The 144,179-nt window shown below is 38.0% G+C and overlaps 3 protein-coding genes across 12 annotated transcripts; all 3 read left to right on the top strand.

The window, feature by feature from the left end:
- The first annotated feature begins 55,438 nt into the window (after window positions 1–55,438).
- On the top strand, window positions 55,439–76,558 carry RIPK2 (receptor interacting serine/threonine kinase 2). Of its 5 annotated transcripts, none has more exons than XM_058832119.1 (11): window positions 55,439–55,552; window positions 59,385–59,538; window positions 60,649–60,804; window positions 63,084–63,241; window positions 66,264–66,313; window positions 66,651–66,812; window positions 68,203–68,288; window positions 68,482–68,571; window positions 69,415–69,520; window positions 73,496–73,675; window positions 74,801–76,558. In XM_058832119.1, exons 2-11 carry the CDS (start codon window positions 59,503–59,505, stop codon window positions 75,124–75,126), a joined length of 1,350 nt encoding a protein of 449 aa, XP_058688102.1. In that variant the 5' UTR covers window positions 55,439–55,552; window positions 59,385–59,502; the 3' UTR covers window positions 75,127–76,558. The 5 variants fall into 5 exon arrangements, with proteins under 5 accessions (XP_058688102.1, XP_058688101.1, XP_058688099.1 ...); XM_058832118.1 differs by having other exon boundaries at window positions 55,476–55,564; XM_058832116.1 differs by lacking the exon at window positions 55,439–55,552 and adding an exon at window positions 55,871–56,227 and having other exon boundaries at window positions 74,801–76,556.
- Window positions 76,559–79,290: 2,732 nt separating this feature from the next.
- On the top strand, window positions 79,291–100,300 carry LOC131575969 (Y+L amino acid transporter 2-like). 6 transcript variants are annotated; one of them, XM_058832125.1, is made up of 13 exons: window positions 79,293–79,755; window positions 79,834–79,953; window positions 80,454–80,755; window positions 81,343–81,377; window positions 86,130–86,647; window positions 88,035–88,160; window positions 90,790–90,934; window positions 91,775–91,898; window positions 92,627–92,730; window positions 93,003–93,099; window positions 94,132–94,281; window positions 96,524–96,707; window positions 97,411–100,300. In XM_058832125.1, exons 5-13 carry the CDS (start codon window positions 86,146–86,148, stop codon window positions 97,500–97,502), a joined length of 1,524 nt encoding a protein of 507 aa, XP_058688108.1. In that variant the 5' UTR covers window positions 79,293–79,755; window positions 79,834–79,953; window positions 80,454–80,755; window positions 81,343–81,377; window positions 86,130–86,145; the 3' UTR covers window positions 97,503–100,300. The 6 variants fall into 6 exon arrangements, with proteins under 6 accessions (XP_058688110.1, XP_058688108.1, XP_058688109.1 ...); XM_058832127.1 differs by lacking the exon at window positions 81,343–81,377 and having other exon boundaries at window positions 79,291–79,755; window positions 97,406–100,300; XM_058832126.1 differs by lacking the exon at window positions 81,343–81,377 and having other exon boundaries at window positions 80,454–80,600.
- A 28,769-nt stretch (window positions 100,301–129,069) lies between these two features.
- OSGIN2 (oxidative stress induced growth inhibitor family member 2) lies at window positions 129,070–144,174 on the top strand. The gene is made up of 6 exons (XM_058832115.1): window positions 129,070–129,202; window positions 132,186–132,340; window positions 137,003–137,139; window positions 138,797–138,988; window positions 139,598–139,689; window positions 141,610–144,174. Exons 1-6 carry the CDS (start codon window positions 129,159–129,161, stop codon window positions 142,655–142,657), a joined length of 1,668 nt encoding a protein of 555 aa, XP_058688098.1. The 5' UTR covers window positions 129,070–129,158; the 3' UTR covers window positions 142,658–144,174.
- Window positions 144,175–144,179: the final 5 nt, after the last annotated feature.

Consider the following 144,179-nt stretch of genomic DNA (forward strand, 5'->3'; position numbering starts at 1 on the left):
AGGTACATCCAAAAACCCAAATTCTCCCTTTCCCTCCCCAGAACAGGATGTCAGTGTCTAAAGCGCCTCTTGGGCTCCATTTCTGGTGAGTGCTATTCCTCTGGGAAAAGCAAAAACTGTTCATTGCTGTCTGTCTTGACAAGTTCTTGACAATTACACTATTACTTCATCCTGCATAAGTAGGAAAATGGCAAGTAAGGTGGCTTTTTTTCACATGCCAGTGCCAAAATATTGATTCCTTAGTAGGAAGTACTGAGCTAATTCTAACTATGTCTAATTTGTATTAGCTTAATCTGAGACTTAAATTTTATTGTACTTTAAAGAATGTTCCATTGTGCTTTAGCAACATTGGATAACTAAAACTGTAATCTCATTGAACAGAAAGGTACTAGAAAAGGTTTTGCAAGCATGAATGATTTGGAATATTTCAAAGTGTATAAAAATGTCTTTACCCTTTTATTGTGATCTCTAATCTTGTCATTGTTGTACTATATCTATGACTACAAGAGCATGCCTAGAGAAAGGAGAATGTTACTCACTTAAAATACTAGCAAAACCAAAATGTTCTAAATTTTGCAGTTATTATCATTGCTCCCTTACCTAAACTTCTGTATAGAACTCTGTATTCTGAAGCTGTATTGCACCTCAAAAGCAGTTGCAATTTGGTGATGGATGAAACATGCTATTCAAGTTCAGTGTATTAAAGTGCTATGACACCCTTTGGGAGAAAGTATTATACATATGTACCAGAGGTACTATTGCAAGGCAGAAACTCTGCCAAATGTTAAACTGAGACTGAAGCCTTACAGCTGAGTTGTTAACCTCTGGAAACAGGAGTTTAAACTGCAAATGCTGAGCTAAATTTACCTCTGGGGGAGCAAATGGTAATAATGAAAAATTATGCAGCTTTCACCTCCTCTCTAAAGACAAAACAAACATTTTAAGCTCCATTTTATATTTTTTTCTACAGTTAATTTAGACAAGCTTGTTGGCAATATAATATTTCCTGTGCTTAGTAAGTAGTATTTCAATCTTCTGAATCCCATTCAGCAGGAAAATCACGAGGGTAGGTTGCTTTCATCTTTGGTTTGTTAGTAAAAGAGAATTCTGCACTCTGCCTTTTCGGTGCCTCCATCAGAAAATAAAACAAACACATAACATAAATGTGCCAGATACTCAGTGGGTCCCAATGTATAAAACCACAGGAACAAGCAAGCTGAGGGGAAAATGGAGGTGAAAGATGACAGGAAAAGTATTGTCACAGATGAACCATCTCTGGTTGTTATGTTTAAAAACAAAAGAGAGAAAATGCTCTTCAGTTGTGTGGAAGGTTGTAGGAAGGTTCAGTTGTAGGAAGCAAAAACACGTTCTTTGGGGAGGCAGGGAGGAAGGAAAAGCTTCTTCTGCTCCACTCAGAACAAATCTTTGCAACCTCTTGGAGATAAATGTCACAAAGCAGCCTTAAGTGACTGGATTGCTTTTATTCATTGAAAGTCATTCTCATTGCATGTGATTAATGCTTTATTTCTTCCCTAAATATAGCTGCAGGTGGGGAAAACCGGGGTAGGACTTCCATTTCTAGCTGTGGGGAGAGAGTAGATACAGCATTTGGAGGGAGGATTACAAGGTGAGAAGAAAATCCCAAACCAGAAATTTAAAACATATGATCCCTAGCAGAATACCTGTTGGTATTTATTATTTTTGGGGGGGGATGCAGAGGTTTGAATTTGCACAGATACTCATTTAACAGTGTTTATTTATCAAACACAATCATAGAACATTTGGGTTTAAAAGAACCCTAAAAATCATCTAGTGCCAACCTCCTTGACACTTTACACTAGAACAGGTTGATCAAAGACCCTTCCAACTTGGCCTTAAACTCCTCCAGGGATGAGGTATCCACAGTTTCTCTGGGCAACATCTTGCAGTGCCTTACTACCCTCACAGTAAGAATTTCTTCCTCATATTTAATCTGATCCTACTGTTTTTCAGTTTGAAGGCTTTCTTCCTTGTCCTGTTAGGACATGCCCTCGTGAAAAATCCCCTTGACTTTGTCATAGGCTCCTTCAGGTGCTGTAAGGCTGCTACACAGTGTCCCCAGAGCCTTCTCTTCTCCAGGCTGAGAAGGCAAGTTCCCTGGCTAAGGAAAGCATGCCCTTTCCACCAGTGTGTGGCACCAAGTGGGCAGGAGAAGGCAAGTTCAGCCTCAGAGGCTGGTTAGCATTTTCCACCACCAGCCCTCAGGTACAGATGTCTCTAAGATACCCACATATGGAAGTTGTGGAAGCAAATTGTTGTCCGCAAACTTGTAGTGCCTTGAGAGGCTGCAGTGAATAATGGTCAGCACAGCTGGTCCCTGGAACAATGGGACCTTGGAACAATGCACTGTATGCATTTTCTTATCTGCACCCTATTACTTACCTGCATTGTATTTTCTCCCAGCCTCCAAGACTCTGCAAATTGCAGGAATACAGGTTATGCTCTGATCCCAGAAAAAATGTGTTCCACCAGTCTACCAAACACCAGAGCTATGAAATGTCAGTTATAACTCAGTATTGTTATGTTTCACACAGCTTTTGCCATTTTTGTGTTCCCATAATCGAAGGCACACTCAACACCAAATGCTAAACTAAGGTTATCTTTCCACTGATCAGGAAGTGTATTGGACCCCATTGCTGTTATTAAACTATTTCATAAACCAGTTTGATCCACAGAATGGACATTCTTATCCTTCCATGGCAAGGAGACAAAAGGACAAAAAAAAAAAAAATCTAATGACTTTTAAAAATCTCAGATAAAAGGTTTGAATGAAGTTTGGTTTTTGAAAATATTTTATTCTTGTACCATATTGCATCAATAAAAACTGTTTTTCAAATTTTCCATAATTACATTTAAATGAAGGCATTAGTAAAACATTATGTTGACTTAAACAAATTGTTGATTTATAACCTCTAACCTCAGGCACAGGCTGCCATGGTAAAATTTCATTGCCATGTGACAATTCTTCAAAACACTGATAACCTCAGATAAATGCACTCAATTTTGATTTAATGATTTAATTAATTGGTGTCTTTCCAGGATAAAATATTTCTGGGTCATTTCCAGATTACACAAAACAGTTGATTTACTCTCATACTTGATTGCTTCAAGTAACCAGCAAACAATCTCTAGTCTCCTTTCTGTTCTTTCCATCTTTCTCCCTGCCAAGTAAATCCCATTTTTAAAAAGGCATAGTTATTATTTATTTTGTTTTGTTGGTTTTGAACACATCAAAACTACAAAGATTCAAGAGCGGTGTGAATTCTGAATATCTACTTTGTTTGGGGTGTTTTTTAGTAAAGAATTGTCTGCAGCAGAACAATAAAGAATGTGCACTCCTCTGCTCATTACCATGACACCCCTTGGCCTGCCTTTTTCCAGTAATTATATTTCTACCCACATGACACAGGTAGGCACAAAAGGGTCTGCTTCTGCAGCCAGTGCTCCCAGCTCCTGTGGAGCCTCCTCTCTGCACTAAATGCTAATGCTCATTCATCATACATAAGATACACATGTAGGAAACAGAGGGAATGCTAATTTACTATTAAGTTTTTTACACTTTTGATTCTGGTATTTAATCATACCTACATGTGGTGACTGTACAAGTTTTAGGTGATGTTACAGGATTTCCAATAAATTCTGTATATTCCACAATGTTTACCATATAAAAAAACAAAAAACAAAAAACAAAAAACAAAAACAAAAACAAAAACAAACCTGACCCATTTTCAGTGGCCAAGCTGAAAAATAGAAAAGAAAAAATATAAAAAAGTTTAAAACAAATTTAATTTTTACATTTTTTTTCAGTTTTACTGATCCAGGTTACTATTGTCTGGAAACATAACTTAAATAATGGTAAAAATAGAACCATTATCTAAGTTGATATGTTTTTATATTTGCTGATCTAGCCATTGCCCTGAACATCAAGAAAAGTCATCTTCCTGACAATATGTCTAGATTAACATCTCTGCTAAAGGAGGAGACCCGAAACAGATTTTCTGAGATAACCCAGTTATGAACCCAGTTTATAATAAGATACTTTAAAACCCAGTTGTTAGTAAGATACAAATATTTACTCTTCTGAGGCAGATTATTACCCATACTGGTCTTCGGGTTAGTAAGATTGTAATTTAAAAAATCTGTAGTCAAGGAAAGCAAGAAACACATCTTGAAAAATGAGAGATGTTCTATGCTTGAGGAATATTTTTTTTTTTTTTGGCTGCTTTTATTATGTGCTTTAATTGACGCTGAAGGCAAACATTTAGTCAATTTTATTGTAACAGTTCATTGCAGCTACTCACAAGTTGGATTATCAGGGGTATATATGCCAGTAAAACAGCAAAGATTATTAAGCAGATCTAATTTGGACAAAATTAATATGCTTTTCCCATTTTTTATGAAGGAAATCACCACCACAGGTTTAGGATGACAAACATATCATATCCATGGTATTTGAAATGTTCCAGAAAGTATGAAATCCTTCTTAGGAGTCAACCCTTGCTAAGGATGTGTGGTCAGGAAGATTTCCCTTCTCTTTGCTTCTCAACCCTTTTAAATGTTTCCCACAGTAGAATTCATTAAGTAAATTCAGAAATGCCAGGAACTACATTTTAAAAAGGCAGTTAACATCTTCATTAACTTTTTTCCATTACACAGCTTCTCTTTGCTTTGAAAGAGGACTGTGTGCATGTTGGATTCACGCAGAGAAAAGAAATTGGAAAAATTTCCAATTACACAAGATTTAATCAAACATTGCCTGCAATAGGCATATGTGGCTGGGGGGTGTCTAGCTACTTTACTTGGACCCTTGGTAGCTGCTAAGTTCAAGAGCTCAGCAAGATGCTCAAAACAGAAAGTGTTTCAAGTACTGTAAAGAAGTTGAACAGAATGAGGATAAATTGCTTTTTCTCTCCCACTTCATATGAACTGTTTTGATCCTGATGTGTTCTGCAATCACTCTGTTAAAGCTGTTTGACTCTTCAGGCAGTTCAACCCTACTGCTGGAGACCTAGAGTATGGCATCAAAGTGATCACTGGTAAAACAGGCAATAAATTGTAAATATCAACCTTCCATGCCGGTTTTACCCTTTGATAAGAGCTGAGATAGTGCACTGAAATAAAATGTCTCCTTCTACACTTCACCATTTTCACTTTGGAAAAGACTAATACATTTCAGGTCATATAGCTTGCTCCCTAAAGTGAAATATTTACTAATTTAGAAGGTGCTATCAAAAATAGCAAGGAATAGGAAATGAAAGAGAGCAAAATAGTGATATCTTTCCTGGCACAATAATCTCTGGGGCTTTGACCCAGCAAAAAATCCTCTTTTCTTAATCTGGAATGTGCTGGCAAAAGTTCCAAATAAGATATCAGGAGAGGCAAATAGATTTCTGTGGTGGAGAGGATTGTATTAACCTATCACCTTTCCTGAAATTATTACATTCTTTGAAATGATTCTTCCTTAAAAGCCACAGTGGTTTTGTGTACTAACTACAGAGAGAGACAGAACATCAAACATTAATATCTTGGCAACATTTTCATCTGACAGATATGACGTGGTTCAGGATTCTACTTTCATTTTCCTTTAGTGTAAGATTCACGTATTAATCATCTTGGATGCAAGTAAATGTATTTAATCATATCTGGAGAAAAAAAATAATGCTGTACCATGTAAGCACTCTGTTGTGAAAGCAGCTTTCTGTCAAACATAGTTTATGTGAGGTATTTTGAGATCACCAGAAAAAAAACCAAATGGTATCACAAACAACAACAACAACAACAACAACAACAACAACAGCAACCATATATATCAAAAAAATATTAATAATCTCTTGGAGGGAAGAAATTTTTTCACAAAAATGCTAACTCCTTTGTGCTCCCATTCACAGTATTCAAATAAAATATGTACATTTTTACAACAAAATTTTGCAATTTTAAACAGTCCTCTTGATTTTAAACTTGGTTTTGCTGATTACAATTGATATCAGCTTTCTTTTCCTGGTTTTCTGCTTAGTTGTTAGTTAGAGTGCTGTAATTAAAAAAAAAAAAAAAAAAAAAAAAGTTTGCTATATGGCTAAGTACCATGTTGAATACAGGTGTATTCCTTATTTGTGGAATGGTATGTTGAACTAAATTTACCAATCCAAAAGGCAAAATTCATGCAGATTCCAAATGAGGACACGAAAAGATAACTGTCCATGTTAAAAGAAGTACTGCTGATAAGAAGTTTTGCATGATGAACCATGTTTGGTTGTAATAATCTTGGATGCAAATATCTCTTAGCCATATAAAAGCAGCATCCTGGCTACAGAAACCAGAGGCATCTGAACATGACTAAGAATATTAGATCCAAACCACTTTTTTTCCTAAATATTTTTTTTTCTTTTATCAGATGTGTGTTAATATACATTCCAACTTACTATTTTAGCTAAACAAAAATAAATTCCTCAGAGCTATATTGAGTTTACCATGGAAGTACTGACGTACCTTTTCCCTTAAATATAACAAGAATTCTACATAATTAGAAAGGTTGTCTAAATTCATGTCATTTTACCCTCCACACTAAAGTCTGTTTTCTACCTTAGCATTTTTTTTCTCAGATAATTATAATTGCTGAAATTTTTGAAGCTGAAGCACTAGCATTTTTTTCTTAATTTAGAAACTGTAGAATCCACTGTCTGAAAATGAACCAATTAAGTGGCAATGTCTTTATTCCAAGCACTTAAGCTCCCACATGCATACAGGTTCATCAGAAGATGAAGGAAATCCTGGAACAGTTACTGGTCCATTGCGACAATATCCACTTTCTAAAACAAGAATGGAGATCTGAGGGATCTCTTATGGGAATTTAAAAGCATTATTCACCTTTGTTAGCAACATGTGATATGCATATATGTGCTTATACATTGACAAACCTTTAGCTCTCCTGTCCCAAAGATAGTTGATTGCTGCACTTTCTGCTCATCATTCTCCAAACCTTGCGTCCACCTTTCATCTTGATGTGGTCCACAGATCACTGAAGGACTTAGCTACACTGACTTGTAGGGGACAGCTGGTCTCTGCAGCTACCAGACCTACCATTTGTTATCTCCTTTCCCAACACTTTAGGCTTGTGATAGAGGATCAAAGAGCTCGTGCTACATATATGTACAGTTTTCTGTGACATTGTTCTCCATTAAAAATGAAAAAATTCTAATCATACTGTGGAAAACGTCCATTCCTTAGAGTATGACACAACACCAGAAACAAAGAAAATCTCCAGGAACCAGTAAAGCTCAGGGTCCCACCTTGGGTCATTTGGCCCTTGTCAAATGGAGATTTCATCTTACAGGAGATGTTTCTGGCCTTCAGCCCTGGCCCTGTAGATTCAGTACCAAACATCCTCTGCCACTGCTACTTGCCATTTTCTTGAAAAAATGGGCAACTGCTCAGAGATTGTCTTCTATCAGCAATGTTTGGGTAATGCATCTCTATTTTATATAAGGTATACCTAGAAAGAATATATAATAAACTATTGTGCTGAGGCATTTATCTTTGCAACACTGAGGGATGACTTGGGAGCAATGTATAGTAGCCATGAAGATAAATAACACTGCAGGGCATAATATAATTTATAAAATATTCCTGGCACTCTAGGTTCCATTTCATTATTAGATTTTTTAAAAGAACCATTTTCTTGGTTAGTTTCCAGAGCTAGCAGTCACAGAGGCTAATTTCAAATTGCTTGAGGCCCTGGAAACAAAGATGCATTTGTGCAAACACTGCCTTAAATGCCAATAAAAAATGTGAGCAGAACCCACTCAGCCTTGTAAGTGAATTATACACAAGACAGTTTTTCTCATCACAAAACCCCATCTCCCCCAGATTTTTCTGTCATGCACTAGCATTTACAGGACAGCTTTCAAAGTGGCAAAACTGTTGGACAGGGAAAAGGATAGCTAACTTGGATGGTTAACTTACATAGCTTTTCAACACAGAGATCACTTCCTGTGGTGAGCACTTAATTTTGGTCAGTGTGTGGAGTCCTTCCTCTTTACCTATCTCCGTTGACATCTCTCCTAGACTATATTTAAAAAGGATGGGGAACAAAAGCAGGAAGTCAAAGGCAGATCAATAGGAATGGTTAGGTGTCAAGGATTGAAAGAATTAGGTGGTTCAGCCTAAAGAAAAGGAATCTGGAAGGAGAGCATGGCAGCTACTGCTATGCAAATCACTAAAAATATTTGAAGTAAGAGGCAGAATTAAATTTTCTCTATGTCTGCAGTAAATAGAAGAATTTTAGAAGACAGTGAGGGAAGTTGAGGTTAGATACCATGAAAATTTTTGCAATGTAAAAGTAGAAAAACAACAGGATAGGTTACTGGAAATGTGAAACTTTCACCACTGGAAGTCTGATGTGAGTGTTTATCTAGAGATAAAACAAGTGCAATTAACACTGCTTTGGATCCAGGAGATAGACTCTCTAACCTTCTAAAACCTATTAAGACAAAGATTCTTTGTTGTGTTAAAAAATGCTACATAATAAATATATGCCTAAATGCTAGCAATAAAGTAGTACAAATATAAAATTAATCATAATTATTCAGCATGGCATCTTATGCCAGAACTGTTAGCTTTTTCTAAATGTAATGGCACCATTTATCAAGAGAATGATAAATTATTTATCCCAACAAATGAGTTTAGTTAGCTTAGACAAATGGGTTATTTTACGGTTAATTCAGTATGTAGACTTTAGACCTGGTGGAGAAGAGTTTAAGCCCATTTTGAAACAGGCTGTATTACTTGAGATAATCAGTTGCTTTCCCCTCACCCTAATTTTTCACCCGTAAAAGGAGAATAATATCTTTTCCATCTAATTTAATTAGTTACAGTAGGAAGATGTAGAATAAAAATGGAAATAAACTATTTCCAAGGGTGACCATAAGTGTAAGCAATTTCTTTAGATAAACAAATTCCCTGAGAAAAGATAGGAAAAGCCCAATAAAAGTTTTAACACTAAAGTCCTCATTGTCTACCAAATTACTGGATTTATTTTTCTTTTTAGGGTGCAATTGGTGGCAGTGTTTTTTCCTTTTGAATGTATCTTTTCTATTTCTAATATCATGTAATTATGGGATTGTAGCAATGAAACCAGGGCTTATTCCAAACAACAAAATTTTAACAGCTTGTATCTTCCAACAGGTGAAATAAATTATATCCATTAGTGTAGTAGTAGATCACTTCTTTTAATCAAGCAGCACAAGATGAAGCTGAAATTATCTGTACACCGAATCAAGCATCAGGAATAAAAGGCCAGAATTTTCATTGGTATCATTTTATTACTGTTTAATAATTTCCCTAAAAAACCCACAAGGTGACATTTTAAGGGTAGCATTCTAAAGAAGATTAATTCTTTCACATTTTGGGAGAGTAAGCATGGCAGATATAAAGTCATTGAACCTTTAAAGTGTTTCTTTGACCAAATTACTCTGATGGCCATCAATTTGTTGTGAATAATTGTTTTCAGTCAGATATATCTGAGTATATGCAACACAGTTTATATGTACTTTTCCAGAGAGGTGGACGGGAATTTAAGGCCAGCATGGAATGAAAACAAAGATTCCATACCTCTAAGGAAAACTCCTCCTGAAATGGTCAGAACCACATCCTATAAGTTTCAAACAGTCTCTTCAATCACGATCACTCAGCACACAAGCTGGACAAACCAAATAAAAGCCTTCCACCAGTGCTAGACTCCTACTACCTAAAGACTGTAACAACCCACTAATTCCTCCAGTTCATTCACCTGAAAGTGCAGATGTAAGAGCTGAATCTCTCATCCTGGGGGAGGAGGCTGTACCAGGACTGTATTTGATCTTATCTGCAAGGTGATTCATACCTGCCTCTGTACCTTCTCCCCTTGACTCTCCTGTGCACAGCAGGCTCTGACAGAATTTCTCAACTTAGTTTGTGGTCCTATGAGCTGAAATTGGCCCTCCTTATTCTTTTGGTGGTGTTAAATGTCAGTTATTTGGGGATTTGTAGTCATAATGCACTTTTTAGACTGCTTCTTTTTCTCACTTATGGTTAGAGGGAGTGGCATATGTATTTTTAACTAGGAGCTATAAAACATAAAGACACAAATCTTAATGCTTTAGCTAAAATGCAGTGAAAAAAAGAATGTCATAAGACCCTAATTTTGGGTCTATTTTTCTGATACAAGTTTACTGACAAAGTACACCTGTTTGTGAAGCATGATTCAAAAGAAAAGCATACTACTTCTAATAACTACATTTGTCTCATTGAATCCCTTCCTCAAACTAGCAGACTCTTTTCCCAGTTTTCACAAGAAATGAAAAATGAAACACTTCTATTTGACTGAAAGATATATAACTAATTTTGGTTTTGATGGACTTGCCATTTATGGCTCTCACATTAAGTTTAACACATTGCAGCATGTCACTATGAGCCTGACATGCAGAACAGATATAATAACATTTCTTCCCTGATGTTCAGTCTTGGAGCATATTCAGTGACTGCTGTCATAGCTGGACCCATGGTGTGAGGTAGATCATTTTGCATGTGTCACAAACACACACTCATGCCTACATATGTGCAGAATCCAAGATTGTAGAGAAGCCTGGATGAATCACCTCCAGTGCTTTTCTTTTTTTGTCAGCTAGGTTGGATACAGGGGCGTCTTTTAGTGCAAAGACTTCCAGGATCATCCTCCACCTCCTCTCTTTCTCACAATCTCTTTACTTTTTTTTTTTTTTTTTTTTCATTGTATGTAGTTCATAAGTCCTGGTTTTGTTTCAGTCTTGTTGTTTTTCATGCCACCCTCAAAGTATATGAAAACAATGTTCATACATAAATTGATTAAAATGTCTTTTGATAAAGTGAGACAAAGAAATTCGGTTCACTGACGCTCTCTGTGTGACAGTACCAGAAGATCCAGGTCTTCTTCAGAGACAGAATAATCTGTCAAGAAAGATACAAAAACAAACAAACAACAAAATAACAGCCAAAACTGCACTTAAAAGCCACATATGAAATTTTCCATAATGTAGTCTATTCCAAATATATCTGCAAAAATTCATCACTAGAAAATATTTTTTGATTATAAAAAATAGGAAGAAAATTGTTCCTATTTTACAGGTTGAGTCTAAGAGAAACTCCAACCCAAAATCTGATGTGATGGTTACTCTTTTTTTCCTTTGAGTCATTGCACTGAAAACCATTGAATGGGAAAACAAATGGTAGGATAACATGTATTCCAGAATCAGGAACATAACATATGCACATAATCTTCACTTTCAAACCATGATTTTGTTCAAAGAGATCACATGCATCCATATAGCTTTTGTGTTTCTCAAAACTAATTTCAAATTCTTACAGAGAAGTAGATAATAAAGTATTTTTTCACAGTTGAACATCCAGAAGACCTGATTTTATAACATTTTGAATGATCTTGTAGGTTTAATTGTCTTTTTTTTGCTTATTCATTACCAAGAAATCTTTTGGTAGGTGTCCCATGACATTTCAAATACTTTTCTACAACACTAAATAACTTTTGTGTTACTTGAATATTAGTGGTGATTTTTTTTTCTTTGTGTGTGTACACACTTCTGTTTCTCACAGTGCTTCAATACAACTTTATTGGCTCAGCTTTTTCTGCAGGATATCACCAACGTGTGCATTCAAGGAATCTTTTGACAAGTAATATTAAAAGGGTATTGTTTTTTGTGGTTTTATTTGCACTGTGGATAGTACTATTACTGAAGAAAATCATAAAACAAATAAAAGTGGTCATCTGGTGGCCTAGAGAAGAATCAGCCAAAAGGTGTATGAAGACAGGGTAAATTGTGCATCACAATTTAGAGAGTGACACCAAGTCATTGGCAGTAGAACTATGTTTTTTTCCAGGTGGAAAATATGTTGACTCATCAAAAAGTTCAAGTGAGTCAAGGATGAAAAGGACATTTAGAATTCAGTGCAGCTACTAATGGAAAGCTAAAAAAAGGATATTGTGTCTTTCTAGAAAATAATCTTTGGAAAAGATTTAATCAACCTAGTGAAAAATGCACTTACTGTCTTAAGGAATGAAAATGTTTCTGCCTGAAATACAGGTTTTTGAATACGGCTTTCAGATCTTAAATTGCCAAATATAATCGGTGCATGATATTAGAGTAATGATGACACTATGAACTCTATCATGTTACCATGAAATCAGTTTAACAAAGGACTTCTTTTTTAGGGCTAGGTTTTCAATCACATCTTAGGGAATATGAGCTACTTGGGGGCAAACTTCAGAGTCTCTAAGACAGACTTCTGTAGATGACTGTGTGCTAAATTACAATGAGCAGAGAGCTCTGTGACCTGATGCTGCTTCAGGAACAAGAGAACCTCTTGCACTCCTCTACACTGATGTTGTGGCTTATGTGAGGCTGTGGAGACCATGTTTTAGAAAACTTTTCTGATAAACAGCTCTCCTGCCGTCTTCAGGTAAGCATCTATTTCCTCATTCACTCTTCTTGGGTTCTGGTATTACAGCTTCAAAAACTGAGATTAATGAAATGAGGAATTTGAAAAGCAAAATTACTGAGGGGCTTCCCTGTGATACTGGGTTGCAACTAATAACAGCAAGCAAAGGTGTGGTCCAAGACTTCCTTCACCTGAGCTTTGAAATGGAAAAATTCTTTACAGAAACATCTGGAACTGTGCATCTCAGTGGTGGATCATCCATCCTGCCTCACCATGGACTTCAGGGGAATAGCCACTCCAGCACTTGGAGCACCTCCTCCCCCTCCTTCTTCACTGGTCTTGGTGTCTGCAGAGTTCTTGCTGTCACATATTCTCACTGTTTGCTTTTGGCTGCAATTGTGCAGGTTATTTTCCCCTTGTTTCATCCATTATCCCAGGGGCACTACCTTCATCCCTGATGGGCTCAGCCTTGGTTGGCAGCAGGTCTGGCCTGGAGCTGTCTGACACTGACTCTGTAGAACATGGGGGAAACCTCTAGCTACACCTGAAGGCCCCCACTTCTAAAATGGCTATGAAAACCCAACTCAGGACTCCCAAACACAGGTTCAGTGAGCTCTTCTTTGAAGGTTATGGAGCCAAGTTAAGATCTAAGCACTTCAATTCAAATTTCTAGCACAGTGCCTTGCCAAAGATGGAGTTTTGATGTTTCTCCAAGCATTTTTCTTCTACTAAGCTTGATGTCTCAGGTGAAAAATGACATTAAGCCAGATGGCATAGCTGTAAAAATATGTGAGCAAAAAGAGTCCTAGAAAAAAAAAGTAAATTTAAATGCTAAAGAATAAAAATGAGAAAAAAAAATTCAGAAGTCCCCTAAGCTATGCTAAATAAAGGTTTGAGCGGTGCCCTAAGTAACACATAAAAGTCAAGCTAGTGATGGAGAGGAACTAAGACTAAGCAGGAATGTGCAGGGGTGGGCAGAAGTAGGTAAGGGATGCCACCATACTGTGATTGGGGTAGAAGGTAAAACACTGAACAGCCACCACTGAATATATTCCCACACTCTGGGAATCTACCTACAGACAATAACTTAGGAGAGAAATTTTAACTATACAGGGTATTATACTCTGGCAGGTGTATCACTTGATTGAAGCACTGCCAGTCTCTACAGTGACAGCAAATCATGAAAGCAAGACAAGTATGTGAGTTAGTTGTACTTTAGGAAGGTAATTCTAATTCCTCTCCTTGAAACATAGCTATAGGTGTTTGATTTTTTAACACAAAAGGCAATCACATCCCAGAACGAAGATGAATGTGTCTCCATATTTCTAACATGCAGGTGTTGAAATATTTTTCTTTCTCAGTGTAAACACACATAGTGCCTGAAGTACAGCTAGGTGCAGCAAGTTGATGGGCATCAAGCAACACAAAGCAGTAATCCGTCAGCATGGCAGAGCTGCAGACTCGAGGCAGAGCAGCAGCTGCTAGCAGGTGCCTCATTTTATGCACCATTATTTGTGTTCAGCCCCTTCCCATTCATTGCTGAGGAATGGAAAATTTGACATTAGCACTCCTAAAAACTGTTCACACTTCAAATTTCTATAACGGTTCCATTACACTCAGTGTATGTTGGACTAGAAAGTACAACACAGAAGCCCAGGTGTGGTATTTGCTGAAGTCAGGCAAAAAAGGACAGAAAGTTATAGAAGCTATGAGGTAGGTGTGGTTCATCTGTCACAACGTGAACAGGTCAGTGTTTAACAAAAAGAAAGAAAGCTGTGGTTTCACAGGGCCAGGGATGACTCACTGTCTGAAAACATGGACTCTAATGGGGCTTTCTGTGAAAAGGAGCAGACAAAAACTTTCCTTTGCTCTGCACTAAAAGCACAAGATGAAATGTAGACGTTACCATACACTGCTTCAGGTTTCAGCAGACCCATTCCTCTACAAATGAAATAGAAACAACACTTTTTAATCAGCTAAACCATATTTTTACAAATATTTGTCCCTGCAATGGTTTTGATTTTCAAATAAAAATAATACAAGAGAGTAAGCATATCAAAGAACCAAGCAGGACTATAACATGAACAATTTATTGTAAGTTTGTTTGTAGTTTGGTTTTGGGTTTTCTTTTTGTGGTTTCAGATATGTTATTAAGCTTTCAGTTTTTTGAAAGTCAAATACATTTTGTGAAAGGAAAAAAAGCAGTCACTAAGAAACACTAGACTCTAATATACAAGAAAGCAAATCCCATGGCAAGCATAAAACCCTGTCAATTCATAGCTATACAGCAATACCAGCTATAAATTTGATCTAGCTTATTCCAACCAAACCTCTTGTTATCTCAGAATCCTTAATCTCCATGTTGGGCACCAAGAGGATTGTCATGGTTCATCCTCAGCTAGCACCACACAGCCACTGGCTCACTCCTCTGCAGTGACATGGGGGAGTGAATTGGAACAGCAAAAATGAGAAAATTTGTGGATTGCAAAAAAGACAGTTTAATAGGTAAAGCAAAGAAAAACAAGTAATTCATTTGCCACTTCCCATGGGCAGATAGGTATTCAGCCACCTCTAGGAAAGCAGAGCTCCATCATGCCTAATGGTTACTTGGGAAGACAAAAGTTCTCATTTCAAATGTTCCCCCATTTTTGTCTCAGCTTTATAAACTGAGAGTGACACCATCACTGGTCCCTCTTGTCAGCTGGGGTCAGCTATGTCCCCATCCAAATCCATGTGCACCCTCAGCCTCCTGACTGATGAGCTGCTGAAAAAGCAGAAAAGGCCTTGGTGCTGCATAAGCTGTGTGCGTCTTCCAAAAATCATGAGTGAAAAAAAAATATAATTAAGGTAAGCAGGAATAAGGTGTATGAAGAAGCAATATAAAGTGACCTTCATAAATACAAGAAAGATTAAGCATAAGGTTTCTAGAACTATTTGATTCTAGAAAAAAGTAATAAATTCATTTATATGCCACTGGAAGAAAATGTATCTTCACAAGCACAGACATAATGCTAATCAAAAAAATGGATGTCTCACTGTTTTAAATCAACAAGTTTTCCATTCAAGTCAACAAGAGCTATTTTCCCAAACAAAACTATTCATAGCTGTAAGCAATATTAGAACACTGGACAAAAACCCTACACCACTATGGCCATCACAAAACAATCATAACTTTACCAAAGCTTTTGATTTTGTCTTTATTGTCAGAAACTTTGAAGATTCACAGCAACAGAGTGTCTGACCACAAAATAAAACACCCTATAATATTCACAATATCATAAACTGCCTTATGTCCTCCAAAAGGACATATTTGGAATGAACTTACTTTCTATGCCTTCTTCCTATTCTGTTTAAGGATGTTATTGTCTCTTGGGACTCAACATTTTATGTATAATGCAATTAAGATGCAAAATCGGCAAAGGTAATTTAATTAATTAATGTTAGTTGTGTAAGCTTTACTGTGAACACCTAGCAAGACATCTTATCATATAAGTCCCTTCCTATCCAAGAATCAAACTTCCCATTCCTGGAAAGAAAGATATTTCCTGTGGACAAAATATTTCATTTAACTCTGAGTCCAATTCTCAGATTCTTGGGTGCACAGATCTAAAGATTTATCAGTTATTCATTTACCATTTTCAGTATAGACTTGCTCAAATGACAGCTACCTTTGCACAATATTAATCTGAAGTATTCTAGGAATTGTTTTCCAAAAAAATTACTAGAGTCTTTCTTTGTGCTTCCTATAGTCCCCTGTTGGAACTACTGGATTCTTACGGAAGCCTACAGCCATAAAAGTGTCATTTCAGTGCTTGTGTCCAGTGCTTCATTTGTGATTAGCCTATATTACTAAAGAGTCAACTATTTTGAATTAAAAACACCAAGTTACTTGAGTGAATAAATATGCTTATGGGCATAGGATCCTGGACTGGATATGAATTTTTCTCATTGGAACAAACTTAACAATGTAGCTTCAGGCAATTACTTAACCTCCTAAACTCCACCAACTCCATCTGAGGTCTAGAAATTGATATTTCTGTCCCCCATACTTTATATGCCTGACCTGATTGACATTCTTGTAAGACCAAAAAATCAGCTTGTGTAAATGGAAGAAATTTTCTAATTCACTACAATATTTTTTAGATCAGGTTTTGAGACACAGACTCTTGTGTGTGAGACATTCAGATCTGAATATTGATTCACTGTGTAGGAGCTTATGCACTGAAGACAGTAAATCATCTTTATGGAGAGATATAAAAAACATTTTCTAAGTATTCTTTATCTTCCCTATACCAATGTGGTTGTTTCCCTGTGTCCAGGTAACAGGAACCACCATGTCAGTTTTATCAATGCTCTGTTCAAAGTATGAAAATGAAAGGGACTTGATTCAGCATGGAAACCTGCTGCTATACAAGGTGTGCTACAAGGAGGCAAACTTGGTAGTGTCAGCTCACTATTTATGCAACTGAAAAACTGCAGGTGGGAATTAGCAAGCGCTGCCTAAGTGAAACAGATATAAGTATTTCAGTCCTATTTGACTCTGGATATTGGAAAAGTCAATACCCTCACCCTCTGAAAATGTTGAAAACTCAGTAAATAAGAACACTTTTTCTAGTGTTGTATCTCTATCTGCCATGCAACAAAAATATTATCATATAAGGGCAAAAAGAGAGATCCAAATTCAGATTATACATATTCTGTACATTGTTAGTGGTTGGTTATTTATTCATTTATTGCTAAAATAGCTGTAGTCTGTAGGATGCTGCCAAAGCTACAATACACATGTAGTCAATACCCCTCAGTCCTACTGTTTGTCTTCTTTTCACACAATTACATTTCAGCCATTTATACGTAGAGCTGATGATGGCTTTCATGTGGATGTTACTCAGGTCTTCACCTGTAATACATGCTCATAATTAGAGTTACTAGCAATCTAAAAACATCTCATTGGAGCCCATGTAAGATTTGGTGTTGACAAAAACACCAGATTTTTGATTCTTCTACCAATGACTAGCCTATAGAAGAAATTGCTCTTATTAGACTCCAAGGGCTTTGTGTTCATTTACTTTTGGGGACATAGCAAGATTATCTTTAATCTGTGTTCTGTCATTATTGTGTAGTGGACTCATGCCTTCCTGTGTTCTTTCTATTTATACAGCTGAACAACCTTTTGCTATTTGTTTAATTTCCTTCACAAAGTCTGGCCCAAGAAAGATTTTGGCATGTCTCACATTATCCCCATACTACTTGATCTTCTAAACATAATTGCATTGCTGAGTAGAACACTTTCCTGTTCCTGGTAGAGTGTCTGATTACTACTGCAATTTTCTTTGTGGTTTTTATTCATCCAGTGAGATAGAGTCCTACCATAAAATTCCCCTGAAGTTCAGAACATAAATTGTCCTTTTCACTCAATAACATTTCACACCTCCAGTTGCTAGTCCTCGATCTTTTCAATGCACAAACCTTAACACGCTCATTCACATCCCAGATGCCAGACACCATGATACTTCCTTAACATCTGGAAAAATTCTGGCCATACAAGCAATCAAGAGACACAGTAACCTCTAAAAAAATCCATTCATCACCGAGATAACTCATCTTCCACCATCACCTTCTTTGCATTGTCCTCTTGCCTGAGGTTGATTTGCCTCACAGTTTTTGCCCCATCTAGCCTGGCCTCTTTTCTAGTTCTGGACAGATCTCATGACTATCACTGTTCAAAGAAGGATCTACAGACCCATAACTGAAAACTGTTGTATATTCATTTATGCAACTTATCTAAGAAATTCACAATTGTCTCCTCTTGTGTTAACAAAGTTAGGAATTCTCCTCTTCTATATATTTGACCTTTCAAGTATCAAAATAGTGTACTTTAGGGTTTCAATGTCCTATCAAAAAATTCATAAATTTTAATGATTAATTCATGTCACCAGTTAAAGCTTTTTCTACCATGTATATCCTATCTATGCCCCAAGGGGACAAGTCATCATGGCCACAAACAGCTGACCCATTTTCCTGACTATCTCTAGGAAATAAGCTATTATTTACATTTTAATTGGTCATTTTAACTTAGGTCATGTCAGTGAAAGAGGTCATATTAACCACCCTTGGATACCCATAGTACTATGACTACTTTGCATGCACCCCCTGCCATGCATCAGAGTTATGACAGAGGTGACTGGTTCCTTTTCAGCCAGCAGCTGCTCACTGACCTCTCTAACACAAATCTTAAGTGTAGTAAGTGCTGCTCCCTTTTGTTGATGCCATTTTTCCTGAACACTCTCACTTGTTTTTGGTTTGATAAATGTCTCCTTCACCTCTTTGCATTCCCCTTTCAGGCTTGCACACACAGAAGTCTTTATTTTTTTGTATGTGTTGTATGTGGAGGGTCCAGTACTAGCCAGCTTCCCGCCCTGGTTCATTTCCATATTCCCTGACCTAACCTGAACACCAGTTAACATTCTTTTGGCAGCTCCCACTGACATCCATAAAGGTGAATCCCTATCACTCCCAGGAAACAATGAGGCCAGAAATTATCTCAGCCACAGCCAAAACAATATGCAGAGCAGCCAGGAGTGAATTTACCCTTGATTGTTTTAGACCCCATGCAGCACGCATGAGTTGATGCTCAGAAGATGGGTTGCACATTGGGCCATATGGTGAGGGGCACTGGAATGACAGGAGCTGCTCATTTAGGAGGGATGAGCACCAGAGGTTTCACAGTGTGAGGGGCCATGGTTGAGGTAGGTGTCCACATGCTCTATAATTGATGTGGAGGGATGTAACTGCTATGATGAAGAATTAGGCTGCTACGAGGAGTAGCAGTGTAGGCATGCAAACCTCATTCCTACAACCATTCTGTACCTGCAAGGATGTCTTGATTTCTCCAAATAAATGATACAAGTCTATAAACAGATAGCAAGGCTTCACTCCGCAAGACAGCAGTAGAAATTACAGCTGGAGAGATGTCCATGGCACCAAAAGGAAAATTTTGCAAAGTATCTTTAAGAACTTTTTTAGCAATGTATGCTGCTGCTTGGCAAAAGTACTGAACAAATCTTACAGCCAAACTTTGTTAAAATGTCATCATCTTTAATGCAAATAGGTTTGTTTAGTACACAACCTCACAAGAAGTACAAAGGTGGATTATTGGCTCAGAAATTAAAACCCTTAAGCTTTGAAATACAGAAAGAAAATTAAAAATAAGAAAACTGCCGTGAAAATTTCTCTAGAAGAAGGACTTTCTCAAAATGTAAATATTTTTAGACAGTAAGTACTGCAAAGCTTTCATTATCAATGCCATTATTATTGCTTCTGCTGCATAAAGACATCTGAGAAAGTACATAAAAACTACTCAGTGAACCCATTAAAACAGCAGCATTATCTGCAAAACAAATTCTAATAACACATAAATTTAAAGCTCATAATAATCCCATAATAGGAGAAAAAGAACTGTTATTTCAGCATAGACAGTGCTGGTATGGGGTGCGATTTAACTTGAATCTCACAGCTCTGTCAGACTAACCAATGCCCTGGGTGCCTTGATAAGCTACAAGGAGCAGATGCATAATAAGATAACTCAGACAGCTTGCTGAAGTTTCATCTGCCAGTGGGACCCACTTGGTACAGCCAGAGCCCTTTGCCAAGTCTACTTTCTCACTCTGTAGATGGCACTGTTCCAGCAGCAGCTCTGATCTATCCAGCTGCTCCACACACAATCTCACAAAGAGATCTTTCATTATGCTTAGTTACAAAGGCCTACAAAGGACAATAAGACCTACCCACCACCCCTTAGCAGGTGGTTCAGCATCTTCAAAAGCCCATTTTTAAAAGCCCTAGAGGTGACAAAACTCAGCTTCAAGAAATGATTCAGGGCAAAGTGGACCTTGAGCCCAAAAGAATATGAGGGCTCAACATCAGAAACCACACTTGGGATTTATTAAGATCTAAAGTTTTAATGGAAAATTCTGACACTGTAAAAGTACTGAATTTCTTATGTGTAGGTCCTGAAATCATTTGGCTTCCCAGCTATATTGCAGTCCCTTTAAAAGATTTCTTTCTACATGTACATGCTCATGGCAGAGGTTTAACTCCTTGCTTGAATTGTTCCACTTAAGCTTGCCTAACCTTGAGGGAATCATGCTCTGAGGGATCATCTGAGCTTCAAGTGAGCCAGAACTGCTGTCCCTGGTCATGTAAATCTGTTCAATTCCTACAAAGTTCATCCCATGGCTCTGTGATTGCAGCAAGCCATGTTATTCTGTCACGCCGTTGCTGAAATACAGTAGCAGAACTTTTTTTTGACGTTTCTAGAGGATATTCTATCTTCCAGGTTTAGCTTGGAAGAAAGAAGTCTTTGGGGAGACCTCAATGCAGACTTTCAATATTTAAGGGGGTCTTATAAAAAAGACGGAGAAAGACTTTTTATCAGGTCCTGAAGTGAAAGTATAAAAGACAACAATTTTAAACTGAAAGAGGGTATATAAAGAAATAAAAGGAATAAATTCTTTACAGTGAGTGTGTTGAGGCACTGGGACAAGTTGCTCAGACAAGCTGTGAATGTCCAGTGCCTGGAAATGTTCAAGGTCAGGCTGGATGAGGCTTTGAGCAACCTGATCTAGTGGAAGGTGTTCCTGTCTGTGTCAGGTCCCTTCCAACAGAACCCATTCTACGATTCTGTGTTTCTATGACTCTATTTCTTTGTGAAGAGAATAATACAAAATAAGAAAACTACCAGATTCACCTGAAGAGCTGAATAACTATGCTAGTAGTATTTAAATTAAGAATGTAAACCCTCTTTTCCTTCATGTAAGCTGTTGCACAAACACTCAAGTGTTTCTTAGGAAACAAATTCATAGGACCTTCCTATAGCGTAGCAATCACACTGGGAATAAATCTCTCAAAAACGGACAGGACAGTCATTCGACTAAATGGTAGCACAAATCTTTCTTGCAAGGGTTCTTACAATGGCCCATTCACTAAACTGCATGTGCTGATAAATTCTTATGATCCAATGTTTTTTTCTGTGTGGTGCAGTAAACAGCCTCCTGGAGTTTGTGTTGTGATGACCTCATTCTGCACATTTCTTACCAGATCCTACACCTATTTATTATGATTCCTCAATTTTGATATATTCCAAAATTGTCCTTTACTGACAGTTCCATGTCTCAAAAATTTGCAGATTCTTTTGTTATATTTTACATAATGGATGCATATCTTGCATGTTTTAATATTTCCTCATTAGTCCTCAGATTATTTATGGAGAAAACATCTGCATCCCATTGATCTGGAGGTTTCTTTTTATTGAAAACAAAGCAAATAATTTCTTTTTATTAAAAATAAAAGAAATAATGATCTAAACATTTATAGATCCTGATTATTTAGAGACATTCTTAATCTTAGGAAGTAACAGAAACTCTTTTGATATTTTATGTTAGCTAACAATCTTGTCTATCTTACTTTGGCTACCAATCACTTTTAAGTAGTATAATTGTGAAATGGACTGTTTAGATGCAAAACATTAACCTCCATTAACAAACTTTTGCTTAAGCAATGAAACTGTAACCACATACTCCACATTTCTTACTACAGCAAATCAGCACTGCCCACACACTCAAACTGAAGATTATACAAGCACATATACTTCTGGTTAGGTATCCTAAAAAAAAAAAAAACTGACTTCTGCTCCCATATTTTGGGGGCTCAGTTTTGTGAAGCTGAAATGTGATAAACTGAATATAAGCTGGCTGCCTCTTATAGATCATTAATAGGACAGGAATTTTTTTTTTTTTTTTGCAATGTTATTTCTACCCTGAAGTGAAAGACAATGCTCTGATGAATTTAGTGAAAATTTGGGTTCTGTAATGAGCATGGAGTCAAGACTTTTGGATTATGACCTTGGACATTATTAAATTATGCATAACTTTTTATGGCTTCTTTTCCCCATTACTAGATTGGATTATCATAAAAATTAATGATTTTCCTACCAGATCCTTCAAATCAGATACTGTTCAGCAAGTCAAAACTGAGATAACTTTCAAGCCATATAGTCTCTTTAAAAACCTGTCAACAGACTCTAGAAAAACAAGTTCTAGAACTTGAATATCCATGAAGAAAAGGTTCTGAAACAGATTGGGAAAAATTATTTAGCATAAGATTTTTTCAGCACAAAACCAGACATGTCAATGACATTTTTATGTCCTTTTCATAGTAAGTTGCAGAATGAAGCCAACCAATCTGCAGAAATTGTACATGTACCGTAAGTCAGCAAATATTCCTCCTGTTGCCTGGGCTGTTTGATCTCACAGTCTTAAAGAGAAGCAGAACTATATTTAACGACTCTCACAGCCAGAATTTCAATTTAAAAAACCATCCCTGAGCTCTATAGTCCTTTGAAATACAAAACCCTCCTCTCATTTTCCTGTTCAGAGAGCTTGAAACAGATGACGGCAGGATCCTTCCAGTAAATTGCTGACAGGTAGCTGTCTGCCAGGATTCCAGCCGGAAGCCAAATTCACAGAGGTCAAGGGTTGTGGTGAACGTTATGCATCCAGAGACAAACCTTATAACAGCCTAGTACAGAAGAGAAGACTTTTGAGAACCTCCACAAGGATGTCAGAAGCAATGTTTAAGGAATGGGCAAGATACGCTTCAGTCCCTTGCACTTGTGACAGAAATACTGGAGATATTTTATCAGTATCTGGATTATCAGGTCTTCAAAAATATATTATTCATAGGTTGCTCATGTGCTATGTCACCATCCCGAAACAGTTTGTTAGTACTGGCTTTACTATTTAATTTCTTAGGCTGACTAGAAAATTCTTCTCTGCCACAGCAATATTTGCACTTTCTGTTTAAAGGAGAAGCTGGGGTTCATCACTGTAATGCAAGCAGCACAAATATTACTTCTGGAGTTTTGTCTTTACCTTTGAAGAAAAAAAGGAGTCTTCATGTAATTCCTATGTTATGTTAGTGAGGAGTAAGATAACCTAGAAGTCAAAGCCCCTTCAGTTGCTCTTACCAAAGGAAAGTTTTACACAGGTTAATGTGTGACAGATGGCAATGACAGACTCTGCAGACCCATTCAAGAAAGTAAGACAACTGAGGCTAGAACAAGAGTACTATCAACAAAGAAAAGGTAAATTTAATAGAGTTTGTAGGCACTATATGAAGCATTAGGAATGTGGAGATTTACAGAACAAAGTATAAGAAAAGAGTAAAAACTTCCAATATTCTCTGCACAACAGTGATATTCAGGTTGGGGTGGAGCACAGAAACACTGGTAATAGGGAGTTTACCTACATTTCCTATTTAACTGTCCTCCCTATTTTCCTCTGCTTCATGTTTGTGTGCTTAGAATGATAGGTGACACCAATTTATTCTAGCTTGAACTTATTCCTGCTTTATCCACTCTGCAAGTAGCTTATTTAACTTGAAATGCAAAACCATTTCACATTCCAGGACCTAAATGCAGACAGTGTAAGGAGCAAGTCCTTTGCAGTTAGAATGATGGGTTGTGATTCTATAAGCATTTAGTGACAGGAAAGAGCTTCTACATATTCCACTCCCAGCCAGGCATCTTAACTAAGCTTAAAATTTCTGTTATAACATCCTGTAAGTATGGCCATCTCTGTTTATAAAGATAAACTTTATTTCCTGATAGTCCAAGGTGAAGCATTGTGGTTTTTGGAGTGAGGTGGGTATCTTGGTTACATTTTGCAAACAGGGATTTCTCTCTCTGTCACATTGTAACATAAATAACATCCCATGTATGAATGCATCATTTGAAGTCACATAGGTTTAAGGCATACTGCAACAGCTCTTTCTCTCAAGAGTCTGCTGGTAGTTTGATAATGGTCTCAGACCTTGACATCAGTGCCTTCTGGCAATTGACCTACACAAGACATGTACCAGCTAATGATGCTGACTGTAGATAAGGGATAAAAAATACATGATGAAGATAAAACTTCCTTCTTTACTAACAGGAAAAAAAAAAAAAAAAGTGGTAAGAGTGTCCTCGATTACTGATATACAGAGAATCTGAAGAGCCAAAGGCTGTTTACAGTGAAATGACAAAGTGCTGATGGAAAATCTCTTTGGCAGCATGTGAGGAAATGGGGAAGTGAGCAAAAGACAAAGGAAACAGTCCATTTAAAATTTCCTGCCTGCACAAAAATCCTATATCAACCTTCCTAGCTCTACAGAAATTGCAAGTTAAATGTTTTATTCCTTATATTTATTTATTACTTTTAAGTGCCCAAAATTTATACAATGCTTCCAGAACTGAGTGGCGGTTTATGCTAAAAGGTGCACAGCATGTTGCTAATGTGAGATAGGGAATTGCTAGAGGTGTTATTTTGAATATTGTGTGCTGGGCTGGTCAGCTGGTCATCTGGTCATCTATGTTCAAAAAGATAAAATTGAACTGGAAGAGAAGCAGAAACAATCTACAGAAATGATTAAGAGAAATTATTAAAGAGAAAGACTTACAAAGTGACCTTGCAGAGGTTGTTTAGCCAAGGTTGTTTAACCAAGCAATAAAAGAAATGGAAGAGGATAAATGAGGACTCTAGAAATATGTCTTTGGAGGAATAGAATGGCTTAAAATAAATACATGCACTAACATAAAATCAAATTATTATAAATCAATCATTAATAAATCTATTCGGAAAATTCCTAGTATCTGAGGAGTAAAAGTTTAGGAATATCCACATTTCTGGGAGAAAGTGAAACTAAACTTGTTTTAAGATGAAGTTCAGCTGATGTATAGGGAGATCTATATAACAGAGTAAGGAAATGTCTGGGAGTGGGACATTGGTGGCTCACTTCAGACCCCTACACAGCAGCAACTAGTGCCATATCCTCAGGCACTGCTCCTGGCCTCCAGATGACAGTCCAGAAATGTTCTTCTACAAGATCTGAGTAGTATTGGCCAGACCAATGTAGATTTTTCAGGTAAGTTATAGTGTTTCAAATGGGATGGGCTGACTTTAAGCTTCTGAGTCAGGCTGTGGGCACGGGCAACCAGACTTCAGTAATGTCATAGGCAGAGACATACCCTAAGAACTGGAACTTTATGAGCTTGTATTGAATTTATAATGTGTTCTCAAGACATTTTACATGTCACATATGGAGGCATGGGAGTATTTCCCTGGGTGGATGCTCTAGTTTGTAGGGGAGGCAGATTTTGCTTTCAGTTTTGAAACTGAAAAGCATTCACCATAACTGCAGGGAGGAACCATTTGAGGGTCCTAATGCATTATATACATTCAGGCTGATGCTAAGGGCTAAAGAAGGTGTAGATCAAGAGAGGGAGTTTCTTGCAAGTTTTAGTTTAAAGAACTCTTTTCTCTTGCCTTTCTATATACAGAAGAAAGTAGTCAGTCCTTGAGTGAGTTTTGTTTAGCATATACTATGCTAGTAGAGAGATATTCTTGGTTTCTCACTCATGCTTCCCATGGCACAGCCGTGGCACCTTGCCTGTGTAAAACTACAAATTCAGTACAGGGTGATGGAGATGCTTTACAGTCTAGGGGATTAGTTACTTAGGGAGTCTCTACAGCCTTTGGAACTAGAGATTTTTTTCTCAGTTATCTACAGTTCTGGGTGTTTTAACCTACATGATCCAGACTGTCTACTAGATTATGACCTGGACAGTATCTTCCAGCCATATGCTCCTATTTTTATGTCCATATTAGCATAATAATCAATGCTTAATTCTAGGAGAACTTGTATTTTTCTAGGTTCTAGGAGAATCTGAATTTTCTGTGAAGGCTAGCAGTATGTATTTTTACATTGATTTGCTAGCTCCCGGAAATGTTTTTCCACATGTCAGAATAAATGTTATTTTATTTTAGATGTTCAGTGTCTTTTCTGTGCTCTGGCTCTTTCCCAGAATCATCTCAATGGATTTTTACAGTTGTCTGTTTGTTTGTTTTTTTTAAATTAAAGGTCTCATACATATAGGATATACTTGAAAAATTCTCAGGAAGGTGCATAGCTACAGTTACATATTTAAAAGTACCCACAACTGTAAGTATAAAGTAACATTATGCGCAGAGAACATAAACTACACTCTATTAAGCTGTGAGCATTGTATGTGCCATCTGAGTTTTCAGTTGTTTTACTTGAGTCTGCTATGTGGTTATGAGGAGGGGAGTATAAATGGTAGAAATTAAAAGCAAGAAATACAACATTTAGCAATACAATGTGTCTATAAAAGAAACTTTCAACATAATAGATGGGCGTGTCTCAAGATCTCAGGCCTTATATTCAAAAGCTGTCTTGGGAGAGGTTTGGGGAGAAAAACAACAATAATAAATATAACTAATAAAATATAACCAAAAAAAAACCTAATAAATATAACAAAAAAAATAAAAAATAAAATAAAAAGTAACAAAATTACCTCCTGAGACAGCCACTGCTTCAGGAGGGGGCTGGGTGGGAATCTGAGTTGTCACAGGAATGCAATGCTGAGTCAGAGTATTCTTGTGGGAAATGCCCCAGTTTAGGATGCCTGTGAGTTTACCAGGGAAAGTGATTCAGCATGTAAGCTGTGACATTGATCTGCCACCCCCCTGGCCTGGGCATGAGGAAGCAAATCAGGATCCTGGTGCAGAGAGCTGTAGTTACTCTTTCCAGTATCTCAGTCATTAGTCACAGCTGTCACCTGAGACTTGGTAGCTGATTCCAGCCAAAATCAACAGGCTGGCTACAATCACAGAATGTACGAATATATTGAAGGAAGCAGGAATTACGCTAGGTACTATGGCTCATATTTTAGTTCCTTGCCCTGTCACTAGAAATAGAGGAGCTGGAGCTGAAAACAGTGTACAAATCACTGAATCACAGAATAAATTAAGTTGAAAAATACATCTGAGATCATTGAGATCCAACCACCATATCAACTAGACCCTGGCACCTTGTCTGGTCTTTCCTTAAATACCCCTCTAGACAGTGATTCCACACCTCACTGGGGAGTCCATTCCAATATCTAATTAACCTTTCTGTGAAGAAGAAATTCCTCCTAATGTCCCTCTCCCCCTGATGCACAGTAATACTATGTCCTCTTGTCCTGTCTTGTTGCCTAGGAGAAGAGACTGACCCCCACCTCACTACAGCCTCCTTTCAGCTACTTGTAGAGAATAATAAGGGCCCCCTGAGCCTCCTCTTCTCCAGGCTAAGCACCCTGGGCTCCCTCAGCTGCTCCTCATAGGACTTGTGCTCCAGATCCTTCAGCAGCTCTATTGGCCTTGTCTGGACACGTTCTAGCACCTCAATATCCTTCCCAAATTGATAGGGCAGAATTTTCTTTTCGCTCTGCCATGTTTTAAGCCACTTTAGTGTAGTAAAAAGCTCTGTTGACCTGGACCTGAAATGAGCTAAAAACATGCATTAAGGTCCAGAAGACCTCAGGTTCTTGCTTCCTGAGCTGAGTTGAGTGGAGATCCTGACTGAATCCATAAGTCTGGGCTTTGCAGTCACTGATATTCCAAACCCAGTTGCAAATTTAGCATGCGTACGCTGATGACTGAACTCAGGGCTAAGGTCAGTCATGAACTATTGCAACTTCCTCTGATACAGAGGCAAGGCAGAGGAAGGCAATTGTGTTTGGCCAATAGCTGGGCAGTGCTGAACTGTGTGCAGGAAGATGGCAGTGTATAGACTGTGGATCATTTTATTGCTTTATTGTTTTCCTATGTAATGCGGTGTTACTGTGAACGGGATCTTGAAAATGCTCAGCATGCTCACAGCTCCCAAGAGCAGAACAGCAGGTGAAGAACATTTTTCAGGCTTGCTGAAGCAATCCCAGCTTAGCACACAGGCATCTGATATCTGAAGTCTCTTTTATATGTGTAAAAACCACTGGATTCAGTTCCAGGCAAGTAACCTTTTCTAAAGTCTTATTGAGATCAGGGAGCGGTATTGGTGGAAGGATTTTATACTTTATTTCAGAAGTCTTTTTAACTTCATCTTAGCAAAGGACTGATAAAATTTCTGCTAACAAAGCTAACAACTCATTTTTTTATGGATTCATTCTATCTGGCGGTATAAGCTTTGATACCCCCTCAAGGAAACTGGTGACACGTCCCTCTATTTTCTTCATGACAGCAACATCAATTTTAAAGGAATTTGTCTTTAGCATTGCCATTTAGCACTAGCAGTCTAATTAGGGCTCTTTTTCTATTATAGATCTGCTCCATAAAAAAACAACTTTGTATGTTCTGGGAACGTAAAAGGTTAAGAAAACCATATCTAATTCCAGAATCAATCTAATTAGAATTTTTGAGCATTCAGCTCACCAAAGCAATGCTATCAGGTGCTTCTTTGCATCACATTCTGGTGAAAAGAGGTCCAATAGAAGAATTCTCATCCCTTTTAGGAATACAGAAACAAACAACAGAGTTCAGCAAACACAGGCCGGAGATAGAAATAGACTTGAACTTCTGGAGTTTTCTTCTTTTCTCACATCTGGGAAAGTAGGAATCAGACCACATGTACAATCTTTCTTCCTGGCCCGCTCCATCAATTAGTTCATTCTGTTTTCTCCACAGCTTGAATTTTTTTTCTTCTCTTTCATCCTCTGACAAGATTCAGCCTGTCAGCCCCAAAGTCGTGCTTATATGACTATTACTATCCTGCAGCCATGGGACCATTCAGAAGGATCACCACTAAAATCTTGTATAACAGTGTGGCACAGTATGGTTCATATTGGTTTTCTGATATCAGCTAAAGCAGTAGAATGACTTGAATGTTTTTCTTTCTGTATTGGTGAAGTTGGAATTTTATAACTTGAATTTGGAAACAGGCAAAGAAAACAAGTTGCAGCTCAGGACCTGACAACACTGTGTAAAACAAAAGGGAGATCAAATGCAAAGCAAAACAGCTTTGAAACTTATAAGAATTTGTATTCTTGAATTAACTCCTTGCAATTAAATATCTTTATAGTCATATTAGCCATCATATGTCACAAATGCATATTGTCCCTTAATAAAAAAATACAAGCAATTGTGATTTAAGAAGAAAATATATTAGGAGTTTCTTGTTCCATTTGGCAGAACAATAGTAGCAGGTTACTTATAAAAACATCATCTCACAAGCCTTATTTTCTCAAATTCTGCAGTTGTCTTCTACTTTAATTTCTATTTCATGGTACCACTTTCCTCACACCTACATCCCTGGCCTTACTGTTTTGCCAGCTGATGGTTGCATGAATCAGCCTTAGATATAAAAGGCTGACTTCTGGAAGGCAGAGTTATTGAGGACAATTGATGACAAACCACTGAAGTTAGTAGATGTTAGCCATTAAATTGTTCTCAATGAATGAATCTCCCAACAGCAAAAGCAGGGCTCACCAGACAATGAGGAAAGTGGCTGGATGTACTTGTGCAATGCATGGAAATAACATGACAAAAACCACAGTGTTCTAGACTGGAGCAGCATCCACTTCTCCTATTCTACAAAAGCATATAGTGAAGACATTTATTACAACAAAAGTAAGCACAGAGTAAAAAAAAAAAGACATGATACAGATGTTTGGTTCTACATGTCACAAATAAAGACCAGATATAAAATAGAGCAGGGAAAGTTAGGTTATAATGAAGGCTGACATCTCACAGACCTTAATTAATGCACAGGTGTTCAGGTCTGATCTCTTGGATCAGAGCCAAATTACTGAACTTAAGTCATATAAGCTAACCTGAACTCTAGTGCGTTTCAAAAGAAGAGAATCTAGGAGATAGAGGAGTTGGTGACAAGGATGTGATGTCTTCATTCAGTTTTTAATGTTTTCCTGAAAGCCTGGCCCAGTCTGATCCTGCTCATTCAACACCCATTATCTGTTGGAGGGCAGGTTATTTTCCTGCAGCATTTCTACCAGTTTAGTTTCAGAAAACCAGAAATCCAGTCTGTGTTATCCAAATGTGAACTCTGAGGTCAGCAGGGGTATAAATTCACACTCTTGCTCCTTATCCAAACTAGAACACCTAGACATAAGGTCTACAGATGTGTCTGCCTTATACCTATAGTGTCTACCCAGCTGTTTCTTTAGGGCACTCACATTTGTGAGACTACATTCCCTGCCTCCTTCAATTACACATATCCTATTATTAAAGTATTATGACCCAATATCTCTTACATTCTTTGGCTCTGATTTTATGGTAGCCCATAAAACAGAGTCATATTTCCTTTCTGCTAAGGAACCGATTGAACACCTGCTGGACTTGTGTGAAAGTCTTTCTGATGATTTCAAGCAATTGTGGAACAGCTTCCAGGTAAAATGCTCACTCAGTTGCTTTGAGTTGAGTTTTTAAGTTAATTTAATTGTTATTCAGTAGTGCTGTTTTGTCTCAGAATCAGTGCAGGACTTATTTTGTATTGTCAGGAGTAAAGATTCCTTCTGCTGAGAGGACAAGAGATTTTACAGACCCAGCTACAGTTTCTGTAGTTCCAGCGCTTTCCCAGCACCTTCCAACACCAACACTTTGGCAGCTGTTGCAGAAAAATCTGACCTCAAGCACTGTATCAGTTTTTTACATCTACTGATCTCTGCAGCAACATCTTTTATTTTTCACTTTTACCATGATTGGGGGTATTTTGTATCACTTTTTTTCCTCTATTAGCCCAAGGTCTGACAATAGTGTAATTTCATGGCTACAAAAAATACTATTTACATTTAAAAAATAGTCAAGTATTCACCTGGATGAAACCCAAAACTGCTCCATGCTTCACGTTGGTCTGTCTACTGTTCTTCTTCCCTCTGTGACTATATTCTTACACCATTGCATCATGAGGCATGTAACACAGTGAAGTACTGCCAGCAACAGCCACATCTCTGTCCAGGGAACATATCCCTTTTCACTCAGCAACTTCTCTGCTGCAATGGGTATGGTTCATTTCCTCTCACTGAAAAGCAGGTCCCTAGAGGAAAGTGCCTGCTGCACATGAAAATACACTGTCAGGCAAAAATGATGTATTCTTTGGTTTTAATGTTTAATGTGATTCCATGATGACCCTTAGCCCACACAGCAGGAACTTTTAACCTAGATGGTATTGGGCAACAGAGGGAATCAGTTAAACAAATGTACTTTCTGTTCAGCAAGTCACTCCCTATATGTTCTAGCACTGAGAATTTTTATTGCAAAATTAGGTTTGTTTGAAGTAAAGATGGCAGATAATTTTGTGATTAAATAATTGTTTTTCAGAAACTATTGATGTGTCCAAATTGAAAGGTATTACTGAGAAGTCCTCACTCGACTTCTAAAGGACAAATCCAGACTGCTCAAATTCAGACAAAAGACATGTTCATTGAGTTAAACAGAGTTTTAGGCAGGCACATGGAGGTAAAAATCCAGCCATGACATTCTTGCTTTGTGTATGTCAGATCATAGATCTGAAACTCACACACCCACATACCCAGCAGGTCTTCTGTTTTCTGGACTATTAAGTCATCTTCCCTTATGCTCTCTCCAAACAGATAATGCAGTTATCCATGATAACTGCATGTGAAGTGTAGTATCTCCAACAGGAATGGCTGAGGCACAGAGATCTGATAAAAAAAAAAAGGAAGTGCGGAAGGAAGTGCGGAAGTGGGGGAGGGAGGGAGGGAGGGAGGGAGGGAGGGAGGGAGGGAGGGAGGGAGGGAGGGAGGGAGTTCAGTCCTAAACAGAACAGAGTCTTTAACAGAGCTGTAGATTTGTATAGTGCTAGATGTTGAGATATTATTACATAATATGGACTGTCTTTTTCGCTGGGAACTTTGAAAAGTCCTAATGCCATCTCAATGTATAATATCCACACACGGCTCAAAACATTGAATCTGCATAAAAAATCATCATGGAAGATAGAAAATATTTTTTACTGAGTTTAACTCAGCTGTCTGTACCACAGGAGTGGTAAAATCAGTACTGCTTTGCACTTGTGTGACCCTTTGAGAGCTCATATTCATTTTTAAAGAGTTTATTAATTCATGTTCATGGATTTCTTGAGGTAGGTATTATTCGCATTTTGAGAAAAATGTAGTATCAAGGTAACTAGTTCTCCATACTAAATAAAAATTAATTGACAAAACTGCAAAAAGAACATAAACATATTGATCTCAGCCTTACCTATGACATTATCCTTTACTAAAAAGTGTGCTTCCTTCTGAAGGTATCACAGTTAGAGTTGAAAGGAAGGATGCTCTTTCACCTTATTTATCCTGAGTTTTCTCCTTTTCTCCTGTTCCACCAGAGGAGTCCAAGTGATGTCTGAGATGGAAAAGAGAATTACTTAGATCATCCAGTACTCTGTATTATAAAGCATATCCATAAACACAGCAGTTTGAAGTATTTGGCCTTGGATCTCCTTTCCCAATGTTGAACAATCTCTACTGTACACTAGAGAAATTATTATGGATTTTTTCACAACTTTTTCATTAGAGCATCACACTTCAACAAACTATTTCAATGAATCACTTTCTTTTTTTCCAATGAAAACACATTTTGCTGAGAAATTTCTAATCACCTGACTTTCAGAATAAATTAATAAACTGGACTTAAATCCCGAATTCCTTCTTGAGGCATACTGCATCCTTTCAAGGGTTTGATCTGCCAAATAAAAATAGTTGGGAGTAGTACTAGAAATAACAGTGTTTTATCATTTGAATTTTCTTAAGAAAGCAATTTTACTCATAGTGAAAACCCCTGGGCAAGTTTCTTTTGACTGCAGTGACATCTACTGGTACCCAGAAAATTTTCTGGACACGGAGAAAAAAATCAAAATGACACTAAGTATGGGGTCCAGCAGCTTGACATTTTACTTGTAAGGAAAGACAGAAAAAAGCAGATGTTCCAGAGTTCAAGCATGTATCCTCCCAAGGACTGCAGGCTTGCTCGTGTGTCTTGATGTCAGAATACATAGCTCAAATGGCAAGAGAACAAATGCAAGTGTTTTAAGAGGCAAGGGAACTAGATCACCTGATGCAGGAGGAGGGGATCACTGCTCACTTTCTGTTCTGAAGTGAACAAAAGAAAGGAAAAGACTGCAACGGGGAAAAGAATTCAAGGGTGCTGAGCAGTCTATGTAAGCACCAGTACTGGCAGATGTAGCAGTGGGCTAATGGCTTGATCTGTCAGACATCTCCTCCCTGAGACTGAAATCAAACACCAATAAAGTGTACCCAGCACAGTGGTTAGCTGAGGAGCTGCAATCCTGCAGAGACCACCCTCGAGCATCCAAACCCCATCTCCGGCTTTGTTCGAGTGGTGTGCAGTTGATTGCTTCGTGTAGCCTCCAGGAGACTGCTTTCTCAACATCACTGGGGGTGGTGGCTACATCTTCCTTCTCCTAACTAACATAGTCCTTGTTCTGCCTCTACCTCTCAAATAGATAGTGGGTGCTTAAGAAAATACTATATAAGAGCTAAGGATTTCCTTAAGATACTCATATAGCTATTTTTCATTGTAAATTCTCTCCTGCCACATTTTTTATCCGGGGTCTAACTGCAAATTCATAAGAACATACTATGAGGCATTGTCAAACACACCTTTGAAGACACACCATGTAGAGTAACACCCTCAAAAGTTATTTATACATAAGGATCTCCCCATTTTCTTTCTCAAACAAACAGAAAATCTTGTATTCTTAAGCTGAACTCTATGTGAGAATATGCACAATGGAGAAAGTATCTACAAACGTGTCCTTTCTTTAGTAATGGCATGAGAGCATTTTGAAAATCAATACTGAGCATATTCCGATATCAAACTCTTACTAGATATTTCTGACATGACTGAGAAATGTATCAAGAAATATGCCAACAATTTAATCCTAGTCAAAGTAAGAAAGTAAGAAAGCTGTATTTTCTAATGTATTAAATTACTCTGTTCTCTTCTGCCCTTCAGTGAAAATCAAGAAGACGTACATTAATGAGAGCCACCTCTCAGGACTTCACAAGCTTCCACACTCTCTATGCCTCTATTCTGTAGTCATTTGGAGAAGCACTGGGAGCAAATGAGTTATGAGTCATGGGAAGAAAATAAAAGGCATGTCACAAATATTGAGATTAAATGCAAAGGGAAATGACAAGTACTGGAAATATGAGCTGCCTAACAAACGACAGATAGTAAAATAAGGCATGTGCTGGAAATGGCAAATAATACAAGAAGACAAATGCTGGAAAGAAAACACAATAAAATAAGAGAATTAAAACAAATATAGAACTAATGGCATCATTGATCCTAAGGATTCTTGAAAGGGTAAGACAAAAACACTGAAACAAGCAAAGCTTTAGGGAAGATGTTAAATTAAAGCACAGTACAAAAAAAGAGATCAAAAGATTCACTTAGAAGCTTGATCAGAAGCATCAGATTTGTCACTGATGAGCTCTTTGTCCTTTTCTTTTCTTTGTTGTTGTTGTGATGGTGGTGGTGGTGTAACTTCAGTATACTCTATTTCCTGGCATATTAAAGTACACTTAGATACTATTTTCAGGACTGTGGAAATTTTTTTAAGATCTCTGGCCATTGTTTTAATGCAGCCATTCAGATTTTGATTTACATCTTGATTAGCCTTAATGACTTACAGAAAGTACACTTGCTAAGCAAAGCAGAAATTTCTCCAAGCTCATTTATTGATTCTAAAGAAAAAAGAAAGAAGAGACCATGAGAATAAAGATTAAAGGCCACAGTCTCAGCTGAGATGTATGAGTGTAGTTAGATGAGCTTCTGATTAATATTACTTAGGAGCTCACCTTGAGGTTCTGTCACTGGGAGAGAACTTCTGAGGGTGTAATCTGCTATCAGAGCAAGGTCTAGGGAGGAAACAGATTTGTAGTTAAGAACATTTTTACATTTTTAAATTTTACATTTACATTAAGAACTATTTACTTTGCCTAACCTAAGGCAGCTTCATCAGGCATGTGTTCTCAGTGACATTTGACTGGACACTCTCCATGCACTGATTTTGGGTGAAACCAAGGGAAGATACAGCAAAACTGAAAAGGCTTGGAAGTAGCTGCACCAACACATTTATGAAAAACCTTACTAGTGTGAAACTAATAAGTGAGCATGAAAGTACTGGAGAACTTAAGGAGGAGGTAGAAAGTTAACTTATATCACTAGGAAGATAAAAGTGGATAAAACAGTAAAACTCTCATCAAGACAAATGCTAAAATTATCATGGTAAAATAAGTAATAAAACTGCAAGTAAGAAGACTACAATGATAATTCAACTTCCTAATATCTATTGATTTTTGCTTAATTTTCACTAATATAATTTCTTTCTGAGTCAATACATCACCAAAAGAAGTTTGTGGGTAGTATTCCACGATCATGGACTCTAATATAATGATGGCATCGGGTATAATAGATCAAGAGATTACTGAAAATTCAACTTTATTTTATTCAATGTTATAAAATTTGTCAAACCAGTACATTCAAGGAGATTATCTTTGCACTGATTTAACTTTTACTTGGAAAATAATTACCTATATTTGTTTAAGAGATGCACGTAAATATCAAATTGCTGATGTCAGCCCTATCTAGGCTGCCTTAATTACAAGGATTTTTTTCCCCCAAAATCAATAATGAAACGTGAGCTTCACTGAAGAGGGTGATTTCCAAAATTAAGAATTTACAAGTTTGCATGAGGAATGAGTCATATAAAATTAATGCTTAGCCACAGGATTCTTGAACACATAAAACTTTTTGTCATCTGCTGAGATTGCACAGCCAAATTAATGTACATGGGAATACTTGCTTACACTCTGAGTTGTATGATTTGTTAATGAATATATGAACAAACATGGCTTCAGTCATGGCCATGTGGAATTCTTACAACTTTTCTGAAGCACAAGCCTTAGAAAATATACCCAGAAAAAAATAATGTCAGTACTTAAAATGACTAAAGAATGACATCCAAGAGCTTGCTTTAGTCTAATACGAATTTTGTTTGTATAATGATACTGATTATTTGTTTCAAGGACAAACTTTGAAGGGGGTAAGAAAACTATTAATATTAACATTTTAAACTCAAAGAGAAGGTTACTATGATATTTCAGACCACTCCAAATACTCTTACATAAATGGTAATAAAGCCAAAAATTACAAGCCCCTTTGTATTTCCTTGTGGTTAAATCCATATGCAGAATTAATACTAACCAAACTGAAGGTGGCACGTCAAGATCAAAGCATTTGTATTTTAGTCTTCCACTCTTTAGTGCTGGAAAGAACAAATTACCAAGTTCATAGTACCATGCCTCTTATCCAAAGATCTTGATGTGCTTCATAAACTTTAATTAAGCTTCACAGCATGACTACCAGTCAGGCAGAAATCTTATCATTTTCAGAAAAAGTATGACATGGCCTTCATTCCTTGCACAGTTGCTCTGACTACATACTGCATTTTCTCTGCTGTGATGTATTGTAGAAAAATATATAATGGCAAAGCAAAAGGCCCCAGCATGCCCAACTTCCATTAGCTCAACTTCTTTTGTTTTTATTTCTTTTTTGATAATAGCTTACATAGACTGTTGTATTTTTTTACTTTACCACCCTATTTGTGTATGTACATCTAAACTGATTTTTTAAGTTAGAAAACGTTTTAATTTAGGTTGCATTTTCCTCTAGAATTAACTATAGAAAATATATGTGAGAAAAGTACAGAGTCTACACAAATTTTTAAATGAGTTGCCAAAGCAGTTGTACTTCTCAGAGCACAAATCCTGTCTTGCCCACATTTGCACGCATGTAGAGCAATTCGAACAAATTTTCTTTTGGGATACTTGAACCCCTCAAAAAAAGAGATATAATTAAGTGATCCTTTTCCTTATTCAGAGTGTGCCTAAATTTTTATGCTTCTATTAAATACACTGCTATAAAGTAAGCCACTAAAGTGAGAGGGATATATTCATTAGCTTTTTGCTAATGCAGTTGCAATGTTAGTGGTCTTGGAATACCTCTGACCAAAACCATGTTCATCTGGATACAAGCCATTTGAACTGAAGTTTGATATAAATAAGAAAAACACATTTATGAAGTGCTGGATTTAAACCAAAGTGCAAATACCTTGAAAGAGACAGTAAATTATGCAAGTATATGTGATCAGCTTTCCTAGGTATCTATGGTTCAGAGCAACAATTAAAAAATATGTCTGAAATGTAGCATATGCAGCTCAGTCAACAAAATATAAATCAGAAGAAACACTGCAGTGTGAAAACTTTGCAATAAATTGTAATACATGATGAGTTAAGGAATAATTCTACAGGACTGTTCTTAAAGCATGGAGATGTGAGTAAAAATCCAAAGCCCACAGAAAAAAAAAATATTTGTGATAAGGAGGTCAAAGTATTTCCCAAAAATATTGAGAAATTATGTATTGACCCAATTTATTTGAGGTACAGATGGATGTTAGAATTTAAAATTGAACTGGAAGGCAATGTTTGCTTCAAAGCCAAAACAAAATGGAGCTGGTAGCATGAAGATGTTTCTGATTTAATAGACCAGGTTTTCTCAGAAGGACAGTATAAGCAGAGCTATAGCTCCAGTTAGCACAGGATCACCTCATGGGCTCTCCTGGTGGCAAATGGTCAGGCTCATGTGCAGGCTAGGAGATGCCTGTATCTGTGACTCTCCATGGTGTTATTCAGTGATGAGGCAAAGGCAGAAATAGTTCCCTTTCTAATCTTTTTAGAGAAATACATGTATTTCAACATTGATTAAAATGTTATCTGTAAGAATTTTTAGCTTACATGTACTTATAGCAGTATCTTCTGAGAAGGAATATGTATGCAGGTTTGTGTCTGTATGTTTGCTTACATTTTTTCTGTTATGAACACTAATAACTTGAAGCTGTAATTGCTAAATTTTATTTTAATGAAAGATGTTATCTATAAAGCTTGGTATACCAGCTTTAATCAATCACACACAATTTTCCTGGCAGGATATATTTAACCTTAGTCTCATTACAATGTAGCAGTATCCATGAAGTATAAAGTGTTAGCAAAAGAGTGACTCTGTATATTTAATCCCATTACCTACAAAGTTTACTTTATAATGGAGCTCATGGCTATCACAAATACCTCTTTGCCCTGCAAGTGCTCCAGCACAGAGCTGTGCCCAGCATCCCAACATACCAGCCTTGCCCTTCACTGCTGCAGTGACACTCAAACTGCCAATTACAGAAGTGTCATTATCTCCTTTCCCATAAGACCTGCCTTCATATTACTGAAAACAACAACAACAACAAAACAAAAACAAACAAACAAAAAAACTTCTTCCCCAGTCTTTTATTTCTTTAGTTATATGACACGAGTGTTTTCCGCTTTCAGGTATTTTAGGTTACATGATACGCTTTGCCAAAACATTATTTTATGTATGGGCCATTCACTTTAGAGTTGGATTTGATGGTCATTGTGGGTCCCTTCTAACTCATGTTCTGTGATATATGAGTATCTATCTTATTGTAAAATTCTTTTGCATGCAAACAGAAGAATTTCTCAATTGCTTTCAGTCCACAAAGCTTCTGAACTGAAAAATCTACATCTCCAGATTCTACACATATGCTATATACCAGCTTAGCCTCTGTACAGATTTATTTGACCTTCTTGAAATCATTTGGCTGCTGAAGAGATAGTAAGAAATCATTAATAATTTTAAAATCTGCAAATTTAAAAAATATTTAAGAACATGCTGTCATGGCAATAACTGGTTGTGACAGCAGCTCCTAAAAATACTCCTGAATTTATTATACAATTAGCATAGACATGATTCCCAAAAGAACCATTTCATAGAGTACTTGTGAGGGCCTAGTGCCAGTGCATTAATGTTTTTGGTGCTATAAAATCACTGGAAGACAGTCTGTTATGAATAGAGATATTTCCTTTGCAGTGAAGGAAAGTCTGATTTTCATGATCAAACCTTTCATGGCTGCTTGGAAAATCTGGTACCTAATAAAATTATATAGTAGGGGAAGTTCTCCCACACTGTAATTTTTTATCAACAATAGTAAACTTTCATCTATTTCTATTAACAATGTGTTTAAAATCAGGTCAGACATGGTTTCCAAAACAGTTGATTCAGCATTTAACTCACAATAGCACTTACCTGTAATAGTCAGGGAATTCTGCTGCTTTATTGACATACAGGATAAAGAAAAAAATTGAGATCTCATTTAAAAATTGGCCTCCAAAGGGGTATTCTGATGTTAGCCTGGAGGAGTATGGCATAATTTAAATGTGATTTTTATGTGCAGAGATAGAGTTTCAAAGCAAGGAATATAACTCCTCACTAAATCATCGTGAGTGCTTCACTTGTAAAAAAGCTGCTTGCCTGAGCATTCTGTCAGTAGCTTAGTTATGTCCTTCTGCCTGACAGATGTGGAATAGTGTGTAACAATACGATGATGCAGCATCAGCTTACTCAGCACTCTTCTGAATGCAAAGTGCATTAATGGTAGAGCTGCCACAAAGTGTCCTGAGACAAAATGGAAACTACAGCTCAGATTAGTGCAAGATATATCCATCCTACATTCTTATATTGTTAAATAGAAGTGGCACTTCAGGCAACTGTTTAAATGTCTCACAATATTTAACTGGAGAAATTAGTTATTTTTTCATACTTCAGAGAAAAGTAAAGTTTAAATTTCAAACAATATTTTCTTATCAATCAAGGACACCAGCAATCATAATTGCTAATGAAATACTTCCAGAACAGCAGGGAACAACACAATCCCCTTCTTCATAGAGTAGCTGCCACAGCAAAGACACTGCTGCATTTAATTGGAAATACAATACAGGGCCCTGGAAAATGTGTCCTTGGAAATGAGGCTTCAGATCTTCCAGATACTGCTAAGACATTGAGAATCAACAGGGTGCAGGTAGCAGGTTGTCAGTGGGCTATTTTAAAATTTAGCAAGCCCTTCTACATTAATAATTGGGAAGAGAACCCAGTCTCCAAAAATTTAGTTTACCAAAAGCAAGAGCAGTTTACACTGACTGTGGAAACAACAGTTATAGCCCATTGCAGGTTGAATTATTTCACAAACTAAATATCCCTCCAATAAATTGTTTGAATTGGCACTGGTTAACAACAAATTGAATTTACAACTGTAGAGGTAGAAAGAAAATGCAGAAATTGCATTTTTGAAGCACATGTCCTAGGCATCTACTTTAGAATGAGATAACTGGATTCAGGGGTGACGATTTTTCCACTCAAACCATAAAAGGCGTCTAATGACTTGTTTAGATTAAGACATCTATACTTGTTTAGGTTATTCACATATCAGACTCTTCAAGAAAAGAAAAAGAAAGTCATTGTATACTTAAGAGAATGGGACTTTGCTAAAAAGCTTGAATCTTAAAACTGCAGGTGACTTTGATGTACCCCTTAGACTCATTCAGTAAATTGAATGAGAAGCATATAGGAGGCAAAAAACCAACCAAACAAAAAAAATTCAAAACAAACCCAAAAAACCCACCACACACACAGCCCTTATGGTTGATCTTATACTGAGGGAAGCCCCAGATAAAACTGAGACTAGAACCTTGTTTATTTGACAAGCTGTTGCTTCTACTCCTGTTCTCACAGAAACTATTGACAGCCAATTAAAGAGCTTTAGGCTTTATTAAAACAGCATATAGGTACAAGTTATAATTAGAAAGAAAGAGATCTCCCTGCTTTTCAGTGCTGTAACATGCCTACATATACAAGCCTTTTCATGGGCAAACTGTGCTGGCATTTGTTGTCACTGGCACTTGGACTAGATGATCCTTTTAAGTCACTTCCAACTGAAATATTCTAAAGTTTTCAAGACTTTTTAGAAGGAACACAGGGCTTTCAATGAAGAGTCAACATTTGAGATCCTCAAGGAGTCAACAGAAAGAAAAGCAAAACTTACTTCCTGCTTTTTGGAAAATCAGAACAATACAGTCCTAAAAACAAAGATAAACTTTCCTGGGAAGAGCACACAAACACCAAGAAACAAACAGAGACATTATAAATACACACAGCTAGAATGGCATTGCAGAGCAACATTAATTGACCTCCTTTGGGCCAACGAGCTTCATAAATGCTCTGAAACATTTGCCAATGACAAGTCTACAAGTCATGTCTCTTAAGTAATGCCCAAGTTTATGCAACATATCCTCCTCCTGCTCCTGCAGCTGCTTTATTGCTTCTGTCAGCTGTCGAGGCTCAGGTGGTGCTGCTGCAGGCAGCACTTCCAATGGATGCCAAGCATAAATAAATCAGAACATTTTAGCCAACTGATGCAATTGCAAGCACATGAAAAGTCTAAAGCAAGCACATGAAAAATGATTGACAGAAAATTACCACCAAACCAAATATTGTATTAGCTGTCAACTTATGGTAGTGAAGTTTTATTTGTAAAATACTCTTACCTGCACTGTTTTTTGATGCAGGAGATTCAGCAGCTTGATTCATTAATTAAGTCCCCCCAAAAAATCTTCTTTCAGCACAGGTAGACCACAGGATTTTGAAAACTTCTTTGTGATCGTTATTAAATAATGTTTTTATCTAAATCATTAAGAAAAAAGGTATTTCAAATATAAGGCCATACAATTGTTTTTAGATTTTATTCCAAAAGAATGAGTACCTTAATTAAACTGAATACTCATCTGGATAAGAAAAGCTATGAAAAGTTATTTTTGTGGCCTTAAAAGGTTAGATTTTCATAGTATGGCAAAATAAAATACCTTCTTTAAGAAACAGCTCCTAGAGTTTAAACTCTGTGAAAAAATAAGATAAACCAATGACACAGGGGTGAGATTCACCACTTCCAAAACTGCCTATTTTGTACCTACCTGTTTTGCTGTCCTTTATCTTGGATCTTTATGGCTGCTACAGAGAGAACAAGCACATTTCAGCAGGGAAGTTCTGGCTTTTCAGAAAGGTGTTTTGGGTTTTTTTAAATTTTGTTTTCAATAATTTAAATGAGATTTCTCAAGTCATGTATTTCCAAATTGTACTCTATTTTTCCATCTCTACTAACAAAAGGCATGGAAGGAATTTCAAACCTTATTTTTGAATGCATTTATTAACAGTATTAAAACTCCTGTTACTGAGAAAAAATAGTCAGAGAAGCACATTCATATTTTGAACACCTTCCTTAAATGCACATTCTTAGATGTCTAGAAAGTTCAGTACATTCTCTTAATATTTTTTTTTTAAGGAATACAACTAAAAATGTATTTCCAAGATATCCTTCAAGAGATGTGCTTCATCAAACTGCCACAGTACTTAGCACCTTTCCCTCGGTTGTCCTTTTTTTGCAAGACTGTGGCTTCCAAGCTGTTCTGCCAGTGATCAAGATGAAAAATATACATAAAAATATATACATAAAAATATCCCCCTCTTCAGAATAGAGCTTCCTTGGCAAAGGCAGCACAAACTCGTACAAGCTTTGGCACCAAGGGGAAGGGAAGAGAAGGCCAGAGCCATTTTTTTCCCAGCTAAATAAAGTTCTCAAGGGCTCAAGCTATGCTAAGAGTGAATAATGTGTGTCAACAGGTGTCTAGTCTTCAAGACTTCATGCATTTTCTGTAGAGGCCATAAAAGAAATACCTGACTCAGAGAAATTAATGTAGGTCTGAAATTTCTTCACTCTTTCTAAAGTTCTTCAGGGATTTAGACAGTTATACCTAAATGGCTCTGCCTTTCTGGCACTTCCTGTGCAGGATGAAATTCTTGAGTACACTGAAAGAGACTTTAATCTCTTTCTTGCCCTCTTAAATCCTCTGTGCTGACCTGAAGTTAAGAAATACAGAATATGACCAACTAATGGAGAAGCTGATCAGCATTTACTTCCATTTTCTTTTCAAATGAAAATTATATAATATACCAGGAGAGAAATAATATCTGAGCAATTATTTTAAAATACTTTCCATATCTTTTAACTCTAATACAATCATTAGCAGCAGTTTATGGCAAATAGTTACCAAAGATGATAACAATTTTGTCCAGCTGTTCTTCCAAAAAGTCATGTGTTCTTCTCAAGCACTACAAAATGTATATGAATACTTAAAACTGCATCAAATAAACACTCTGTAATAAATTAAAATACTGAAAGATCTCATGAAATGTGCTTGTGTATGAAGGATAGTCACTAAAAATATACTGACATGTAAAAGCTTCTACCCATAGATTTGTAATACAGATGGCACCTTAAATTACTCTGAGTATATTTTAAAGGGATTCTATGAAAAAATAAGAAATTCAGATCACAACATTTTTTGTACTCATATTCTACAAGGACTTGAGGAACACACAGAAGAAATATCTATCCTCCCTCGAGAGTGTTTAACAAAGCTGATTATTAAACAGCTGTTTGAAAAGATGTGTCAAGCTGCTCATCTGAAATGTCACATTCACATCCTCACGAACATAAAAACACAGCTGAAATCTTTTCAAGTACGGATTTGAATGACAGCAGTGACATCGAGTGGTCATTGTTGTTAAACGCTGCTGTGTATCGGCATGAAACCCCTGCTGTGACAGTAATGCCGACGTGTGGACAATGCCAGTGGCACACAGGGCCAGGTCAGCTCTTGTGCAGCAGCTGGAGGGGAATTCATTACAGACTGTCAGCCTGCAGGTTAAGCTCACTTTGCTCTCCTGAGCAGCAGGTGAGCACAGATCACTCACTAGTCAAGGATTCAATGAACCACTCGTAGTTTTGGTGCTCACTAAATCGTGTTCCTAACATGTTGATTCTTCCTTCACTCCCTTTCCAGTGCCTATTGCCACAGCAAGACAGGATTTATACTAAAAATTCCCCATCCTTTTGGCTCCTCTATGTTTTCATTGGTTTGTTTCATTTCTACATTTAAAAATGCTGCTCACACATTAAGGCTGCATGTAGCCTTAGCTGTGATGGCAGACACCTTCCATCAGTGACAAACTTCAGAAATCACTGGAACCCTTCACAGGTTTGAGTGTAAACATGGCTCTCATTCAGGGCACGTCTCAATAACACATTCTCTGCTCAAACACACTTCCATATCATGCCCTGCACCTGCAGGCTGTGCCTTCAACAGAAAGCTCTCATCAGTATCTAGAGCTATACTGAGGGAACATGCTGAGTCCAATGCAAAAACTTTGATCTTCAGAGTTCAAGGAAGAAGTGGTCTTTTGTCTGTATGACATCTAACAGCTTCTGCACATGGTGTGACATTTTGGAGGAACTGATGAATAATCCAGAAAAGGAAAACCTTTTATTGTTGTAATAACAGCTCACATGGATAAGCAACCCCCTTCTCAAATTCATATGGTATGCACAAAATGTCCTACTTCATTTGCTTGTTGCTTTCTTATTCTGATGCCCCCAGTCATTATTCCCTGATATGCTACACTGGAAATAAATTTTTTCTACAGCATTTCTATAAGAAAACTAATTGAGAGTACTAAAGTATTGGATATTTACAATGGCACTTAAGCAGATGAAAAACACAGCAGACTTTGGTACGTACACAGGAGGCTGAGGTATCAAAAGACTTTCTGCAGCTGAGAAGTGCAGACCTGCAGCAGTGCCCTTCCTGGAGCACCTCAGTGCACTGGTAGAGATAACCAGCACAGGAGACAAGGGAGATGTTTCTCAAGCTCCCAAAGAATGTACAAAGATGTAAAAGTATGGCAGCTGTGCCCAAAACATAGCCTGTATATAGAAACATTTGGAGGAGTGGAGGAGGCCCATGGAATGGGAGAATAATAAATATCTGTTAAGGGACCCAGGATAACACTTAATGAGAATATATAAATCTGTACATTGAGTATAAAGATAATTTAAATAATGCAACATAAACTGGGTTGCTAAGAAGAGATTTCAATAATGAGCTTTAAATACAAAAGGATAGTTTGAAGAGGTATAATTGTATTCAATTATGTGGGACATAAATGATGCAAATGGTATGGATAAGGAATGGAGATTGTCTTGAGTGTGGCTAGGATGGAGTCCACCTTTCCATAGCAGCTCCCATTGCTGTGCACTGTATATGTACTTAGGAAGGTGTCAGTATCACTCACAAGTGTTTTGGCTACTCCTGAGCACTGCTCCCACAGCACCAAGGCTGTCTCTCCAAAATCCTCTGGGTTATTTTAGCCCATATGAAGGTGAGTTGTGGTAACCCCAGCCCCCAGGCCACACCCCTAAAGGCCAGTAGGCTCGGGGTGGCCAAGTGTTTGGGAGAGTAGAAAGCCAGGATAGCTGACTCAAGCTGAACAGGGAGATATTCCATACCAAATAACATTGTAGTCAGCAATAAAACTAAGATAAAGGAGAAGGAAGAGGAGCATTTTTCATTCAGGTGTTTATTTTCTAGAGAATCCACTGTGCATACCAAAGCCCTGTTTCCCAGGCATTGCCGTGAGATCACCTGCTGATGGGAAGTAGAGAATAGATCTGGTTTCCCTTTGCTTCCATGCAGTCTTTCCTTTTTCCTTATTAAACTGCCTTCATCTCAGTCTATGAGTTCTTCTTCATCCTATATTCCTCCCCTGGACCCTGCTGAGGAGGTGTTGTGGTTTTAAACCAGTAATTAACAAAAGGGGAAAAAAAATTACTTATTTCTTGCTGTGAGATATGGATTAAAACAAGAGCAAACCAGGCAGAAAACTTAAAAGGAATAAAGAAAGTTTACTGACAAACTACAAGAATAAGAACACCAGAATAAACTTCCAGAAAAACCTTTTCATTTCTTACTGCCCACCATTCTTTTGTTCACATGGCAACAGAGACAAAAACTTTAGAATTTTGATGGTTTAAACAGTCCCAATTCCTTCTACAGTCTTTTCATCAGTCTCTGTAGAGAAACAGAAGTTTCTTTCTGTTAATTTATGGAGTTTCTCACAGGAAAACTATTTTTGTTATAGTTTTCCATTTCCCTGATATCAGCTGCCCAGAGCTGCTGTTATCAGAGCCCACTCCTCCCATCTCACATCACCCTGAGGTGTGTTATGGGTCATAAGTTTAGGGATAGCATTTTTAAGGGTAAGTTATTCAAAGGCAAAAAGTATTCTTCATCTGTTTCTGTGAGCTTCACTAGAAAACAGTTTTCTCACTGCCTCTCAAGGCTTCAAATCTCCCAGCACTTCACTATACCATAATTACTCCACTTTTTACTCAAATTTACACTTTGAACACTCTATTCCTCCCCATACTCCATCATGAATTAAAGGAGTTCTTTTCAGGACTTCATTGTCCATCTCCATAGTTTTAACAGAAAGATATTTCAGCTTAATTAAAGCATCTTCTTAATTCTCTACCTTTCTTGAAGCTTCTTTTTTTTTCTTGTCACTGGTAGTTTATAAAGTCTCTTTTCATGTTGATCACTCTCCTTTTCTCTCTCTGGATAAAAAGATTAATCCGCAAGTCTCATCTGGATAAGAAAGAGTTAAAATCTTGCCCAAGCTTTTGTAGATGGTTCGGTGATCTCTGCTGAACAGGAGCTGGAGCTGTCTGCGATGGAAAGTTCCTCATAGCTGCTCTGGAGAGCGTGGTCTCCGTCTCTGCTTGCAGCAGGCCCAGAGCTCCTCTCCTTTACTCGACAGTTTTCTGGTAAATTCCATCACGGCAAAACCTGCAGCCAAGCCAGGAACCGGCCTGGCCTAGCTTGGCTCGGAGCAAGCTCCCGCAGGCCCCATCTCCCGGCCGGGGGACGCGGCAGGCCCAGCCCGGCCCCCGCCCGGCCGCATGGCCTGGGCAGGGAACCGGAGGCCAGCCGGAGGTCTGCTACCTTTCACAGCCAGGAAACAAAGAGAACAAGAGAGTTCTGGTCTTTTACTTTAAGGTGGGGTTCACAAGTTGATCTCACTTTTCAATGGCTAAAACTGCTGTCAATTCTCAGCAATGACCAATAATTGGTCAGGAGAAAATACTCCAGGCAGTCCCCAGCATCTCCAACTTTCCTTAAAGGTAAAGTAACTCCATGACAGGAGGGCAGTGATAAAGCAGCTGGATGGCACCTGGAGACAGTCAAGGTGATCCTGTCACTACTTTATACAGCACAAAATCAGCTCTTCCCAGCAAGCTCTTCCCTGCGAGAACATGACACAATAGAACTTCTGAAAGGTCACAGCCTAATTACAGCCCAATTTATTCTCCTATATGTGTCTTTCTAATTGTCCTGGCCATTTCCATCAATAAAGCAATTAATCATCTGTACTATTTGTCTGACACCTAAATAGATTGCTGCAAAGGTATCCAAAAGCTTATAAGCAGGCATCTACTCAATAACAGCATAAAAAGAAAATCTCAATTTGTACTCCAAAATGTACAATGACTGTGTTTTTCAAAGAAGTATGGGACACTTAGACATCAGAAAAGGCTGGTAATTCTTTTTTAACTGTCAGGCAGACATAGCACATAAAAAGCAGACACTTTTAGAGCAATATTCATAAGCTAGGAAGTTTTGGTAAGTTTAACACCTCACACAAGCCAACCTAAAGCTATTATCTCCTTCCTGTCAGTCCAAATTATAAAGAATTGGGCAATTAACATATCCATAATAAATGAATAATCAGAACACTGGAAGATTTATTTTTAAATATCAGATGCATAAAATTCATCTTACCTGTCCTCTTCCTTGTTATTTTTTCCCTCTTTCCCATCTATCTCTTGTACTCTTCAATTATCTTTGATCAATTTAGACACTATTTAAGAAAACAATATATTTTCGGTTGTTTTTGGGTGTTAAAAATTTTAAGTACAAATATTTATAACCCAAGATTAAGCCTTTGAATTAATAAATAATAAAATAAATAATAAAATAAATAAAATAAAATTTTAAAAAATTTAAAAAATATTGTATTTTTTCTATTTTGTATTTTTCTATTGTATTTTCCTAAAAGAACTTTAAACCTTTCCAGTCTTACAGAAACAGGTAAGACTAAAATTTCCAATCTCAATTTGTCTCAGAGGTTCTCATTTACCTGAAACTTAAATGAAATTAACTTCCCATTTTGACATTCAAAGTGCAACAGGAAAGCAAACTTAATTGTTGTAAAACAGCAATGTTTTCCAGTCCAAAATTCTAACTCCTTTTTAGGTACTGAACATTTTGTATAATCATAACTTGATAGATTTTCCAGAATCAATTTCTCATGACAACAGTTCCTGTAAAGTCAGTACTCCTGACTAAATCACAGTTGTTTCCTTGCCCATGCTTCTATGCAAGAGATGACAAGGATTTACATCCTGCATATTTCCTCTTTTATTTTGCATATAAGTACAGCACAACTACCACAATATAAATACCTTCAGCTTGAAGGTCACGTTCTAAACTAATTTGTATTTTGTGCTCTTAAAAGGTACTTTTTATAAAATGTTTGAAAATTTGGCTTCAAAAAATTGGCTGAGATATGGATCTACACTAGAGTTTTTCACTTACTGAAAATATTTACACAGAAATGTATTTCCAGTTTACCAAATCATACAAACTTTCTCTCTTTCCTTGAAGACCACAAGGTGGCATGTGAAACATATGATAATACTAACAGCATACTTGAAATAATACAGTAGAAAAGTGGTATGCAGTTCTACCAGATGACCATAATGTGAATATGCAAACAGTTTTAAGAACCAGTCTAAATCATTTGTAGGAGTTTGCCTTTTTCAGTCCAAGCTCTTTGCACTGGAAAAGGAACAAGATGTGCAAGCCTTTCACTAACAAGGAGAGATTATTCTTTTTTTATATAAAAGTATATTAAGGCATTCTAACAGACCATGGGCCTTGCTACTCACAGAGTTATCAGAGTGAACTCCAGCAAATTTCTTCCAGGATTTCCATTTATCCATAAGAACCAGATGACCATTATGCATGCATGCTAAATCATCATTTTAGTGAAAAGTAATTAGAATATTTTAGTAAGCATGAAATTTATTTTAACAGTATTTTAAAATTGAAAACTATGGACTCTGGCACTGTTTTGCTACACCACGGAAGTTCTGAGCCTGTTGACACTGATGTCTGAGTACAATGAAAAGGTTTTCGCTTATCTCACATACTTCTAAATTCAGCAGATTCAGGAGATGCCATTGGGATGTCTAAAGGACACCAAAGATCTAACAGTGTTAACTGTTAGGAGTGATCATTGAGGTATCTTCTTCTCACGTGCTTTACCCAAGATGTTAATATTACATTTTTGCCATTACCAACAAAACTTGAGTCATGTTGATGTGTCCGGTTTTCTGAACTGCACTCCAGAGAAACACCTTCATTCCTCAGATCACTTCAAATGCATTCCAAACCCAATCTTTCTGCTCCATCCCAACTACAATCTCAGCCCTTCTGGGTTATTTTACCCTGTATGAAGGTGAGCTGTGGTAACCCCAGGCCAGTTAACTCTTTACAGGCATTTCCTATTTTGACCAAATGTCAGTGCATTCAGGGAAGACAGCCACAGGAAAGTGGCTGCTCCACTCCACAAACACTTGTGAAAGCGTCACGTTAATGACCTGCTAATACCTATGGGCATTCAGACAAATTGAACCTGTAAGAGCACCCTGGGTAAACAGAGCCCTTCATACAGGTTTTGCATATATATTGTTCAAGAAAATATTCCACCTTCATTTCTGTTTTGGTTTTTTGGTTTGGTTTGGTTTGGGTTTTTTGGCCTTTTTTTTTTTTTTTATTATTATTTTAGAGAATTTACCCCAGTGCAAACTGTTACATTTGTGACAAAAATATGCCTTACGTTATTCCCAGATGACACATGCTAATTGTTTATACAAACAGGAAGAAAGGACCATGTGTTTATGCCTGAAAAGATGATTAACAGGTTGATTCATTATGGCTTACTATAAATTCTGTGAAGCATAAGCACTGTTGCTAAAAGTCATAGACTTTCAACATAATACTTATCAGGAAATATCTGCTCCTAAATGAACAAGAAGTAATTGCACTTACTAAAAAAAATACTGAGGTTTTGACTACCAGAATCACAGAATCTAGGCAAAAATGGACCTTGGAAGGTTTTCAAACCTGGAGCAGTTAATTGGGGCTATTTTTCCTATTATGAATGTAGTCCTGTATGCTACAAAGTATGCTAAGTCCTTACAAGTCTTAACTCCTCATTTCATTTACAAATAGGCTGCATCTTAATTTGATTTCAAAGCACAGAGATGTTGTCAAGTAAACATGCCAAATTTTCCCTTATTTAAGTGCCAACACAAACCACAAAAAAAGCAAATGTAAATGTATAACATTTCCAACTCCCACATTCCCACCTGGTTCTGTGCATCCACTTGGTTATCTAGACCTTGCCTTACAGTCTTGTAATTAAGTAATGAATGTTTTTCTCCTTTATGACTCTGTCATGACTGACAGCTTGATAGCTATTTGGAAAGAATTGTAGCTATTCAAGTTAGAGGACAGAGCTCCAACACATTATGTATTTCTGGGAACTGAAATTACAGACCTAGCAGATTTGTTACACTCCAGGAGGTACCTTGAATCATAAAATCATAAAATGGGTTGGGTTGGAAGGGACCTTAAAGATCCTCTAGTTCCAATCGCCCTGCCATAGGCAGGGACACCTCCACTAGATCAGCCTGCTCAGAGCTCCATCCAACCTGCCTTGAACACTTTCAGGGATGGGGCATCCACAGCTTCTCTGGGAAACCTGTTCCAGTGCCTCACCATCCTCACAGTAAAGAACTTTTCCTGGTATCTAATCTAAATCTACTCTCTTTCCATTTGATTCCATATCCCCTGTAACTACATACTCTTGTAAGAAGTCCCTCTGTTTGTCTTGTACAGCCCTTTCGGTACTGGAAGGCTGAAAATACCCCAAAGCCTTCACTTTTCCAGGCTAAACAAACCAAATTCCTTCACATTTTTCCTTGTGGGAGAGATGTTCCATCCCTCTGATCATCTTGCTGGCCTCCCCTTGACTCACTCTAACAGGTTCATGTCTTTCCTGTGCTGGGGATCTCAGAGCTGGATGCAGCATTCCAGGTGGCTCTCAGCACAGCAGAGCTGAGGGGCAGAATCACCTCTCCTGACCTGCTGGCTTTGCATCAAATCTGCTGGACTTGTAGAATAGTTTAAATTTTAAAAGAGGAAATAAAAGGGAAAAAAACCCTTGCTCCAATTCACTGCTGAAAGAAAATTTTTCAGCTTTCTCTCAGGTGAACTAATTTTATGGGAAACACCAAGAGCAGCAACATTTTAGACTGAAAACCAAAATAAAGGTTAGAACCTAGGAGTAGGGGAAAGGGGGAAGCTGAAGTATTTGAGGAAATACTCAGCATAAAAAATGCACTAGACTAATCCTGAATGCAGGAGAGCACTGAATACCTAATACTACCTGTGCTTGTAAAGTTGGAGATGTCAGGGAATGCTCCAAGGCCTGGCACTCATCTTCCAACAGGAGATAATTCTGTAAGAATTTTATTAGAATAATCCATTTTGGCTCATGAGAAATACTGCTCTCCTAATAATCTCCCTGGTTCAGAAATCAGAGCTAGGAACTGCTCTTAACAGGCATTTCTGATGCAGATTCTGTTTTGGATGGATGACAGTCATCCCATGCAAGTTTTCCTTGTTGCTAAGAAATGGTCAAACACATTTTTATTGGATTCAGCACCTGGGCTTCACCTGGCCCCAGAGGATCCACATGTTAAGGTACTGGAGAGTACCACAGTGTTACTGTGTCTAACGAGAAGCCTTCAAAATCACCCCCTCTTTTCCTTCCTCCTCTGCCAAATTTTTGCCTCTTCATTAATTCCACATGGAAAGTTTCACTGGGCTCATGTAAGGCCAGGGGCTAGGAAGAGGACCACCTTCATAAAGGTGCTCAGGTCCCACAAGCAAGTGGAGAAAAGAAGAAGCTGAGTGGAAATAGCAAATAAACATTGAAATGTTTCAAGTGTGGGGTGGCTTTGCTAAACTGCTAGGGCTGAAAGAAAATGTCTGTTGCCTTCAAAAGAGCACTGGAGTTTATCCTGATATTACCCTCATGATGTGTCATCACCACATGGGCATCAACAGTAGCATAACAGGGAAATAAAAATCCAGGTGACTCAGAAGCATCAAACCTCAAGCACTCCCTCCCTCCTTCCCTCCAAACTACTAGAAAAGCTCTCAGCAGCTCTGTTCTTCAATTCAGTCAGCTGGGTGGTGTCAACATGTTGTAATAGCTGGGTACAAGTGCTTTCATGCAGCTCTCTTAATATAAAATTGTGTCAACAGACATCTAAAACCACAGGAAACAACTTCCAAAATAGTTCACGTGCTCAGGAATGGCTCACCTAGAGTGTGGCACACACTAACAAGGAAGGGTTGATTAAGGCTGGCAGGAGAATACACAGAGGATTTCAAGGGCTGTTGGTTTCCATGGTTGTAGCACTCATTACCAATAGATCTGAGCAAGTGAGCAAATGTAACACATTGCCAGTGTGACAGCAGGCAAACCAGGATCTCAGCCAGAATCTAAACACCTGATCCATTATTTCAGAAAAAAATGTTTGTTTCAGTAAGAACAAACACAATTGAAGAGGTTACTACCAAAGTCCTTCATTCCTGCAATGTGGATAGTACAAAATATTCAGGCAAAATATTCCAGGTGATTATAACCAAATATCCCTTATCTTTTTATGTAAAAGCTTGAAAAATCCACAAAATAAAAAGCGGGGACAAAGGCATTGTGATTACTGAATAAAAATTCATTTTCTAAAACAGGGCCTTTTATTCAGCTCCAAAGACACACTAAAATTTAGAGACTATCAAGTGCTACGAGAAAAAAAAAAAAGCCATTTCCCAAAATTTTTCAGAATATTTTATAGGCAACGGGGTCTGTCATGTTTAATTCCAACAGCAAAAATACCGTAAAGTAGTTTGAGATATAAAATCATCATCATGCAACCATAGCTGCTTTCAATCTGTACATCTTGTCTTGACAACAAAGAGATTCTTGCTGTTGTGGAAACACAGTCAATCTGGTGAACTGAAAAAAAAACACAACTAGATTTGGTGCTTAATATTCATAAAAATAAAGGTACTAAAATTTTTTGGTGGAGGATAAGACTGAAACAAATTGGGGAAAAAAAGAGTCTTTATATTAGTAAAGACATGCAGGTAGTGTGAATTTTTTGAAACATACACATGAGTATAAAAAGTTGCATGTATATCTATGTATAAGTGGCCTGGTTTTCAGGTGGAGATGCACAAGAAAAGATACGAATTTTGTAGCCTCTTCTCAACATCAGTGTGGATACCTGTTTACAGTAGCAAGCTAAAAGCTCTTTCCAGACTATGCTGCCCACAGGGAAGAATGTCAAAAAGAAAATACCACCTCAGTCTGGAAAGCATGTTTAATTTCAGTTGTTATTTTTCTTTATCTTTTACAGAGATACAAGGAACAGAAAGTGTTTTACAAGTCAGCATCATGACGTACTAATCACACAGTAGCTAGCTGCCCTCCCAGATTTCGCAAGTTTAAGGAAGACTAAGCCCATTCCCATAGCTTTTACACTTTCAGAACTATTTTTCCCATTTTAAATTCAAAAAATTACAGTCATTACAACACTAATCAAACCACTACGAATACTACACACACACACACACAAATTCTCTTTGCTGTGGACTTTGTTTACCTCATTATCAGTGGGGATTTTCAGGAAATTTCCATGTGAAAGGAGGAGTCAGATCCAACACTTAAAAATGAAAAGGACCATGTGGGAAATCTCACAAGTTAAAATTTCAAAGAAGTAAACCACAGGCAGCTATTTATCTGCAACATGCTATATATACTGTTTCTATCATTTAGAAGCAGTATTTAACAAAAACCTTAGTTATATCAAAAATTTAGTCTACCTTACTTAGGACCTCAGCCTGGTCCCCAAGCTGCCATTAGGGTTCGGGTTAGGGTTTGAGGTGTCACAAGGACTACAGCTCCAGGAACACTGGAATAGGCAGGACAAGAGAAGCATTGCACTGCTCCAACAGCACTGCCTCCACATCCACTTTTAGAATCATAATCATTTTCCTGGGGTTTAAGTACTTAACACTGTAAATAAACATTAAATCAACACAGCACACAGTAACAAGTTCTGCAAATAATCTTTCAACATAGTGACATCTTAATGGCAAAGAATCATGGTAATTGTTCTTTGCATATCATTTGCTTTTGGAAACAAAATCTTCCTTATACATCAAATTTAAAATTGTATGACCAATGTCAGTCACTTTGACATTGTATGACAATGTCAGGTACTACCAACACAGTTAACACAGAGAGGAATATACATAAACAGATACCCAAAACTGGCATATTGCAAACATCCTCAAGATTACAGTTTTGGAAAACCCCCTACGGACTAACTGAAAACTGAAAGTAGAGTAAGTCACCAGTTGCTTTATGTGGTTGCTTATATGTTCATAATGCTGGAGCACTTGGAGAACATAAATCATCCAAGATACAAGAAAATTTGAAAAATAAAAAATCTACTAAAGTTCTAGGACCTAGATAGAACTGAAAAGTTGTTGCCATATCTTAAAATGAATGCTATGAAATACTGAACATATTGTATTTTGAAAACTTATGTATTTTCCCTCATTCTCTGGTCCGCATCCATGAGTGGGACAAAAGAGAGGTGAAAAGCCACAGGGGTTTAGCCCCTGATCCACAGGCATGGAAAGGCAAGTTGGCAAGTGACTTTCATTTCATGTTGTGGAACTGCCACTACTTGTGGAAAGCTACAAACCTCTACCTTTAAATTGAATTACTTTGTTAGTCTGTGAGAACTTGGCTCGGTGAACAAGGCTTTACAAAATCTTCCTGCTCAACCTTCATGTAAAGCTCTCACAAATACATCAGGTATCAGGCAGCTCGCCATGAGCAGGAGCAAGGGTGAACTTGCACTTACTGGAAATTTCGAAATTATCTTTTTGAAATGCCGCTATCCTGAAAATCTTCCTAGGACAAACAGGGAGGAGTTAAGCGACGGTATGTGACAAAGATTTTCTCACTTTGCTTGAGCAATGAGTATACTCCGGCTGGGGCTCTGAGCAACCTGGTCTAGCGGAAGGTGTGTCCTGTCCTGGCAGAGGAGCTGTGACTAGGTGATCTTTAAGGTTCCAATCCACATCATTCTGTGATTCTATTTAGTGAACAATTCACTGCGGCGATCTGTGCTCGGCTCTGGCATCCTGCATCATCTGTCGAGAGCAGAACTCGCACACCCCTCCCGGCCCCGGACGCAGGGAATGCTCCCTCGGACAGCGTTGGGGGGATGCTCCCTGCACGGCCCGAGGGACGCCGCCCGGCAGGGCGCCCCGGCAGGGCGAGGCTGGGCCCGGCTCTGCGGGCACCGCCGGCACCGCGCTCCCTCGGCTCGCTCCTCCCAGCCCGGCTGCTCCGCCTTCCCCGACCCGCGAACCGTGGGACGCTTTTTCCGTGAGGAAGCGGCTCGTCGGTGGGGTGGAAGGAGGAGAGAACTGCTGGCCAACTGGAGAGCAGGCGGGGCAGGGCGGTGCGGGGGGAAGCGAGGAAGTGGGGCCAGAGGAGCGGTGCTCCGGGCCGCGCTGCGCCCGGCGGAGTGCGAGCATGAGCGGCGGGGATGCCCGTGGGGGCCGGACGGGCACCCTCAGCTACGGCCTCCCCTCCATCCCCTCCAGCAAACTCCCGGACTTGCGTTTTATCAGCCGGGGCGCTTACGGGACCGTGTCCGCCGCCCGCCACGCCGACTGGAGGGTCCCGGTGGCCCTCAAGTGCCTGCAGGGGCCGCTGCTAGACAGGTAACGGGGTGGGCCGGGGGCCGCGGCTGGGCCATGGCCGCGGAGCGCCGAGCCGAACCCGCCTTTCCCTAAAGCAGCCCCCAGGAACGGTCCAGGTGCCGGCCAAGGTGCCGGCGTGGGCTCCTGAGGTCTGTGGATCAGATCCTGGTGTTTCGGTAGGCAGCCTTGCTTTAATTCCACGAGGAGAGGGGGTCCCACGAAGATGATTCAGTTTGGGCCGAGAGAAAGCACGGGCCGGCCCCGGAGCTTCCTCTCTTTGGATTATTGTAAAGGGCTGGTTTCGGTCTCAGTCTGTGAGACGCTAAATTGTTTCTTTTGGAGTTTTTCTGCACCATGCAGCTGGAGCCCTCCTCAAGGTGGGATTGGCAGGGTTTGGCTTCTTGCTGGGTCTGTTGGTTGCTAACCATATTGCTGAGGTATCAGCAGGATACTAAAGTGCGGTGATTACTATCGATTTAGTGTTTACATAGAGAGAGCAATGTTCTATGCACTAGAGATTGCTTCTAGATAAAGCTTCTCTGGTACAACGCAAAATTATTATTTTCCCCAGATCTCACAGTACTGAGAGAATCTGATTTAAAATAATAGGCTTGTAGGCCCCCTTGCAAAACTGGTATTTTCCGTGTAACAATCGGGTTTCCCGTTTTCCAGGTACCCAAGTGGCAGCATATTTATTACAGGAGCTGTCACTCCATGTAGGGGGGCAGCAAGCTGTATTTTTTCATTTATTTCTGTCTTATTCAATCCGCATAGTTCCAATTTGTTAATGTATCAATGCAAATTTGCCTCTTCTTAGGCTGTCTGAAGCCTACCTGACTGTAAACCTGCCTCTTTGTCTTATCTTGGTGTCTTCAGGCTTTTGCCTCAGGTTTCTTTGATCTAGTATTAGGTCTTTAGGTAGGATAGCTTCACTCTGAATGTCTTCTAGTCTCGTGACTCAGTGTTCTTGAATATAAGACATGTTGTTTTAAGCTCTTTCACCTCTTATTGCCCAGGTTTGTGTATATACAGGCTTTATCTCTGAAATCTTGCCAGAAATGGAATCTCAGTTATGTTGTGTTTTCTGATAAGTTGAGGGAGCAGGGGGAACGGACCAGTGTTGTAGGGTTTTTTGTTTGTTTGGGGTTTTTTTTAATGTCTGCTTAAATCCCATCTAATTGGAAATACAGCCTTTATCCTCACAACATAGTTGGGAGAAACCACCAAGGTTATTTTTAGCCTTGCAAGAATTTGGATTAGTGGGACATCTAACCTGTGAAATTATGATTAAAAGGGCAGGTGAGGTAATAAAAAAAAATTCAGTCACCTACCATATATCATGCAAAGCCCAGAAATGCTATCAGAAAGTGATAAAAAAATCCATTATACTCGAATCTCAGCAGCAAGTGCTTTGTTGTTTGTACAGTAGGCAATATAAAATGCCAGCCACTAAATGCTGTCATGAAAAGGGATTCGTGGTGCCATTTATTCCCAAGTGGGAAGTGTGTGCTTTACATCCCAGGATATGGTATGTGACCAGCCAAAGAGCAAAGCCATTTGGCAAGCTGTTGTGGGAATGTGCTCTTTAGGCATTACTCAATGCTATTCTGGCATGGAGCAGACAAAGGTGAAGTGACTGACAGACACAGGAATAGACTTCAGTATGTCGCAATTTGTTTCCTGGCCACAGCTGAATCCCATGCTAATGTGCCTTACTCTCTGGGAAAACCCCAAAATTCCTCAAACCTAGTAATTTCTGGAGAGAGGGAGGAAGGTGTAGTTGTGTCTTCCATCCTATACTTGTCTCAAAGGCTGCCTTTTTACTTCTGTTGTTTCCTATAAGTTTCCTATAAGTCTTTTTCCATTACAAAAATAAAAGGACCTTATTTTCATATTCATCTAAATTCAAAATTTCCTGCTGCTGGGAGCTTTAGTTCACAAGGCTTCTACTTTTCCCCATATATCGTGACAGCCTTTTCTTTGTGAGTGCTAAACCCAGCTTGATGGATCCAGACTGCCCTGAGTGCTTTGGGGTGTGCCCTGAGCTGGATGGGCACAAGCCAGCTCTCACCCTGGAGGGCTGTGCACATAACACAGTGCTGTGCTGAACAAATCATGGTGGGCATAGCCCTGGCCCCCAGCACAGCCCTGAGTCAGACTGGCTCACATCCAAACGATCTTAAATGTGTTGTAAATGTCCTGTATTTGAATGTCCTAGTTATGTACCTGTCCCAGTCTCCACTGATATAAGATCTAAATGCTTTTTTCACTGAATGCTTTTTTCACTTCATGGTCCAACTATCCTCATTGACAACAAATCCATTTATTTCAAGACTATTAGAGATATAAGGCATACCAAATAGTTTCTATTTTTAGGGATGAAATCATACTCACATACTTGGCCTTCTCAAATCCACAAGCTGCAAGGTCTGAATTTGTAAAGATGCATCAAACCTACATTTTTGAGGAGTTTCAAGGTAACAGAGTAGATCCACACAATCAAATTCAGGCATCCAAACATCATGAGGCTGGTCTGTTTCTGCTTCCTTTGTGTCTAGGGGATATTTTTTCCAGAGAGTGATTCAAAGCAGGGGCTGTTTGAGGGAACAATTTATGTGAAAACAAAGCATAGTTAATTGTTCCTTTTCCTTCAGAAAGGAACTTCCTTTCCCTTCAGAAGTCAAAAGTGCATTCCTTTAACCCCTATTATTTTAATGTACATCAGAGTCCACTAAATTTAAATGGTTGGAGAATCATGTGTATTAAAATCTCCACTTTCTAGGAGATAAATATTGGGTGAAAGCTCAGGGTTTGAAGGTGTTCTGTAAAGTGGGAGAAATGCAGCTGGTTGTTACCATTCCAGTTACAAGGAACGTAGAAGCTGGAAGTTCTGACTGTATCCTTATTTACTGGAAACATGGATGAAATGTATGAAGGAGATATATTTGTGTGGCACAACAAAACCAGGGAAGCTGTCATGTCTTTGCATTTACAGATCCTGATTTGTCTTACACTGTCTTGTTCTCAAAACAGCATGGTAGAAATTAAATGGTGAAAAGGTGGTGGTATTGCATACAGGGATATAATTGACAGAGAATATAGTGAACCCAGCATTTGCTTTGAGTTTCCTAGTACTGGTATGGTAATGTATTTTATTTGTTTGCTTGTTTTCTTTAAGCGATAGAAACCACCTTCTAAAAGAAGCAGAGATATTGCACAAAGCAAGGTTTAGTTACATACTGCCAATTTTGGGAATTTGCAACGAGCCTGAATTTCTGGGGATAGTAACAGAATACATGGCCAATGGGTCATTAAACCAGCTATTACATGGGGTAAGTGTACTTACAGTCTTTAAATATGATACCTGACTTCTTCAAGTAGATTGCAATTTCCATAATTAATTAGTAAAGTGTTTTATTAATAATATTTCATGCTAGAAGACAGTCATTATCCCTAGTAGTTTTTTGTGCTAAGACCTTCTGTATCTCAAAAAGACAACTAAACTTCGCTGACATAAGTTTTGTTAAACTTTTTTCTTTAATAATGTGACCTATAAGGAGCTTTATGTTGAATTATTACATACAGTCACTTTAAAAATCTCAGTTGTTCTCTAATTAGATTCTGAAATACTTATGCTTTCTTCAGTCTGGGTTTCTGAATTACTGCTAATAGGAATATTGATTTTTTTAATGAGTTTTGAATATTTAAAAAAAAAAAAAATTACTTTAGTTTATAGAAGCCAAATATTAATAATATAAACAGGTATGAATATTTCTATCAGATCTTATTCTCTGAGTAACTTCTCTTGTGCTGAACTCTCAGTTGCTCCCCTTAGCTTGGCCTGAATAGTGTTGTAATGCAAAGCTACTGCAGTTGTGTCTCAATGGCACTAAAGTCCATGTTTAACCAATATGCATCTCGTGCCTTAGAGATCTCAACTGTGTGTTTTTCATATCAATGTAACTTTGAATATTTCAGTTGAGTTTTACTGTATTTGTTGGTACTGTATTATTATTTATACAGGTAGTGTTTTGTGCATAGTTTCAATAGTTTTTTTGCTCCCCAATGTCAGTTGAAGATATGATTACTGCCATTCTTCATGTAGGACTCAAAAATTGTGGGTTGCAAGTTTCATGCAGAAGTTCATCTGTAATTCATGTTTCCATATGAATGAGTAATGTAATAAATATTCAATATCATGTATGGCAGTCATGAACTACTATGTGAATGCTAGGGAATGGAAATATACCACTGCATAATTATTATTTTTTGATAATGTTTCTTTTAACAGCTAATGAGTCTTAAAGAGTTTGTGTGATGTATATTTTTAAAGATTACTGCTTGCCCAAGTCACTTTCTTCTTCTTATAAAGTAAGTCTTTGTGTATGCTGTTAGATCAGAATAGAGGATTATATTCTGGTTTTGTGGTTTTATCTTGGCAGAAAGATGTATATCCTGACATTCGCTGGTGCCTGAGATTCCGCATTCTTTATGAAATTGCTTTGGGAGTAAACTATTTGCACAACATGAATCCTCCATTGCTGCACCATGACTTAAAAACCCAAAACATTTTGCTGGATGATGAGTTTCATATCAAGGTAGGATTATTTAATTCTTCTGTTTGTCAGCATCAATAACGAGTGAAAGTGTTTTCATTATTGTAGAGGAGGAAGGGTGAGGTTGTGGCCATGCAGAGAGGATGTAATTGTATTGTGGATTTTTTCTTCTATCCTTGCAGACAGAACTTTGGAGTTTTTCTTTTGGAAGCTCTGTATTATTCAGTTGTGGATTTTATCTGTCTGAAAAGACCAGAAAGATAGAATTTGGGCTGCTTCTGCTATAGCAGTAGTTGATATCACTCAATAATGGTGACACTCTTGTTTGTCAGCCTTCCAAGGGTAGCTACATTTGGCACTTTCTGAGAAGAAAATGGAAAGTGTTCCTGCCCAGGATGCTCTGACAAGTTATTTCTGATAGGCAGTAGGTCAAATTCAAATGTTAATGCTCTACTTGATACCTACCATGCAATATGGACATATCTGTTCCATTGATGTAGTATAAGAACATGTAAAACAAGACTGTGAAATCTTACTATGTCGGAAGGTGGCTTTTGTGAAGCTCCTTAGAACAAGTAAATATACATGCAGAAGTGTCAGTAGTTCAAAACTGTAGTTCAGCCTTTTAAAATATCACTGCCATGATGCAAAAAAGACACTGAAAGTACTTCTGGCAAAATGTTTAGGTGCTTCCATAATTGCAAGAATTGGGTTCATTTTTTCTTGTTTTTTTAAAAAGATCTGTTTTTATAATTGACAGAATATGTTACTCAAGTAAATGGAAATAAGAGATATTGTGCACTGAATTTGTACTTGAAAAGTGAATGTTTCAGTTGTTACTGCAGGTTGAGTCTCTTTGTGAGTCCTCTGAGCAAAGATCCGCTGCTGGTTTCTTCCTTCTCTGTTGCACAGAAATTTTTCTTGGCAGCAAAGTGCCTCACATGGCTTTGTCTCTGCTCACACCCTCAGCAGGTCATACTTCCTCCCACTCAATTGTGCTGGTGTTGCCAGCTCTCGAGCTTCCTGATAAACCTGATCAGGGAACTAGTCCAAGCCATTTTTTATCCACTCTCTTTTTTAATCTCTAACAGCTTTGGTGTGGCCTGGTGCTCTGCCTGATCATATCTGAACAGTTTCTTTGCTGAGGCAATTGAAGGGAAGAGGTTAATTATTGCATAGCTGCCCAGCCTCCTGTAAGGAGTGTCCTTAGGGTTTTAAGTGAAGCAAGATTCTCTAAATTAGTACACTTGACAGGAAATGCAAACAAGGTTTTCATGCATGCCAAATAGAAGAGATACTTCGTATGTGTAGAGATAACACCATTGGCAGAGTGCTTCTGATTGTCCCTGATCTACTGAATGAGCAAGAGTCATGACCAATTACAATGAGGAAGGCTTGATGAGAATGAGTTGTAGAGAAGAAAGCTTACTTTTCATTGTGGATTTTGATGTATGCTCTTCAGAAAGCTTGTTTCTGTTATCTTAATTGCCACAGCACTTGCACAGGCATCTTTTGAAAATGTTTTTGATATTATGCAAAGGCTGGGCAAGTGCAGAGCTGGTAGCTGTTTGCTTGTTTCCCATGTATGCCAGACACTACAGCTCAGCCAGCAGGTGCATTCTGCTAAATGTTTCTTTCCTTACCCATAACCTAATCTGACATCAGGTGCCCTGGCTCATGGATGCCTGAGGATGTAAGCTGAAGTCAGTTACTTCTTCATGTAGATGCACTGTATCCTGTGGAAAGGAGTAAAGGCCCAGAGTGCACAGTAAAGTAAATATTCAGCAACTTTTTGCAGCACAGAATTTCAGAATATCAAATTTATTAATTCAAGATTAATACATCATAGTTTTGGGAGTGAGGTGAGATGCCCTAAGATATTTCTGTGAGAGGAGCTGCCTCTGGATATTGGCAAGCTGAGTTATGTACAACTATTATGATTCATACTAAACTTGTGCTTTCTTCATAACCAGGGAGCTACTAGTAATTAATGATTTTTTGTTTTCTTTTTTCTTCACACGAGGAAGTGATTTGCTTCATATGGTACAGCTATCTACAGCAAATTCCTCAGCTGTAGTGTAGATGAGTCCTTCCTTAAAAGAACAGATAGAGCACTGCTATAGGGACAGCATGAGTGATGAGCTGGGAATGCTTTAGGGACTGGAGTTGATGTTTCCTGTTGCTAGGAGAACCACATAGCTTTTGTGTGTCAGGTTAGGAGCTTTGGGTGACCCCTGCTTCTGGGCACATTTCAGGAATTTCTAACTGTCAACAGATAAATCCAGTTTTTCTTCTCAGAACAACTGATTTGACCTTTCCAGATTGCAGATTTTGGCATGTCCAGATGGCGTGTCATATCTATGTCGCAATCACGAAGTGAATCCTCTTTGCCAGAAGGAGGGACAATTATCTACATGCCACCTGAGGATTACAACCCCAGTCAGAAAACCCGGGCAAGTGTGAAACATGATATCTACAGGTAACTCCTGTTGTTCTCTAGTGGGGCTTGAAATCTGAACTCAGATATGATTTACTGAACTTAGATTTTAACATATTCTTAGAAATTTTATTCTTTTCAATGATAATATCATAGCTATATTGGCTAAATTAATTGGGAAATAAAGAATTGAATGATAGCTGGATTTAATAACTCATTTCTTTTGTGCTGTGACAAGTGTAATGCTCCAAAATTAAACTGAGACTACAGAAATAGGTAGGGGACTGGTTTCTGTAAATGAGCATACACATACAGACAATGCAGGGAAAGAAGGAAGCTATTCATACCATCAAGTCAATACACATGCTCTTGTAATTTGTGTAAACAACATAATTTGCAGTAAATGTATTTTTGGAAAGGAGGCAGATAAAAACAAGATGGTGGGTTTAGAGAAAGTAGTTACAGTAATCTCCTTAAGGAATAATTTACCTTATGAAAGTTGTGGTGGTTTTGTGTTGGGCAGTCCTGAGGTCAAGTAGTAGAATAGTTAATAGAGTGATAGTGGCCCATATAACAAAAGGAAATCTCTCTGAGGATACTGGAGTTATAATTGGCTGGTCTGAAATGGTTTGGAAGAGCTCAGAGATTGCTTGAAGGATTTTGGGAGGAATTGTCATGTGTAAAAGAAGATTGAGGAGGCATGAACTGGCCAATCACTGTGACAAAGTCCACCATTCTGGTGCAGTCTGCCACCTTTACCTTCACTGAGCTCTGATGTGGTTGTATCTTGGTGATAGATGACTCAGTCTCAGAGGGTCCTACTGAGTTCCAGGGAAATCACTATTTCCCTTACCCTTAAGAAGCACAGAAATTTCCTTGGAATTCCTGTTCAAAGAATACAGATGACAACATACCTGCTTTCCTTAACCTTTGATGAGAAGATATGGATAAGGAAAACACTGAAAAGAAAAAAAGGTGTATTAAGGGGAAAGAAAGAGTGACTGGCAGCTATATGAATGGGTAGAGATGAAGAAGACAAATGTTTCTTAGAAAGAAAATAATATTTTCAGAGGAATAACAACCAAATAGGAGAAAATATGAGAACACATCAGTAGATGAGTGTAGAAAACAGATAAATTAGGAAGGAAAGAGGTTATGTGAGAAGAAAGACGAGAAAGTGAGACAACATTGGAAAGAGAGATATTCAAGGCAGGAAGACATGAAGGTGCAGAGACAGTGAAGGATCACCATAAAAGCCACACAGGAGGTTCTGTGCTCACAATCAGATGGAGATGCTACAAAACAGAAATAAGAAAGGAAAACCGGAACAGTGTAAAGGGGAATGCTGCAGTGTTGTAGAACTGAGAAAATATTCTTTAGCTATAGAGAGATTCCAAACTGAAAGATATTACTAAATATTTGGATATTTTCTGGATGTCTAATTAATTGATCACAGCTGAATGTTGTTGAGATATTGAAGCTAATTTGTGAGGAAATACTTTTCTTAAAGAAACAAATTGTTTTAACAGCAGTCAAACAGCTTAATTTCTACAAAAGGGATGATTTGCTTTACAAAATAAATCAGCCTGCATGGATCTGTCAGGAATACATCAAAAGCAGACTTTCTAACAGGGAGGACTGCTTTTATTAAAAGCTGCATGAGCAAATTTTATCATTGAAGGATGTTAAAATACAAACAGAATAAATAGGAAAACTCAATTTATATAATTTGATTTTAAGTATCAGTTATTTGTTTCTTACTTTGTTTTTCTTAATTCTTACTTGGTAGCTGTCAGATGGTACAGTGCTCTAAGGCAGTTAAATGTAACCTATATGCAAAGTTTGGTACTTCTTAGTGATGCAGGAAGGAAGCTCAGTACATTCATACCAAAGGTGGGGAGAAAGCCTTAACAACAATTTATCAGAGTGATTATTTTCTGGAATGACACTGTCACAATACTTAATAAAGACTTGGACTGAAAACATGGAAATACATGCTTGTCAGCACCTTGCATGTATTCTGAAGTTATGGTAGTGCTGAAGCTTTAGCCTCTTTTTACTCAGAAAAGTCCAAGTAGTGGAACCAGACACTTGAATACAGTGGTGGAATTAATATTAGGACCTTTTAGGATAAATCATGGAATAGAACTTCATTCAGATATGGTAGAGTATGTGAGGAAAAATTGGAGAGGACTGAGAATTCAATTCTGCTTTTAAATTAAATCAGCTAACCTTATTTAAATTACAAAGTTTAAAGTTACCTCTTTCTAGTATATCCTGATGGCTAAAGAGCATGACTAGTTTGCTAGAGATGGGGCAAGTTTGTACTCGCAGAACTGCTTGCCATTCATGTTGGTGTGAATGGAAAAGAAGGTCACTGGTTTGAGTAAGCACATCTGTGTTCAGTCTCCTGGCATTGGGTCAGAGTAGTCTTCCCAAGAGTCTGTTTTGGAAAGTGAATGCTGTGTGTAAGTGACATCTCTCCCTATGGAAAAGATTGCAAATGTTGAAAGCATAATATGGGGAGGGAGGAAGCTGGAGTGGGCATCCCAAGTGCAAGTTTGTATCTTACCTCTCTGCATCACAGTGTGTTAGGACAGAGCTCTGTATCAGAGCTAATACTCCCTGCTAATACTCAGCTTCCCTTTGGAATGTCAGGGAGTGTCAGTCCATACTGGGAATATGCCAGAGTATTGCAGTTAGGACAGAGCAGTTGTCTCTCCGGGGCTCACTTTAATTCGTGTGCTGAGATTTAAGCTCCATGTATGTAATTCACAATGTGTTAGCACAGACAAGAGGATACAGATTTGGAATAGGACTTCATATGCCATGGATTTTGTCTGTACTTAATAGTATTAACTAGTTCTAGATGAAGTTACCTGCTTTCATATAATAGATTTCATATGTTCATGTCATCATTTTAGTTAGCTGTAGTCAGTCCCATGTGTGCTTGCAGGACCATTTTACCAAAATGTTTTAAATAAAATGTAAAGCTGAGCATATTGTGTTGTTAAGTGTTGGTAGTCTAAAATAACATCTTCTCTACTTTTTATACTGTAAACAGTTATGCAGTTATCATGTGGGAAGTAATGTCAAGGAAACAGCCATTTGAAGGTAAGGCCGTGTCTTCCTTTAATTTATTTTTTCTGCTTTACCTAAAGTTAAATGTGAAACCTGGAGACTTAATTTTAGGGGTTACTTTCTAATAACTTTTAAACTCTTTGAAGAACACTTTGAAATACTTTTTGAATTAGATTTTTTTTTTAGTATCTTTTTTTTTATCAGTTTTGTTTCATAAATTAAAAATACTTTTTCATTAATTACAAAAGAAACATAACATTATTTTGATGAGCTATAAATTCTATGTCTGCAAGCAGAATTACTCCTCCTATATAGTAAGCTCTTTATATTGCATATATTTCTAATGACTTCACAATGTCTGTTTTGACAGAAGTTATAAACCCCTTGCAGATAATGTACAGCGTGTCACAGGGACAGCGACTAGACTTGAGTGAAGGAAGTCTACCTATGGACATTCCTCATCGAGGGGTTATCATAAGACTGATGGAAAGTGGCTGGGCACAAAACCCAGATGAAAGACCATCGTTCTTAAGTGAGTTTACCTTGCCAGAGTTCTGTTGAACATGGTACTTACAGAGCAAGTTTATAGTCATGAAAGGGAAGTGTTAAAGATGTCAGGAGGTCTGTGTGCTCAGTCTTGTTGCTTATAATAAGGTGCTTGGCTGCTTTCTTCATGTCTGTAAACAAACTTTTATGAAAGGAATTCTGTGTGTGCTGCAAAACCAGGTTGGTTGTTGGAGTCTTGTGCATCTACCATCTCTTAATTTACCTGTAAAAAAGCAGCATGTTTTGTTTAACTACTTGTGTTTGGAGGCTTTTTATTGTCGAAGATAACTTGGGGTTTTTAAGGGAGGTGGGAGAAGTGAAGTATAAAATGAGTACTGTGCGATTTACAAGCACCCAATCAACACCAAAGGACCACACAAGCTGTAGTGACTTAAATTTGTATTTGCATCTCAGTGTAAATCTTTCACTGACACTTTGTTTTATTGTTCCATCTCCTTTATCAAGCAAGAACTGGAATTTTTTTCCAATCAAGGGAATGTGTCTAAATACAGTGTTTTCCAAAATCAAAAAAGAATAGACACATGATATTTCCATATGCATTTTTGTTTTCCTATGCCAACTAACAAAAAAAAGTAGCAATTTAAGTGTGTGGTCACACTGAAGGGAAAATTGTCTGGGATATGTACTACAGTGTGAGCTAACTTAGATTCTCTTTTTAGTGCCATGTGTGTAGTAAGATGGTCTTTGAAAAAAAACATGTATTGCTTTTGCCACTACTTAACTATCATAAAAAGAAAGAAGAAGTTGCAAAACTGTTGCAAAATTAGGGGAAGTACAGCTCACTGCTGGGAAACTTAAGCAATTACCATAGCATAGGGACACAGACACACTGAAGCCAGTGTCATTTGGTTTCACTGGATGTGATAGGTCAGTGCTCTGACTATCCCATCTAATCTGGCCCTGCCTCGTGCCTTAAGCATGTATTCTGGATATCACTGGGTTGGGAGTGTGTTTGTTTATTTTTCTGGTATAAATCTTTAACACCTCTGCTGGAGTGGGAAGACAGCAACACACTCTGAGATGGTATTTGGTTCCATTCAGCTGATCAGGCTTGATGGGGCTACCTTAAAACACAGCAAACTCACCAGTCTCTCCATTCCATGAACATGAGACTTGTGGTCCAGCACTGTCCTGGATCTCTTTTGGTACACAGTGATGAGGTGGCCAGGTCAGGACAGGATTTCTGTTGGTTGTGTGAACTGTTCTAACAGAAGCAAACAGCTTCTGTTTTAGCAGTGTAAGTGGTTTGATAGTGTCAGACAAATTATTTTTGTAAATATGAGGAAGACACTTTAGTACAGTGACAACTTGGTTTCCACTTCAAACCATTCACCAGGTACTCTTCCCTTGTTTAGAATGTTTAATAGACCTGGAGCCAGTTCTGCGAACATTTGATGAAATAGCTATGCTGGAAGCAGTAATTCTGTTGAAGAGATCGAAGGTAAGTAGCTTTTGTTACAGTCATGAGTTGGTCAAATAAGTTGCTAGTTTTCACTTGCTAAAAGAAGTGTAATCTCCTTTGTCATTTCTCCTCAGTTTCTTTTGTCTAATCTTGTATCTGTTTGAAACCAGTGTTTGTGCAAGGCTGTAATCTTATAGCAGAAATTTAATACAAGTAAATGTTTCTCTTCCAGTCACTATATGAATCACAAAGTATTTACAAGAGTGGAAAGAAAGCAAATGTGGAGCAGATATCTCTAAATATACCTCTGAATCCTGAAAAGGTAAATGCTTTATGTGTTGCATTTGGTATGTCAGCATCCTGAGAGATTAAAGGAAGTTTAACTTGGTATGAGGAGTTGTTCTGTACTTTACTTTCCTGTGCAGTCAGGAAAGGCATAAAATGCATTACTTGAGCCAGGGTATAACAAATGCAAAGTCATATATGTGAAGATAGTAAAGGGTGAATATGCAGAAATCAGAAGGGCATCTAAATACGGGAAAGCTCTAAATATGTCATGAAGCTGTCGAGGGGAGGTTTAGGTTGGATATCAGGAAAAGGTTCTTCACCCAGAGGGCAATCAGGCACTGGAACAGGCTCCCCAGGGAACTGGTCACAGCACCATGCCCAGTTTCAGAAGTGTCTACACGATGCTCTCAGGCAAATGATTCTTGGGGTGGTCCTGTGCAGGGCCAGCAGTTGGACTTAGGATCCTTGTGGGTCACTTCCCTCTCCACATATTCTGTAAGTCTGTGATCCCCTCAAGAAGGAATACAGCACAAAATGCCTGCCAGTAGTAAGAGATTGTCTACTGCTCCCTTATACCTCTGCAGAGCTTGCTTGTATAGTGTCATATAGATTTGCATTTATATTTTGATTCTTAATGCTGCTGCTGCTTTTGGTTCTTACTAGTAGTTAAACTTGTACACAAAATTGCTGTCATCTTCAAAAATACATAAGTATTGGGATTACATAATTTCTTCTGATTTACCATATTTTCATTGTGCTGTCTACTGAGCATTTATATAGCAGGGAAAACATGGTGATGGGGAGGTTTTCTGTAAAAAAATTGCAACTTCATATTTGTTTAATGTGCCTGTTCCATATACACCTGGATTTCTTTCAGCCAACGTACTATAGCTCCATACAGTGTGATGCACTTCCCCTTCGGAGCATCTCTCCAGATACATCAAAATTCAAGTCTATTCCCCAGTGTAATATCCTCTCATCAGGTGAGATAATTTGTGTAAATTTAATTTGCCATTGCAGCTTTACATTCACATTGTGACATTGTATTTGTGTAGTAAAAAGTTGGGTCCTCTATGTCAGAAAAAAATGTCTTTTGTAAACTTTGTGGTATGGGTTAAAAAACCAGATTTTTTAAGCTCTGATTTTCTGTTCCTATCACCTGAGAAATCTCTACAGTTCACTGGTTCAGTTTTCCTATTCAAAGCTTCCAGTACAAGTTTCTATATAATTTTTAATTCAATAGGTAAAAATATCTTTAATAGATTGCTTTGCAAAAGTATATAGTGTTATCTGTTCTATCTAGAAATGTAAGCTTTGTTCTTACTATGTTTTCATTATGTCTAGAACTAGATTAAGTCTGTAAAAAGTAACACTACTGAACTTTAAACTAGGCTTTAAGGTTTTTCATTAGCTAACACAGTCTCTTAAAGCACTTAAGATATATTTCTACTCATATTCTTACTATATGTGACTTAATATATTTTAGTTCTTTTCTCTCTCTGAGGGACTCAGAGAGGCTTTTATTTCAAATTCCAACATATCTGGACAGACCTTTTGTAGCTGTCCCCTTTTATGAATAAAAGTTGGCAAAATTCTCTGAGAAAACTCGATTTTGAGGTTTTGCTGACATCAGAAGCCAGAAAAATACAATGGAACCCAGGTGGAATAGCAATACATTGTGAAACTAAAACTGCATTTAAGTTTCTTCTCTTGACACAATGTAAACATATTTCAAAAGATTAGAGTGTCCTCTGGCATTGTAGGGACCAGGAGTATGAAAGCAGACAAGGCTATTGACTTCACTGATATAAAATAAAGGCATCAAAAAGTATTCTGAGGTGCTGCAAAACCAGAGATAATCTTGTAGAGGTAGGAGAGCACAGGCAGTTCCGTTTTCAGCTCCTGTTTGAACACATACACAATTTTGAACTTCTACTCAGTGTACTAGAAAGGCATAAATACAGAAGGAATTTGGGTAAATAAGTTACGGGAGGCATAAGGACTTTCAGTTACTGGAGAAAATGGCAGAAAGCAAGTACAGGGTACTTTGGCTGTATCTCAACTGAAGCATTTATCTATACAACAAAAAAATCTCAGTGATGAAGATAACTCATATTTACCTAGCTTAATAAATATGTTGTGATGAATTTTAGAACATGGAGTATTCGTTTGAACACGAGCATGGACTGTAAGTGTAATCACATAAGATAATGATAAATATCAGCCTTTCATGCTGCTGTTTTTTGTTATAAATTGTTGTATCTGCCTATGGAGGGCATCAATGAAAATTTGTTGGTACAATTAATCTGATTGGTCAGCTAGTGGTCGTTTATTTATAGAGTCATTGCTTAGATTTTATTGTGTTTATGTATAGATACTGTAAAACTTGTGAAAATAGTGCCCATAAAACCCTACTGCAGAAATGTTTGTTATTACTTTGCCAATAGCTGCATCAGGTAGTGTTGTAGTGGAAAGCAAAACTGATACTCCTCTTGCTTTTCAAACTCAGATGCAATTGTTTCAGGTGAAAATTCTATTCCAGGAAGCTGTTAGCAAGAGAGGAATTTGGCATGGCCAAAGGCAGAAATTAATGACTACAGAGTCTAGCTGAGTTAATGACTATAGATTATTGTTTTTTCCATCAGTACAATCAGAATACTTTCTCAGAAAATTGCTTCTTCTGAGTTAAGGCTTGTCTTCTAGCCTTTAGCCTTTCTTTTCACCTTATTTTTTTTCCCTACCCTATTGAGCTTCTCATCGGTATTTCTTTAAACAGATCTTTTCCCTCTTCCCATTTAATTTCTGATACAGAGAGTAATCCTTTAATATACTTAGTTTTGCTAGATGAACAGGATGCACTCTCTTGAAATCCCTTTGTAAAATAAACTTCTTTATTCTTATAGTATCCTAACAAGTCCTCCTGGTGCATGTTCTAACTTAAGTCATTGAACCAAGGCTACATGGTATTATGAGAAACATTACAAACTTTTTTTGTCTACGAAATCCCCCTTACTTAGTATGCCTTAGAATTTTGTTTTTCCTTTCTCACAAGGTCCTTCCTTACAGAATTATCTACTGAGGGATTGTTTTTATTCCTCATCTCACTTCTAATCATCAGCCCCAGCTTGAAACAGAAAGTCTAGATCTCATATATTTCCATCTTTTTCTATTTCTGTTACTCTGGTCTTCTAGGTCACCTAAGTTCTTTTTGAGTAACTTGAGTTAATCTGGATTTTTTCTGAATAACATCTGAATAACTCTCATTAGCTTTTTTGGTTTGGTTTTTTTTTGAGGAGTTATTTAGCCTGGAGAAAGGGAGGCTCAGAGAGGAAATTTTGCTCCTTTGCTCTCTGCAGCTACCTGAGAGGAGATTGTGGCCTGGTGGGTGCCTCTTAACTGCCAAGCAATAGCAACAAGCAGTAGGACGAGAGGAAATGGCCCTGAGTTGTGCCAGGGGAGGTTTAGATTGGATATTAGGAAAAATTTCTCCATGGAAAGAGTTGTCAAGCATTGGAACAGGCTGCCCAGGGAAGTGGTTGAGTCACTGGAGGTATTTAAAAGATGTGTAGACGTGGCACTTCAGGATATGGGGCAGTGGTGGGCCTGGCAGTGCTGGACCCAATGATCTGAAGGAAGGGTCTTTCCAATGGAACCAATTGTGTGATTTTATGATTGTATTTTTTTGTGCTGTGGTCACTGGTCAAGGTCATTCTCTCATAACCAGTGCAATCCCAGTAGTTTTGTCTTTATGTTATGAAACTAAATATATGTGCCTAAAAATGTGTAACAATCTATCTCAGCACAGCTGTTTGAAATACTTTCCTGAAATGATCTTTCACTCACAGTGGTTGTTTCCTAATCCCCTTTTCATGCAGTAGATAATATCTGCTGCTTCACAGTACATAGCTCTGCCCAGCTTTCTCTCTTGTTCATGAAATAAAATACTAGTTACTATGAGTTCTAGTCCACCATTTTAAAATACTCAGAATGGAGTTTCTTCCACATTTTCCTATTCCTGCTCTGTGTACTTACAGACATATTCTTCTACAGGTCAAGAAAGAGCTGGGAATACACCTTCAGATTTCCCCATTGGACAGGTAATCTCAAATTGTCCATGGGGCTACCTCATTGTGTCTTTAGATGCTCATCTGAATTTTTGCATCTCTGGTTCTTAGTTAAAATCTTAGCTATTGTGTCTTTATCAAGTGACACTGTGAAAGTCTAATCAAAGTTATTTGCAGAGTTAGGCACATGTCCTGTAGTTCATTTCTCATTAGCTGTTTAGCTGATTGTCATCTCTTTCTTGTGTCATTCCTACTGCTGCTTTCATATCTGTCATCCTTTTCTACTATAAAAAAATCCTAAAACTAGAAACTGTTAAACTTCCCACCTGATAGAAATCCTTTATACTTTTGTTTGCAAAAGTTTGCATGAAGCTTTCGTGAAGTTATATCCTGTTTTGATGGGCTACAAAAAGCTTCCATATGCCTCCCACTGAATGTTAACTTCTCCCACTGTTCTTCATGTCCTTTTCCCCCGCCTGAATCTTCATTTTCACCATTGTTACAGTGCCAAACTTCATCAAAATAAATTGGTCTGCTTTCCTGCTGACTTTCAGTTATCTCTCCAAATATTCAAAGGATTTATTTTGTTTTTTTAGTCCCTACAAAAATTTTTTCTCAAACAGAGCTTTTTCATTACTTTTCTTATACTCCCAATATTTCTTTAAAATAAAGCAGGACCCCAAGCCATAGTCAAGCCCTGGTAAAATATAAAAGGGACTTAAATATACTCAGAATTTGAGTATAAGTACTAATTTGTTGTATATCATGTAAAAGTAGTTGGTTTATGACTTCTTTTGTGAAATTGCTCTAAATAATCTCTGATGGGTGTATTTTATTTGAACACGGAAGTAATATAGCTTGTTCTTTTCCTTCTCTTTTTTCTTGTTGTCTAAGATGGAGATTCTGGGTGTCTACACTCTCTCAGCAGCCAGAGCATGGATGGAAATCTGTCTGTAACTCAGAGTGCCAGACTCCTTGTGCATCCAAACAGTACTGTTCTGTCATCTGACAAGAATATTTCAGATGCCTCAAGTTCTGCATCCTCTGTGCTGCGGTCATCGCCAATTCCTTCAGGTACAGCAAACACCATTTGGTACCAAGACCCACAATAATTGTTCTAACATTGAACATATGTCTAATATGAAATGGAAACTGGAACTGCTATTCACCTGCAAAATGAAAACAAAACATCTGAAAAGTAAGAATGCAAAACAAAGTAATTCTGTCCTTGTAAACTTAAAAAGTAAGCAAAAAGAGTGTAAAATGTGACCAAGTACAGGTACCTGTAGTTACTAGCTTTTTTTCTCTCCTCTTAATCAGATTCCTGGTGCCATATGTCTTCTTTATCCCATTCCCTTTGCTCATATTATTTTTCCTATCTCGTACTGCTGTAGAAGTACTACAGACCAGCAAAACATGAGAAAAACTTAGCTCAAACTTAGTCACCTTGTTGCATGTCACTTCTTACTTTTTAGGCTTTCCAGTCTTCCATTTAGTAATGGTGGGGCTGAGAGAAGCAGCAACTGTGTCAGCATTTCACCTGTAATGATCCTCTGTGTTAGTTGAGAGCCCACTACATATATTCTTATGCATCAAATAGCTGTTAAAAGTTAGCACAAAAGTTAACAAAAAGAAACTGTAATGATGAATTATTCAGAATTATTTTTTTAGGGGGCACACAATAACATGCAACTTTATAAAGATCTGTTGCATCTCCCCTCTTCTGGAAATATGAAAATCAACATCTTCTCACTGTGTGAAACCTCATCTTGAGAAAAATACCAGGAAACTACAGGGATGTTTTCAGTAATTTTCAATAAAAATCCCCCTGGAAAGTGAATTTACCACCTGTCTCTTTTTAGTACCAGGTCGGGTTGAACACTGGAACAGGTTGCCCATGGAGGCTGCAGAAGTACCATCACTTGGAGATGCTCAAAATTCAGCTGGACAAGGCCCTGAGCAACCTGAATTATCCTTGAAGTTGGCCCAGCTTTGAGCAGGCCATTACATCAGATGACCTCCTTGCAGGTCCCTTCCAACCTAAATTATTCTGTGATTCAGATAGAATAAATACTCTAACCACCAAATTTGTCAAATTGGAACATTTTAACAGCTTTTTTTCAGCTTGTTCTTTGTTCTGTGGCAATATTTGTTGACAGACAGTTACAATCCCTTTTTTCTAATCCTTTCCAATCTCAGATTTTGTATTGGAAACCATACAACAGAATGTAGCACATCAGTGGATCCAAAGTAAAAGAGAAGAAATTATTGATCAGATGACTGAAGCATGTTTGAATCAATCACTGGATGCTCTTCTATCAAGATTTTTGCTCATGAAAGAAGATTATGAACTTATAAGCACTAAACCTACAAGGACATCAAAAGTACGACAACTTCTTGATACTTCAGACAGCCAAGGAGAGGAATTTGCCAGAGTTATAGTACAGAAGTTGAAAGATAACAAACAGCTAGGACTTCAACCTTATCCAGATATTGTATCTAATTCTCAAAGACTGCATCTTTAAATTTATTCTTACTTTTTGAAACGATGTGAAGATTCCTTACAACATGATTCTATGTAGTACTTTATATATGTGCAGCTTTGTCTTTACTGTGCCTTTCTAGAGTCTCAGAAATGACTGAGTTCTAGCCTGCATTTGGTCAGTGACCAAATAATAAGTTGGAGTGCAATCATAAAGCCAAACACTTGACAGTTATTGACTCATTTTGTAAAAGTATTTTGTTTATACATGGCAAAGAAAAACATTAAAGTTTCACCATTTTACATATTTGCTGTTTGTACACATCCTTTCCTTTCATCTCACAGGATCAAGACATCCCATCTTAACTTGGAATGTTTGTTTTTCTCCTGCCATCTGCACCTAGAAAAATCTAGGTGCTCTTTCCCAGGGTTGTTCTGCTGTGTGTATAATAAACTTTCTTCCTTAAGCCATGCTGGTGTGCATACAGGAGAGGAGTGGTAGGTGGGAGGAAGTTTACATTGTGTTTTTACAGGATTTTATTGTTTTGGTTTTAGTTTTTTTCCCATTTTGTTACCAGAGCAAGTAGCTCAGACCACTGCATAAGAAAAATGTTAGTCCAAAGAGGAGCCCAAGGGGAAGGACACTGTGCTTGTCATCTTTGTTCTGCTCAGAGGTGATATAGTAGAAAGGCTGCAGCTATAGCATTTTACATTGTCTGATTATAACCACTTCAGCTAATCTTGGAATCATAGTAGGGTGAGATACAGAAAGAATTTACGTAAGGGCATCCTCCTTATGTTAATACCTCTTTAACATTTCCTTGGTCATCTGCCTTGCCTTTGTCACCTGCCATCTTACCACCCCCTACCTTTGTCATCTGCCATAAATACTTCTCATGGCATGTTGCTAGATCAAACTTTTAACTCAATTTTATTTTTGGCATTTACATAATGAACAGTAGCTAGGTCTGTACACAGATCAATCATGCCCTGCCTGGCCACACTGGAAGTAATGTGCACTGGTCTCTTCTGCTATGACCTGCCTTGACCTTCTCCAGATCACATCTCTGCCGTCCTTTTTTTGTCTGAAGGATGGTAACATGTTGAGGCACAGATGGGGCCACCGGAGAGGAAAAGGTACGTGGAAATTTTTTTCAGTTCGTTTCACAAGACCTTAGTGACTTTATCTAGATGACCTCAAAACTAGTTAAAAAATTACTTGCTTTAATTTGTCAGAACACAGCACAGGCAGATTATTTTTGAAAGCACTAATAAATAATTACTGTTTCTGCTCAGGCTGTCTAAAATTTGAGGAAATCCAAACTCTGCATACAAGAACATTGAAATATACCTAAATTACCATATAAAAAAGAGCAGATAAATGAAAAATCCTAAGTGATGGCTGTTTCAAAACCTATGGAGATGTGCTTCTATGTATAGTTTATTGGATAGGAGTGGTTTAAAATTGTTTCTAATAAAGCACATTTTGGACATAAACTGGATATTTGCCTTTTATCCTGCTCGCTGGAGTCTGTAAAACTAAAATTAGATAGCTGAAACCAGGGCTATGGTGCAATGAATGCCTGTGCTTTTCCTCGAGCAGACCTAATGATGTCTAGCAGGGAGAGGACTGAGGAAAGGTGGTGCCAGAACTGTGTGTTTCACTGCACATCACATTTTAAGCGACAGTTGTTCATTATTATTGGTGCTTAAAATAAGATTTGTGTCTTGCAAGGTAGCAAGTAACATTTCTTCGATGTGTGTCCAAAATTCATCAGGTATTAGGACCTTTCTTGAGGACCACTGTCAGACAGCTATGTGAGGGAAAAGGGCATCCTGCAGCTTTCAAAGGCTCCCTGCTGACTCCTGCCTGTCTGTACAGAACTAGCTTGGTTTCACTTAATTGCAGTGATAAATGTGGCCCTATGGAGTCACATTCAGGAACTGTCACACTGCTGCAATCACTGTGGGCTGCTCCTCTACGTGTGCTATCACCCTGAGGTGGCACAGTTGCAGAAAAAGTCATTTTCTTCCCCCAGCTCTGAAAATGCCCCTGTCTGTAAGACCATGAGCATTCCAGCCAAAGTCCATCCCTCCATGGAAACCCTGAGACCATTCAGTATAAAAACTTCGGCCAGTCTCCCTCTTTCCTTGGACCCTGAGCCTCCCTCCATGGTGGACTACAATCATAGAATAGTTCAGGTTAGAAGGGACCACTAAGGGTCAGCTAGTCCAGCCCTTCTGCCACGGTCAGGGACATCTTCAACTAGATCAGATTGCTCAGAGCCCTGTCCAGTATGACCTTGAATGCTTCCAGGGCATCAGACACTACCACTCTGGGCAGCATCACCCTGCCCTCTCCAGTGTGTTAGGCACACACAGATATCCTTAAGTGAAAGAGGGAAAGCGCAGCCACAGCTGGGGCTACAGAGATACTGGCAAGGGCATTAGGAGAATGGTTTGGGGTCAGGATGGAGGAAAAGAGGTGAAGGTTGTACGCTTGGCCATGCAGAGTGAAGGGTGTGTGGAGGTGACAGACATGAGAGTCACTATGACCAGTCTGACACTTCTGTTGTTTTATGGTTGTTTTAACAGTATTTTGTACAGTCCTCATTTCTTCATTGCAATTCCTAACAGATTTTCCTGCTTTTTCATTCCAAGGGGAAATGCTGCTGATGTTTCCAACTGACAGAAAAAGCTTTTCTCTGAGTCATAACAGCTCACTGAATGCCTTTCAAAATGTGCACATAGAAATGTCTTTTTACATGTACATGGGGGAAATAGAAACATAGGGCTACACATATTCTTTTCTGTTTGTTTGCATTAGATTTTGTATAGTATTTTAGCACCTTGTCACTAAGTAGTGGCTGCTCCTTGTGTTCTGCTCCCGTACGTGAAGTTAACATGGTTGGAAGAAGTTTGTTGGTCTGTGAGCTATGTTCTCTCCTTCACCAGCTTCATGGTGAGGTAAGTAAAGATCTGATTTTACCAAGGTGACACAAATGGTAGCTTTTGTCATTCAGAGTCTTGCAGCTAATGGTAGAAGGTGTTTGGCAGTGTGTTTTCAACCAGGGTTCAGTGTAAGTGCATCTGTTGTGGATGGGGACGGTAGGGGCCTGTGCTGGCTGAGGCACAGAGGGCAGAGTTAAGGAAAAGGAGGAAGCAGAGGACTTGGCAGGGGTACCACTGAGCTGTTTGCTGCAGCTGAGCAATGGTATGAATGAAGAGGGCTCTGGAAATAATTGAACTGGTCTTGTTTCCAGTGTACGGTATGAAAAGCCTTTCTGAGTAGTAATGGAAGTGTGGGCAAGAAACCAGAAAATGCCACAGGTTTATTCAGGCAAGCATGCCTTATTTTGCTGTTCAAAAAGGAAATGCATGTTTATATGTAACAAGAGACACAAAAAAAAATTACTGTGAATAATAGGTTAGTACGGGAGAAGCCTCACCGTAAAAATTCTTATCAAATCCTGAAAAAACTTGTTACAAAGGCACATTAACTTCTTCACATTATCCATCCTTCTTACTTAAAATGCAAGATTAAATATAATCTTTCTTGGCAAAGGGACTAGTTTTTGTGTTTACAGAATAAATGTTCAAGAAAAATCCTTTTCATGCCCAGTGCATGCTTTATGATTGCTCAATGTTGATTTATGTGCTGTTCCTGTAAATCTATGGCAAATATCCAGTTGTGTATAACCATGAGGGTCAGACCAATAGAAATACGGGAGGCATTAATGGAGAAAAGACTCTGTTTCATGTTCCAACATGCAGCTTTTACAGACTTGAAACAAAGAACTGAGGCTGGCTCAGGAGTGGGATAAATGGACAATATAAAGGTGGTCTGAAGGAGAGTCCCTCAGTATGACACACAATCAGAAAACCAGTTTGATGCCCCAAATCAGAAACAGGACAAACTCAAGTTCAAATTTCACAGTGGAAGTAATGATGCATTCTTGAAAATATGCATTCTCGATTTTAGGATATGGTTTGTTAACATTGCCCTGGCAGAAGAGAAAAGGCTTTGAAATGACAGAGGCCCTGATTAAGGAACATGGTTCTCAGCCTCACTGTTTTTCCAACAAGGAACAACATCTCTTCAAAACAATCCTGTTGCCAAAATGTTTTTTGCCAAGTTAAAATGTACGTAACCACGAACTTGCAGGCAGCTGGAACTGGGCAATCTTTTCAGGCAGACTTAGAGAGCTCTCATCCTTCATAGATAAAACAGCTTGAAAGCTGTTTACTCCAAGAATTTGTCCTATACCTGCTTTGAATAGGGTTTTAAGAAAGCACAGCCATTCTGTGTAAACATTAACTGTATACCTGCCTCAGTCTATCACAAAAGGCATGTTTATACAAGATGTTACTTTAAAATGAAGAAATAGGAGGAGCTCTGGCTTATAAAAGAAAGATTTGTGTTTTTTTTATTATTCCTTTTGGTCACCGTGGGTTACAGAATGGAACGTGCAACTTGATTCTACGCTCCTGCTTGTTTCCTAGTTGGACTGCTCAGGCATATTGGAAGGATATCTGTGCTTGGATTCAAATACTTTATTTTTCTGTGTGGATTAGTGGTCCAGCCTGATGAAGTGCTGTTATCTGGTGCCTCAGCTCTAGTGACAAGACTCTTGACCTGCTGGATCAGCTCCTTCCAGATGCCCTTTGGCACGTGAGTACATCTTTCTTCACGGAAAACAAAAATCCCAAGTTAGTACTCTTGCATTCATTAACTTTTTACTCTGCCCAGGAGATTTTATTTTCTGGATGTTTTCTTGTTTCAGTAGACATTATGCTGTATACCATGCTGGCTTTGCTAAAGGACATCATAGGACAAATATTATTTCAGAAGACTAAGTGAATACACTGGGTAAATAATTTCTTTGCTTATTTTTATCTTAGATTTTTTTAAAAACTTATTGAATTAAAATAAGATCAACCAAATCAACACCAGATCAACCTGGTTTGGGTCTCATGCATCATCTATAAAAGGCACAGGTCTATAATTCTGAAGTTAAGAAAAATAATTGAGTTGATTAATATTTAACAATGCATAGGTTAAACTTAGAAGAAAATTTGGGGAAAAAAAAAACAAAAATATTTGTTTGTTTGAAATTAAATAATGCCTATGATTTTCAGTTAACTACAGCTCTTTGCTCGTCTACCCCCTCTGAAAGACTTTCTGATTTAGCAAGATGTGCCACTAGAATAAACATCTTCGTGTAGTATTAGTAAAAATTCCATTGTGGCTTTCTAAATCATAAAGAAAGAATTAGACTGCATTAGTTATTCATGGTTTCAGTGACACATGGATGAAGGAATTTTTTTCCCCCCCCAACTTTCCTTTTATTTCTATCACAATTTTCCTAGGAATAGAGAGCAGCTGTTGCCTGCTTCTGCCTGGCTAATGACCTCGGTTGAGGCTGTTTGGAAAAACCACATTCCAGAAGAGTCTGAGATCTTTCTTGAAAGCTCTCATTGATTCTAATATTCATGCTACTGTAATAAAAATAGCAGGTAAGGCAAGGCTAAATGGAGAGTGAGAGAAGAGGCTATTCATATTACCCATCCTGGTGAAATAGAGGTGTTTATTTAGAGCAGCAGCCTGGGAGACACTGTTCTATTACAGCAGCCTTTCTGCTGAAGAAAGCAAGCATATCACCTACCCTCTGGTAAGCTGCTAACTTCTTTTTAATAGCTCCTTAAATTGGGGGTACAGTAGCTTTCTTCTCAAATCTCCTCTTTGATTTGCTTTGGGATGGGAATGGAGTGCTGGGGGCGGAGCAAGTCCTTCCTGTGGGAAAGCCAGTCTATGACCATAGTAATGCCTTTGGAGCGTGTGAAGCAATAATTCATTTAATATTTTTATAAACATAGAAATTGAAAACCAAAAGGAAGGATGCTTGTTTCCTATTGAGTGAGAAATGTTTGTTTCACATGAGATCAAAGTGGAATTTTGTTGCTGTTGTTTGAGTTTTTAGTATTATAATTTCTGAGAGTATTTTATTTTATGCTGTTTCCTCATACTGCATAATTTTGTTTTGTTTGCTTTCCTCATTGGGAAATGTCCAACAGTACAATTTGCCATGAATACTCCCTTTGAGACCTGTTGATACTCATACTCAGTAGTAGTCTTTTGAAGTTTGAACTACACATTTTTGGTCATGTTGAAAACTGCTTGCTCATCTGATTTCATGTTCCAATAGCTATTAATATAAATGTATATGGGTTTTTTTAACTTTTGGTTAATCTTCTACAGGCAGGAGAAAACTGCCCAGAATATACTTGAAGAAAGTAAGAGATTGCTCATGACTTTTGCAATGGCTATGCAAAATGTATATTGATACATTTTCTACATGCATATTGATTTCTACTACCCATATAATTAAAATGTGATAGGTTTTAATTTTATATGTTATTCTTAATGTCACTAGTTTTCTGACTGAAACTAGAAAATATTGGGAGTTTATCAGTTTTCTTAGCTGGTTTGACTTGGCCTGGTTCACTGGTGGCATAGCACACTTTCATTATTGAGAAATTTTGTGGAGGTAGACATAATTCACCAAAAGACCACAAAATGAGATATAAATCTGATGTCCATGTTCCAACATCTTTCATAGGAGGTGACTTTCTAAATGCCCTCATCTTCCAAGGGAATCTGCTGAAGGCAACAATAATTTCTCTCTGATACCTTACAGATTTACTAATATTTCTTGAATTAAAGGATGGGAATTGCTAAATGCTCTAACAGATAGGGGCACCTCAGTCCCTCTGGAAGATTATGGAGCAGTTTGTGAGACTTCACAAGTCTGTAAGTTCCTGTGGAAGTACATAAGCATTTCCCTGACCAAGCCTTGCTGAATCATTTGGCAGAGGTGAATTACCCCCTTAAGAAGGAAGTTATCACTCATGAAGCGTAGACCCCTGAAGAATGGGAAGTGTCTGAGAAAATCCTCCCCTGCCAAACCAGCTCAATAGTAATTTATGGAAGAACTGTCTTTGATTTCAGCTCTGGTTTTCAACTACTATCAACTTGTCCCTTCCTCCTTCACTTTTCTATATGACTTTGGGCAGAGGATTAAGTAAGAAAGAGCTACTGAGAATTACCTGAATATGGTGTTACTGTTTTCTTTAATTTCTCAGGTTTCAGTCTCCAAGGTCCTTTCTGTTGCTCTTTGCACATACATCTGGGAGGTAAACATGAAGATGCAAAACATTTAGGGCCGTTATGGCTGTCTGGGCTCTCAAGGCATTGTGCTTTCCCTGAGAGGAAAATTTCCCTCCATTTATTGAGAGAGTCCCTAAGGGAAAGGAAGATCTGCCTGAAAACAGGGTTCTGAAGTTGTGTAACTGAGCTCACTTCCTGACACAAGGGAGAGGCAAGTGTTGGCAGCTGTGTCATTCAGCCTGCTGTGTCCTCGGAGGCACACTGGCACATTGATTCCAGAAACCAATAGCTCTTTCTGCTCATCCCAGTCTGTGGGACCAAGACAGCAAGGACCTTCCTTAGCATCGTAAAGCTTTTAAGCTTTGCCCCTCAGACTTCATGCTCAAGAGTTACTAAAATACCTGTACTGGTACTTCTGCTGCCATAAAGTTTTATCATCACAATACCCAACCATTTTAAAGCAGGATGCAAAGAACCTCAGTTTTTTAATTACTGCATAAATTAAAACTTCCTGGTCTCAGGTCTCTGACTGCTAGAAGCTTCACCATAAATATTTGTCATGTATTATAATACAGGATTTTACAGCTGTAAATGGCCACCCCTGTAAGAAATCACCTTAGTACAGCTCTGATGGTTGTCCCCACCCAATAAGCTCTCTCAGTAGCTTTTGCTGTCTCTCACTTGGATTATATGCATCCTCAAAATGTGACCTAGATGTCCAAATGATGGAGAAGAGATATTGAAGCATTCTTAAACATGTAAGCTTCTCAGCTAAAGCTTCTTGGCACACCAGTTTGAGGCAGAGGCCACAGTGGTGGTCCCAGAAAGAGTACGTGGTGGCATGAGGATGAAGTGATGACAGTAGGACAGGACTGTTGATCAGGTTCAGTAGGAGAAAATGTAACAGCAATAAATTCTTTATACACCTGACAAAAAAAATATTCTTTTGCTATTGTACAGGGAGATCTGTACAGGAGACTATTGACTATTTTCCACTAGTTTTCTCAATAGCAGGAATACTTTGCTGAGAACAAGCATGAGTCATGACTCAGTGAATCTTGTTTATTTAAGAAAGACATAATCTTGAAAAAGAAATCAGTAACTGCTCCAACATTTTTATGGCACTGAATGAAATCAGTGCATTGTCAAACTGCTGGAAATAATACCATTGTCTTGGTGGAGAAGGACAGGCAGAGGCTGTTTCAGGTGATACAAATTAATTATAGTGAAGTTACAGATCTTTGTTATGGAAACTGAATCTCTTACCCTTTGATTCCCAGGCCATACCTATTTGTGGATTTATTTGAGTGTCTGGGTAAAAATTTTGTTCATGTGACATGTCTCAAAGTACTGAATTTTGAACTGTTTCTTCTACTTGTTTTTCTTTCATAATGGTTTCATCCACAGTCACTTATTTATGGAAGAAATACTTCCCTACACCGCTCTGGTTACACATTTTTAGAAATCGGAAATAATCTTTTGGTAGCATGAGAGATAAGAGAAAAATATGCAAAACATGGTGTTACTTAAGGAAACAATTTAAACTTTACATTTGTGCTTTCATGAATGCTGCAGACTGTAAAAGTGCTACTAGGCTTTGGTAGCATTGCCAGTTTAAATTATCAAATTCCCTTTAGCTAGCCAGCCATCTGTACTAGGCATCAAAGTTCAGGTTTGATATCACTTACCCAAGTTACCTGTACCTACCAATTACTTGATGTATTCTTTTTTACAGGAAAATAACTGTATCTTACTTATCAGTGAGGCTTTATTTCAGGAAAAGTGATAGCTGCTGGGTTTGATCACTGCATGCATAGCTCCACATTCATATCACCTGGGTAACAACTGCATTTTAAATTCCCACACCCTTGAGCTGTGTCGACTGAAATATCTTTGCATTTCAGCTCACAGCCAGAACACACATTTAAAAATCTGAAAAAAGAATTTAAAAAGTTGTACGTCAAGCATAAGAAGCACAAGATGATTTTAAACCAGCCAAGATGAAAAAGGAGTATTAATACAGAATTATGCCCAGATTTTTAGCAAGCTACTATCATGATGAACTCTCCAAACAGCTGCCATCATGGAAGGGGTTTCTGTCAATATTTCACATAGCCATTGAGAAAAGAAATGGAGACAGGAAGTTCTGGAAGTATTGGCCTGTATTTTGGGGTTGGGTGGGTGACTTTTTCCTCCTTTCTGTCACACAGAAGGAAACAGGTGAGGGTTATCAGGAATTTAAAGGAAGATGTATGAATGGTGTATTGGATGCATGAAATTTCTCTCTGCAAACCAGGATGGTGCCTTTTATTCATAGAGGGATGATATGAGAAGTAAGAGGAGTCACTTGCGTGTGTGAGGAGGAGGTCAGAAAAAAAAAAAAGTCATGCTTGGACACTTTTGACAAGAGTTAATATTTAACTTCATTCCAGTGTTCCCACAGTGTTCCTGTGGTTAGAGAAAGTGCCATTGGGATGAGAAAAGCATTTAATCTTTAAAGAGAATTTGGCATCTTTTAATTTTTAATACTCATGAGGTCTTGTTTGCTATTTGCTATTTGATCAATTAGGAAAGTGAGTTGCATCAAAAAATGTGGGAAAGAATACATAGAATTATAATATATTCAGGGTTGCTGAAACAGTCATACTTTACAAAGGAAAGCAAACCTTTCAGGATGTTTGGGGAGGGCAGATCATTTTAAACTGGCTATTGACCCACGTTTTAATAACATAAATTGTGAATCACATGTAATATGTAAATGTAGTGTGTAAACATTTGTAATCAAATGGGTTTTGTTTTGCCAGTGTTGCATGCATGAGCTTTGTTCTACTAAGAGAACTTGGATCTAAGTCATAGGATTTTAAGGAAGTTATCTTCAAAAGTGCTTCAGAGTGTGTGTGGATGGGGGAAGGGAAAGAGAAACAAACGTCTTTTGAGACAGACACCAAAAATTAACTGTCGGTCTAAGGACTCTTGTCCATCAGCAGGACCCAAGAACTGGGACAGTCACAGCAGTCCTGGATTCCTCATCCCCAGGGACCTCAGCCCCAGAGCTGTGCATGTGTGTATCACATGCACATCAGTGCACTGATCCATGGAGCTGTGCAGTTAGGTCATTTTTGCCAGCTCCCAGCATAGTTGGATCTTGTCCTGCAAGCACCAGAGGGAGATGCTTTACAGGCATGTTTTGTTGGACTCTCTCATACAGAAGTGTTCCAGGGACAGAGTGTTCCAGACTCAATCCCTGTGAATGTTAGTGGCTTCTCCTGAGAAGTCAAGTGAGGTTAATAGCTAACCAAGCTGCAATATTCACTGCAGCAGTAATCTCATCTCTAGGAGCAGTAAAACTCTTTTTACCTTTATGTTAACATTTACCTTGTGAAATTAGAAGTTTTGAGGCACCTTTTCTGTCTTTTCTCTGGTGTTCCCCAGCAGAACAGTTTTCAAGTGAATGTCATTTGATGAAACAAATAATAATGCAATTAAAATTCTTTCTGGGATAAGAACAAATTTTAGGAAGAGGTATTCTTAGAGAGGACACTCTAGCTATATGAGAATGTGTTAGCAGGGATACAGTGTCTTCTTCCTTAAAATATTTTCAATAACATAACATAGAATTACAATTCAAGACAAATAATAATAGTGAACTGAGAGTTAACAGGCTTCAGAATCTATCACCAAAGACAGTGGCCTCATATTTATCCATTGAAAAGATATGCAACCATAAAAGTTAAGAAAATTCACTAGTGTGCTGTTCCTGTATTGCAAGGTAAAATCAGGCAAAATAGGTTTTTTTGTATCATTTATGCCTTGTATGTTAATTATCTTATCCATGTTTATGATGCATTAAAAAATATGTTCTCTCCTCTTGTTTTCAGGTAATGTGATTTGAAGATGCCAGCCCCTTGGCAAATATGCTGTGATAAAAAGTCCAGAACTAGAAATCCAAAAGCTGAAATGGACAATATGGCAGAGACAAGTGAAAAAATGCAGATGAAAAAAGAAATCACGTTACTAAATGGAGTTTCCCTAATTGTAGGGAACATGATTGGCTCTGGCATATTTGTATCACCCAGAGGTGTTTTAATGTACAGTGCTTCCTATGGACTCTCACTCGTCATCTGGGCGCTTGGTGGGATTTTTTCCCTGTTTGGAGCTTTGTGTTACGTTGAACTGGGAACATCCGTCGTGAAATCTGGAGGCAGTTATGCCTATATTCTGGAGGCATTTGGGGCCTTTGTGGCCTTCATCAGACTCTGGTCTTCCTTGCTAATTATTGAACCAACAACTCAGGCAGTGATAGCAATCACATTTGCTAACTATATTGTTCAGCCAATTTTCCCCCATTGTGAACCGCCGTATGATGCAGTCAGGTTGATTGCAGCTGCATGTATATGTAAGTAGTGATTGCTAGAAGTTAAGAACTCTAACTGTATGTGGCCAGAGGGGATTTTTCTAAAGTTCTATTTCTTTGCATTCTGTGAAAATAATTATTAAGCTATCTAAAACACGTTCTTAGAAACTAATAATTTTTTATTCAGATGTATTGTGTTTGGGGCTGGTATTACTAGAAAGGGAGAAGAGGATTACAACAATTTGGCAGGGAGAAATTGTGACTGTTGATTAAAGATACATGGATGTCGATGGTTTGCTGGCCTAACTGGCTGATAGGACACTGTCACATGCACAGATTCATTTATTAAAATGAAGGCAAGAAGTTCTTTGAGCATGTGTGGTTGCATGCTAGTGCCCTTACTATATAGAATGATTTCTAAATTATTTTCAATGTGAGCATTACAAAACATTTTTTCTTCCTTTCAAAACCAAAGTATAGATTATAGGCAGGTCAAAGAAGCAGAAGCAAAGACCAAGACTTCTAGATAAGATATAGCTCACTTTGATCCGTGCTTGGGAGCACTCTAGGTCACCATGCCACATTTGTTCTGCTCTCTTCTCCATCAGCTGGGCTTTACCTGGAACCAATGCACACCATTACCTTTCCTCATTTATCTCTGTTTTGAAACATGGGATTGCAAGAGGGAGAAGTTGCCTGTGATATGTGTGTGTGCTAGAGTGAGAGCAGATGGGCACTGACCTGCTGCCAATCAAGGGACAAACCTGACTGCCGAGAATATGGCAAAAGGACAAAAGGAAAATTGGTTGATCCCACCCACTCTCTGTAACCAACTGCTTTGGTATTTTTGTTAGATTCTGTAAAAACTGTAGATTCTGTAAAAAACATCGAAAGGATGCTGTAAGTATGTGCTATGCAGTCTTCAGACTCAGGGCCAAAATGTGAATGACACAACTTCAAACCCATGAGCACAGAGTAATAGCATGCTGGCCCAGCTCAATTCAGTATCGTCACAGCATGCAAACTGTTTCTGTGCAGAAATTGTCCTTATTCTATACCTAAACTAGAGCTTAACTCAGCATGAAGAAATTTATGATATACAGGATATAAAGAAATGCATGTGAACAACTTTGTTGTTTAATAAAATGTAAATGTTATTTAAAAGGAAAAGGAGTAAGTCCTAAAATTCGAAAACTGGTGTGTTTTGTCTTACCTACTGTCATGGAAACAGTATTCTTCAGAAAACCATTGTGTAAATTTTAAACCAGGTATTTCATTTTAATAAATCCAGGTGGTCCTGAAGTGGAGAAATTTGATTCTGTTTTACTTCTTAAAAGAGGAGTGGTATCTGAAAAGATGGGTTTGAAATATGGCTTAGGTGATGTTAAACGTCCAGTGCTATTTTCATGCATATTCTTTTTCTTTGTAGGTTCCTTAACATTTATTAATTGTGTTAATGTAAAGTGGGGTACCCGTGTACAAGATGTTTTCACATATGCAAAAGTTATGGCTCTTATCTTGGTGATATCTGTTGGTCTTTACAAAATTGGCAAAGGTAAGAATAATTTTCATTTATGTAAATTCTATGAAATGAACCATATATAGTTTCAAAATCCACATAGGGAGATCCTTAAGACTTACATATGAAGTGTTATTTATTCTGGAAAAATAAAAGTCTGCCTTAGGAAGATCAGATGTATTTTTTTGCTTGTTAAGCAATAGGGGATTAATTATTGAGGCCAAGTTCTGCGCTGCTTGGTCTGAATACCAAATAGCAGCTGAACTGACATCACTTTACTGCTGACTAGTTTAAAGTCAGCCTCGGTATTTGACTCATGCATTACCTGTCCTATAACAGGACAGGAATAGAAGTTGTGTCGCTTCTCACAGGTCCCCCCACCACCATTCTCGCCCCACCTCACCCCACTGGCACCACCCCCAGCCAGGGGGTGATGACCAGAGAGGGTGAATCGTAGGTGGGGTTTGTGGGAGAGCATGTTTGTTCTAGAAACAGACGAGAAGACTGTAACAATGCAGTTCTGTGAATCACTGTGGTATGGTGTTACTGTAAACCATCACAGGGCAGCTGAGCCACCTCCTATCAGCAATAACTGGACTGAACTGAACACACTAAAAAGCTGGAGAGCAGTTTATTCTGGTGCCACCTCAGAGCTTTGCATACGGCAATAGATTTGATTTTATTCATTTGGGCCTCTGGCACAGTGAAGTCTCTTCCAGTTTTAGCTCTGCTAGTTAGATTACTAAGGTTTTTACATTTTCATTTCCTTTGAAATTCTTAAATAGTATAGCCATTTTATCTTTGTTCAGTTGAAATAAAAGTGGTTTACCCTCTTCAGTTTAGGAATTATCATTTTCTCCTGCTAAATTAGCTTATAAATCCTAACAAGCATGCTTACTATTCCATGTTTGCTGGCCTCCTCCTTTCCTTGGTGGCAGTTGCATCAGCTGTTACACTGTAAAGCTACATTAGACTTTAGGAAAGCATTTTTGTTTAGCCATTACCCCTGCATGTCAGTTGGCACCAGCTGGCTGAAGTCCAAAGAAACCTGGACAACCAAACCCAGTCCTAAGGGCAGAGATGTGAAGATTCAGAGAAGCAGCATTGCTTAAGGGTCACAGTTTCATGAAATAGTAGTTCCCCTCACAAAACTGCTCCAGTTTTGCAAAAGTGTGATTCTGTGATGTTGCCTCTGTAGCAGCATTGCCCCTGCTTTCAAATTGCCTCCTTCAAAATTGCCTCCTGTCCTGCTCACTGGTGTGCTGTTGGACCCAGGGGCTGCTCCCTCTGGTCCCAGATACGGCCCCTTTGTTTCCTTGCATTGCTCTGGGGGCTCAGGGAGGGTTAAAGCACAGAGAAAACATTATGGTGAGGAACACAAAATGCTGAGAGCTTTTACTGGTAGTAAAGGTCTCACCTCTGTTTTGTTGAAGCAGAACCAAGCACTTAAATACAGGAAAGACTGGGAGGAGGAATAATGCAGACTTCTGGAGGAAGCTGTGATCAGGTCAATGACCCTTTTAAATTCAGCAGCTGTTTAAATTAAAAGAACAGTTATGATGTTTTAGCCCCTTCATATTCTTTCTGATGTGCTTGGATATACTTCTTGTGCTAAAGGACTGTAAATATATCTGATTTTGAAAATGAGTTGTCTTCAGCCAAAGGAAAAAAAAAACCAAAAAAACTTTTCTTGAACATTTTGGATTTTTCTTTCTTTTATCTTCCAACCATTTTCTTCTGCAAAGTATGTGTACATCTTATAGCTTCTCTTCTTTGGATCAGTCTCCTAATCTTCAATACTGAATCTTTTGATACTCCTTTTTTTTTTTGTAGTATCTATAAACTCCTTAGTTGAATCATTGCTTTTATTTTACAAAAACAGACATTACTTTCTTTCCTAGTTGAGGTTTCAGCATGTTTCTGTCTGTTCTTAATACTTAACCCACTTCCATTTTCACTAGATAGCAGACTTTCCTTCTGCAAACTAAGGCCTTTCTTCCCCTTTCCAGGATGGCAGTAAAGGTTTATGCAGTTTCACCAACATTTCGCCTATTTTGCAGCATTCTGCAGGCTGTCATCTCAACCGATGGAGCTAAACTACAGCAGAATTTTGAAAGGAAAGATTTTTAATCTCGTCTCTTAGTTCTGGGGAACAGCCTTGTGGGTCAGAGCATCCTACTGAAAACCATGCCTAAAGGAGGTTCCCCTCTAGTGGCCACTAATTCATCTGGTGAAAATAAAAGCACAGCTATTAGGAAGAAATAGGAGAGAGATTCAGGAAGTGAAACTGGGTTTGCCAAGTACCTCATCCTGGCTGCCAGGGTACTGCATGCCCTTGGTATGGCTCCCTCCTTCGGTAGGGTCAGCAGTAATGTCAGAAGAGGACTCTGTGAATTCTGGTAGAATTACAAAAGTCACATCCAAATAACAATCATGTGAAAATCTTGTTTCCTCCCTGTGCAAGTGTAGCTGTCTAAACATCTGCCTGAAACTCTCCTGTTTTTTAAGTAAAAGTGTAAGTTGTGTACTTTTAGATACAGAGATCAAACCTGGATGCAGTGGGCAGTTATTTCCTTTTGGTTAGCTGACACTTCAGGTGTAGTGCCCTTCTAAGTTGCAATCCTTGAAAAATGTAACAGGCAATTGGCACCTGCCATTTGTACAGGGGAAACGGAAAACCTGAGAGCTCCATTCGAGGGCTCAGCAACAAACCCAGGGATGATCGCCCTGGCTCTCTACTCTGCCCTCTTCTCCTACTCAGGATGGGACACGCTCAACTATGTGACCGAGGAAATGCAGAATCCTGAGAGGTAAACACATGCTTTTCCTTTGAATCACTGGCAGGTGATGGCAGCACAAACCACTCTGTATCTGTTTCTGACTGGAAATTAGTTATTTTCTCTTCAAAAACCTTATTTTTTTCAAATGAAGGAGTAAGTAGGAGAGCTCTTTCTTATTATTCTGTTCATTTATCAGTTGTATCACACTAATAAGTCGTTTACCTGTATATATGTGTTTTACATCTTACACTTCAGACTACAATTTTTAGAGGAGAACAAATCCCTACTGAAAGCAAAGAAAAGCAAAGGTGCATCTAGCCCTCTAAAATTCCCTGCTTCTTTTCAGTTCAGCAGAATTATTTTTCCAAGACATTTTTTGCCACCAGTAGAGTAAGACTGTGTCAGATTTATGGCTTTTATGATGTGATCTTCAGCATTACTGTTTATGGGCAAATATCATCTCCTCCCTTCTGTAGGGATGTCAGCCCTGTTGTGTGCATCAGCCATTCAAGCTGAAGGAAAAAAATGCCACAATCAAGAAAATACCTAAGTCTGCACTTAAATCTCATTGTTTGAGAGCTCTCTTAAATTGCTGTATATAACAGACTGTGTATTAAATTTACATGAATAAAGGTTTTAAGGTTTGGATTTTTTAAACTTGTGACAGACACACAAGCAACAAACTAAGCTTTTTATGGAATTGTTTCACACATGGCTGCATGTTATTTTGTAATCCCATGATTCAAAATGATGGATTACAAAACATGATAGAGATATCCATTCAAAAATGCTTGAATCTGGGAACAATCTTCTATTTAAGTATTTCTCATTTGAGTAACATGAAATAATTTTTCCATTTTGCTTTTTCAGGAACCTACCTCTTTCTATTGCAATTTCAATGCCTATTGTAGCTGTTATTTACTTATTGACTAATGTAGCATACTATGTAGTGTTGGACATGTCAGCTCTCCTCACAAGTGATGCCGTGGCTGTGGTAAGTTGTGGAACATAACCCAAACAAAAAACACTACAGGAAAATTTCAGGTAGCATGCTTGGCAAACAGCTGAAATACTGTCATGCTGAAAGATGCTTAAAATATCTTTTTCATGTAACAGTACCAGTATTTTAGAAGCTGCATATCAAGAAAGTATCTATATAAACATGCTCTTGAAAAATCGTCTTGTATACTCTGTAAATCCTGCTCTTAACACTACATCATAGGAAAGATGCTTTTGCCAGGATCAAAGAGCTATAGAAATTCTGGGTGGTTGAAGAACCAGGCTTTTTTGTTATCATTCTAATGTACAGTATGTAATGTTTAATGCACAGCCACAGCAATATTTTCAACACAGAAGTGTGCACTGAAATGTTTTTTTAATACCTTATCAATACTTGATACAGAAATAAAATGATAATTCATGGATTACTACAGCTGGGATTTGTCAGAATACTTTAAAGCCAATACATCATCTTCTTTTCCATCGTTGAATTAATCTAGGCTTAGAATTTATTTTCTTTAATCTTTTTTGGTATATCTGCCAATTTTATTTCAATGCTGGTCAGCTTTTCCAAATTCTAATTTCCTAGGTAATTTTTGGGTGCCATAAAAAAGCATGGGCTATGACACTACATTTGGGATGATGTGTTTTCATGAGAGTTTCTCAGGATTATCCATATGCCTAACACAGTGGGCCTCACCATTATTTTTTTTTCTGTTACAGACATTTGGAGGTGAAACCCTTAGTCATGCCAAGTGGATAATTCCTATAGCAGTGGCCATGTCTTGCTATAGTGGCTTAAACTCATCAATTATTGCAGCATCTCGGTATGAAATCTAAGATTTATTTTAAATAATTGAAAAGGAGTTATTAATAAGCATTCTTTACTAATGTTTGATAATTTTTGCCATGCCAAGTCATTCATTTATGAAGGTATTGTTACAATCAGATGTCTTCTCATGACCAGCACCATTTGATAAACTAAAGCCACTTGAGAAGAGAGCAGCACTTACAACAGAGTAATAAAAAGATTCTTTCTTTGCTTTGTCAGGAAGCAAAAAACTACTTCTGTGGTTGAGTTTCCTTAGTCTTTTTTTAGGCTTTTCTATGTTGGAGCCAGGGAAGGACACCTCCCTGTCAGTCTGAGCTTGATTCACGTTAAGTGCTTCACACCAGTCCCTGCTCTCCTGTTCAATGTAAGTGATACCCCAGCCTCGTGCCTGGCTGGGGTAGTTGGGGTTTGGACATGGGGTAAAACATCTCTGCTCTGCCCTGGACTTCTCACAGGCTTCTCCTGCCCTGGAGACATCTTCTGCAAATACCCACAACTTCTAAAACTCATTGAAGGGGTGGGAGTGGTGTTACTTTGTATGATAGAGGTTTTTTTCAGTGGAAAGAGAATGGCTTGATTCATGTTCATAGGCTCTCCAAACAATATTAGAGAGAAGTACAATAGCATTGCTGAGAAAACAAAGAATGGCTAAATATGTAATAGTATAGACAGGAGCTGTTTAAGTCTTTAATGTGAGCTTTTAGAGTGTCACTGGAGGAGAATATGTCAAGAACATCTCTTTGTTCATCCACCCTGCTGTAGGCTGATGTTCTACAACTGCAGCTATAACAGCAGTGACAAAGCCCTTAAAATTAAATTTCTGCCATTGAATGCCTATAGCCCTGTTAATTTTTTACGGCTGTCACTACGCAAATGAGATCTTGTGACACAAAATTGTGGATCTATGAGTTATAGAATTAGTGGAAATTATTTTAATAAACAATCCACGTATTTGATAATGCATTTTATTTGGTGTCTGCCATTGCCCCATATTTATGAATATTCATATCATTTATGAATAGATTATCATACTGATCCTGTTTGACATTAAATAATTTACTAAACTTTATAATCTCGCTATGAAGACTCTTCTCAGAGATTTTTACTCTGTTAATATACCACCATTCACATTTTTCATGTGGAAAGTGGAAGTTTTTTCTGATAATCTGTTAAAATAGAGATTGAATTCCTGGTGGTTTAGGTCTTTCTGTGCAGGCAGTATAGCACACCTGCAGGGAACAAAAGTTACTCTAGTGATCTCAGTTTTTGAGTGGACTGGGTCCTTTCAAGGACCTGATATCCCAAGCCCATACAAATAGGTTGGAAACAGGCCAGTTAATAATTTTACCCTGTTTTTATTTTCTCATTAAAAGGTCTTTGTTTTTGTTATCTCTAGGGCTTAATGACTTTGCTTTATCTCCTTGTGGAAGATGTTTTCCTCCTTATTAATTACTACTGCTTCAACTACTGGCTCTTTGTGGGTTTATCTATTGCAGGACTAATATATTTGAGATATACTCAGCCACACAGACCACGGCCTGTTAAAGTAAGTAAAAAAGACAGGAAGAAAGCTCTAAAAGTCAGCTAATGCATGTGTTTATGTGATCTTTAATATTACAGCCATAACAGTACCAGTTATGTTATAGATTTATTAGCCATATAAATTCTTTCTAAATACAAGATGAAGAAGCAAAACCCATCAGAGTCTACAAGAACGTCTGTTCTGGTAGTTTTCCTGTGATATTGAAATGATATATACAATTTTATTTTTTTTTTTTCATTCAGACTTATAATATTTTTTGTTTCAAAACAAATAAGGAATAAGAAAATTTCTGGGGTTCTTAGCCCATCCTGGATGAATAGCAGACCTCAGTGGAGCTGGTGATGGATGCTCCAGAGAGATTAATAGTCTGATCAAACCTACATGATTTAACAAACACAGTAAAATCCCTCCAAAGCCCATAAATGTCAACAATTCTTCCCACACAGAAGTTAGCTTAAATAATCAAATATATTTTGACTATTCTCTCCCACTGCATAGTGGTCATAGACAGTAAAATGCAAGTTTAATGGTTGACCTAGAAGAGCATTTGACTATCAGTTAGACAAGGGAGACTGCACAGAAATAAAGTGTGCCTAAAACCTGTTTCTAGTGTTAATCCAGTGATTTTCCAGGAAGTAAGGATGGAAACACAGCAGGCATACAAAATCATGCACTGGCTCCGTTTGCTGGCTCCACAACCTGCATTTTGGCTCTGCAGTGATGCAGTAAAAATCAAGAGAATTACAAATTAACACCCCCCAAACATTTCTTCTTTGTCAATCTCTCTTCCTAGACTCCTGCATCATTTGCATAAACACATTTTCTTTCCATTTAAGTGTAACATCCTGATAAAGTTTTAAAAAGATTCAAACAAACATAAAACATCCTAAGCACTTGCTGCTAGAAACCTTCTCAGTTTTCCACAGCAGACTCAATTTTCCTGAAGCATGTTCACACCCAATTTCCAAACTTTCCCACAGAATATGTGGAAGATAAAGATTAAATCTTGCCTTATTAGCAGTTTTGCTTCTGACTCTACTAAGGATTAGAGTCAGATTATACACAATGGCTGTTTAATTCCTGTCAGTATTTGACAACTTAGTCAACTTCACATACACCATTTCCTTTTTTGAAATGTAGCAGTTGGTTTTCATCAACTTACATTTTTAACCTTTATAAGTATTTATACCAGTAAACTCTCACTGATTTCAGCTGGTATTCAAATGTTAACTCCTGGGTCCTTGAGGAGGCTCACTCCTAGAGATAGTAAAAAAAAAAAAAAAAAAAAAAAAGTGAAAAAAATCCATACAGAGGTCATTGAAACTTTCATAGAATCATAGAATCATAAAATGTTAAGGTTTGGAAGGGACCATAAAGATCTAGGTTAGGACCTAGTCCTAACCATCCCTGCCACACAGGGAGAATTTCCACCAGACCAAGTTGCTCAAGGATTTATCCAACCTAGCCTTGAACTACTTGGGGCATACACAACCTCCCTGGGCAACCTGTTCCAGTGTCTCACCACTTTCACAGTAGAGAATTTCTTCCTAACCTAACCTAAATTTCCTCCCTTTCAGTTTGTACCCATTACTCCATGTCCTATTACTACAGTTCCCGACAAAGAATCCCTCTCCAGCTTTCCTGTAGGCCCCCTTAAGACACTGGAAGGTTGCTATGAGGTGTCCATGCAACCTTTTTTCCTTTTGGTTGAACAGCTCTAACTTTCTCAACCTGCTCTTGTAGGGAAGGTGCTCCAGTCTTCTTATCAGCTTTGTGGCCCAACTTTCCTTGTTTGTGATATGATACTTGTTAAGTGCCCACACAAAATGGTTGTAAATCAGTCCATTAGTTCTACAACTTCAAGATGGTAATTGAAGGTCTAGTGAGCTAGTTCCCAACCAAAACTACTACATGCAAAAATTCAGAACTGAAGCTGGAGAGAAAGCTACCCATTACTTAAAGTACTTCTTTCAAAGGTTGATCCTTTACTAATTGTAAAGCAACTGAGTTTATGCAGGCCTGAAAAAAATAAAATAGTCAGATGCTTAGTGTGTACCAAATAAGAGGCTCTCAGCAGTGTACACAGAAGCTAAAAAAATATGCTGACTGTAAGCAGTCAAAAGATTCAGTACATACTTTTATTATTGACATGTCTAACTTTAATCTGCAAAGCCTGAATTTTTGCAATACAGAATTTGTTGCATCTTTTAACAAATGCTGTATTTTTATTTTTTTGTCTTCACAGCTTAGCCTCTTCTTCCCTATAGTATATTGTCTATGTTCCCTATTCCTGGTTATAGTGCCTCTCTACAGTGATACAATCAATTCCCTTATTGGTGTTGGTATTGCCCTCTCAGGCATACCTGCATATTATTTGGGAGTCTATCTGCCAGTTGAAAAAAGACCTAAATGTCTACTTTGGCTCTCTGGTAAGTAACATCATGTCCCAGTCACCATGACAAAACTTTGGTCAGAAGAAGGAGAAAATAATTTTTCCTAAAATTCTTTTCTTTATAAGTTTTGCTATGACTTGGTATGTGGCATGTCTGAGATCATCTACTTTATCACATGGTCCTGAAAACAAAACCATGCTTACCTGTACAAAACAGTCCAATATGTAGATGTCATATGGTCATCTGATATTTGTGGTGCTGAGCCTTTTCAGTATGAGCCTCAATAAAAAGGATTGTGAATACTAAACCTAAACATTTTAATGGAAGGCAGAAATACCAGAACATCTTTGCTTCACTTTCCATACAAGGAAGCAATCCAAATCAGAGGAGTCCACAGATTTTCAGAAACAATGAAATAATTAATTATGGGCTTGAAGGGTGGTTGTCAGTCCTCAAATTGAGGCAGTCTTGAAAAGAAAATCTTTAATATTTTTATTTATTATATTTTTAATTCAGCTATCAATTCAATGAAAATGTTGATGAAAATCTGATTAAACAAGAATTTCAGTTTCATTATTGGCTTATTTTGCCTTTATCTATTTATAACATATGCTTAATTCTATTCATTAAGATGTTTCAAGATTTTCCTAATATCTGTGTAGTGTCTTCAAATCGTCAAAATCCAGATGTATGACTAAGATATATTATAAATTTCTCTCACACATTTTTGCCAGTACAGATACAACAACGAAGTATGTTCAGATGCTCTTCTACTGTGCTCTGTCAGACCTGGACATAGACGTGGAACCCACAGCAGCCAAGAGTAAATAGAGTTGCCTCAACGTTGAGAATTGTGCCTTGACATCTCCTGTCTGGAACAATTTTTATCATCTGAAGTTCTCCCCATATGTTCAGTCATACTAGAGCACTAAGCACTGTCCTGTGCATCAGTCTGATGTCAGTTAAGTTGTGATGGTTTTATAAAACACTATATTTTCCAGGATTTCTTTTTAAAATTCTGTTTGTTAATAGTGAGTTATCATGTGACATTTTGAAGCTATAAAGCACTTAATGAACATTTATTAGTAGTTAAGTGCTAAATATTAAAGGCAAAAGAAAAGTAAAAAATATTAGATCAGATCTTTGAAAGACTCAAAAACTGAGTTTGAAAGCAGAAACCATAGTGCTCATCTAAAAATATAGCTAAATTCTTAGCCAAAGTGGAAAAAAAAAATATAATTCTTGCTGGTAGACATGCTTTAAGTCAATGTGATATTACTGTTAAAGTATTCTAATGCATAATTCCTGGCATACATATTTTACCAAAAGCAGACAACCAAAGGGTTTGGTCATTTAAGCCATGTGTGAGAAATTCTAATTTGATGACAGTCCACATTCATTACTCATTTCTAGGAAAGGTATTTCCAACAAACAAATGATACCATTGTACAGAAGTACTTTTGCTTTCCAGCAGAACATTCTGCCATGGCATTGAAGGTACTGAGTCACATTCCAGCTAGTGTATATTCAGGGAAAACACTTCACCTTCTCAGATTGTCCTTTGCTTGCCTAGAAGTATCAGAAGTGTGATCCCATTAATCATACTGATTATTCCAGAGCAGAACTTATTCAAGAAATTCACAAGGACAAATTAAAAACTGACATTTTTCAAAATTCCTTGAGCCCCTGCCTAGCCCTTGAGACCTGACCAGTTTCTGCTGGCAGTGTAACCTGCAGGTTTCCTACTGAGCACACAGGGAGCCTCCGGATGGGTCTTCACACCACACAGGTGGTGCCTGTTGCACAATACCCAGCATAGACACTTGCAATGGACAAGTGCACCCATCAGTGGGTGCCATGAAAGAAAAGGGCAGTTAAGAACTAGGGATGTTCTCTTGAACGTTGCATTTTTCAGGGTGGAATGTGTAACTAGTCCTTAGCCTCCTGAAATGGAAAATATAGTAAGTGTTGTTAGGAAACCAGTCTTGCAACCTAGACCTTCAAATTCTTTAGCTCTAATATGGTTTGCTGATACGCAGTACCATTCACAATTCTTGTTGGCAAGTCATACCTCCTTTCTGTTTTTATATTTAAATGTAACATATATTGTTTCTAATTTGAATTTCACTGTTCCTTTTCAATTAACCTTAACCAAGGTAATTTGATCTTATATAAGCCCTTGTAGCTTCTAGAGCTGTTGTGTGTTATTGATGTCTGCTCAGAGAAAGAGCAATGGAACAGGCAATTTTTACTATTTAAGCCTCTCTTCACTCCCTCCCCACACTGCAAAGTCATTTGGAAGATTGTAATTTTGTGCATCTGGGGTGTAGTTTAGTTTGCCCAGCTCAGAACCACGTACTCTTCACACTCAACACACGTCTCTGGTACAGTATAGCACCACTGTGATCCTGCCCTATGATTGTACAGAAATTCTGCATTTTCACCTCATCTCTTAACAAGCACTGGTTGGTGACAGAGCTGTGGTCCAGAGACAGAGTACAAACCCTCCAAGCTGGCACCAAGCTGAAGAGCACCAAAGCTGACTCTCTGCCTCACAGAGTTCAAAGTCATGCTGGGTACTGAGCCATGCCACACCAAGAAAGCACTGTACCATCCTCTGAAGTTTTTCAGTGCAGGACCAAAGTTTCTAAATTATTTGGGTCACCTGAGGTGACATCTTAGGTGGTAACAAGCAGGCATTACAGGGATGCAATAAGAGCTATGAAATAAGAACATTTCCAAACAAAACTCTGAGCTGAGAAACTCCTTTCATTGTCTGTTCTTTGCCAAAACCTTTTTTTTTTGCATGACTCTGTGTATTTGTTCTGGCTGGGATAGAGTTAATTTTCCCAGAGCAGCCCTCAAGGATGTGCTTTTCATTGGTGGCTGGAAAGGTGTTGATAACACACCAGTGCTTTGGCTATCGCTGAGCAGTGCTGGCACAGCATCAGCGCTGTCTCCCCAACATTCCACTCTCCATCAGTGGGCTGGGAAGAGCCTGGGAGGGGACACAGCTGACTCAAATTAACCAAAGGGGTTTTCCATACCGTATGACATCAGCTTAGAAAAGTAGGAGGAAGGTGGGCCATTTGTTAGTTTCAAAGTTTGCCTTCTGGAGAAATCACTACCCATGCTGAAGTTCCACTTCCCCAGATGTGGTTGGACAATGCTCTCTGATAGAAAATAGAGATTAAAATTAATTTTTTCCCTCTTTTTTTGTGTGCACACAAACTTTTGCTTTTGCTTTAGTAAATTACTTTGTCTCAACCTACAAGTTGTTTTCCATCTTATTTTCTCCTCCCTGTCCCATTGAGAAGGGGGAGTGATGGAGCAGCTTCATGGGCACTGGGTATCCAACAAAGGTCAACTCAGCACAGCCTTTTGACTTTCTGGGCATGATGCACAAGCCTTTGTTTTGTTTCTGGACAGAAGAAAAGTAATAGTCAGATACAAGGTTATAAATGTAAATAAAAGTACTGAAATTCTCTGGACGTTGGGATCTCAGAAATGTTAATGTGATTGTTGATTTTCCACTCCTTACAAATGTAAGTTATTGTCAAATATCTAAAGCAAGTCGTAGATGCTGAAAGTGTTTAAACCAATAAACATTTGATTCTTGGCAAATGCTATAGCTGTGTGGCTTTAAAGCATAAATATAGTACTGTGAGATAAATTTACCCTGCTTTACATCTCACCAGCTAGATTGCCAGGAGAGAAGTTAGACTAACTCTTCTTTGTGTTCTCTACAAATCAATTAAAAAAGCATTTATGGAAGGAAGAATTTCTAGTTGCTCTCAGATGAGACATATAAGCAAATCAAGCCCTTTCTTGCGCTAGGAGTTAATATTTATTCTTCTGCATTATTACATTATTCACAGATGCTCAATTACACAGCGAGACGATAAACCATTTCACTTTTTCAGAGAGTCTTGGCACCTAGGCTAAGTATCTCTTCACTAAATATCAAAATATTAGGAGGGGGCTGTTTGAAATCTAGTTTGGCAGCTGGCTTCTCTCTGGTGGAAGAGACTGGAATGTGGACAACACTGGGAACCTCTGGAGGATGCAGCCCCTGGAGGTGAAGGCTTAGCAGTAGCCTGCCAGGCTGCAGGGACAAGAGACCCTGGTGAAGAGCCCACATGCAGAGCTGGGGAAGGACCTTTCAGGACCAAAAGCTGGGATGATACAGTATGAGAGGATAATACTAGCTCTTATTTAGGAATTAAGAAAATACAGGATTCTCGCTTCTTACAAAAAGTCACTGCTCTTTAAATAAAAAGAGGAGGATTGGTATCAGATGCCATTTCTGTATCAGCAAAGGAAAACAAGCTGCTGTTGGTAGAGGAAGCACTGTCAGCCATAGCAAGTCTGAAGATACCTGGGCTTTGCATGAGCCTGAAGAGGCATAAGGGCTGTTGTGTGTTCCCTGGATACAGAGGTGAGGTAATGCCTTCATACGTCACACAGGGTGAGGATATAGAGGGGTGAAACTACCTGAGATTGCACAACCGGACACTGGGACAGGTCACAGCTCTGTTGCACTCTGTAAGATGAAAGGCCTTCACTACATGTGAAACTTGAAACTGAGGATACTTCCTAATATATTTCTTGAAATTTACCTTCATTTTGTAACAGAAACTTAAGAAGTATTGCACAATCTTTCAATCTGTAGTACGAACTTTGTCAAGTCCCTATTCTGATAAGCTAGCAGGTTTTGTTCCCATTTTTTTCTGCATGATTGATTTTTTGACTTAGGAGGAGTGGCAGCCAGGCAACTATATGAAGTTCCACAATTTTATAAGTGGCTCAAAAGCTCTAAAATTAAAATAAAAGAAAGTGAATAAGAAAAATAAAATGCAAGCCTAAATATGCCACACAGTAAGGGGAAAATTAGCTACTTTGTCCTGTACATCAAGAGCCTTGATTATTACCACAAGAAAAATTTATAAATACTTTTTTAGGAGCACACAATTCATGTATTGGAAGTTAATGAAAAACAAAAGATAAGTGGGCCACTGAAATGTCTGGTTATTAGCTACCTTGTAAGGTCAATATTAGCATCAAAAGAATGGAGTGGAATTTCAGTTGCATGGCCATGTGTTTGAAACATGTGTGGTCAACATTAAAGAAAATGATCAAGAGTTCTTGGAAAGAATAAATGAGAATGAATTGGTTCATGCTACAATTCAATTAAAAAAACAGTAGAAATGAGTAGGTGTTTAAACAGCTGTTCATCCAAAATGTTCTGTCTGTGAAGTGATAGAAATGAATACAGTTCAGCATACACAGAGAACAAAGATCAATTCAGCAATATATTTACATAATGCTCAGAAATGTTCATTTCCCAGAGCCAAAAACAACTGTGAGCAACACCTGCTGGAGGGAGGGTGGGCAAAAAGAGTTTACACTGGAAGAAAACTGGCTTGGTGATGTTTGAGAACATTCTACCTACATGCAGAGACAGAGGGGGAAAAAAAAGAAAAGGGAAAAGATCATACACTGGTTTAAAACTGTAATAAATCCTTCCTGTATGTAGAAGTGCAAAGAGTCATTTAGAAACAGAAGAAAGGCAAATTTGATAGTAATGGTAATAAATTAAAGGACAAGCTGCTGAACCAGATTATTTGCAAAAGAATTTTGGAACTGTTGCAATGCACAGTGTGTGTTTGGGTCAAAATACAGTCTTCATAGTGATATTAACTATTCCTGATTAGACCTTCCTCTTGCCCATATTGTGCCATCATATGAGGAATCCTGCAAATTACATTCATCTTTCTCCTGCTATCTTAGGACCCGTCTGTCTCTGACACTGGGTGATCATGGAAGCAGAATTTAAATTGCCAGTGGAGTTACATTTGACTCCACAAGAGGGAGAACTCCTCTGCCTGATGATATCAGGAGAAAGAGCCTGCTGTTCTTAGACCTTCTGCTTGGAGCAGTAGAACCAGAGCACTGTGTATATTCCTGGCCACAGCAAAAGTCCTGAGATGTACAGGCTTAACTCCAGAGTAAAGTGTCAGCTACATATTCTGAATAATATGTATGTACAACAACCTGCTGCAAGTCCAATGAAGATGAGGTTAAAGTTGAAACATTCCTCTTTCTTTATAGGATTGTCTTGGTGTCTGTAGCAGCAGACAGACTTTTTTTCATTCTGGCTGTTTCCAATATGTAAGAGCATGAATGAAAAGGATTGAGGACATCCTTTTCAGAATTCCCACATTAAGCATAAATAATAAATGAGCTAATCATAGCTAACGGATAATAAATTAGCTATCTTATGGAAATGAAAAAAATTGTTCTGCTTGAATGTCTGAGTAGTTTTCCATCCTTGTACTCCCCTTTTTTCTTCTATATCTTTTTGTCAGATAAAACTTGTGAAATATCCAAGTCTCTCTGCTATATGGTAGTGAAGAAATATTTATAAACACACTCTTTGGAAACTACAATATTGATATCAGTTGCCTGTTGACCTGCTGCCACTATGATATCAGTACATGGTCAGCTATGGACTTTTTCTGTAGTTTTTATTTTTCCATATCACTGTTGAATTAATTTTTACTTTAACTACCTTCTAGAGTGATCCCCCTAGCTCTGCTCACTTAGTGGAATACCAAGCCAGCCTTGCCTTCCATCTCAGTTTATGATATTCATCTGCTACCAGTAATTCTCTCAATACATCAAGGTACTCTTAGTCAGCCCCTCCCAGTAATATCTGGAAGTAAACAACGGGCACAAAGTGGGCAAGATATCTGTAAGAAGTAGGCAGCAAAAGGTAGCAAGTGGAGAAGGGTATGCAGATTTCATATTCTTCATTTTCCTTACTTTACTCTCAGACAGAGTACCTGCATTAGTTGTAGTGCTTGTTACAAATCCAGATGGTAAAGAGATGGGAAGAGTATAGGGATGCTTCCCAGTTTTGTATGGGCTAGGTCAGGAAGGCCAAGATGCAGCTGGAGCTGAACTTAGCAGGTGATGCAAAGAGAAATAAAAGCTGCAGGTGTGACTTCCAGAAAAGGAAGCTCAAAGAAATCCCCACCCTGGAAAGGTTCTAGATCAGCCTGCATGGTGGTCTGACCAACCTGATCCAGTTGAAGATATCCCTGACCATGGCAGGGTGGCAGGACTCTTAAAAGGTCCTTTCCAACCCAAATTATTCTATGATTCTATGAGTCTGAGTCTATGATTCTTCAGTATGGCTAAATTTCAGAGTGGTGCACAGGGTGTGCTGAGCTCCTGCACTGTAATTTTTTTTTGTACTGTTGATATCCATGGCAAAATATTATTTAGTTCCAGGTTAAAGGATGGGGACTGACAGCTCAGCCTCCTGTGTAACTGGGAAGATGTATTAGCACAGGCCAGGGTGGCATAGTGCAGTCTCCTGAATACAGCACAGACAATCCATTCCTGCTAATGGTTCCGAGCAGTTGAACAGCAGTTTTGCTTTTGCAAAATCAGTTCCCTGGAAACAGGACATAGGACACAAGATTCTTACAGTGAATCATCTTTATGTCTTCAACACCCATGGCTCAAGCCATGCTGGTTTTCAGCTGCTCTGTGGCCCTACCACATAGCTTTGGTAGAACAAAATAGGCTGTAACACAAACATGGGCACTAGGAAATAATCATCTGGGAATGATTTCTGTGTGCAGTAAGGCCACTATATATATTTCTCACCCCTAAGTGATCTGTAGGGCACTGTCAGATAAATGCTGTGCTCTGGCTGAGCACAGGCATCAGTCCTGTGGTGGTGCCAGGGAGAGGATAAATGACAGTGGCTGGAGCACAGCTGAAGATGACAGCCAGGTAGACAGGGCAACAGCATTGCTGAGGACATGAGGAGGGGCACAAGCAGCTTTCTGCACAAATGGGATCCTTCTGATCCATCAGCCAGAACAGGAATATTCACACTCTGAATCTACCAGGATATAAATAATCCTTATAAAGTGGCTGCTGCACTGATAGACTGGAGGCTGTCAGCCTTTAAATGATGTGAGCTATGCACTTCTGCTCTCTCTCTGCAAGAGCCAGCACGGCTGGGCAGTGTCTGTGGGGAACAAGGCAGGACAGCAGCTGGTATTCAGGCTCTCAAATTAATAAACCTAAAAAACCCCCCTGAGATATAATACAGCAGTGTTTATTATTTTCTCTCAGGCCTTTTAATTTCTCTGTTTATTCTTTAGCTGCATTTCAAACCTTCCACTGCAATAATGAGGCATGGAAAGGGCATTTGTTCAGGTAGGTTTGATTTTTTATTAGTTACTTTTTGGTTTTAAAAGAAGAAAGCACTATAGAATCAAAAGATTAAAGTTAGGGTTTAACCACAAATATGGAACAGTTTAAAGCAGAAATGCAATTAACAGTTGCAGAGGTGCTATGGAACAAGGGAAGAAATCAGCAACTGGTGTGGAAGGACAACATCAACCTTTCTGTAACAGCTGTGCCAGCAGACAGCCCACAATTTTAGAATGCCATATGCCTGTTTTTTAGCTTTCTCTTTTCATATACCAACAGTTCACTTCTTTTTATTTTATTTCTTTTGCTTCTCCCATACTCTTCCTTTCCTTACGATTTCACTGCCATAAGTAGAATTCACGTGAGACTGATTTTACTTTGTACAGAAGTATTAAGGACAGTGATTTCTTCTCATTGCCTCCTTTTTCCCCTCCGCCCCCTCAAGATTTGCTATAATGACTTGTCCTAATTAAGTTTGAAACAATTCTTTATTATGTTCCCAGATTTTCTGTGGTGTGATCACTTAACCTGTAAATTATAATTGCAGATTTGGTACCCATGCAGACTGATTATTTTAATTGGTACATGCTACCTCTCTTTTTGCTTTTATTATATTCTTACACCCAAAGAAGCCAAGACAGTTACATTTTAGAAATAAACAGGATACAAAAAAAAAAATAAATGTTTGCGTTTCAAGTGCTTATTGCTTTCATATAATATCATTAACTATTAAAAAGAGAATGTGCTGAGTACTATCTGGGTGTGCTAAGAGACCACAGTTTGAAACAAAAACAATATTTCTGAGCACATTAAAAATGGACCAAAAATCAAACCAATATTCGTGAGGTCAAAATGTTACCTGAAAACTTGACCAAATGTATTTTCAAAAGCAGCTCTGTCTTGCTGCTGCATTGATCAAACTATTGATTTTCACTGAAAAGATGAGCTGTGGATGGTACAGGCCTTCTTTGAGTAACTTAGCTTCCTTACAGTCTTCCATGTAATGAAGAGAACTGTTCAAGATCTGAGCTAACGATTTCATAGGAATGTCCTGCAAAGCAGAAAAAAAATGAAAACAAATTGATCTGAGTTTGGTCTAGCAAGGAAAGAATGTGAAGAAAAGTGAAAGAAGGCTCTGAAACAGTCAAAATAAGCTGGTTGACAAACACCATTAAAATTGCCACTTCTTTTTCATAAAAATTATGCTTCTGTAAAAAGCATCAGACATGAAAAATTAATCAAGTAATCTTCACAGAAATTGGCTAAAGTTTTAATTGGTGCGCACTTAGGATTTTTTTTCCTTTCATTCAGTATGAACTTGAGTAAATGGGTAAAAGAAAAGTTACTGAATTAAAAGATTATTTTAAGCTCTGATATTTTTTAATTACCAGCACATCACTGATGGTGGGTAAAAATAAGAGCCCATTTTCATCTGCTATAAATGGCAGAAATTAATACAAACTGACGTTGCTCTCTTGCCACCAAATAGTCTGTAAAACCAAGCCACAAGGATTTAATTTATAACATTTTCTGGTTTTGTCTTTGGTTGTTTGTTGTACCTCTTGTGCTTTACCATTTCACACACAATAGAACTTAGATACCAGCTTAAAGGTTTTTAAATGTTATTGACTTTGTGTCTGTATCTTTATTGACCCATCTGATTTAATTCCAAACTTTTTTCTTTATCAGACCTAGCCTGACAATTTTGCTCTGCATTCTCATTCCTGACGGAATGAGAACATTTGTCTGTTCTCAGTTTTAGGAGATGCAGATTTGTCAATGGAATGGAAAGGACTTCTATGACCCTTGCCAACACATTCTTTCCAGCATCAAGTTTTTCTTATTTAGTTCTGTGTAGATTTGATTCAGATGTGGCTTTTCTTCCTTAGAATGAGAGAATCAGAATCATTTATATCATAGTTGGAAAACACCTTTATATCATCAGGTCCAACTGTTAATCCAGCATTACAAAGTACACCATTGAGCCCTGTTCCTAACAACGTCTACCATCTTTTAAATGACTCCAGGGATGGTGACTCCACCAGCTCCCCGGGCAGTCTGTTCCATCTTCATCAAATTAAAATGTAATGCATAAAATACATAAAATGATAAGATAAATAAGAACTACACTACTATAGATATGTAGTAAAAATATGTATTGTTTCTATAAAAGAGAGATATAAATAAAATGCAGAAATTCATTTCAGCTACTGCTGTTGAGCAAGACATTTAATCCTCCGTGTGAAATAGTTCTTGGTACCAGCATTAGCCCTGCCCTATGGCTGTCTTATGTAGTGTATTCACAGGCTAGTACAGCTTTCTCAGTGCAATCATAACAGAGACATTCTGTAACTCATCCAGCAAAGCCCAACAAAGCAGCACTATGTTCTCCCTTCCACAATTCCCTTTCTGTGCAGCTATTCTCCCTTCTTAGGAAGCTTGTAAGGAAGCTTTACCTGTTTCTCCTACCATTCTCATCTTGGTTTCCTAATTCCTCCTTGCCCTGATGCCTGCCAGCTATCACATCATTCTGTGTATTTCAGCTGTACTTCAGCCCTCCTCTTCCCTTTCACCCAGTGTTGCTAGTAAGTTCTGTGGGATGTGGGCGTTCAGGGTTTGCACATAGTGTTGCACTTATGATTGTTGCAAGTCTATTGTTTATATTGCAGGCAGCCTTCTTAAGCTATTTGCAAATTCAAAATTCACTCTATTGTTGCATATTCACAAACTTTCAGCTAAAAAGCACTCCTGACTTGTTGTAAGCATCAATTTACACCACAGAAATAAGAAATCACCTCAATGAAGCGAATTGTTTCCACTGGTGATCATACTACTTTAAAAGGATAGAGACCCTGTTCTATCATAGAATATAGACACATTGTCTAGATTAATTTCAAGCTGTGATAGTATAAACTGTGTCAAGCTTTTCACAATGGGCAATGTGCTAAAAAAAAAAAAGAATCAGAGTGAGATGTGAAACTTGCTGAAAAATTTATTTTAGCTGTTTTTACCTAAGGGACGGCCATGTCCTAAAAAAAAAGCAATGCTGTGGAGGGGGTTTCCTACGACCACTGGCACACAACAGAAAGTTCCTTTTGCAACCAAGGGAGGGCCACTGCTGGGACCAGACGAAAGGGAAGCAATGACAGCCTGGAGAGGTGGGAGGAGAAAAGCCCAGCTTCCAGGGAAGAAGGAGACACGGGGCTAGCAGGTCCCCAAAAGTGAGTCACAGAGCCATAGCGGCCCTTTGCTGGAAATGGGTGGGTATCCCAGTCCAGATGAGAGCATTCAGAATGGATTTACACTCTAAGGAGAGTTATATTGTTTAAAATGAAGTAAAATACTAAGTAATGAAGCTGAACTTGTGCTAATGAATGGTAAAAAATGTCCGAGGAAGGCCTGATACCCATTTGTCCACAGTACAGTTTCCTTCAGAAAGAAGTAGGCTGCTAGGTCATGGAGCTTGGTTTACTGGTTGTATTGATGCTGGCTTACTCAACTAATTAAAATCCTCATTAGTGATCTTAACTGAAAATCTGCTATTTTCAGGTCAGGCTTCTGCCTGCATTCATTTGTCTGATCCTGGGGTTAAAGCACATGGACTCAATAGCAGAAAATAACTCTTCCCAGCTACCTCACTGTCTTCTGGTGCGTCCTTGACAAGACACTTGATCTGTTCGACTTTCTTTGCCAGGCTGTAAATGTGAAGGCAAGAAATTCCCACTTGCCAGACACACAGAAGCTAATTTCTTAGCCTTTGAAAAATTAGGTGTCTGATGAAAAGGTAGCAGTTGTATTTATTCTGTCACGGACGTTAGTCTGAGCAGTGTGTGAGCACAAACAGGCTGACTGGCTAAGTACTCTGAAGACTTTGTGCTGCAGCAGACCTTAAGCTGTTTACACACAAGTGGCAAAACACTCTGAAAACCCGTGACTGAGATACTCAGCAATATTATTGTTGTGTGCAGGTAATACAGACTTGCTTGGTTAAACAGGGAATGAAGGATTTGCACACAGAAGTGTGCAAGATTGTATAAGAACACTGTTGAAAGTCAAGTACTGAGTCATCAGCTTCCCCTAAAGCATACTGATGAATAAGTTTTCCATGGCTCATTATGTCCTTTAAGGTCTGAACAGCCTTTTGTTCTTCAGGTAATCAATTCACAGTACAGTGTGGCTGCAGTGCACTTTTAAAAAGAATATTCTGAGCCACATATACTAAATACAACTGCCAATTCATGCTGATTGAAATAATAAATGCCTGTTAAAGCTGAATGTAGCTACATAAAACAGAAGTGTACACTGGAGTTTATGCCCTCAACCACCTCCTCATTCTGTCATGAACAAAGATTAAACTGGGTCTAAGAACATTTGAAAATTTTGTTTCTCTGGTGAAAATCTTACCCTGTTATCTTGTCACCAAGGATGTTTTGCAGTTTGTTTCACCCATATTTGAATGTGTAGTCCACAGATGCAAACACGTAAAACAAAATAGTGAAGAAATCTTTCCTTATTTTTCAAGTACTGTATGTCTATAATGTACAACATCTCTTTAAACATTGCTGATTAATACTTCATTTTCTACTTTAGAATTATTGATAATTATTGTTAATTAATAATGGCAAAATGCTAGTGTAAATTGCACTTCTCTGAAAAATAAATTTTTAACATTAATTGCTTTACTGGAGAATTTAATCATACTCTCAACTAATAACAAAACTATATGCTTTCTGTTGTTTTTCTAAACATGGGAAAAAAGCTCTTTTCCAGATGACAAATCTTAATACTTTATAAGCTTATAAGGGGTCGTCTGGAATGAAATAATTTTTTTACATCCATGTAGGATATAATGACCCACATATATTCTGAAAAATTATTTCATATTCTGAATGATGATTTCATAGGCCAAAGAGAAATATCACTCAGGGAGGTGGTGGCTTTTGAGCATGGTGGTGACTGGGGGCCAGTGTGGGAGGGAGAGCCCCTGCAGGTATGTTCTTGGGGACTGCCTGTTTTCAGAGATTTCATCTTCAAAAAGCACTAAGAATTTATCTCACATTATATTTTGTATTGAACATGTGCCATCAGCTTTACAAATGGCTTTCCACAATATATGTCTCTACTGGGAAGGAATGAAAGAATTCTGGTACAGCCAGCTGGAAGGTATAGAAAACATTGTGGGAAGTTTTGTCATGAAAGAAGACATAACTTTAAAACAAAACAACATTTCTGCTCAATATTTTAAAATCAGGCTATAAAGCACAGGTCACAAGAGCCTTTATCCTTAAATTAGTATTCTCTATATGCTGAGAACACCAGCACACTATGTCACTATTAAAACCTCAGGCTTTTTTCAGGTTTCCTCTGATTTTGTAGGATGAAAAAAAAGGAAAGGCATTTTGGAAACATATTGTTCTAGCTGCAAATAAGACAGTTGCACAGTATGAATTGCTTTGGAAGTATCTGGCTTCTAGTGAGAGTAGAAAGAGAAACAATTTCAAGTTCAGGAAGTGCTGGAGATGAAGAGCTGCTGCAATGCTCCATGCTCCTTTTTTACTATTATTATTTTATTTTCCCATGGAGAAGTGCTACCTTTATCTTCTCAAAACTCATGGTCTGCCAGAATGTCATCCCTCCTCTCCACTCTTTTTAACCAACAAACCCTCAGAAAAAATTCTGCTCCAACTGCAAGTTCCTCGGATCCCTCTCTCAGATGAGACACAGTGAGAACATTTTCACTGCCCTTTGCCAAATAATTACGAGCACCTTCCTCTTGTGCTCCACTAAGAAATATGACACTTTGTGGAAGTTTTCCTGAAAAGCACTGTCATCTCCAAACCCTAAAGAATTACAAGTACTCATAGCACAACTTCAGTATCTTTTCCAATGTTTAATACTAAATAGTATCGATGATATTATTTGCTGTAATACTCATGTTACATAGATCACAAAGGCCAATTACCTACCTATACTATGTATTTGATGAAACTCTGGAGAATTCCCTCTTGTGGAATCCTTGGTCATGTAGGGACAGAATATACAACTGGAGCTTCAGGCAACAAGGATTTGGGGAAAATATTTGGCTGAAAGAGAAGATATCATGAGACAGCTTTATGATTATAAATCATTACCCAGAGAGAGGAGGCAAAGTTGTCTGGTTATTTAGATTTGGATTCCCTACAGAGAACAGGACAGTGTAGGCTGTTCACTTGGACAGTGTAGACACAATATTTCAGCACTGTCACCAAGAAAGACCATTGGTAGCAGAAGTGAAAAAGGTTGATGAAGATGAGGTTAACAAATGTTAACAGGGTTCATACATACACACTGATCATCATGCTGGACTCTTTCCGAAACAAAAAGGTTTAGGGGAAAGGTTAAATGTAACACTAGTAGCAAATCCTCCCTCATGGCGTGATTCATAAATAATGTTTTAACTATGGTGCAATGAACGTTCTTGACACATGGTGATGCAGACTGTACAAAAGCTAATCTTAACATAATTTATCTTTTTTTTTTTTTTATGTTCGGACCTGTTCTTTAACAAGCAAGGGCATATTCTTTAGGTTTCTATTATTAATAATATATTTCATTAGACTGACTGCTACAAGTAGAAAAACAGATCCAACTGTTGGACATGAACAATGTTGAAATAGCGTAGTGGTAGCAGATCATCAAGCCCTTGCACATCCTTCCCACTTGCAATTTCATGTGCTGAACACACATACAAGCATTGAAAGATGTGTTAAAAAGCAATCCTCTTTTGAAATAGGGTTCACCAGATCCTCCCTTGGGGCACAAACCCCAACCTCTCTAAACCCACTAGGAGAGGCATGTTGCCTGTAGCCAAAACAAACTAAATGTATTTAGGCCCTTCATAAGTACAAAACTTAACCAACATCTCTCCGCTACCAGCACAACAAATATGTCTTAACACAGAACAATCAAATCCGAGGCCTGGGGACCTTTTATCAGGTGCATTGAGTGCTCCCAGGGTAACTATGCAGGTGAAACTAAGAAACTACTGGACACCAGAAAGAATGAGCATACACAAGTAAAGGACAGAAGCTCCCCAGTTATCAGGGAGAGAGTATTGCTCGGAAGATAATCACTGCATTTTAAATATCTTAGGCCAGACCCTCAAGGATGCCTACATTTTCCATAGAAAATCTTGGGTGCTTTCACAAATCTGCTGGATAACAAAACCCATGAATTCAGAGTCAGTGTTTCTGTGAGAGAAAAACCTCCCCACCTTCCCCTTGATGCATCTCTTCTTCAGACTCTCTCTTACTCTTCCTTCCTTTAACTTCCCCTTTGAGATGGTCTGAGCACAATTAATGTGATAAGACAATGCACTCAACTTGTACTTAGCTTTGAAGACTTCTGCTTCTATTTCAGACCTGAAAAAGGACTCACATGCCCAAAAACTCATCTAATTTTGCCGGTGATACAAGCTGATCTAATAAAAGATACTGCTTTCAGCAAGAAAATCTGTCTTGATTATGTCTTTAGGCTGTCATAACAACAGCACCACCGCCATTATTTTTCATGTGACACAGTCAATCAGTAGATATTTTTTGTCTTTCCCTAAGTGATCCATAAAGCTAAAATAAACGAGGCACTGGGGTTTTTTTTAGACTGATGGCTCAGAGAAAGAAGGAGAGAGCACTACAAATAATACTCCAACCACCGGAGCCATATTTCAGACAGAAAGTGTGTGTGGGAAAGGAAGGGGCAGAGTTGGGGGAATGTGTAGTTTCAGAAGACATCTACAAACACCTGAATTAAAAAATTAAATTTAGAACCACAGTATGGTGATAACAGACAGATATGTTCAACCAATAACATCTAAAGGTCAAATAAACTCATGAATTAAATCAATATTATTTGTGGGAAAATTATAATGTTGAATTAAACTGATTGTTACTCTTAATCAAAACTGAGGTTGAATACTTCTGCTTCCAGTTTTCCTTTTATTCCTTTTAAAGACTCACATCTATCAGGAGTGTCATTTTGGGAAGAAACAGAAGAGAAAAAAGACAGAGGTAACAAGAGAAGGAGATAATTTGCCAAACAAATACAGAGCTTAACACCAACAGAGTGTTGCAAACTCTGTATGTATGCAAACATAAGCAAAATAAGGAGTCAGCAGTGTTTGAATAAGCACACTGAGGAAAAGGAAAATGGAGGAAATAAAAAAGATGCAAATATTTTTACTAAAGGTCCAAAAAGGCAAAAAAATTGGTGACTCTTAGAAACATGATGTAGATCAAAAGTACCTGTGAAGAGACAGAGGGGAATGATACACAGCTTAATCAACAAGAGAGGAAGATGATTCCTGGGGCAGCATTGTAACCTCCATAAAAGACCATACAGCAAAAAGAAACAGAACCAATAGCTTTACTAATTATGCATCAGAAACAGAAATTCAAGAAAGCTGATTTTTGTCCACTGTTTTCTCGTAATTTCTGTTATAAAATGTTAAAGTTTAATCTCAAACTACAGCACTTATTATAAAACAGCTTCTAAACATAATAACTGTTTCATATATTCAGATTAGTTTACTTTATTAAATGCCTGATCTGCTAAAAGTAATGCAAACACTGTCATATCAAACTTTTTTTTCATTGACTGCTGTATTGCTTTCAGGGAGTAACAGCAACTTGTTTCCAAGTATATATTTCCTTGAAAAAGATGTCTATTTAAAGAAATGAGTGGGGTGATTTTCACATGTATTTTCAGACTTCCAGCTTGGATCCATCAGAGTTTTAGTCATACAATCATTCTTCAGCCTTCTCTAAGGACAGTCGTAACAACCAGACATCTGAATTGCAGCATAGGAATTTATCTCTACTGAGTATCATCTTCTACCCAGATGCAATTACACTCAGTTGTCAGTGTTATAAAATGTGGATAAGTCAAGAATGCCTGCTATAGTGCTCCATAAAGACGTGGAACTCTCAACAAAAGCTTTGAAATGTGCTTTACCTATTGTATCCAGTCTCTGCTCCTCCTCAGGGTATTTAAGACATAAGCTCAGGACATAAGTCCTGAGCTGCTCCACACCATCAGCAAGCATGAGCAGCAGCAAGGGTGTTTTGAAAAAAGCACTGAACTGAGCAGTGAGAACATAGTATAGTGACAAAATATTCCACATTAGTTTTCCTCTGCAAGATAATTCTCCTCAGCTACGCTGTTGGGGTTTCCTTTCACTGTTTCAGGTACAGTGACCTCTTTCTTTGATCGTGTTCCTTCTCACATATTACTTTGGACTATGAGGAGCTTACTTTCTTTTCTCATTTATATTTCAAAATACAAATAATGCTTACTAATTCTCTTGCATCCCATTTACTTTTTAAAAGTTTACATTTTTTCTGTTAAAAAAAAAAAAAGAAAAACACCACATAAAAAACATACAAAATACCTCAACCTTAATGTCATGTGTCCAATTCTCCTGGGACTTGGATAATCAACAGGAGAGGTCCTTCTGAAATGTACAGAATTGAGCTAACCACACCAGTGGGTTAATATAAACCACTCAGTTTTGGTTTTTTTCTCAAGAGACTAAACAGTTGCTAAAGATAGAGTTATGTTGCAGAAAAATATCTAATTTCCTAAAATAATGTTGTTATTTCTTGCATTCTGGTCTTTCTCTACTAATAGTCTGTTTATGTATTTTCCATAAGAATTCTTGTTGGATTTTCTGGTCATGCTTTTTATTTTCTGCTCATGTAATCATATTAATGAATTTCTTGGGCAGCAGCTTTCCTTCTCAAGAATGAGGTGTCAACTGAGTTCATTTGTAATCTGAAATATTTGCACCTAGCAACCAAGCTTAAAAAATACTGTATTCAAATTCCAAACTGTGTATTCATTACTTCCAGAATACAGCAATCATATCAGCTTTTTACAGAAGTGGAAAGGCTGATTGCATGATGTCAATTTAAAACAAAACTATTTTGATACATTTTGTATTTAAATTCAGACAATTTTTTACAAACTTTTCACGTCAAGTACTCTCAAAAAAAAAAAAAAGAAGAAAAAGAAAACTAAGTAAAAAAAAGAAAATATCAGTTTTTTGCTTTTTAGTACCTCTGTAACACTGAACATCTACATGCTGGACAGTTTTGTAATTTAATATTTATAGAAATGAAAGTAAAATTTAACTGTTCTGCCAATACAGTAAACTTTGTAGTGTGCATTTATTTTTATAATCATTTATATCTTTAAACTGTGATATATGACGAAAATAATTCAGGTCAGGCACCATGGTAAAATCCTTTATTAGCTAAATTAGCTTTATTAGCTAAAAACTCATTTATGTATGAGCCCTTTCTTGATTGACACACATTAAAGCAATTAATGTAAAGATCATTTCTCCTGCTCATTGAATTTCTCGTTTGTAGTAAGATTATTGTGCTTAGGTAACCAAGCCACAATAGTGAATTCCCTGTTTTTAATTAAAAAAAAAACCAGGTGTAGATTTTGAGGTTTTTTGCAAGTAGTATCTGTTCAAACAGTAATAATGTGGCCTCTGATGAAAAGACCATTACACTAAGTCTGTGATTTGCAGTGGAAACCTACTGCAAATACAAGAGGAAAAAAAAAGTACTCTGCAGCTATGTACACTCAAAATTCATCACTTTCTGTTCTAAACTGAATTATTAGTAATACTTGGAGAAGAGACTTCTAAGTTACAGCTTTCCTACCTTCATTTTGATGAATTTGTTGGCAGGAACAGGAGTCTTACATAAAAATAAGGCTTGTGGACTAAAACAGGAAAACATTTGCACCACCAGCATATTTAGGTATTAGCATTCGCACATTTGCCATTCCATTCCTGTCTCTAACCATGAGTAAACCTTGCAACAATGCTTTCACCAATTAGATTATATTTCTTATTTGAAATAAAATTTATGATTAGGCTTTGCTGATGGGTGCAGACAGTTCACCATCATCGGGTTCTTACCTGGCTGTGTGTGACTTTTTCACTAGAAAAGTGTTGTGCTTCTGCTAATAAAGTCTTCTGGAGAGCAGTGCTGAGACACAGTCATTTATCCAACTGTTCTGCTTTCAGACCTGAGCAGAATTAAAATCTCACCACACAGACTTTGAGCATAGAAAACACAGAGCAGTTACCACCTGCCTCTCTGGAGATACCACCTTACTTTTCTACAGTGACAGGAGATGCTTTATGCAATATTCATGTTTGGGGCTTCCCCCCTCATTTGGCAATAAATAATATAAATATAATATAAAAATAATAAAAAATATAATCTTTTAAGTGTAATAGGAAAATAGGAGGAAAATAGGAATATAGTCAAATTAAATTGTAACTTCAAAAAGGACTTCAATATGCTTGTAACTTCAATATGCTTGTACAAGCATAATAAAAAGTAAGACTCATGATGCCAATAAAGTTGATAAGATGAAGAATCCTTGCAAAAATGTAGTTGCTTAGACTAGTAAATCTGATACAGACTTAGTTCTTACAACACTGCTCAATTTTACACAAATAAATGAAGTTCTAGCAGTATTTTTCACCTTGTCAAGGGTGACTTTCCATCTTCAGCCCACACTTTACCATGTGATTGAATAAACAGTTTAAGTTATATATTAGCGGTAGTAAGTTTTGGTACGAAGGTAAAATTTGCCACTAAAATGAGCTTGAATATAACTTTTTCCCCATTGATCTCTGCTCCAATTCGATAGCTCTTTTCAGCAGATGGCATTTTTAGAAAACAACCAGATTTCAGCTGTTTCTACTAAAAGAAGATCTGGATTCAATGGGCAAAAAAAGGTTTTGCTAAATGCCAGCCACTACCAACTCCAGATCTTGTAATTTAAGCTGAACAGTTGACTTGGATGAAACAGCAAATTGATTTACAGGCAAGAAAGAATTCTCACAAATCCCTGCTCCCCAGCTGCCTGCTAGCTACTAAAATAGGGTCAGTGTTTTGATGAATGGCTCTCCAGAGGAGGGAAAGGGAAGTAAACTGAGAAAGAATTACATAAAATTTTTAGCAAAAGTTTTCAAAAAAAAAACCCCTGAAATTTAACATACAGAGGAATCAGCACACAGGTGTGCTGATTGACACCAGTAAAATGAAGAACTTAACAGTGTAATAAAAAGTACACAAAATATAGTTGAGGATGTATGTTCTTCAGCAACAACTCCACTGCAAATAAAATGCTTCAAAATGTCCCAGAAACCTTGGAAACTAACAAAACCTCCTCTGCATTAAAACTACCGATTCATTTTGTAATAAGTGTTTGCTAAAGAAATTTTGCTCAAGAAATGAATTGAAAATTTAATCAAGTATGTGAAGTGTTAAAATGCTATATTATGTTATGTTATGTTATGTTATGCTTTTTATTGGCAATTTGAACAGCATGTATTACTGGTTTTCTTTTTCTGGGCTAAACACTACTTTACTTACAAGGTGAATGAGTGGTACTTGTGGAGCTGTCAGTTGAATAGCCCTGTGATCATAAGATCAGAGATTTTGCAGTTATTTGAGTCACATTAGTAACAGCTCAGCTAATTAGCAATTTTAAAAGGATCAACTCACTAACAAATTAAAAGAAGTATCTGTATACAAAGAGAGATTGTTAGATTTGGCTCCAGTCTTGATAGTAATAAATAAAAGCATCTATTGTGTGAAAGCGGGGAAATGTCTCATCTGTAGAGATAGGGATTCATTTTGGATGACACAGTCACAGTTTCTATTTTCTCAGTGTTTTGTGGGATATGTTTTGGTTTCTGCTTATTGAGAGTGAAATTTAAGGTCAGAGGCTAAATGATGTCAAAATGCCTTCCAATCATCTGATGTGACAAGGCAGCTGAGCTGTTCAGGATGTGTCCTGAACGCCACAAATATGTGGCAATATTTAAGAGAACACTGTTGGTGGACTTACTGTTTCTGCTTGCAGATAATTTCTCAAAAGTAAAGTTAACAAGGACATCTTTGAAAATATTGCCATACTCTAAAAGTGGAAATGCTTTTGTTCTAAAACAGAGACTGCAATAGAAAAAGTGTTTCTAGAGGCATTGGCTGAATGCCCCGTTGCCCCAAGCACTGTGATGTCTTTTATGGATGCTATGAAACATTTCAGTTTGCCTTGGATTAGGACACTGGCAGCATAGAGCATGTGATCCCAGCCTCTGCAAAGCATTCTTTCTCTTTGGGATACAGCTATGGAGTGATTTTTCCTAGGAGATTAGATGAATCTAGCCTGGGCATCTGCAATACTTTTTTCTTTCACATAATGGAAAGCTTTTAATCAGAAATGTGACACGAGCCAGTAACAGAAGCCCTTTTGGTTTTCTCAAAGCAAAGACATCAGACAAAATTAAAAACTCCAGTGACCTTAAACTAGTACCCTAAATATGCAGCAGAGACTCTTATTACTCAGAGAAAACAAGGACCCACATGTTCCAAAAAGAGGTTGTTACTGCAAGTTTAAAAAGTATTCTAAAGCAAGCTACTTGCTGGCATAACATTATTCTTGTATCATAACTAAAAAAAAAAAAAAAAAAATTATAATTACTTCAGAATTGCTAGTCTGAACATATCAGGAGTTCTATAAACACAGTGCTCTGACTTTCAGGGGGCTGGTATCAGGCACCATGGAAAGAACAGATGGCCAAAGCCAAGGATTTAGTCTGTGACTATGAAGTCAATAGATTTTGTAAGTGCATGCCAGGACAGGATGTATAGACTACAGCTCAGCAATTTCTGAGAGGAATGTTATGAAAATACATTGCTTTTAATGTATTAAAAGCTCTGTCATTATCTGTTATCTCCTGAGATGAAGCCTTTCTGTCATTGTTTCATACTGAGCACAGTAGCCCACTTCTGCTGTTAGTAACACCACACCAAAAAAGGCAAAATTTCAGCTGGTGGATCTCCAAGGATTGATTTTAAACAGCCCAGAAAGAGTCTAATAACAAATTAAGAGTCCTGTAGGTTTTGATTGTAGTTGAAATTAAATACAGTTATATATATATTCTGCTAAGATAATTTTTTATAGTGATGGAGTTTTGTTGTTTTTAGTTGAAGCATTTCTGAACCATATGTTAGATAAATAACAACAAATAAAAGTAAATAAAGGAAAGGTATCAGCACAAAGTCCTGTTGGAAAAGGAACAGTTTAATATAAGCAACCTGAACACTGATGTTCATATGCTGGTGGTCTGAGGCATGAAGTATTGGAGAAAGGGTTTGGAGAAATTGAAATGGTTTTAAAGAGAAGAAGGAAAGTATATCTGACATTTAAAATAAAAACAGTGTCATAAGTATCTTCAAGTATTTAACCCAAAGTCATGAACTGCTGAAGCTAAGTGGACTCTTTTTTTTTAATAAAGAACATAACTGAAGAGTGAAAAAAAAAAATAGCGCATATCTGAAAAAGCAAAATCAAATAATTATCATATAATAACCATGCAATCAAGAAACTAAAGGCAATCAGAAAAAATTCTGATTTTTGTACTAAAATTTATCAAGAGGAATAATTTTAATTGTAACAAGTGACCCATACTCAGGGAAAAAAAAAATCTCAAAAATTAAATTCAACACATGTAAAGCATTGCTTTTCTCCTTCCCTTGTCTCTAATCTATTTTACACCAGCTTTACAGTGAAGAATTTACAAGCATGAGCACAACAAGGATCCAAAAGGACAAGTGCAAATAAACAGACTCTACACTATTTACATCACAATTTGCTAGAAATCCTTTGCTCATTTTTCAATGCCTTTGAGCCTAGAAGAGCTGCATAGGTTAACCCTAAAAAGAAAGATGATGCTTTTCCCTAAACCATCGGGTACAGCTGTGGCAAGCAGACCTGACTGGCTCCAGATGAGGCAAAGCTGTACCTAACTGGGCTTTGCAGGCAGCAACTACAAATCATTCCTGATTCCAGCTCCAGGTGGGTTACTAGAGTCTCATAGTTTCCTTACCCTGCCAGATCAGTGTAAAATGAGAAAGCCTAAATTCTGTCCCAGAGTCCCTGGAGTGTCGGAAAATTTAAAACAGTATCTTCACTTTCATCTGAATATGTGACAGCAAAATTGAAATGCATATAACACATATTTTTCCAAAGATGAGGTCCCCAATGCGGATCACTCGGCAGTACGAGTGCATCAGGGCTAAGTGTTCAGATCCCACATTCCCAAGTAGTTTGGCTGAATGTGTACTGAAACGCTAAATGCTTGCAATTGTTTTCTGTAATATGCAAGGGCCAGTTGGCTGGCACGTAGAACAGTTAAGCCTTTATTGTTGCTAGACTTAACATTTCCAGCAAGGTTGAATAAAGCTATTATCAGTGAGACTTCCATCTGTTGTTTCAGGAATATAGCATGGGGCTTTTTAGGCAAATGAAGAGACCTGTGTGCATTACTGAGGCTGAGCCCAAACCAAAGGTAACAGAAACACTAAGCCACTTAAGAACAGGCAAAATTAAGGGTCTTGTCTGCTTCTGTACCAGTTGTTCACAGCAACTTGTCTCCATAGATTTTCATGAAATCCCAGCAGGAGGTAGATGACTTTATTTCTGTCAGGCATTCATCAAAAAATACTCCTTGAAGATGCAAATCACTACATCTGGTCACCAGGAAAGTATATTTGACTACTGAGATAAATACTTCATTCAGGGGATAATAGCATCTGCTTTTACCTGGTACTGTACACTGCTTATTTATTTAAAATATAATTATAAATATGCCTTTCTATTGTAGTATTCCCAATGATTACAATCCAGACTACATTATAACAGCACTGCATGCTGCAGAAATAAAGCAAAAAGACATTACTTTTCCATCAGATTCTGTAGAATTCAGTATGGGAGTGACAAAAAAAAAAAAAAAGACAGAGTGATGATAATCATCCTATAAGAATTAGAAAAATAGAAATATTTGTTATAAACATTTTAGAGCATTATTATTAAATAGCCCTTAGATTTTATTTCCCTGCTTTTCTCCTCAACATAATTGCTATTGTTTTCCTTCAGACACAACAAAGGTGAAGCAAGTCTTACAGCTGATTTCAGGTAATGTGTCATGGTTCATTTGGATGGTTTGGATTTTCTTACCTAATTTCACCATCACTATGTTACTCATGCAGATTTAATGAAGAAAATCAGCCTATTCAGGGTGGGGTTGCTTGTACCTCTTTCACATCTTCCAAAGTGATTTGCTCTTCCATGGTTGAAGACTCCCTAACTCCATGAAAAGTACATGTGTTTCAGCTGTGAAATGTGTAGGAGGTGGTCAGATGTTTAACTTTGTTTTACAGCTTGCTGGAAAAAATAAAAAATATTTGCTAATTTTTTTCAGACAGAAATGCTCTTTGAGGAATTAATGTCCTTATATAATATTGACCTTAAAGTATCTAAAAAGCAGTTTCTTTTAAGCTTTCTTTTTGGAATTCATCACAGCTATTATAGGTGGTCTGTGACCTATTAGCAAATATTTTCTACTATTCTATTATATTGAGGAGTTTGGCTCAATGATCCTGATGGGTTCCTTCCAACTAAGTATATTCTATCTTTTTGTCTTCATCTTATGGGTTCTCTAGCTTAAAAGCAATTGCCACTCCTGACCTTTGATATTAAATACCCTTTGGTATAAAAAAAAACATAACAATATTGGGTAAGGTAATTTGCTTGTTTTTTAACAGCTGTTTTTAAAATATGAAGACTTTAAAATACAATTTTAAGAAAAAATTTTAAGATAAAATTAAATTTAAATGTTTCAAAAACATCTATATCACACCACATGAGATATATTCATTACTTAAACACACACACACACACATATATGTGTATATATATATATATATATATATATATGAGTTCTCTTTTAGAAACTCTGATGGAAAATTTTACTATGCAAATCTAAGAAGGGAAACTGACAATATTTGGATCCAAAATTTGATATTTCCTAAGGAGCAAAACCACATGAAAAAAAATATGGCTCTTAGCATTTCACACCAAGAGGTCTGTGTTTACTCTCAAAATGTGTCTTTGAAGTTGTAATTTATTCTGCATTTTCTCTAACATAAAGAGGAACAACCACATTGGAATCCTTCATATCTTATGCAAACTGCTCCTGAATTTGCAGCAATGAGAGAGGAATAATCACACAAATTCAGGCAAATTATCCTTTAGCCCATGTACAAGGAAATCAGAGAGAGAGAGATTAAATAAAAGATTGTGGAATAATCCATTTACTCTCAGACAGGAAAACATATAGTAAGCTCTTATTTATTTATGTGCCTCAAATTGGTCCTTAAAAGTGCCCATCTAGTACAATACATACTTTCTTTAGGAAAACAAACAATCTGAGTACAGTTATTACTGGCAAATGATTCCAAAAGTTTTGCCAAGTCACCACCCAAGACAAAATGCCATTCTATCCTCAAGCTCATGTAAAACCAAGTGCAAGCTGCACACCATTCCTACAGTTTGCAAAAACAAAACAGAATGAAAAACAAAAGACTGGGTTACAAAAGAATGAGAAAAATTATAGTCAGGCAGGCTTACAAGAGGCTTGATAACGTATTTGGTACAGAGCAGAAAATCCTGATGTTGTTTCTAGAGCTTTCTGCAATACTTGGTAATGGTCTGGTTTACTTTTTGGGGTGGATTTTGCTATTCTTTTAGGATACCTATGTGTAGTAAAAGTACACAGAGAGCCATGATAAGAACACCCTTTTGGTTCCCTCTCCTCTAACCTTCGGTCTCTGCTTTCCACCTACTTACCTCATTAAAGACTGGTAACACCTTAGTTCACTCTTTAAGTTCCAAGGTCTGTGCAGTCATGCCTTTTACAGACAGGAAGCAGTTAACAGATGTGACAATTAAAACAGTATGACTTAAAATAATGAGGCACATTCATATGCGCTGCAAAGTGTGGTTGAAGTGCTGTTGCTACGGAGGTGCAGCTATAACCAAGCTGTCAGTGGGTACTGGGCTCCTAGAATACAGAAATCTAGCATTTATAGAGAGCAAAAAAAATTATATGGCTGTTCTTTTGCTTCCTTTGGTGTCTAATGGAAGGAAAGGCAGAAAGTTTCAAATAGGCCTATGGTGGGTGTTGGATATTGTGAGAAGAGACTTCCCTTAATTTTTGGCAACAACCTCTCGCACTCTGTGACAAAGCTGTAAATCATTGGCAATAAAGGAAAAAAAAAAAATCCAACATTTGTCACTTTTAATTATTATAGATCAACTTTAGGAAATGAGAGTATTAGAAAAAAACAGAGACTAGCATTTTGATAATCTTGCAGCAGAATCATAAAAGTATTGATGGTCTTAACTACATTAAATTGAGACTGACTGCTACAAAAAGTTTAGTGAAATTCCATATCAGCAGTAACTGTCATTTTCACCAAAATATTTTCATCATCTCCTATTTTGTGGGTTTTTTTTTCATTCTCACTGAATTTGGTTTACTGCACAAGTTGAAAGGCCTAATCAAAAACAAGGCTCCAGGACCGCAGTGCCTACCCAAACACACATTGCTCTCCTAAGAATACAGAATATTACAGATAGATGTGACAGATAATAGGAAAAGCAGGAATGAAAAAAACAGCTATTATTCTAAGACCCAGTAAGTAATTGCATTGTCCAGTTCAGTAAATGAAAGCCTTTATTCTCCTTTTTAATTAATTATCTTTGAGAGCTATTTTTGAAAGCTCCATCTCTCACTACTTGATATTCTCTCTCCTATAATCTCCTTCACTCCCCACTTGGGCAATACAACCCAAGTGTAATTTAAAGAAATGTGTGAAGTAGAAAAGGCAATAGGATATTTATTGCTGGATTTTGAATAGATTAAAGGAGGGAGGAATGCAGAAGCCACAACAAAAGCCCTTCAGTAGGCTGGAGTACAATAAACTTCAACCTACGGTAATGGAATAATTTCAGCTCTTTCAACCTCTGGGGTTCTGTCCTTGTTTTGAAAACTATTGTTATCATTCTTTATAATATTGTTCAAAGCCCTTGGGTCTTTGTATATGCCAGCCTTGACCGGTTTGCTTGGCACACAATCTGCTCCTCACGCTTTTCAACCATTGAGTACATGTACATATGAGTACACAGAGCTTCCCTATGGATTTGGCAGTATCCCTAAGAGATGCAACCTGACTGTCGTAACAGGCAGCTTGGGCAGTGGCTGGGAACAATCTACGTTTCAAAACAGAAGAACTGAGAAACATGAAATTAACATTAATCCAGTTGCAATTTTGACACTTTTAGAACTATGTTACCCTTTTTTCCAACATTTCCTATGACATCTTAGTCCTCAACAAAGTGTGCCCCACTTGCTGAGAAGGCAGCACAACACATGCACTGGATACTGCCAGGAACAAGCTGTGCATTATCACATTTATAAAAAAATGCTGTTAGTAACACAGCACTATATTTAAAAGCAAGCAAAGCAACACAATAGAGACAGGCCTACTTCTATAAGAAATTATAAATCAGACTTACAAAAATATGGATTTGAAATTAATTTATAGTTAAGGAGCTACTTTTTGCAAGGCTTTTGCACAATCAGAAATATGATTGCGACACATTTTGCAGATTTTTGGGGGATAGAGGATTAGATAGATGTAGCCTACATAATAATTTATCTCTAGGAGCTGTACTTTGGCAAAATAACAAGCACGAATATCTGGAAGAAATTGGGAGGGGAAAATTCTTTTCTTCTAAAAACTCTTTATAAATATAAAAACTCTGAGGTAATAGGAAGTCTTTCCTAATTAAAAATTGTAAATTGCTTCCCTAGAAATGAATGTGCTTCTTGATAGTTACATGTAATATAAAGTAGAATTCTTAGCTGCTAGCATCAATATCATCACTAATTTTAGTTGGGATTATTTACAGACTAAAACATTAGGCCACTGCTCTGGAACTGGCTTGGCATTGGAGAGCAGATGGTGAATTTTGTACACTCTTTTATAGTTATTATTATTTTTCTTTCCTTTTCTGTCCTATGAAAGTGCAGTTATCTCAACTTCTGAGTTCTACCTTTTTGCTGATTCTCTGCCCCATTCCACTGGGGGCAGTGAACACATGGTTATGTGGAGTTTTAGCTTCTAGACTGAGTTAAACCAATGGCAGAATTCTTTGTCTCTTCTTTAATCACAGAATACAATGTAGACACTTTTTTGGGACGTTCACCCTGAGATGCAAAAGGCCCATAAAACTATCCTGTCCGAACTTCTATACTAGTAAGATAGTTATTTGACACAGAAATTGTTGAATCTTTATTCTCAAGCAAGTATTATTTCATTAGCACTTAGTAACATCTGAAAAGGACCACTAAAAATAATTTTATTCACAGATGATGAAAATATCCCAGGAACCTTACAGACCTGCTAAGACCTGTAATCCTAAGATTGTTTTATAAACATCTTTTATAAACATCTTTTACTGGTCCCTCTTGACAAGAATCTTGACTTCCTGGCAGGATCTGTTAGAACTCCTTCACTGAGATCCCCCCATTTTTAATTTTTTTTTTTTTAACTTGGTGAGGCAGAAAGTTGTTTTGCAACCAGGCTGCATAGCTGCCATCTTGCTTAACAGTATGAGATCAAATCAGCTCAAACCTTCCTAATCTCTCCTGGCCTTTTTTCAGCACCTCGTGCTTCAGGCTGAGTGCCACAGGCTTGTGGCAAACTTTCTATTTACTCATCTCAGAGAATGTTTCACTGCACTGTCACTTGCTGGGCCTTGCAGCTCACACATCTTTGGGAGTCATTTGATCTCACAAGGAGCAAGTTTGCTCTTGATGAGACATCTGTCCTGGGTAAGCTCCAGAACTCGGATACTGCATTATTCATGCAGACAGAGTTGATAATAATCCTGTAGTGATATTTGAAGCCTTGCAGGTCTATTTCCTGCTTAGTTTGTATTTTAATCTCATATTGCAGTGGGTGGGGCCTGGGAATCTTACCAGAATGTTGCAGTGACTTTCCTCATTTCCCATGCTCTATTACAACGTGCAGGTTGTGTTCAGCACACAGGTGGAGGAGTCATTCTTCAGCTACTCACTGACCGTGTCACATCTACAGAAGAGGAAGAAGTCATTTTTTTCCAAGCTGTGCATTGAGCTGTGCTGAGGCAACAGTCTCCTCTTCTGATGCTCCCACCTCAGGCAGGATTTTTAAGAATTTTGCAGCGTCAAGTACTAAACATATTTAGTTACCAATCAGTAGATCAGAAGAAGCTACAAATTTTGTTAAAAATATCCTTGTGCTTAACAAAAAGCTGTTTAATGCATTTCCCAACATCACTGGTTGAGATAACGACTCAAGAATTAACGATTCCTGAATACTTGAGGAAAAAATATTTTCAAATTAAATTGATTTTGAAAAAAGATTATTCTTGAACAAATGTACAATTTTATTACCTAAATTAGTATAGTGAGTGTTAGCAAAAGAAGGGAGATTTAAATTAGGTAATTGGCTAGCATGATTTAAAATGTGAAGATTTGGAATAAAGCTAACAGACAATAACTGCTTGAATCTCTTCACAAAAATGAACTCAACAGCAAAAATAGAACCCTTTAAAATATGAGGAGTGTTTCATGTGGCTTGATGTGTCTTAGTCTCTTCCCATTTGTTTCAACCTTAGTGAAAAACCAACACAAAGGTACATCTAAAGAAAATATGTTTTATTCTGAGACATGGAATTGAAATAAATCCCAACCACAAAACTAAGACATTTGAAAAATACAGGTTAACATGTAGAATTTAAAGGGAACAGAAAATTTTACTTCCGGGAGAAACATATAATTAATGGAAAATCAGGACATCTATGCAGAACATAATTTCCAGGGAAGGCCCATTAGTACCTTTTCCAGACTACCTCTTTATATTACAAACATAAGGTCCAATGTAATGTTTTAATTTTAAATGTGAAAGCATACTGGGAAAAGACATGTCCCGATCCTAGACATGGACACAGGTGTTTCTGCTTTTCTTCTCAAGTGTATATACATAAAGATAAGAACACAAACTAATAATAGTAACAGTATAGCTGAGGTTCTGTGTTATATTCTAGACAGCTAGATTTGTTTATGGGAGGAAATAAGGGCAGTACTTAAAGCCAAATACATCCTCAATACTTTGATTTTATAGTCAATGCCATCTGATGCTGCCACCAAGAAACTGGCAAAACCCCAAAAACTTTTGCTTGGTTATAGCTAGTTTCCTTGAAATGTGAGGTCCTGAAGACATGGAGTTTTGTATCTCAGAGGAGGTTGTCCTGACTATGAGCGAACTCTAATGTGAAAAAAATTAATATTTTTTTTTCAATTTCTGCTGTAGTTTTCTGAAACTCATTGAAAAGCAGAAGACAACTTTAATCAAACAGTATGAATATTCAAATAGTATGAGTTATTTGGTCAACAAAAAAATCATTCACATAGTTTCCTGGACTAAAGGCAGTAGTTTTGAGGACCGAGCAAGCTAAATGCAGCTTTATATTGTTAATTGTGGTCTAAAGAGATATTAGATCTGGTGCTGTACTTGAAGAACAATGTGTGCAATTAAAAATGTTTCATCCTTTCAAAATATAGATTTTATATCAATATTCTGTATTTCCTCAGTGGTACATCTCAGCTCCTGTGTTCTCTTACCTTAAGCTTTTACAGAACACTTACCCAACAAAGTCATCCTTTTTACTGGAATCAGACCAGATCTATTAAATAATTATTAATTTTAATTAGTATTAGAGAATAATATTTGTAATTATTCTCTGACTGCAGACATGATAGTCTATTGAATGAACAACCTTGAGGTGAACGGGACTGTCAGCTACCAACAGCTGCTTCAGACAGCAACTCCACAGCTTTGTAAGATCTTGGTATTGTGGATTTATAGAACAGATTCACAATGAAGACATTTCTAGTTGTCAAGTTTAACTCTGTGCAGAAGGCTGTAACTGTTTAATAAATTGTCATAGATTTATTGGCATTCACTCTTTTTGTTTGGTAGACTTTGAGAGAGAAAAGCAGTGTAAGGCATGGGTGTCTCAGCAGACTGACTACTATGAGCAGAGCCTTAGAAAGCTGAGACTGTTCAGCCTGTGGAAGAGAAGGGGTGGAGAGAAGCTTAATTCCATAAATATCCAATGGGAGGGAATGAAGAAGACTTCATTAGAAGATGGGAGGGAACTCAGCGACTCCCTGGGAAAGGATGAAAGTCAAGGGGCACAAACTAAAAGAAGAAAATCCAGGTGAACATAACAACGTTTTCATTGTCAAGAGTGGTCAAACACCTGAGCAGGTTGCTTAGGGAGGTCATGAATTCTCCATCTTTGGAGATAGTCAAAATTCACCTGGCCTTGGTTTTGGGCAGCTGGCTCAGATGGCCCAGCCTGGGCAGGGGGTTGGACTGGATGACCTCCTGAGGTCTTGCCAACCACAGTCACTGACACGGGTGTGACTAGGGAAGGAGTGCTTTCTCCCCAGATAAGCACTCCTGCAAAATATTTATAACACATAATTCAGAGCAACTAACTAATTGTATATTAAGTGTTGTTCCCGAATAGGTGGCTGCTAGTCAAAAGGTGCGTCGAAAACTTTTCAAGTGCTTGATTTCTGTCAATTTCTTCATGTGCATCTCATGAGAAACCCGATGGCCGCAGCAGGACGCTGCGGGCCGGGAGCCTCCCGCGACGGCCCCCCCAGCCCGGTGTGAGCCCCCCCCCAGCCCGCTGTGAGCCCCCGGACCCCGGTGTGAGCCCCTCCCAGCCCGCTGTGAGCCCCCGGACCCCGGTGTGAGCCCCTCCCAGCCCGCTGTGAGCCCCCGGACCCCGGTGTGAGCGCCCCCCCCAGCCCGCTGTGAGCCCTCAGGAACGGCCCCCTCACGGGGCGGCCTCGCGCCACCTTCCCACCCCCCCGCGCCCGTGCCAGGCCGGGGTTCCCCGCCCTCCCCGGGGGAGGCGGTGCGGCCCGCAGCCCGCATCCTCCTGCGGGAGCGGGGCCGCGGAGCCGCGGCAGAAGGAAACAGCGCTCTCCTCCCCGCTCCGCTCCCCTCCTCCTGTCTGCTCACCCCGCTCGGCCCTCCTCCCCGCTGGTGCTGGCGGCGGCTCCTCCTCCCGCGTGTGACCCGGTGCCGCATGTGAGCGGGGAGGAGGGACCGCGCGGCGCGGGCCCCACTGTGGCGGCGGCAGGAGGAGGAGCGGGAGCCGGCGTGCCGTGTCCCCCCGCAGCCTCATCGCTGGGCCCCGCCGGCGCTCCCCATGCCCGTGTGGTGCTGCCGCTGCTCCCTGGCTGGTCACTTCAGGTGAGGCGGCCGCGGGGGGCGGTGGGGCGGCGCGGGAGCCGGGCCGCGGGGCGGCGGGCGGAGGCGGTGCGGGCAGGACGGGGACACCGGCGGGGCCGCGGCCTCCGCGGGGCTGCGACGGTGAGCGCGGCGTTGCCCGGCCCCGCACGGCCCCGCCGGGGAAGGGATGGCGGCGGCGGGGCCCGGCGGGCTCGCCCTGACCTTGGGCAGCGCCGAGGCGCAGCCGGGCCGGGAGCAGCCCGCGCCCGCTGATGCTCGGTGTCGCTCCGGGGTTCGCAGCGCTGCACCGCCCGGGATGCCGGCCCCGAGGGGCACCGCTCCGCCCGCTTAGCTGAACGAAATCCAACAGTCTGGCAGTGGTAAATTCTCTTCTCGAAGTGTTAGCTTGAGACCAATTTCAGATTCCTTTTATATAACGAGTTTTCTGTTAACCGCCCACCACAGTACGTTTGTTTGTTTCTTTCTTTCTTTCTTTTGTTTTTTGTCTTTTTTTTTTCTTTTTTCCTGGAAGTACGCAGTGTATTCTAGCATCTGTCAAAACGGCTACCTGGAAAATATTCCATTTATTTTAATAACTTGCAGCAAATTACGAGTTGCCACCGAACTACTATTATTAGTTTTTTCAAATGGGGGTAAAACCTGTTATGTGTATATTGTGTTTTTTCTCTTAATTGGTTTACAAAAAAAAAAGCACAGAACAATTGATGCATATGTTCGTACATATTTGGAATCTAGGCAATTAGCAGAATGCAATTGCTCAGGGTATTAGAGTGACCAATATAAAAAAAATTAGACACTAGTGTTGGAACTGACTCATCATGTGCCCACTTGCATGTCTGTAGAGCTAGAGCCATAGGTAATTGTGCCAAGTCCCCACCACTGCAAACTGTCTACCGTGAGCTTTATCAAGATAAAAACTGCTGGTACTTGGTGGCTTTCAGTGTTGTTCAGAGGTTAGGAAGGTGATGGCCCCTAACTTCAGATCTTGCTGAGTTCCGGTATGATGTTCTTGCAAAGGAAGAACGTGCTGCTGACAACAGTCCTTCATACACACGGCATTTTGTGTGCAGGTGTTCCTGTGCAAAGAACGAGAAACTGCACATGTGTGCGTATGTTCCTGTGAAAAATCACCGGTTTGGTAGTTTGTGATACACTAAGATACACAGAAGCAACATTTTTATAGTTAAAGGATTCTTCTGTAGCCTACAGCATTGTGCATATATCTCTTAAAAGAAGTTTTGAAATTTCTTTTGAAATTTTGAAGTTTCTTTTGGTTTTATATTCCATCGAGTGCAGCAAATGTAGTAAAGCTACACTAAAGCATGCATGCTCCACTTAAGCCTGTCTTTTGCAAAACATAAGGTAGCATTTCCTTGGTCAACTTTGAGCAAAGGCTGGAAATAAAACAGTCTACCTGCTCCTTTCTAAAAGTAGAGGTGAAAAATTCAGTGTGACAGTTAGATATCCCCTCTCTGGCTCCTCTTCTTCATCTAACTCAAGTTGTTTGGATGTTAGGTGGCTGCAAGAGCTAATGTGCAGCTGTAATCGAGCAGTAAGCAAGTAATTTGCTTTTTTTTTTCTGTAGTACTGCACGGAATAGTGATATCAAGTACTTTCCAAAATAAATGCAACCTCAGAATAGCTCCCCACCCTTTTTAACAATGCCATCAGAGGGATGTGTTACAGAGTGTGCTACTGCTGTTGTTACTACACAGCTCTGTCTCCAGTTTACTTCTGACTTCCCCATTGAGGAAAGGCTTTTGAAACAGAATCCTGGGTGCTGTGGGAATTGAGGCAGTACGCAGTGCATGTGGCTTCTCGAAGGCCCTGGGAATTGGACCAGCATCTTACAGTTTTGATCATGTGTATAAAATAATTACTGAAACTGTAGAATTGCTTTATGATATGCAAAGTCTTAGGAAATAGATGAGTACTTTTATTTATTATTGATAATTAACCATGTTTATAAAGAGAAATTTTTTTATAAATTTTTCTAAAAATATATCCCCCTGTTGATAGGGGTATTTTTAATTCAAAATTGGTTTTCCTTATTTTGCAAAAGGCTTGACAAAATAACTGCAGTAACAGACTATTTTTAATTTGACTGTCTTTCTTGCTAGACTGATAGTTTGTGTGCTTCTTCAATGACCTGGAAAGGTTTTGGAAAGGACTCCTAAATAATTAAATAGAAAACATTATAATACAAGTCTTTGTATTCTAGAAGCACATCTAGATGGTGAAGAGTTACAAGAGAAGTTTAAGTGTATTTTTCAGAGGAAGGACTGAGGAATCTAGGAACATGGCTAGTGGTGAAAGCAGTCTGCTGTGCAGGAGCTGATCTGACTACATGGCAATTCTTCCTGTAAAAATTTTTAACAGTGGTAGGATGGGTTATGCCTAGGGCTTAAAGGGATCACTTTGCAAGGATCCATCCTCCCACCACTGCCAGCTTTAACCAGACTCACTTCTCTCTGAATGGAAATTTGTTGAGGTGAAGTCCTGTGTGCTGCTCAGCCAGCAGGAAGGGATATGAACCCTGCTGTTGTACCTTAGCTGCTCCTTCAGGCTTTGTCTGGCCTTAATGTTGCTAATTGGCTAGGCAGTGTGTATCTCCTCATTTGATAAGGATAATGAGGAATGAGTTCTACTGTGTGTGGGATCAAAATAATGCTTGTGGTTATACTTTGGCTTTGTATAAACTGAGATTAGAAATCTGTACTTCTGTGGAGCCATCTGTGCCTTTTTGTTATCCTTCTGTAGACTTGCTAGGAGAAAGTGGACTTCTAAAAAATCTTCTATTAGAAGAGCTGTGCTGAAGAGTAAAATTGTTTAGATTGGATAAAACATATATGTTTTAGTCTCTATTTTGCCAGTTTCGTAGCTTTTAAAGTAAAACATCAAAAGAGACTATTTTTGAAGAGACTCTTCTGACAACAGTTCACTGTTTCATTTTATTTTTTTCCCATCTGTCCCTCTTAATTAGAACTTACAGCGGCACTGAAACCGAAGGACAGATTTTGAATTCCTTTGTTCAGTACTTTGGTGACAGCCTTGGGAGGAAGATTAAAAGAATGCCTTTAATTGAAGAAACTGTTCTGCCTGGGGACTCCCTTCTTACTCTGCCTGTAGTAATAATAGGTGAGTTTTTCCACTTTTTTAAAGATTCACTGTCACTGCCTTTATAGACCTGCTGTATGAAATAATTTATCATTAAATAACTAATGCATAGGACCTTTACAGTGAAGATGTTTATTAGAGTAATATAGTTATTATAATTATCAACAGCAGCATTATATTATATTAAAGGACTTTTTTGGGTATATTTGAATTCAAATTGTGCTTTAAAAATATTAGCTGCATTATTTGGCAGCAGATATGGGAGTATTAATGGAAGAACTCTATTGATTCTAGTGTTGATAACATAGGGTTTGATTAATATGATATGTCTATTTCTGTATGCATGTAGGTTGTCAGTTGTACACCAGTAGAAATCTGTGGGGTCATGTGGGAGTGTGAAAAGCATAATGTAAAGTGTATGCTGTATGTTGATGAGGTGCTAACCTCTCATTAATTGCCTTTTTCTCTGTTGCTTCCATCATGAATGTCTAAATATTCTCCCATCTTTTCCAAAATGAATCCAACTCAATTCAGCTAGTTTAAAATAATAAATTGTAGTATTGATTGAACACTTAAGGGCTTGTACTTGTAAAATAGCAGGGTAACAGAGGGAGGAGGCTCCAAAGTACATAACTTAATTGAAAGTGCCAGCATAATGTGTATTGGGCCAAGGTTTTTCAACAACAGCTGGTCACCAGCTCATTATTGCCATGACTTCATGAGGGGATAAAGAAAAGATTTGAAGTAAAGAAGGTTTTCAATAATCTAGTCCAAAGCTGTTGAGACTAGAGCAAGTACTTACCTGCAAACAAGCAGAGATTTTGGAGATTGATGTTGAAACATAACTGTGTTCACAGTAAGTCTCCTCAACTTTGAAAGCCTGTAGTTTGTAGAGTGCCTGTTCTCAAAGCTCTCTTTGATATATAAATAGTGCTCATGTAGTAGATTTACGTATGTGTGACAGACATGAATCACTTGATGGGTTCTGCATCACAGATGAAGAGAATGGTGTCCTGGCATTTTGTCAGCCTTAGTATAGGTTTGTCGTATGGTTTATGACTCAGTTTCCACAGTTTAGTTTTGCAAATACGTGTTATGCAAATACCTGTGCTCAATACTTACTTTGTCTAGAGCAAAGCACCTTCCAGGTGCTGACAGCAAACACAGCTGCCTTGACCACTTCTCCAACATCCAAATGCTTCTTCACAAATATATTTGAGATACCTCAAAAACTGATCTTCTCCACTGACAGCCTATTATTACTGAAGAGCCCTTTGAAGGGATCTAATATGATTTGATAATGTAGTAGGAGTATGAAAATAGTTTTCATCCCCCCATATATAAACACTCTCTACTGGTTTAAGAACTTTTGTGCAGTACCTGTGTTGGGAAGAAACAGTTCCATTGGGGTTGAACAATTTCATGCTGAAACTCTAAGTTTAGAGCGTGTTCTATGCTAAACATTTTCATCTTCTGCACTAGTTTTGATCATTACTGTGTAGAACGTTGTCACTTCTCATCCAAAGAAAAAAGACTGTTATGATACTTGAAGTTGAATATTTGCTTTAAATTTAGACACATAATGTAAAGGTGATTGTACTATAGTTTGCTGTTAATCAAGAGAACATTTTGCTGATATTTAAACAAACTTCTCACCGCTTATTGAATTAACATGGTGTTTTTGATTATATTGACTGTATAACTAAAGTTTGTATAATAGTAGTATATCCTGATTGCAGACAGAGGTCTTATTTGAGGCACTGTGTGTAAATAAAGAACAAAACCCTTGGGTATTAATTTGTCATTTCAAAAATATTTTTTTCTCTCTTTCCCAAAAAATTTTCTGAGAAAATCATAGCAAGTCTAATTGCAGATCTTAGAGCTGAACCTTCATCCTGTGTGTTCTTGACAGCATATCTCAAGGGATTCCTTTCCCTTGGATTCAGTTTGCTTAAAGAATAGGAACTAGGTTTGGATCTGCTCTCTGGATGGTCCTAGAAAAGTTCAGGGAGCTCAGTGACAGTAATTCACCTTCATATCACAGAATCACTAGGTTGGAAGAGACCTTTGAGATCATAGAGTCCAACCCAGCCCTAACACCTCAACTTAACCATGGTACCAAGTGCCATATCCAGTCTTTTTTTAAACACATCCAGAGATGGTGACTCCACCAACTCCCTGGGCAGACCATTCCAGTGCTTTATCACCCTTTCTGTAAAAAACTTTTTTCTAATATCCAACCTAAATTTCCCTTGGTGCAGTTTAAGACTCTGTTCCCTCATTCTGTCAGCTGCAGCCTGGAGAAAGAGACCAACCCCACCTGACCACAATAGCCTTTCAGGAAGTTGTAGAGGGTGATAAGGTCACCTCTGAGTCTCCCTTTCTCCAGGCTGAACAACCCCAGCTCCCTCAGCCACTCCTCACAGGGTTTGTGTTCCAAACCCCTCACCAGCCTCGTTGCCTCCTCTGGACGCGCTCCAGCATCTCAACGTCCTTCCCAAACTGAGGGGCCAGAACTGGACACAGCACTCCAGGTGTAGTTTGTGTCCACTACAGTGCCGAGTACAGGGGGAGAATGACCTCCCTGCTCCTGCTGGCCACACCAGTCCTGATACAGGCCAGAATGCTGCTGGCCTTCTTGGCCACCAAGGCACACTGCTGGATTTCACCTCAACCTCAAATTTCCATTCAGAGAGAAGCAAGGCTGGTTAAAGTTGGCAGTGGTGTGAGGATATATCCTTATGAAGTGATCCCTTTAAGTCCTAGACATAGCCCATCCATCCCATCCTTCAGTAATGTCCTTGGCCCTTGCCAGTCTTTCTTTGGGCAACATTTGTTACCCGTTCAGTTATTTTAGACTTATCCAGTAGGAATGATCTTTAACATAGCATCCTTGGCTGTGGCACACATTTTCCTCTTTCTATTGTGTACGAGCTTTCTTTATACCCCAGCAGGAAAATAAAGCTAGCTGTGCAGTTGTAAAAAGATAAAAAAATCTTTACTGCATTCAAGCTATAATTCTAAAAACAGTTAAGAATTTACCCAGCCATAGAAATGCTTTTGAACTACTGGTATGATTAAAGTGTTTTCATGATTTCATTTGATTTTGTTAGGGATAGTTTCTCTGTATTGCTACAGTTCTCTCTCACATCTGTCTTGTGGCAAATGGGTGACAGGAGAGGCTTGCATCTTCTTTAAGCTTTAAATTCCTGGACTGAAGCATATCCAGCTATCTTATGTTGATCTGTTTGTGGGAGGGCAGAACAGCGTGAGTAAGGAAGAACTTTTTCACTGTCTTTAGATTTTTAGATTATTTTCTTGTAGCCTATGGCTATGTCCAGTTTATGTGTACAGCATTGTAATAAAGTATGGGATATTTTGCCACTGGGGACTAGGTGAGTATAGCCTGGAGAGACTGGGAATGAACAGGGCCTCAGCAAAGTAATGGGGAACGTAGGACTGAGGGATCAGAAAACGGAACGGAGAGGAGACAGGCATTGAAGAAGTGGCATTGTTAACAGCTGATGAAAATAGTATGTGCAAAGGTGATGGGGAAAAGTAAATGACCTGTGAACTTTTGACATCAAGAGATGAAATCGTTAGAAGTAAGAATTTTCTCACATTCAACATCCAACAATGCCTGCTATATTAAATTATGAATAAATTAATAATAACGTGTACAAAGACAAAGTACTGACAAGTGGCTCATTAGGAGAACACTGTGCTTTTCATTTAGTTAATGAGTAAGAGGAGCTGTAGAAATAACAATACATACCCACATATTTAAATTGTGTATCATAGCACATACTTTTCTGATTTAGCTTTCCATAACTTTTGATGTCTGACTTTGCAACATGAATGTTACTTTTGTATTTGCATGTGATAAATATGGTCCCCTTCTTTGTTTAATACTAGTCAAATAAATAGAAATGTTTACCTATGGTAATATTTTGTTCCCATCTATCTCATACCTTTAATAACATTTTAAAAATAAGTGTCTATTAAAATTGCAGCAATACACATATAGAAATTAAAAATACTACAGAGCTGGTAAAATGTTTGACTTGATGCTCTTCCTGAACAATGAATGTGGTCTTACGTGAGATTCTTGTACTTTACCACTTACCTACGGGAGGTCTGTGTTCACTTAGCTTTTATGTTGCTGTTTTGCTGTGTCTGTAACTTCTCATCTGACTTTCAGTTTTATGATTTCTATTTGTCTCTTTCTTCCTTTTATTTTATGGACAGACCTGAAGAGCATATAATCCAGATTGCCTTTTTGCTCTGTGTTATACAGTGCCTATGGGAATGCAAAGTTGTAAGATGGCAATAATATTCAGCTGTCACTGTGATTGACAGGCAGACCATTATCTGTCAGGCCATTTTCACACAAGAGTAGTGAATTTGACATACTAAATTAGAGAACTTCTTTAAATGTATTTTTCTTCCTGGTGTAAAAGTCACACATTTGTTTCTCTTCAACTGAAAAAAAAATTTGCTCTGTTTATTTGAAGGATGGTCCTATAAAAAGCTCTATTTTACTGCAAAGTTTATAAGCTGCTTTGAATCAAGACATTCTGGCATTATACTACTTCAGTATTATTTTGTTGCTGTATATTTAGTGATTAACAAACTGTATATTATAAACATTTTTCCTAAAGCAGTAAATGTTTTCTTTAATAGGAAATGGACCTTCAGGAATTTGCCTTTCTTACCTGCTCTCTGGATACAGGCCATATTTATCTCCTGAAGCTATACACCCAAATCCCATCCTACATACAAAATTAGAAGAAGCTCGACATCTTTCCATTGTTGATCAAGTAAGCTTTGGTTTCCATCTTGTCTAGCTCTTTTCCTACTAATGCCAGCATTAGTGCATTAATAAGTTATTTTGTTATTCTGTTAATTTAAATAGAATCAACTCACAACCATTATATCCAAACCTGGGCCATGTAGTGTTGTTTGTGGTTCTTGAAGGCTTGTAGTTTGTGGTGTTTTTTGGTTTTACAGTCTCTCTGAATTCTTACTATTTGCCAGGAGTATCTAAAACATGACTTGGTCAGTGGTTGATGTAGGAATTCTAGTTGTTGTGTCCTGGGATGTTTGGGCACTGTAACCAAGGATACATGCTAGTAACATACATAAAGTACACATAGTTCAAGTTAAAATATTCTTAAATACTACATTTCTTACTAAGATTTCATTTTTAGTTATATTGGGGACATATATCCTCTATAAACACAATCCATTTTTTCTTTTCAGAACAATATGCATTTTTCAGTGTTTGTGTTGCATTGACAATTGCTCTTGTGCTGTAGTTGTTACCCATACATATATGCGATTTTTCTGTCTGATTTGGTTCGTTAAATCTTCTCCAGCATTTTCCTTTCCACTTGTCTGTTGGTTTGCCATGTTAACACTGTTTTCCACTCAACTCACTGTACTCCTGATGGATTACAGACAATGCTCTCACTGTATTGCCTTTTTGACTAATTTATTTGAAATACAAACATGGATTTATGTTTGTAGGGGGTAAGTAAGGGTTTGTTTGGCTTTGGATTTTGGAGGGTGTTTTTGTTTCAGTGCTGTGCTATTTACATGTAATGCTTACCCTATGTCTCAAGGTCTTTTTCTTTGGCATGAGAGTAAATTGCCTAAGTTTTGGCTACAGATGTTTCATGTGCTTCATCCTCTCCCAAACCCATGATATTTTGCCTAATTAGGAAGCTAAGCTGTACTGACTTTGTCAGCAAAAATTGATCTTATATCCAGTTCTTTCTTCAAATCTCTGTTTTTTCTTCAAATATTTGCTATTGCATAATTTTTGCAATTACTGCAATTTTTAGAACAAGACTGGTTAATAGATGCTGAAATGTGAACATTTTACAAAATTCTAGAAATTTTTCTCAACATTAACTGCTGTGTAAAATGATCCTAGTTTTACTTTTTGAAAATAATGCTTATATTATCTCCATTATTTTAAGATATAATACAGTTAGTGTTGGAACTAGCTAAGAGCTGTCAAAAGAGCCTTTTCTACTTGATATTAAAGCTTAATGATTCCAGATTTCAATTTTGCTTTATCAAAATGGGGCTCCTAGAAATATTAGCAGTCCTTTGTTAAAAGCAGTCTGCTGTCTATAAATATAGATGTTACTAAGTTGCTCTGATATCTGACTATTTTTCCACATACTTCTTGTTCTACAATGACTATCAAATACTGACTTGCCCCAGAATTACTGTTATTAACACATAATTTTTAAATGAGTGAGATGTATTATTCAGAGTTACAAAGAACTGAATCATAGCAGTTATTTCTGAAGAGTGTTTTGATTGAATCACTGCATTAAATACCTTTAACTAAAATGCAGTTGGAATTAATTGTGTTTTCTGTTGCAGTTCAACTTCTGTACATTAGAATAGCATGATGAACATTAGAAGTTGCATGAACATTTTTCAAAATTTGTTATCCTTCAGGATCTGGAGTACCTGTCAGAAGGCCTGGAAGGACGCTCCTCAAACCCAGTTGCAGTGCTTTTTGATACGTTGCTTCACCCTGATGCTGACTTTGGCTATGACTACCCACCTGTTCTGCACTGGAAGTTAGAACAACATAATTACATTCCACACATAGTGCTTGGAAAAGGACCACCTGGTGGGGCTTGGCATGTGAGTGAGAATTTTATCTCGCTCCTAGAGTAACCTGATAACTCTGTTTTGGGATTTTTCTTACTGCCTTACTCTAGGGCTGTTTTAGATGGTAGTGCCAGTTACAGTTTCAGCTGCTCACTACCAAAGCCCAAGTAAGTGGGGGATATGGGAAAGGAAGGAAGAAATTACCCTGGGTGTTTGTGACCATGAGTGCTATCTTACATTACCAGGTTTTTGTTAGTTTATATTTAATGAATTATAATGAAGAGTATTTTCTACAAGTTTTCTTTTCTTGTCTGCATTGTTTCCAGGTGCTTTTATATGAAATCTTAAATCCTGATGTCTTTATATGATGATACTTTCACATGTTTTTCTTCCTCTTTTGTATATTAAATAACTTGCTTTTATTTTTCCCTTTCACATTCTCTCTCTTCACCTTCTTCTTTATTAGTTCATGTGATTGCTTATTATCTAAGTGTAACACAGAAATAGTTCTTCCGTTCTTCATGTGGTTTTATGTTGTGGTTTGGTGTTTTGTTGCTCTAAAAGAGTACAATGAGAAGAGCTTCACTGGTTTTCACATGAATTTGAAATGTCTCATTATGCATCTTCATGTTTTCTCCATAGTCCATGGAGGGCTCTATGCTAACCATCAGTTTTGGAGACTGGATGGAATTGCCTGGCCTCAGCTTTAAGGAGTGGGCAGCTAGCAAACGCAGGTAAAGATACTGCAGAATCTATTTGGGAATCCTAGTGGCTATAAAAATCCAGATAACTGGAAAATATTCAAACTTCACAGGAGGGCTTGTTGTTTAGTTTATTAAATTGTCTGATGGCACTGGAAATTCTTCTCCTATGTGTATTCTGATGGAATAAAGCTGGATGATGGTCAGGCAGAATGATTGCTCGTGAGTGCACCAAAAACAAACGTACAGGCAGCAGTGTGTTCCAGCAGCATTTCAAAAAGAGGCACTTACTGAAAGCAGTTCTGATCAGAGGTGAGGGAAGATGGAGGAAGGAGTTTCAAATCCACTGAAGGAAGTATTGCAAGTTCCTCTTTCAATAGTGATGCAGCTGAAGTTGCTGCACACACCAGCTTTCTTGCATTCAGGAAGTTATATATATCAGCATTAGCTTTTACAGACAAAGCTGCAGCATCTGAAATCTATGAATTTTAATTTTAAGAGAATAATTCAGTATTCCAGTGTTAATTTGTAGCAATAAATTTATTGAAAAAACTTGAGAAGAAAAGTTACTCTTGTGCAAGCTCAGTGGTTTTACTTCAGTTCATACAGGTCGGTGTCAGCAGATGAACCTAGGAACACTCTCCATGAGCTTTTTCTAAAATTTTAATTTTTTGGACTTCGTTCCAGCAAAATTAAAGGAAGTTGGTTTTATACCATGTATGGGAAAAGAAGAAGTAGAGTTACTTGGGCATATGTCTTTAAGGGCAGAATGTTACTCATTTCAGGACAACCCTTGAAGTGAGGAAACTGTAGCTTTGGTTTTTAATCCTTTTCTTAGATAACCACAGCAATCATGCCTCCTTATTAACTGAAACCCCATAAGCTGCTTATTATCTGAAGCTATGTATTATAGTTTTCAACAATGCTGAAAACAGAAATGCTGACCTGTTATACTACAATTAAATAAGCTTATTTAAAAGGATTGATGATAAAATAAAAAAAATCTAGTTATGTAGAACAGTTTCCTAAGTTTCCTAGCAAGAGGTATCACATTGTCACGTTATTCTCTTCCAATAAATATCTCATGAGGATTTTCATAGTAACCTGAGCATTTAAAAGAACATGTGCTGTTACCATGTTAGTCTAAAAAGATGAGTAGCCTGATTACTTCTAAATATGATTTTAAGTATAATTTACGATGTTCACTACAGTTTGTTTTGCCTTTTTCCTAGAGCTTATTTATAAAAAAGCAGCAAAATTCATGCAACTGTTCCAAATAATTACACTGTCAGCTATTTTTCTTATGAGACTGCAATAATCATGAGAAAAGCACAGATGTAATAGCAGTGTTGCAGTGCAAAAATGTTTTTTACTGAACACTTGAACCTCACAATCCTGTTTACATAGTTGCATTAACACTATGTTTGCTTTGCTCATTCATGTGACATGGAAGTACTTCATTTGTTACTTAGAGAATTTAACCGTACCCAAGGGAGAAGTCTTTCGTAAAGTATAATGAATACTTGGTTCCAGTAACATATTGAAACTTGAGTTTCAAAATTAGAAATTAACTATGACATTTAATTTCTTAGATAGTAAGTGTATTCTCACTGAGTACAAGTTTAGCCAATATTGCTGATAGTTGTGATGTTTGTAAAACGCTTTCATATGGAGCTGCTGTGATACTCTAGAGCTTTGTTTCACCTAATTTGTTAATCATCATAGCATTTGACATTGTATAAAGACTTATATTAAAAATGTTAGCTGGTCTTGTGTATCAGAAAACAAGAGAACAAATAAACCAAATGCCTTTAAAGATGTTGAACTCGGTGTCATTTACACTGAGAAGATTCAGTCCTCATAAATTTGACCTGTCATGTGGTATGTCATATCTGATATTCAAATTACCAATAAGGTCTATTTATTAACTGGAACCATTCCATTTTCTTTCAGAAATATAAAGAGTGATCGAGTAATGCCAGAGGAAATAGCTTGTTATTATAAACACTATGTTAAAGTCATGGGCCTCCAAAAGAATTTCAGAGACAATGTTTACATAACATCAGTGTCCAGGCTTTACCGAGAAAAGGATGATGAAGGTAGAAGTCACCAAAATGAAGATATTTCAACACAGCATTTGGAAATGGAAGATGGACAGAAATTACTTATTAAGAGAAACTGGGAAGTCAGAGGTTATCAGCGAGCAACAGATGGTTCTCATGTGCCCTTCTGCCTCTTTGCTGAGAATGTAGCTCTTGCAACTGGAACCTTTGACTCTCCTGGCCGACTGCAAGTTGAAGGAGAAGACTTTCCTTTTGTCCTCCATTCCATGTCTGACTTTGGAGCCGCAATCAGCAAAGGAAAGTTACGTGGGAAGGCAGACCCTGTGTTGATTGTGGGTGCTGGACTAACAGCAGCAGATGCAGTACTGTGTGCCTATAACAACAACATCCCAGTAGTCCATGTGTTTCGTAGAAGAGTTACCGATACAAGCCTGATTTTCAAACAGTTACCTAAAAAGCTTTACCCTGAATACCATAAGGTCTATCATATGATGTGTACTCAGTCTCATACCGTGGACTCTAATCAACATTCTGCTTACACTAGTTTCCCTGAACACAATGTACTTTCCTTCAAGCCTGAAATGAAATGTGTTCTTCAGAGTGCCTCCGGACTGAAGAAAATTTTGAAGTTTTCTGTAGCCTTAGTTCTGATAGGCTCTCACCCAAATCTTTTCTTTTTAAAGGACCAAGGACATAGCATAGGTCATCACTCTAATCAGCCCATCACATGCAAGGGGAATCCTATAGAGATTGATCCATACACTTACGAATGCACTAAAGAAGCCAACCTCTTTGCTTTAGGGCCTCTGGTGGGAGACAACTTTGTACGGTTTTTAAAAGGAGGTGCACTGGGCATTACACGATGCTTGGCAATAAGACAAAAGAAGAAACATGAATTGATTGAAAGTGGGGATGGAGGAGGTGATGGGGTACCATAAATGAGACATTAGAAACTCTCACATCCGGGATTACAGATGTAGTCTTAACAGAAAACTCACTGGCAGCAAAAGTTGATAGCAGTCACATTTCTGTTGTGTACAAGTAACCTGCGCTTGTATTGCTTGGTAAAGGATGCTGATATTATGATACTTTACTCTTTAAAAATACAAAAAATTGATCTGCTATTTCAACTGATCTCAACTGGAATTGCCTCCAGGTAAACAGAAAATGAGACTAACTTATCTTGGCCTGCCTGCCTGTCTGTCATCTCTTGCTCAACTACAAGAGCAGACCTCGTCTGTGAAAGGCAATGCCTACCAGAGTGGCTTTACATTTTAGTGTCAAATGTGACAAAAACAGTCTTACCATGAAATTGAAATGATTTCTAAAAGCAGAAGGCTTGTTTAGTACAAAGTGATTCTTTGTCCCAAAGCAAATTTGGAGCCTTCTGCTTGACACATGGATTTTATTTATTTGCCACGGTAATACTTGGAATGAGCACTTAGTAAAATGATTTCTACTATAAGAAGGACTTCTCTAAGCAAGGAGTATTCCTCATCAGTTCTAAATTACCCTGGTAATTGGAATAAAAGAATAAGCATTCCCATTTAATCTTTAACAATTTGATACAATCCATTAATGTTTCTTCACACTATGCCTAGAGTTGGGTGAGTGCATGAAGACTAACATGAGATGTTCTCCTACAGTGATATGTACATTTCTGAGACTTAACATAAACAATAAAGTACTGATGTAAGTGCTCTTATTACAGTGTCAATATCATGCATATCTAATGTACTGCTGAAACATTAGGTACATGAGAAAATTAAGTTTTTTTTGCTTCCAAGCTCAGAAAGACTGAATGGGATCACTTGGCTGATGAAGGTGGGGTGGGTGATAGATATTCTCATCTCCCATTTGACCAAAAATTGGTTCCCTTTTTTTTTCCTAGAGTAGTAAAATGTTTTAGCCTGCAGTTTTTGAAACTTAAGAAAGGCTTACAGCCAGCTAAAAAATTAACCAATCTCAAAATAAACATGCAGTAGTTCCTTGAAATCTTAAAGCTTCCTATGAAAGACAAAGACTTAAGTTGTACCTACCTCTGAATCCAAGTTTCATATTTCTGCTCCATAATGTAAGACCTAGATTTCATTTGCCGGTATCATTTGCAGTAGTTTACCTGAACACGCTCATACGTTATTTACCGTAGAGAGGTTAAGTTAGGAACGTGAACTCCCAGAACTCTCTCAATAGACAAAAATGATTGGTTTTAACTGGTTTTTTCCCCAAATGTTTTAATTCAGGTCCAATGTGATAGAAAATATTTTTCTGTTTGGGTTTTTTTTTGTGTGTTAAAGAATGCCATGTTAGTTTCAAGTATTCTGTTAGCATGATTAAAAATCCATATTTGAACTTGGATTTTAAAAAGGAAATCAGGCTTTGTGAAACTGCTAGTGATTGCTGGTTTCCCAGCTGTCTTAACTTTCATAACTGGTAGATATTCAATAAATGCCTATTTTC

Source organism: Poecile atricapillus, chromosome 2, assembly GCF_030490865.1.
Source record: "Poecile atricapillus isolate bPoeAtr1 chromosome 2, bPoeAtr1.hap1, whole genome shotgun sequence".
Taxonomy (NCBI): domain Eukaryota; kingdom Metazoa; phylum Chordata; class Aves; order Passeriformes; family Paridae; genus Poecile; species Poecile atricapillus.

Coding starts and splice junctions, on each gene's coding strand:
- OSGIN2 (XM_058832115.1), top strand. CDS start 129,159: ATGCCCGTGTGGTGCTGCCGCTGCTCCCTGGCTGGTCACTTCAG. Junction 129,203..132,185: donor TCCCTGGCTGGTCACTTCAG/GTGAGGCGGCCG, acceptor CCTCTTAATTAG/AACTTACAGCGGCACTGAAA. Junction 139,690..141,609: donor TGGGCAGCTAGCAAACGCAG/GTAAAGATACTG, acceptor ATTTTCTTTCAG/AAATATAAAGAGTGATCGAG.
- LOC131575969 (XM_058832125.1), top strand. CDS start 86,146: ATGCCAGCCCCTTGGCAAATATGCTGTGATAAAAAGTCCAGAACTAGA. Junction 86,648..88,034: donor GATTGCAGCTGCATGTATAT/GTAAGTAGTGAT, acceptor TTTTCTTTGTAG/GTTCCTTAACATTTATTAAT. Junction 94,282..96,523: donor ACAGACCACGGCCTGTTAAA/GTAAGTAAAAAA, acceptor TTGTCTTCACAG/CTTAGCCTCTTCTTCCCTAT.
- RIPK2 (XM_058832116.1), top strand. CDS start 56,037: ATGAGCGGCGGGGATGCCCGTGGGGGCCGGACGGGCACCCTCAGCTAC. Junction 63,242..66,263: donor GTGAAACATGATATCTACAG/GTAACTCCTGTT, acceptor TACTGTAAACAG/TTATGCAGTTATCATGTGGG. Junction 68,289..68,481: donor TTCTGTTGAAGAGATCGAAG/GTAAGTAGCTTT, acceptor TTTCTCTTCCAG/TCACTATATGAATCACAAAG.